Source organism: Astatotilapia calliptera, chromosome 11, assembly GCF_964374335.1.
Source record: "Astatotilapia calliptera chromosome 11, fAstCal68.1, whole genome shotgun sequence".
Taxonomy (NCBI): Eukaryota; Metazoa; Chordata; class Actinopteri; order Cichliformes; family Cichlidae; genus Astatotilapia; species Astatotilapia calliptera.
Window position 1 is genome coordinate 21,128,180 of NC_137432.1, and position 144,179 is coordinate 21,272,358.

The window sequence follows — 144,179 nt, forward strand, 5'->3', positions numbered from 1 at the left end:
ACAGGACTGGGATCTACATTGTTTCCTTTAGGGTGGGCAGTGGCTTCAGACAGACAGGTGGTTTTGCAGCGATCCGCTAGTTCATCCATGCTCTGCTGTGAGGGCAAAGGTTCATTTTGTACTGTGTCACTGACAGTTGCCCGTTCAGGTTCTGATTGTATTTGACCTGGATCAGGTCCATCTGCTGATGTGGGCTCTAATGATTGTGCATGCCTCTCAGTGCTGTACAGACGTTCGTCTTCCTCCCCGTTGTAGGAGGCAGAATCTGATGACTCCTCTGTATCGTCTTGGAAACAAAAAGACTCATCCAACCCCTCATTAAGAGAAGTTTCTGAAAGAGAATGAAGGAAGGATGCTGAGCTATCCTCATCTGTGGGATCCTCCACTGCTCTGCTATGACATTCATCATCGTCGTCCTCATCTTCTTCTTCTTCCTCCTCCTCCTCTTCGTCCTCTTCTACCACTTTCACTTCCACCTTAGCTTCCTCGCCTGACTCTTTACGGTCATCACTGCCATCATCTTTATTAGTTTTCTCATATTCATCACAGCTGACAGCACCATTAGCATTACCATCAAAATCATCATCATAATCATAATCGTCATCCTCTTCGTCTTCATCGTCATCTTCTACATCTGCCTCCTCTTCTCCCGCTGCATAGGCATCAACGTCCTTTTCTTCGTTTCTGTCATTAACTTCTATTTCATTCTCTTCTTCAGTGGGGAAGAGAGTGATTTCCATTGAATCAGCCTTAAAGATAAGGCTGGTGTGAAGGGGAAAGGAGATGAGGGAGGCAGGGATCATCCTCTCCTCCTCTGGTATATCATCAGCACAGGCTGCCTGGGATAGTATGAAGGAACTGGGACCAAGCCTATCAAACGCTCCAGGAAAGAAGGCATCCAGGGAGAGGACAGGTGAGTCAGGGCTAAGGCTTGATGAGGCCATGGTCATGTTCTCTGTGTCAGGAGTCAAGGCGGTTGAAGGAGGCTCTTGGTGGACATCCATCTGTCCATAATGTTCCTCTGATACGCATGCCTCAAGTTGCAGTCTCAGTCCCGACTGGATAGGTCTAGACGACTCAGCTCTTTCTATACTGTCCTCATCTAGAGGGCAGAGTGAACTTTCATAACCCCCTCCATCCTCCTGGGAGTCACTACTGCTACTGCTCCTCAGAGGGGATGTGTCCTCAGTTACCCAGCAGGGGCGACAGCTTTCTCTAGAAACACTGACCTCGTCCCCTTTTAAAATTTCTTCCTCCTCAACTATGACTGTGTCTGTTATACCTGTTGGGGAATTCAAAGCAAAATCCCCCTCATGGTACAGACAGAAGTCCCCTGCCCTTTCTTCCTCGCGTTCTGGAACTATTCTTCCCTTTTCCTCCCCAACTTCATCTCCAATTTCAGACAAGGACCCCACAAAACAAGCAGGAGCCTCCTGTGTTTCTTCTGTGAGGAGTGGATTTGGAGATGTGGAGGGGGAGGTGGAAGATGTGTAAGAGGAGGTCCAGCTGCCTCCCTCTGCTGTGATGTAAGAGCCAGAAGGAGAAGTGAGAGGGGAACAGAGGTCCTCACTGTCAGAGGGAGAACCAGGGGACAGTGGAGAGACAGGGGAGCCAGGATATGAATGATGTTTCAGGTGTGAAGAGCGAGATGCCATTTTAATTGGGGTAGAAGGAGCAGTGTAGTAAAGGTCAGGGTCAAGACATGAGGGGACACCCACTCGTAGTGGGTCAACAGCACAGACTGGCTCAGAAAAGGACAAAGCAACTGGACAGGAAGGCTCAGAAAAAGAGTGGGAAGGCACTTCATCTTGAGAGAGGCTTTGACACTCTTCTTTTTTCTCCATCAAGCTGTCATCTGTCGTGAGTGACCCTGGGGAGGTAGAGGGAGGGAGCAGGGGGTTGTGAAAAGGCATAGGGAGAGTCGCTGAGGGGTCTGCACGGTCTTTTTGCTGAGCCTCCTGTTTTGGGGATTGATTTTCCTCTTTTCTTGTTTCCAACTGAGTCTCTTTTGCCTGTGCCTGAGGATCTGAAAAGCTTTGAATATCTGGTAAAGGTACAGCCTGATCACTTGGGGCAGTAAAGGGATTCCCTTTCTTGATCTCTGTTGTTTTCAGCAGTGTTTCTTCACCCATCACCACCCTTGTATCAATAGTTTGTGGCTCCTGGTAGTCACTCTCCACCTCAGAACCAGTTAAGACCTGGGAATAAAACATTTTACATACACAATTACAAATGTTCATAATGGTATCCTAAGTGCTATGAAGCTACAACATGATCAAACACACATACATGCACGCACACACAAGACACGCACCTTGATTCGCTCCATCTTAACAGGGACATGGCGGCCACATGGTCCATGGCCACCTAATTTTCCAGACAGTCTGGGTGTGCTGTTGTTGCGATGATCGGAGCCTTCAGGTTGAGGTCTTGGGGTACCAGAAGAGCTAGGGGACACATGAAATAGTCGTGGTCCAAATGGAGAAGTGCATGCTGGGAGCAGCTTTTGTGGAGTACTGGGAGAGGGACTAGAACCACTGTCACTCGGGGATGAACCACTGTCACTTGGTGTGGAGTCAGTAGATGGGTGTCTGGTCATGTCTGAAAAAGAGAAATGAAAATAAATCAACTTCATAAGTAAAAGAAAAAAAGATCAAAACAAATATTAACCTCCTATGACCCGAACTCTTCCACGACATGCATTTTTGATTTCTCTTTGATATTTGACGCATATACGGATATTTGTTTAAAATTTCAATAGCACAGTAGAAGTATAATGTCCTCATAAGTGGATATCAGACCCTTGTTGAGCAAAATTGAATATTTTGGTCTAAATAACCCAAAATGTGATGTCCACATATGTGGACACCAGGTCCTAGGAGGTTAAGAGTTCGGATATTAATACATTTGAACTCTGAGGAATTAACAAAAATATCATATAAGCAAGCTGACTAAATCACCTTAGTACCACGGCACTAGACGTGATGTGGAAAGTCATGCCTCTTTTATTGTATAATATTAGACTTTAGATTTCTGTGTTTGAGTTTCACTTATCTTAGCCCACACATTAGTTCAGAAAGAGCAAAAGAAAATTACACCAAAATGCCAGTCAGTAAACAAATACCCCTCAGCTCTCATGACACAGCAAATGGCTTTCAGTAGAAAAAAAAGAGTACTGAGACTTAAAACAAGACTGTTTTAATGTATTTATTATTATTATTTTTGTAATGCGTGCGGCAATCCTCCAAAAGCTTGGTCTCTATAGATGGAAGTCAGAAACAATGTTTCTTCACATACACAAGAATCTTTACCTCTGCACGTCTCTTTCACAATTAGCACAATTAGCCAGAGGCAAAATAAGCTGTTATTCTATTACAGCGTTCTCTGTCCTCTTGTCCTTCTGGACCTTGTTATCATTTTGTATCCTCACCTGTCATTGGGAATGGAGAAATCACTGAGATGAAATGTCAGGCTGAATGAAGGAAATGAATCAAGAGGGAGTAGAGGAAGTCTTGGGTATGAGTAAGAAAGTAAAAAGCAAGAAGATAAAAAAAATTTAAAATTCTATTTGTCATCTTAAATCAGTTCTTTGATGCTCTTTGATTACTACAATGCAAAATTGTACTTTTTTCAAAATATCCCTCAGAAGATATGCTCTAAGCTCTTTGTCATCCACACACCGAGAACAGAAACCTCATTTAACTGGGCCATTTGTAGGGTGACCTCAATTCACATGCTGATTGGTCATTACAACACACAAGTGGCTCAACTCAGTGCCAGCCACATATACACCCTCACTGACACATGCACGTGTTTTGTTCTCCATGGAGCATAGATATCACATTCACTTACTGTTATGTAGCTCATTCTTTCTATCACTCCCTTATATTACTCCTTAGCCTTTTCCTAGCTGATCCTCGCTTTGGCTCTGCTTTGTACGCAGATGTATCTAGCAGGGCGTAGTAGTAACTAAGCACATGCTCTTTTCTTCTCCTCCCTCGCTACTGTCCTGCCCTCCCTGGGGAGGTGGCAGATGCAAGCATCAGCACTTAGAAGCTCTTCCCGATCACTGCTCCAATATTAAGATGAAGGTGTGTTTGTGTGTGTGCTGAGTCACGCCACATAGACTAAAAGCTGCTGTTAGGTCAGAGAGATGCACAATACATAATACACAAAAGACAACTCTTCTGCTACAGCACAGCCTAGTCTCAACGGAACATAAACAGGCTGATTCTGATTGTCTTCTCCTGCAGGAGCTCAACAAAACCTCACTATGCTACGGTGACAAAGGCTAATATAGCACTGGTTTTCAACAGCATATCTGAGTTCAAGAAAATCAAGCAATATATACCTTGAAAACACATCTAGAAATGCTCTATCGTGCTTTAGTGACAATCATAGGAAGTACATAAAAACTGTTTGGCTAGGCTGCTAAATAAGTCAGTGACATAATACGACTGCCTGGCCTTGGAGCCTGGTCTCAGGGAATGCAGTTAATCTGAGCACCTAGCTTGCTGTATGAAGAACAGGCCGCAGTTGAGCAGACTAAAGCTGCGTCACAGTGGATGCAGTGCTGGATTTGCCACCCCCAAGAGCGAGTCTCTGATCTATCTATCTATCTATCTATCTATCTATCTATCTATCTATCTATCTATCTATCTATCTATCTATCTATCTATCTATCTATCTATCTATCTATCTATCTATCTATCTATCTATCTATCTATCTATCTATCTATCTATCTATCTATCTATCTATCTATACTCTAATAAGATCAAAGTAATTTATAATTATAATATATAACAATATAATGTATAATATAATACAATAGAATGATTATAAAGTTTAAGGTAAAACTTTCACTATAACCTATAACCATATTTAATGATCTTATATAGTAAACAATAAACAACAAAAATAATGAAAGCTCTTGTACCTGTGAGGTTGTGTTTTTGTGTTAAACTGTGCTCTGCCATGCTGCTGTGTCATGTTCCTGTTGAAGCTGGGGGGTAGGGAGGAGCTACGCCACACTGCTCTGCACTTACAGCTTGCATAAAACTGATGTAGAGATGGGGATGCGGATGTGGCATGAACATGGGGCAGTGGGAGGAGTGATAGAGACTACGGGGGCCAGATTTAGGGTGGGGGTAAGAGCACTGGGAATCCGATGAGGACTGAGGCTGGATGCTGGGGGGGGGGGGGGGGGCAGTTACACAATGAAATTAGTCGGTACATACAATACTGTGGTAGCTGAAAGGAACAGATTGCTAATTTGGATTCTGTAATGGGGAGTAAAAGGAGACGAGGTAAGAGTTGATGTCTAGGGGTGGAATCTCTTGGGAGGCTGCTAATAGCTGCAAGGGGGAAGGAGAGGCAACATGCAGTTTACCGAGGAAGCAAACATGCAACTGAATCACAGCTTACTCAGCCTGCACATGTCAGACACACAGAAATCACCCAGGTCTAAAGTGAGATCTCCCAGGTACTTTTGAGCAGTTAGTGCTTGTCAAATAATCCTTTACCTTTGCTTTTCTTCCTGCTAATACTTCAGTCCTTCCTATCCTATCTGTTAAATACTACTTGCTCAACACAGTCTTGAGCCTTTCTTCTCGATTACGCCCTGGTCTCTGTCTCAATTAGTATCAATGGAAACCCTCTCCTTTCCCAGTGCTCAAGCCCAGTGGTCCTACCTGGTCCAGGGAGCCCTGTTTCCTCAGGTTCCTGCCCTGGATGCTTGTCGCTGGGCACGGATCTGTGAGTGCTCTCCCCCGGCATGCTTCTCGCTGGCTGTCTTTGACTCTGACGCAACGATAAACCATACAGCCAGAACAGACAAGGTGAACGAGGAGAGAGAGTGAGAGTGAGAAAGAAGAAGAAGGGGAGGGGGATATGAATGCTCAGCGACCCAACACTCAGATCTTCCCTGCAGCACGTGTCTGCCTCTATGTGTGTGTGTGTGTGTGTTTGTGTGTGAAAGAGAATGAGGCAAACAGAGAATGAAAGAGGGAGAGTCAGAGATGGGAGTATAGGCTGGTCTCTCTCTGTGGTGCAGCACAGTGATGCTGCTGTTGTGGGCGTGTGCTTCAGAGCCTCATGATCCAGTTCATCGGTGTGTGCGTGGTGTGTGTGTGTGTGTGTGTGTAGAATCTGAGAGGGAGCTGCAGTATTCTCTCTTGATGCCCAGTTCCTGCTTTCCTTCCTCCTCCTCTTCCTCGCATCTTCCATCCTCCGTGTATCTCTCTCCCTCCTCTCCTCCCTGGTCCCCCACCCTTCCCTTCACGCCCATCCAAGCTATGACTGGATCTTTGGAGATGATGTCAGCACATTTCTGCTGATCTCTCAGTGCTGCCCCCAACCTTAAAGGAAAGAAGCGGTACTGCAAAAACAAGAGTGAAATGGATAAATCAAATGGAAAACAAAACAGACAGTGGAAAGAGAAACCTGGAACACAGAGAATCGAATGCGCAGAAATGAATCCTGAAAGTATACTGCTGATTACACCCTCTGCCTCCTGCTCTGATTTGATCCAACAGGAATCAGGAAGGAGATATTTGCCCCAAGGGCCACTAAAACATCTGCTTCTGCCCTCCATCTTCATCTCTCATTAAGACAGCATCATTTAAAAAGCCAATTCAAAGTGCCTTACAAAGACTAAGTGGGTAATAGATGGTGTTAATCTTTGAGCAAAGGATTTTGGGACCTCAAGCTATGCTTATAGCGGCTCACTCTGATAGTTAGATGAGGAACATGCACATGAGTATTCTGTTGGGGTCATTTTGTAGGGCTCTAGGAGCACTCCTCCTGTTCCTCCTCCTACAAAGGCGCAGATACAAGTCCTGTTGCCAGGCTGATTCCCTCCTAAGGCCCTATCCTTGTGTAACAGCCATTCTCCTGGTATCTCTCTTCAGACTCTGCTGGGAGATACAGAAAACCTTCTTGCAAGGAGTTGGTTTAGCTGTAACTTGAATGGGCTGCAGGTACAATATCATACGACATGCAGTGGACACTTGCAACAAGCAAAACTGGAGTAAAATCAGTCAGGGGGGATAAGGAGATAGCAATGACCCGTAGCCACCACCTGCAAAACCATCAATTTTCAGGAGGGTCGTCTTGTTCACCTGGCTTACAGTGGTTTATGCCTCCATTCTGAATGGACTGATATTGCTTAAGTTGAGGTGACTTTGTGTTATACTGTGATGATCAAGTATCACACTCTTTTGAGCTTTTGTACTTTATAATGCTCAAGTAATCTAGTTCTAAGATACCTGATAGACCAAAGTCTGTTGTTGATATGGTTGATGGGCTAATTCTTTTGTATATTTAAGTGATATGCCAAATATTTCTCATCTAAAGGGGAAAAATAAAATAACAGCAGGCCAGAAACAGAGTGGCAATACTGTTTCAGTGAAGCTATTATTGATAATAACAGCCTCAAATTGCAACAAGAAACAAAGTAACAGTAGAACAAAGAAACTCATCAATCAAAACCACAGAAGAAGAATAAAGATTTTCATTGGGACTGAAGCTGCTATAATTAGATCAGATGTGAATAATCATGGAGGTGATTTCATGCGTGTGCAGTTAAAAAAGCTTCTGTTTGTTTGCTTCAGACTCCATAATGACCTAAGAGCTCTCGATACTAGGTTTATTCTTCATGAGAAATGTGTTTAGAGCCAAGACTGCTTAAATGGTAAATGGACTGATTCTTATATAGCGCTTTTCTACTCTCCCAGAGTACTCAAAGCACTGTATACAACATGCCTCATTCACACCCAGTTCTAAACACAAGTGCAAACTAATCTACATTCACACTCTGATGAACACATCAGAGAGCAACTTGGGGTTAGTATCTCGCTCAAGGATACTTGACATGCAGACTGGGGAAGCAAAGGATCGAACCACCAACCTTCCAATCAGTAGCTGATCTACCACCTGAGCCACAGCCACCCCTGCTTATTAACATTACATTAATATACAGCAGCACTTTAGCATAAGCTAATGCTGTGTTACACTCTTGGGGTATTAAAGTATTAAAATAGTTACTCCTGAAAATGAAACCACGAATGAGCTCCTCTTGGCAGGATACGTGACCTTTAATGTCTTTCTTCGAGATAATAGAGCTTGAGCGTGTCATGCAAAGCTGTGATTAAAATTATTCTCAGATAAGATTTTTACCAATGAAAGCATTAAAACCTGGAAAACTCCAAAATGTTGTAGTAGTCTGCTTAGATTTCAGGACTGTGAAAGATAATATCTGTCAGTTTTCCAGTCTGCCCAGAAGTTTTTCTCACCTAAATGGTAGGGATTATACCCATCCCCAGCTCCATGGTCATGTTATCTCCCTTTATCCTGCCTTTAGGCCAACTTTGTTACTTGATTGGCTGCTCCTTACAAACAGCAGGACCAAAAAGAAGATAAGTTTATGGCTAGAACCTCTCACATATGCATCTGCACTTTCCTCATTTCATTCAACATGAATATGATCCAACGGTATGCGCAAAGACGATATTAGGACCAATCAGTACCATAAAAGATGTTTTATGTCAATATTTTTTTTTAAACAGCCAAACAGCATTCTCAGTGTCATTTTCAATCACTCTGGCTGAAATGTGACCAAAAGGGCATTTGCATTTTCCTTTAGGAAAACATGTTGAGAAAGCTATTTTGAATAACTTGCCTCCAGAAATGCAAATGCCCTTTTGGTCACATTTCAGCCAGAGGATTTAATAATGGGTCTGTATTAAATTAATAATTCAAGAAACAATGGCGTCAAGGTCAGAACAGCAGGTGGATGAATTAAAATGCTCCATTATGTCCTCCAGAGTTTCGACTTTGTTGGCTGTACAGTGTAGCCAGTTCATTTTCTGCACACCTAGAGCAGGAACCCTTGTTCCATTGTTCAACATGGAGCAATTTATGGCCACTGTCATGTTTTCAATTAAAAAATGGTGCAAACTCATTACATTTACTGAGAGATAAGAAGTCAAGGGTAACTGTGTTGGGGATTAGTCAGAGCCCAAGCAGTGATAAACAATAATTTATTCCTGCTGACCGTGTCAAAAAAACTCTTGTTTTTCCTCATTTATGTCAAACTAATGTCTTCTTGTGTCATACTCAATCTGAATGCGTTTTCCTCTTCAGTGGAGCTGCTTCCTGATTTTCAAAAATGTTCTTTTATCTTTTCTCATAAAATTGCAAGAGTAAAAATTTGGTGTCTCATTGATGTAAGTGCCACAGAAAGAACTCTAGCATAACCATTATAACAGCAGAAAACAGCAAACTACTGAAAACACTGAAGCTGTCAGAAAGGCGTTAACAACATTGCTTAAAATATCTTCTTTTTTCCCCAAAAAGAAAACCACCCTGTGGCCTTGAGTGCATGTGTGGGTTCCAACAGCTCGGCTTACCTCAGAAGTCCTCAGCAGTTTTCTCTTTATTGTTGTGAATAAATAAATAAATAAATAAAAATGTGAGACAAAAGATGAAAGCCTCTCAGTGATTTTTGTCAATCATTTGTCTCAGATTATGACTCTTTAAATAATCAACTGCCTATCAATCACTGGGTTTTTTCCCTCCTCTTTTATAGACAACTAGCGAAGGAAATCTAGCCAGAAATAGAAAGCACGAGAGGGGGTGGCAGCAGTGAGCAAAATAAACAGCAGTGGTAGTTTCCATGGCAACCCAAAACTTCCCATGATGGAGTGCCAGCTCAGCACAAGTAATTAATGCTTCACTGGTCCGATAAAGTCTGATAGACTCTGTGCAAAACAGTTTACCTCAACCTTCAAAGCTTAAAAAACTGAAAGAAAAATGTATTTCTGGGTTTTCAGCTCCCAGATTGTCCTCTCAGATTGTGAGTTTCATGTGAAAGTGCTGCTGTGCCCATTAAATCTGCACCTGAAGCCATGTGCTAGGAGCAAAGGGGATTTAAAAAACAAAAGCAAAAAACATATATAACAAATAATATGGCTTGCTTTGTGGTTCAATACACTAACAGCTGGAGCGGGAGAAGCTGACAACAGACAGAATATTTTGGATGAATTTTTCACCAAGCATGTAACGGTTTTTCTTGTCTCTGTGCTGTGCCTGATATCATACTATATAATACTAAATTAATGACTTCTCTTAATCTGCATTTGGACATTGCATCATATATTATGACGTGCTTTGAGGGATGGTGGAAACTCAGCTTTCCCTCATCAGTGACGTGAGGCCAACAGATCTAATCTCATTTTACGTCAGTGCTTGTGTGAAGCTCTGTTAACTTCCTGGTCTTGATGGAGGTTAAAGAGTGGAGCTGAGCAAAATAGAAATGTAGCAGATTTCCAGAGTACATGCTGTCAGCATAGCCATCACCAGTGTTCCCATTACACTTCTTCTGTTCTGTTATTACTCCTTGATTCAGGTACAGAGCTTGAAAATGCCTGCAGTCCTGCCCAAGTCACTGATTGACCATCAGAGAAAGTGTTCTTTAATATCAAGATGCCACACTTTTCCTTATTTGATTTCACTTACTTTAACATCAGCAATCCCACTAAGCAGTCACAGGAAGGTGTTATCAGCTAATTTTGTCAAATCTGCCAATATAATAACATGCAGAAAGTGGGAGTCAAAAGCGTGGACCATAAACACACATTTAATTTTGTGTATTGTCACAGTGCCACCATAGCTTGTTCATGTGAGACACGCAACACAAAAAGTTACACATTTCATGTTTTTGTTTTTTACCAGAAATACTGTTCAGGTCATGATTTAACTTTAACCCTATCTTACTTTTATCATGAAATTTAGCTTAACACCACTAAGCTGCAACTTTTAAACAGCAGGAAACAAAGGAGAGAAGAAGCAGCAATCTCAAATCGATTTTTTTGGAAAGTGCATTCGAGTTAAGTAATATTTTCTTTCTTGCTGCCTCATTCTTGGCTCTGGTTTTATCCACGCAGTGCTTTAACCATCGTTAAGTTCTCTCCTCTGCCCTGGTTTGCAGTTGTCAGTCTTCCTTTATACGCCACAACTGAGAGCTGCTGCAGCTGTCCATGATGATGTGTAAGCAGTTTCAAGTGAGCAACGTGTTTTATCAGTGAAGTTTACCCTAGCATGTTTCATCGTGGCAGTACTGCTGGGCTTCAGTAAACATGCACATTAATGCACATGCATATGAAGTTTGGAAAAATTACTTCAAATGCGGTGGAGTTATTTAAGAGATAACGCATTCACAAAATTCATGTTGCCGCTCAATACAGAAAATCTGGGCATCAAATGACTCGTCATTTTATCTGACATAGCAGTGAGAAGATCCACACACACACACACACACACACACACACACACACACACACACACACACACACACACACACACACACACACACACACACACACACACACACACACACACACACACACACACACACACGATGTGCAAACCAGTTGCGAAACACAGAATTGAGCATCTTGTATCTGAGTGCCACTCAAAGCAAACGAATGCAACAGCATTAAAACACAAAGGGAGGTAAAAGAAAATTAAATAAAACAATTTATTCCATCACAAGATGACACACATTCAGAGATAAGTTATTTCAGTATATTCACACCCTGACGCTGAGCACATTAGGAACAAATTGAAACACAGCCGTGCTGCTTCGGTTTTGCCTTGTCACCACTGATGACTTAGTCCTCGATCATAAAATTTCTGCAGAAGCCTTGTGTTCATTTCAGCCTCTCTCTGGCTCCAAAACTCTATCACTGTCACCATGGAAACAGGGAAAGCCCCACACGTTTCCAAGGGAACCAGATGGAAATTATATGCTTTTTTTTTTTCCTTTTCTTTTTTTCGTGCCAGTATATGAGAGCTTCTCTGCAATGCTGCTCTGTTCTGAGTGTGTGAACGTGGGTGTGTGTATTCCCGGTGGTCCCACATTTGATTGGGAAAGCTCCGATTTAGCTGAGCCTGCAAATGTTGCCCAGTTCACTTGGCCATGTCCTCGGCCACAGCCTTCCCCATTTTATCTTTGAGGTAGGCTAATTTCTGCCACTCTGTCTTGAGCTCCAGCCACTCGTAATACGGCACCTGAAAGAAAATAAAACAGACAAAGCATGTGTTTACAGAGCTGATGACCATCTGTCACCATTAAAGATGTATATTTAAAATAAAATGTTGGTTTTCACTCTTAGATTCATATAGTTGGTCAGTTAATACAGTCTGAAACACTGCAACCCGACAAGCAAGTGAGTATACAGTTGGCTAAGGAGATTGTCCTAGATGAGAGAAGAGACAGAGCTTGGATTGGCCTAGATGAGGCAGAGCTGCGGCTGGAGCTCTATTTATACCACAGACTGCAGCGGGGCCCACCTGACTCTCAGCTCTACAAGTATTAGCTCCATTGTTTGCACACAATCAGCCTGACAGAAACAGCAGCAGCGGCGGTGCTGGTTCTCTGCTTCTTTTCTTTGAAATATTGCTCACGAGCAGAGAAAAAAAACAAAAGATCTCTATTTCAGTTGGCTTTAGTGTGTGTTTGAGTTTGGGCAATAAAGAAAACTAATCTAAAGAACAAACAGAGCTGTTCAGCCTATATAGAGAAAATTATTCAGTCACTGTGGGGGGGGGGGGGGGGGGGGAAACACCACCATCTCAGGCACTGCTACAACGCTGGCTTCTACTCACCTCTACTGTGATGAAGCCAGCCAACTGAAGATGTCGCTTCATCATGACAAAACGTCCCAGAAGGTCTTTACTCTTTGAGCCAAAGTTGGGAAATTCCCAAGATAGGAAAGCTACCCTAAAAAAAAAAAAAAAAACATATGTGGGGAAACAGGAGGACAAATATATTTAGATTCCTGGAGCAAAAGATGCTGCAACATTAAAAAGCTCAAAATAAATCTTTAAGTACCCAAACCCACATGACTCTTCCCTATGACTCACCGTCGTGCTCCTGTGGGTAAAGCCTGATCTCCTCCTCCGCTTGGTAGATGAGGGGCTTTTATTGTTACCATGTCAACTGGTTTGTTGTCAGCATCCACGACGAGCTCACCATCTGAGAACATAAAAAACAAAACCGCTCTAGTAGTGATGAAGCATGTAATCTCATATTATATCTCCAGGCTTATTATATCTCCTTACCAATAGTCCATCCATACACTGTGTCAGCACCAATGCGAAGGGCTTCTGACCTCCCGCCCACAAACTTCAGTAATGTTTCTCTCAGGGTTCTCTGCAGAGGGGACAGGGGGGAGCTGCTGGCCGGGAAAGACGGGACACTCTGAGAGGACAGAGTATCCAAAGAACCAGGATGCTCCAAGCTGAGAGTAGCAGCGATATGCAAGAGCTTCAGTTTGTAGTTCTCTGCTCGAGCTGGACTTCCTTCTATAGTGAGGGGAAAAAAAAAAAAAAACACAAAGGAAAGAGAAGGAGTGACGACAACTCACTGGCAACAGGGCTTCCAAAACCCTTACAAGAAGGTTTGAGGAAACAAAGCAATTTTTTGTCTCTACAGGACAATGGGACTGATGATCAATCTTGTCCAGTCAGAAGTATAGTGGTGTGGTACTGCCATCTGCTGAGCAGGAATGGTATTTAGGTAGTTAACCATAAATGCCCAGAAAGACACTACAACACAACGTTAAAAAAAGAGAAAAAAAGATGGGAATCAGAGAAATCTGAGGTCTTTTATATATATATTTTTTTTCTTTTTTTCCTTAAAAGTTTCCTTCCTGTCTTGCCTATATAGCCCAGACAGTTTCGTGGTTAGCATCCCTGCATTGCAGTTACATTGATTCAGTCACTCAGCTCTACTTCACCAGCTACTGTGAGTGGTAAGAGGTCTATACAATTGTCTTTGTTTGTGCACACCAACCACAGTTAGGGCTAAAACCTGTGATTAAGAAAACTACGGGGCCAATTTATTTTCATTTATCTATTCCCTTTATTTAACAAGGAAGTGCCACTGAGATCAAATCTGGTTTTACACGGGAGACCTTGCAAAGGTAGCAACCGAACAAACTCAAAATCTCTCAAAAACTGAACAAATACAACATAAAATGCAAGAGACACTCAGAGAACGCAGACCACCACCAAGGCAGCTCAGTATTTATTTTAAAGGGAACAGTATCATATTTTGTATCTAAATTCCATTTTCTTTTAAATATACTTTAAGAAGTTTGCACTAAAGGTAAAACAAGCATTAGATTATTGTAATGCACATAAAGTCAGAATAAAATGAATCAACTGCACTAAAAAAGTATCCCATGCCAACATGTTCCTGTCAGCTCTTTATTCTGGTATGACTATTTAGTTTACAATCTTTGAGCTGCTTTATGTATCGGTCTCCATGACAACTGTGGTGAACATTTCCTCCATGTTTCAGCTTGTAAAACTTTCAGCCTGTGGTGTCACATAGGTGCTGTGTGGGGATTCAGCTCTGAATTGTGGGAGGGATGTTTTTCAAGTCTTTTATTTTATTTGGCAAAACAATCTTTGTGCTGGTTTTCTGGGTCTGATTGGATGTCCTGCTGTTATCATCTGTTGTTTCTGCCTCAACACATACCAGGAATTTTGGTAATGTGCTAGGGGCTTCCTTATCAGTTACCTGAAGCACATTCACCAGCCTCTCCTACTTTAAAGGAGCAGGCCGTGTATTTCACCCTGAACGTCTGACAATTTAGAGGAAACCTGATTTACTTGTGTGAGCCTGCTGTGTCACATAAAGCGCATATCTGCAGAACTGAGAATTGAGGATAAACGCACACACAGTACCGATTCTTACCTGAAAGTTTGGAAACGTGATTTTGCTGTATGAGGGGAATGAGATAGTGGGGTTTGGCCTGCTGTAGCACACACAGAGACCAAACCACATCCGTTTTCAGAAAGGGTTCCAGGCCTGAGACAGCCTTCTCCAACACAGAGTGCACCTTTAATCAAAACAGCACAGAGAGCAATCGTTTCAGTTAGGAAGAAGAACGAAATGTGCACAATCAACAAAAAGCCTTTAATGACATTAGCACCTTGTTAAAGAACTCTTCTCCTTTGCTGGGCTGAAAGCCCAGTCTGGCAAAAGTCATGAGCAGATTACACAGCTGAGAAGTAGTATACTTGTCGCTGTTTGCTGTGTAGTGCTGATAAAACAAAATGTATAGAGAGAGAATTTGAAATCACAGATGCACAATGTTTTGAAAATGACTTTTATCAGGGGCTGATTACTTACCTCAGCAAAGGCTTCAAATAGAGGCATATGGAGCCATTTGAGAAAACCAAGTGACTTAGCACAGCGTGTGATGTCAGCAGAACTGAGCTCAGGGACTCTGGGTAATAACTCCGAGGCCATTCGCTGAAATACCTGAGAATGGTGGAAACTCAGCTTCCCTAAAAGCAATGATAAAGGTTCTGTTGTTAGCAGCGCAGAGCGTGTGAGCAGACAGTCATATACAAAACACAACAAAACCTCATTCATCAGGTTTATCAAACCTAATATAAAGACTTGTGATGATAACACATACATAGCCTATTATTTATGGTGTTATTACCGTATGCAAAGGCCATGTCCATTATCAAAGGTGTGGTGAACTCTGCCGAGGGTTTCTGGAGAAGGTGGTAGGACAGAGCCCTGAGAAGTGGGACGCTTCTGCGACTCTGAGCTGCCAAAGATACACAGACTTTGCGAATATCTTCTCCTGAAAAGCCCTCTGCAAGCTCCAAAGCCTAAAAGTGGAGAAAGAGGATCCTTCATATGATTTCAATATATGTCAAGTCAAATCAGTGTATTCATATAGCACATTAAACACAACTGATCTTGCCCAGCTGCATAAGCAATTAAAATTAACAAAGAAACAACACAAGTAATTAAAGAAGAATAAAAACAATAATAATAATAATAATTAGGGAATGGAGTAATAATATAAAAATGATAATAGTGAGTTACGGTAGATGAAAACAGTAAAATGATATTAGAATAAATGCACAGAGGAAAATGACAGTAAGCTTAGGTTATATTTATACTCCAAAAGAAGAAGATGACTGTATCGCTGCCTTAAATACTAGGTAAAATCTCTGTACAGAGTTTTATGTATATGGACACAGTGTCTAACTCTAAGTTACTTTCACTGTGCTGCCACTACAGACACAATCATTTTTATCATTTCTAATCAACACATTAATATTTCAACTTTTTCTATAATATATATATATAAAATTTCACACGTGCTTTCTCCATTTAGCAATCTCAAGGGATTGCATGTAAATGACTTTAACCCAGTGAGAAGGGCCAAACTTTTAAACACAGAAATCTGCCTAAAACACTGACATTAAAACTTTAAACTTCAAAACTGGAACTTTAACCGTGTTTTAAAGGTGACCGTTGTTTGAAGTCTGATACCTTGTCCTCCAGTCTGTCCATCAAGCTTGGCGACATGCGTTCTCCTTTGGATATCAGCGCACTGACAGTTTTCGTATCATCAATCTCAGTCCAGCGCAGTTCAAGTTGTTTAAGCGTAGCGTTCACTAGTTCCACATCCTGCTGAGCTTTCCTGCCTGCTCCCCAGTCTACCAAGTAGCCCAGCTGTCTGTACGTCAGCCTTCGAATTCTCCACAGGACTTCTGTCTGGACAGAACTGAGCACCGGATCACCGGGGGAAACACCCATAATCCAGAGAGTTCGCAAGACAGACACTAGACTGCTGTTCCACACAGAGGCCACCTTGAATACACAAAGATAAATGAGATATTTATCTCAACAGACAAGCTTAAAGTTCTTTTGAATGTTGATAACTTTAATAGATGAGGGCAGAGCTAGTGCACTTCACTCATGTACCTGCCGAGATAAAGTATTCATCATATCCAGGAGCCTTGAATCCATCATCAGTTCTGGTTGTTGTTCCTTAAACTTTCCCTTGGTTTTTAGTACCAGCTGGGCCCACTTCATGAGGGCGGTGGCAGCTTGATTACCATTACCTCCATACTTTTCCCAAGCAGACAGGATGTCCTCTGGCACTGTTGCCTTGTCCACCGATTCGTCCAGCTGTGTGCGAGTAGGGCTCACTGAATAGTGGTCTTCTTTGGTAACTGCTGTTCTTTCACACATTGACCTCTCTGTGAGCCATGGCCAGCCCTTGGCTCTTTGATACTCTGCAGGCCCAGCAGCAGATAGAGGTAGGCGAGCAGCAGCAGCAGCTGAGGCCTGAGAGGAGGACCTGCAGAGCAGACGGGCACATCTGCCCAGGAGGCGGCCAGCCATGGAGTCTGAGAGACAGAGAGTGGCTAAAGACAGGAAAGAAGGGCTTTCTCACGGCTCAGCAGCTGGTGTCACCATCCCACTTTAAACCTGAGGGGGCAGTAAAGAATTCAACATTAAGTGTGGCTATAAGAAAAGGGTCGCCTTTTAAATCTCACTACAAGTTAACACATTTTCAAGTCCGCCAAATGCTTTAGCCATGTTTCATCTTCTACTTGTGATACAGATTTCCTGAACAGCGTCGCTAATGGTGATAAAAGTGGTTGTGTAACCAGTGGTACGCAGTTTTTCTTCGTCAATAATGCATCTAAGCCTAGCTCTGCAGTACATGCCACTGTAACGCTGATTAAAACCCATCTTCTTTACACGGAACCCGGCAGCAAGAGAGAACACGCTGGTCTTGTCATGTAACGTTGAATCCTGACCTTGTAGAGAGGAAGAGGCGCAGTGAAACGCCGGTCTGCCATCTACCTCCCCTCATAATACTCGTGTCTGTGCGTCGGAGAGCAGACTCACTGCACGGTTTCACCGGCTACCCAAATAACCAAAGGCTTACCTTTAATTTACGATCATTTTGGCGAAAGTTGTTCACATGGAAAGTGTCTAGGAGAGGTGGTCGCAGAAAATTGACGTCGTCGGACGCTGTCACGTGATCAGCGGATGTCGCTGTCATTGGCTGGAGTCGCCCGACAAGTTCTACAGAGTTTCTGAGGGTCAGTCAATCTTTCGACATTGGCTGCTTTTTCATTCGTCAGCACTGTCCTTGTACCTGGCCATTTTCACAGGAATTGGGCTTTCTCTTTTTCTTCTTCTTCTTCTTTTTTTGTTTTTGATCAGCCACTTAACATTGACCAAAGAATCATTAAAAAAGGGGCGAACCAGTGCTGTGTCTACACATAACAGACAACTTAGCAAAGAACTAATTTTAAATTCTATCTTTAGGCACAAAAACCCATCACTAGTTCCCATTTTATTTTCCATATTATTGTAGGTTACCATTTTGACAGGCAAAGTGATTTCCAAAGAGCTACAGCAAAAACAAAAACTTGGGGAAACCAGAGCGGTGGAGGCAGGGCTGGACTGTCTGAATGTGGCATACCTGGATTTAATGGGCCAATGGAAAGTCTAATGAAAGTGGTGAAAAGGTAGAGCTGAAAAGCTGAGAGAGAGTGAAAAACAAACAAACAAACACAAACACACACACACACACACACACACACACACACACACACACACACACACACACACACACACACACACACACACAGTACCAGCAAAATCAAACAAAATACAAACCTTTTATGGTGACTTTCTCACAGTCACAGGAGGCTGCTGTTGTTAGCATTAGTCATGGAGAAGTGCAGGAGGCGGGACAGCAGCCCCAACAACAGAGTGAGGAAGAGACAAAGGAGGGGTTAAATTAACTCGGTAAGAAAATAGATGGAGGGACATAATAAGGAAGGGAGAAGTTCAAGGGTTCAGGCAAAATGAATGGCTACTTGACCAGTGAATGGCCACTGCTTATAGTACCAACTGACTAAAACTTGTGTCAGTTTCAATAACAAATATATACTGAGTAATCATGGTGAGCCACCTCGACTAAGAGTTCAGCCCTGGATGGAGGACAAAAGAATAAGTAGCAGCCCAAAACACTATTTACAACAGATGAATAGTATCTGAAAGTCATGTTTTCATGAAATTGGAAACAATTAAGCAAAGTCCTGATACAGAACATGAGATATGCATCTGGACCTTTATTCTACCCATCTACTGTTTGCTTGAGCCTCATCAGAAATGGTCTCTTTGCAAGGTTGGCTGTAATGAAGACATGCTTAAGGAAGAGAAACGGGGAGAAAAGGCTGATATATGTCAAATTACATAAACTGAACAAAAATCAGTGGCGAGAGGTCTGATGGAGCAATATTTAAAAATTTGAAATTTTGCATTCAAGCCATTGTCAGTATGTATAAATGAGGAAGGGAGAGTGGTTACAACAATGAGTGTCTGCAGACATCTGTAAAAACACGGCAGAGGCTCTGTCATGTTTGGGCCCTGCAGACGACAATCTGAGCAGAGAGTTTCCCCTCACCTATCCACCCTCCAGCACTGCGTTCTTAGAGCTGATAAAAGTACTTTGATTATCTAACCACTGTACAGACTATTATACAGTGTGGTATAATATTGACTCTCACAGCTTATCGTACCTGCTATTTATCTTTTTATTTACACAGCATGCAAAGAGTTCTACGTAGGAACAGGTAAGGGACAGTATGACCTTAACTCCGTTTGGTACATAACCACAGGCTATTATAGTTAAAGTATATGTTGATACATAAATCAACTCTGAACTGTCCATTTATTATTTTTAAATGTATTTCTAAAAATTACATATTTTTTCTTCTTTGCGTCTTTCCAATCTAATATCTGATAAGCAAAGTCCAAACTGAGTCAAAACTACTAAACGTTTTGTCCCTCAACACGACGGTCTCTATACAAGCTAAATCTTTTTTTGTACTTATTAACCAAATAGCCTATTCATCATTACAGTTTTTTGATTTGGATTAAATCGATTGATTTGCAATTGCTAATGTTTAAAAGTCAAATAGCCAGTAAAGGTGGAGATTCAGAATAAGGTAGAAGGAACTGGTAAAATTAATTTGTAGTTTGGGGTTAATGCTGTAAACGGAGGAGGATATGGGCTTAGACCGAACGAGTATGAGCTGTCACAGTGCCAGTCTCTGCGACACTCAGCTTGCAGCGGGAGGCAAGCGACATCAGTGAACACGCTGACACCATTAACCTTCCTCTGTGGTCGAGGTAACCTGCTCCAGCACCGCGGATAAGCTGAGATTGGCAGCAGGTGTGACAGCTGATTAACACAAGCTGCAGGCAATTTCCCCTCTGATGTTTTTGTTTGTATTTTGCTTTGTGGAGCTGCAGGCCGTCATTGGCTGTCTGGTCCTGTGGCACAGCTGTTAGGGTGTGAATTTTAGTTATGTCTGTTTTTTCACATCTTTTCCATCAGAACTACATTTTATTATATACTTATATAATTAGTAATAATCAGTGAATTATTTTCAATAATTCAGTCAATTAGATGTCTGAATTTATCAGAATCTATCAATGTAAAGTAGATTGTTGTTCAATATTGAGAGGTAGTGGGTGCACTGCAATGTTAAGATTATGTGGTTGGAATGACATTGGTCTCTATTAACCTTCACTGTTCCTTGCTTTTAATTTCATTCAGTTTATCAGGAAAAACATGCTAAGGTTAGATAAGAGATACACAATACAGTTTCACTCGTATCATAAGCTTGTGTGTGTGTGTGTGTGTGTGTGTGTGTGTGTGTGTGTGTGTTCCGTGTAACCTGACTAGAGGTGACATTTTACGCAGGCTGCTTGATAAACACGAGTCTGTTTCCAGCAGTGGGAGTGCGCATGTGCAAATTAAAAGGACTTTTTGAGGTATAAAAACCTTTCCCAGAAAATTTGTTGTGTCTCAGACCATTGTGTGTGTGTGTGTAAGATCGCGTGTGTGTGAGAGAGAGAGTGAGAAACAGGGCGCGTGTTCGGGACTGTACCTTAAGTGACAAAATTTCGGGGGCAAAGAAGGACAGAGTGGTGTGGACCTCCATTGATTTGGGAGAACCTTCCCGTGTCACACCTGCAACCATGAAAGTAGGTGACACAGAATATTATGAATTAAGCGTGAAAAAGAGCAGCAGGTCGATCTAATATAAAAATAAAATGGACCTGTTTTGTAGTTTCTGGTATATTTGGGAATGGGTTCAAAAAAGCGTATATGTTTATAGATGTCTATAAATAACTGTGCAGTATACAGAAATGCCTCAGTTGAAATAGCAATACATAATTTCAGATATATACATAAATACATAAGTATTATTTATCTAACTGTACAGTTCATCTGTGGGTTTTGTAATGAAGTGGTAAAAAAATAATTTAACAAAAAACTCATTTAAGAAGCATTTAATGTTAGCAATACAAAGGTCACATTGAAGGGTGCTGTGTATACCAAATGTATGAAATTATTTTTGTTTTGGTCTCTTCACCATCAAAAATATATGGACTTAAGTATTGTTTCCATATCTACCTGCATTCAGGACTCATACGACATGTTCGAAATGAATGGCGACATGGACAAGAAGAAGAAGAAAAAGATGAAGAAGAAGGAAAAGCTGGAGGGCATGAAAAAAGAAATGGATATAGTGAGTGATTTTAAGAAAGCTCTGTTCTTTTATCACCTTTAATCATGTAGAAAGGATTGGGCATTAGTTGAATAAAGGCTCTATCACTTTCCACGTTACTTTTATGACTTATTCCAGCTGCTGTTGAGATCTGACCAAATGCATCAATTTAGATATGAGTACATAACCTTAGCTCACTCCCCTTTGGAAGATTTCTGAATCTGTAATTTTGTCTGTCTCCTTCTGCAGGATGACCATGAAATAACAATTGAAGAGCTTGAAATGAGGTACACCACCAGTGTCGATAAAGTAAGACATTTCTCATCTTTTATTTCAGTCTTGTTTATTTATTCTTTATTATGCAACATTAAACAAGACAAAGGCAGTGCCTCTGTCCTTTTTTAAAGTTCACTTTTTTTCATGTGTCTTGCTCTGTACTCCATCCACAGGGCTTGACCTCCTCATTCGCCCGAGAGGTCTTGGAGAGAGATGGTCTTAATGAGCTGAAGCCTCCTAAAGGAACTCCTGAGTATGTGAAGTTTGCCAGGCAGCTGGCTGGAGGCCTTCAGTGTCTCATGTGGGTTGCCGCTGTTATCTGCTTCATCGCCTTTGGAATTGAACTTGGAAGAGGGAACCTCACAAGCTTTGATGATGTGAGTCAGCACTCTTCCCTTTCTCTTGCTTCTCCTTTAGTGTACAACTGAACCGAATGCATTATGGCTCATGTAAATTGATTTGAGCAGGAAGTATCGGAGAGAACTGGGAGGCAAATGAAGAGAGACTGTGGGAAGGAGGGCAACGACGTCCTATTTTAACATCCTCTGTCTCTCTCTCTCTCACTCCAGCTGTACTTGGCCATTGTCCTTATTGCTGTTGTCGTGGTAACCGGTTGTTTTGGTTACTACCAAGAATTCAAGAGTACTAACATCATTGCCAGCTTCAAAAACCTAGTTCCACAAGTAAGTTGCACAAATGCAGGTGTCAAAATGTTACCAAATGTTGGCCTATATTATTAATGACGTCTGTTATATCTCTCTGGCCTTCATGTTTTAATCCTCTTTCATCTTGTCTAATCTGGCAACCCACTCTCCAACATTAGCAAGCCCTAGTAATCCGTGATGGTCAGAAGAACCAGATCAATGCTAACGAACTAGTGGTGGGGGATCTGGTGGAGATCAAAGGAGGAGACAGAGTCCCTGCTGATATTCGCATCATCACTAGTCAGGGCTGCAAGGTAAAATACACACATACTGCAGTGCACTGTGGACAGGATACTGTCCTATAGCATTGGATACTTTATTAGAAATGTTATAATGCTATGTTATAATGCAGGCCTATGGTCAAAGTTTAAAAAGTAAAATTTCTTTAAATAACACGAGTTGATGATTTGAATAATGGAGGGACACTAAAAGGTTCACATTTACTTGGCTAATGGAATTAAAAACATGAAAGAGCTCGGTCCATTATCGCACACCTCTGTTTCTTATCTCGATTTCAACATGCAGATATGTAGGAAATCTTTTGTAAATATACTTTGTGTGCCAGGTTGACAACTCGTCCTTGACTGGGGAGTCTGAACCACAAACCAGGAGCCCCGAATGTACTCACGAGAATCCCCTGGAGACCAGGAACATTGCTTTCTTCTCCACAACCTGTCTGGAAGGTACATTAGATAACAGGGTTGGCTTTTGTACTCTTTAACACATTATCTTTGCCTAAAATAGGTCTATGATGGCTTCTGCTAATATTTTTCAGTTTGTTGTGAAGCAGAAGCAGTAACTAAACATGGTAAACAAACATACAGTATCTCCTCTCCCCTCCAGGTGTGGCCACTGGCGTGATCATTAACACAGGCGATCGTACCATCATCGGTCGGATTGCCAGCTTAGCAAGTGGTGTAGGAAACGAGAAGACGCCTATCGCTATCGAGATTGAGCATTTTGTGGACATCATTGCTGGTCTTGCGATCTTTTTTGGGTTTACCTTCTTTGTGGTTGCCATGTTTATTGGATATGCCTTCCTGGAAGCCATGATCTTCTTCATGGCTATTGTGGTGGCTTATGTGCCAGAAGGGCTACTTGCTACAGTAACCGTAAGTTTCACATCTACTATAACATCTGTGTGTGTCAAATACCTGTCTGTCTTATAATAAGAGAACCCAGCTTTACAAGTGCTCATTTTGAAGAATCACGTGTTGTGTATTAGTACACAGTTACTCGTTTTCTCTGTGGTTCTTCTTTGTAGTAACACACCAGCCCATAACAAACTGTTTCTTTTGGACAGGTTTGTCTGTCTCTCACTGCTAAGCGACTTGCCAGGAAGAACTGTGTTGTGAAGAACCTGGAGGCCGTGGAGACATTAGGTCAGCATATCAGACTGTTACTCAGCGGAGACAGCTTATTATAAAATCACTTCATGATGAAAGGGATCATTTTATTTATAATTAGATTATTTAAAGTCTCACTGAGTTCAATTGTGGTGATAAAATCATTGCAAGTTTGGCAATATTTAGATATTAGTTAATAATAATGTGCTGAGTGGTTTTCCACAGGCTTGACAGTTTATATCTGTCTGTGTGTTAAATTGTTTTGGTTTTTTTTGGCTGTTTTATTGTCTCAAGTTATAATAAACCTACATTTTTTATGTTTTCTCTTTCATATGAAGCTTATGTAATGAAATGTCTTATGAATAAAAACTGTCATTGCCATTCATCAAAAAGTTTATCACGTATGCAATTCATAACATCGTAAAAATGTCCTCATAAAATCCAGTCTCTCGTACGTTTAGAAGACGCGTGTGTAACCTTTGACCCTTGTGTGCTTAGGCTCCACTTCAGTGATCTGTTCGGATAAGACGGGCACACTGACCCAGAACAGGATGACTGTAGCTCACCTTTGGTTTGACAACCACGTTCACGCTGCTGATACCACAGAAGATCAGTCTGGTAAATAAGCACATTTAAAGCAGTGCCTTTTGAAATCACCCAGTTGTATTGCTGTAAACAGTTCTATAACAATAATCAAATATGCATAGGTCAAAGTTTCGATCAGTCATCAGAGACATGGCGTTCCCTGGCGAGAGTTGCAGCCCTCTGCAACAGAGCTATATTCAAACCGGACCAGGAAGGAATACCCATTCCTAAGGTACAGGATGATCTCTGGTGTTACTGTCTCATATGTACGTAATTACGTGAACTCTGTGCTATTTAATTAAACTTGGTTTGACTTGATTTGGAGTCAGCTTGCATATAGTGCAACTCTGGCCCTGCAAAATGTTGCATTTAGTCTTGCTTTATTATAAACATTATATAAAGTTATAGTAGCTCGGTGGCCCATTATCTAACTCTTTCATGAAAAGATTTGTTCTCATCACATTGCTTTTACCGCCTCTCATAGCGGATTGTGGTTGGAGATGCATCTGAGACCGCTCTGCTCAAGTTCACTGAGCTCACTGTAGGAAACACCATGGACTACCGAAACCGCTTTAAGAAAATTGTGGAAGTGCCTTTCAACTCTACCAACAAGTTTCAGGTAGCAACAGAGATATTTTGTCATGCTTGATGAATCCCTGCATTCTTAATGATAAAAAAAAAGATCATTTTGTGGTCACCTGGAGCTTTACATTACTTAATTGTCTTGTCTGATCCTTAGCTGTCTATCCATGAACTAGAGGATCCGCTGGACCTGCGTTATCTGCTGGTGATGAAGGGAGCACCAGAACGTATTTTGGAACGCTGCTCCACCATTTTGGTAAAAGGCCAGGAGCTGCCGCTGGACGAGCAGTGGAGCGAATCCTTTCAGACGGCTTACATGGACCTGGGAGGGCTGGGAGAAAGAGTACTGGGTTAGAGTGCTTCTCATTAAAATGTTGCTAGAGTTGTTTGTTTTTCCCGCCACACACTGTTGGAGGTTTGAGCAAATCTTTCAAAACATTTTCACTGTAATCAGCTTTGTTTTATGGCCCGTAATAATTGATAGTACATAATTAATTTTGGTGGCGCTTTGGGTTTTGTGTTTTTAACCATCCTTCCCTGCGCTCCCAGGTTTCTGTCACCTTTATCTAAATGAGAAAGAGTTTCCTCGTGGCTATCAATTTGAAACGGATGACATGAATTTCCCCACATCTGGATTGTGCTTTGCTGGCCTCATCTCAATGATTGACCCACCAAGAGCCACTGTACCCGATGCAGTGATGAAATGCCGTACTGCTGGTATCAGGGTGCGTTACTATGGCCACACTTAAACGGCTTGTTTTTTTAGATGGTTTGAGTTCTAAAAAATAGTTTTTACTCACGTAATGCAATTTTTTTTCTCATAACTTTAGGTTATCATGGTAACTGGAGACCATCCAATTACTGCAAAGGCAATAGCAGCTAATGTTGGCATCATCTCAGAAGGCAGTGAAACAGTTGAGGATATTGCCCAGAGGAAGCGCATACCTGTGGAACAAGTCAACAAGAGGTGACTGCATCGCTTCAGACCACAGTTTAAACAATTCCCATTTCAGTGGCTTATACATTTGACTGTCTGTACATTTGAGTCTAATGTTTATTTCTCACAATCATTCAGCATATGTTGTGACAAATAAATAAACGATGTATATGTATGTGTCTGCACAGTGAAGCTCGTGCTTGTGTGATCAGCGGTGGCCAGCTGAAAGACATGAGCAGCGACGAATTGGACGAGGCGCTGCGCAACCATCCTGAGATGGTGTTTGCAAGAACATCCCCTCAGCAGAAACTGATTATTGTGGAGAGCTGTCAGCGTTTGGTAAATACAAATACACTGTGATCTCTCACTACCCTGCCTCCACCTCATAACTCGCGGCCTGACTTTTAAACTTGTTGTGCACATGTTTCATAAAAGCATATGCTAATATCTTACGGTCCCCTTACAGTAAGATATTAGATATTAGACCTTACTATGGCCCCCCTGTGAGGACAGTGAATGAAGAAGCAGCAGGGGAAGAGATTGGTTTGCTCATATCATTTTACCCAGTGTGTTCAGGTTAATGACTGTTTTCATCTTTCACCACCCCAGGGCTCCATTGTGGCTGTGACAGGTGATGGCGTGAACGACTCTCCCGCTCTTAAGAAGGCCGATATTGGCGTCGCCATGGGGATCGCTGGCTCAGATGCTGCGAAGAACGCAGCAGACATGATCTTACTGGACGACAACTTTGCTTCTATTGTCACCGGAGTGGAGCAGGGTGAGACTTGAGAAGAAACTCTGCTGTGTATTAAAAGTGGTCGTATGTAGAGTGAATTTATATTTTCCTACTTAAAGTACTATTGATTTTGAGGTAAAACCTGTGGTAATTATAAACATCCTGCAGTTGCTTGTACTAAGCAATGAACAGTTAAAGCTAAAGCACATTGAGTCCTTTTGTTGTCACACCTGTGTATGTGTGTCTGTAGGCCGTCTTATCTTTGACAACCTGAAGAAGTCTATTGCCTACACGCTAACAAAGAACATTCCTGAGCTGACTCCATATCTGGTCTACATCACCGTCAGCGTGCCTCTTCCTCTCGGCTGCATCACCATCCTGTTCATTGAACTGGCCACTGACATTGTGAGTAACTATGTCATTAGTACCAGTTCCTTAAGGAAGAAAATTGCTTAATTACAGTCATTACGCTGATAATTTGGTTTAACTAGTGATGATTGCTGTTATCCTATATTTGCTTGCACCACTCACACACAGTTTAGCCCTTAACAGTGGGTGATTTAGTGATATTAATATATTCTTCACTCTCATATGTGCTTTGGACTGATATCTCGTATGTTTATTTCTCTCTGGTGTAGTTCCCCTCGGTTTCTCTGGCATACGAGAAAGCAGAGAGTGACATCATGCACCTTAAACCTAGGAACCCCCGGCGTGATCGCCTAGTGAACGAAGCCCTGGCTGTGTATTCGTACTTCCAGATAGGTGTGGCTATAAGTGTTTGTGTCATTAAAATATACATGCAGTACAGTTTTACTATTGGAATTGCTTATCCCAGTTACCCTTAACTGAATGACAAACACAAAACTATCTCAGTCCATCCTGTAAAGTGCAGCAGATGAGATGGTACTGCTAATACTTAGAATATCTATTTTTGTCTCTCTGCATCTACATACTGTTTAGAAACTTCTGACCCTTTTTATTCTATGTATGTTTTAGGAGCCATTCAGTCTTACGCAGGTTTTACTGATTATTTCACCGCCATGGCTCAGGAGGGTTGGTTTCCACTCTTATGCGTTGGCCTGCGGGGTCAGTGGGAAGACGTCAAACTTCAAGACTTACAAGACAGCTATGGACAAGAATGGGTTAGCTTAGACCTTCTGTTTTACTTTCAGTGTTACTATAAGTGTTTTTGGTAATAGGGATATTTGTAATTTCTTTATGGAAGGACTTACTCTCTCATTTCTTCTTCTCTGTGTGCAGACCTACAGTCAGAGGCTGTATCAAGAATATACGTGCTACACCGTGTTTTTCGTCAGTATAGAGATTTGCCAGATCTCAGATGTGCTCATCAGGAAAACACGACGTCTCTCTGCATTCCAGCAAGGCTTCTTCAGGTCAGCAAAGACCCGTCTATACCATGACTTGCTACTAGCTAAATGTGAAGCGGAAACATTTCTAGTTTGTCAATAACTGTGAAACCAGGATAAAGTAGAAAACCAGCATAATTCCTGTCTGAGTGTTTAACTGTTATCCAAGATGGCTAACCCTGCTGATTGTCTTGAAATTAAGCAAAAAGAGCTTAAAGTGCAACACATGAAACTAGAGTCAGAAAAGTGGCAACATTAGATGCTTGTATAGCCACTTTTCTTAAGAGCTACAGCTGACTACAGAGTCTTTGTTAAACACTAATTTTGCAATTCCTAAACACAAAACACAAGTTTGATACATTTATCTGGGAAATTTCCCATGTGTTTGGTCTAATAAGTGACTGTAACAAGATCCAACTGGGAGATTTTATGTTTTCGTGTGCAGGAACCGAGTCCTGGTGTCCGCCATAGTCTTCCAGCTCTGCCTGGGTAATCTGCTTTGCTACTGCCCTGGAATGCCCAACATCTTCAATTTTATGCCCATCAGGTAAAAACACAGGTCCTCATTTACATGGTCACCATCTTAAAATCATAGTTCAGACTGGATTGGAAAACAAATTGTCAGTAATCTACAGAACACATTTTTTATTAAAACATAATATTGAGACAATAGGTAGAAAATGTTTAATATTATACTTACTAACTTACACAATCATTTTTGCTTGTTAAAAATCAAAAGGTTCTTTAAATGTTAACACATTGGGTTATTTTCTCTTCAGGGTTCAGTGGTGGTTTGTTCCAGTTCCATTTGGTATTTTAATCTTTGTCTATGATGAGATCAGGAAGTTGGGAGTGAGAAGACACCCAGGAAGTAAGTTTAAAAATCTTCTTCTTCTTCAATCATCATTAAATTAACCATTCTCATTCCATGACGATGAATCTATCTCTTGCTATTTCACAGGTTGGTGGGATCAGGAATTATACTACTGAGATCATAGAAGAAATTTCAGCCTTTTGTCCAGTGACATGCATGAAAGCATCCTTTATTCACAGAACATGACAAACCAGGAGAATGTCACCCAATTCAACAATTATCTACATTTCACTGAGATTTATGTATTTAATTTAATTTCAGAAATTTATGAATTTTCAAAACTTCCTAAATGCTTTTGACAAAATAAAAAAGGGTTAATCGCTATTTCAAAACTTCACAGATGTGTGTTTTTGCAAATCTTTGACTGATTGCATTGTATTTATATTAATAATGAATTTTATGACTGTCAAATCAATTACGTGTCTTTTTAATAAAATATGCTTCATGTGTGCTGACCTTTTCCAACCTACAATGTGTTTCACAAATGTTAACACTGCACATGTGATTCAGATTTTGGGTTATCAGTTTTAATGGTTAAGGATAACCTTTTTAAATTAATTTGGCAGAGGTCTTTATAGCTAATATGCAGTGCAACTGTCATAAATACAAACACACACAGATATTTTAGAAATTTGTCAAAAAATTATTTAAACTAAAATTATATCGTTTATTAAACAAATAATAAACAATTTGGATTTTTACACCCAAATTTGAGCTGGCACATTGGACTTCTATTCAAATTAAAATAATTTTTTGATTTAGGATCTTAATCAAAAAACAAAATTCATGATTTTTTGCAAAACAGTACATTTGCAAATTTTTGACTAACAATGATATTTTGGCATTACAAATATAACTTTGATTAAAGACCTTGCACACATTGGTGTATTGACGATTAAAAACATAAAAAAATGATTTTGATAACTACGAATACTGTTAATTTGCAGCAGCTGTGACATAAACCTTACACTGGGAGGTGGTCTAATACATTTGTTAAGCACTGTGTGCAAAAGAATTTCTCCAAGAGAAATTTGATTTCAGTTGTTTTTGAAAAACACCAATAAACTGACAACAATTCCATGTAGAACTGATATTTAAAGGATGGGAAGCATATGAATTAAAGTTTAAAATCACACAATCATGTGGCAGATTGAATCTTTTTACATGTTGTGAATATGCAAAAATTAAAATCTCAAAATGCCATGTTTAAGGGCTTTTTGAGATTAGGGGTTTTTTGTTCTTAGATATCATTTACATTTGAAATATTGGTACAAATGTTTTCCCCTTTTTTAGTCTTCAGCCTTTTCAACTTTGTTGTATTACTATCACAAATGATCTGTGTACAGTAACAGATAATGTGTCTTCAAACATGAGATATGAATTCATTTCCTGTGATATTTTGCTGTTTCATTAAAAAAGAAAAGTGTTGCAGCTCTTTTGAGGACTCCTTTTAGGAGTTTCCACTTTTTCCTTTCACAGAGGTAAACTTTGCATTAAAGTCTATTTTGCCATTATTTAGTGAACGTCACGCTTAAATACGACTTGAGTAACGACTTAAACCATAAATATTTTAGACAAGTGTTTACTGATGGTGTGAATAAATGAGACGTAGGGTCATTTTTCTTCCACACATTCTTTTTTCAGCCAGATGAGTTGCACCCTGCTTTTTCGTTTTCTTTTTTTTTTTTACAAAAACAAATGTAATAATAATGCTGGTTTAAGACATGCATTGGCTTTCAGACTAACAAAACTGTTCAAAAATAGTAATTCTAGTAGTTCTTTTTTCTCTTCTTCTTCCATCTCTTTGGATCCTTCTTCTTTTTTGGACTCTATTCGACCTTCCAGATGGCGATCTTGCCGTCACGACACGCAGAGCCACTGAGGACATATCGATCCTCGGCAGAGCAGAGCGTCTGAATGCTGTCTGAATGGGCCTGCAGCTCCTTTGCTACCGTGTGGCTCTCTATGTCCACTACCAACACTTGGCTACTCAGCTGACCATTACACTGACCCCCAGCATCACTCCTTCCAACCCAGATCTAAGAATACAAAAGGACATCAATGAAAGGTTTCATTGGATAAATGAAAATGTTTTGAATGATTAAAACAACTGAATGGTTGACATGTTTGTGTAAACCTCACAAGACATGCTGACAACAATAGTAAAAATATCAATACAAAGCAGCAAACATAAGATCATTTCGTGACCTGACATGCTAATCACAGCTCACCTGGTCTTTGACACGAATCATACATGTGACCCCTGAACTTCCAGGCAGGGAGATTATTTTAAACGGATGCCTGTGATTGTTTGTGTGCCAGAGACACAACTCTACTGAGTCTGCACAGCCTGTCCACAGCTGTCCTCGCTGAAACAAACACACAAAACACATGAACAATCCTGTAACTGTAGGAGTTCAGAGTTAAGAGGTCAAGAGTTAATGTTTCCATTGTAACCCCTCCAGATTTGACAGAGAAACACTCATTTTTAACACTCGGTTTTAACTACTATCATTTTACACCTCAGAGTTACATTAAAAGAATGTGACTCTGCTTAGAGTAAAATTAACTCTACTTTTGCAAGAAGACTATTAACACCAAAAACATTTAACACTTTTGAATTTGCTGTGTACACTGTGACTGCATGCCACCTACTGACTGAGACATGGATTGACACAATGAATCACCACTAGCGTTCTTAATTAACAGACATATAAGCAAGGATTGTAAAGTCACCTCTGGTATATAAATGAAGCTGCTGAAACTACTGGGCATGCTCTGTAGGTCCTTATGAAGTGTTATCTTTCTTTGTGGTGTCCCACTCTTTTTCACTTCCACAATGCCGTCACCACAACCTGCACGAACACACATCCTCAAATCATCATCCAAACACATTTGGCTTAAGGTGGCTTAATGTGTAGACATAATTGATCTACTTAGACCACCAAGAAAAAAATGTTAGGCATTGTCCCAGATACCTCTGGGCAATGTATGTAAGCAATGAGAACAAGTGGACTGTCATGCTCCTGGGCCTCCAGCCCAGTGTTTTGTTTTGTTTTTTCTGCACTTATTATAAACTTCCTTGGATTTAAGAAATATGCAAATTCAAGCTCTGTATTACTGAGTCTGGAGTTCAGTATTCCCTAGTACCACTGCACTTTTGTTATTTATATAGTTAATTCTTGGTTCTTGTTTATGTTAGTTCCCTTTTGTGTCCACTTCACCCTAGTCTCGTCTCCGTGTCTTGTCTCTGTGTTTTGTTACCCTTTTTTCTCCCCGGTCTGGTCTCCCTGTGTCCTGTCTCTGTGGCTGTATGGTTTCCCTGTCTTGCCAAGTTGTTACATCTTAAGCCCTGATCCCCGTGTTTGTCCCATCCTGTCCCTGTAGTCATCTCTCTGTGTTTCATCCTGTGTTCATCCTTTTTGTGTCCCCTTAAAGTCTGTTAAGTCTCTGTTTTTATAAGCCTTTCGTCTTGATCAAGCAGGTATGTCTTAGTCTCTGCCTCAGTGCTTATGCTTCCTGTTTTATTTTGACACTCCGTCGTCTCTTGTGCAATATGTTTGGTTTAACTTGCCATGTCTTTGATTGGCAGCTGTGCTCCCACCTGTTTCCTCTTCACCTGTATGTATTGTCAGCATCGCCCTCATTGTGTGTAAGCTTTTCTCAGTCTGCTTTTGCGTTTGTAAATTACCATCAACTCTGCTCTGTTATTGCCTGTCTCACGCCCGCTCTGTGACATGAAGCTCTTGAGAGAGAACTCATTACTCCGAAACACATAATCAGAAACATTGATTAAATGAGGGAGAAAGAGGAGAGAGCGTGTACTCACAGCACCACAGAGCACTGTTGTGGATCTGTATGGAGGAGAGATAATCACAGCTGAGTAAAAACTGCCGCTTCACTTTAAGACTGGATGAGTCCCATTGCAGGATCATCCCATCGCGGCTGCAGGAGTATGTCAGCAGGCTGGGAAAGAAGGCTCATTTAATACAGCATCACAACATGTTCATTAACACATTGAGACTCACTGTAATAAGACTGCTCTCATTTTTGCGCGTGTGTTGGTTTTTGTGCTTTGTACGAACTACAGATTAACACGTCTCTACCTGTTGGCTTGGTTGCTGGAGTCCACTGTGAGGCCAGTCACTTCATGTCTGTGTTCGGTCAGCTGTTTGTTGCTGGACATGCTGTGAGTGTCGATAATGTAGATTACAGAGTCCTGAGAACCAATCCACACCTGCTCCTGGACCAGTCCTATCATACAGTTCTACACAAAGGATAAGATAAGATGTATTTTATTCATCACAAAGCTGCCAAATTTCTATTTTTTACAACAGTTAAGCAGAACAAACAAATAACAAATAGTTTAAATAAGAAGATGAGTATGTAGCTCAATCAAATACACTACATATGTCTAAAGGTAAAAACTAATAAGAAATTAGAGAAGAAACAAATGTTCAAATTAAGTATGAATTTAAATTAGAATCTTAAATAATAATAGATAAAAGTAAAAATGTGATGGGAACTTGATGTATGTAGCTTAATGTAGCTTAATGAAAATCACTATATCTTAGAACACAAAGGCAATACAATGTTGAAATATTGGTATCTGTTTTACTTATATTACTATAAACTAGGGCTGCCACAAACGATTATTTTGATAGTCGACTAGTCACCGATTATTTATGCGATTAGTCGACTAATCAGATCATCATCCACTGGACATAAAACTACAGCTTATTGCACCAGCAGCATCTGCTCTTATATAACTATCATTAGCTTACAGCTTTAAGCTTTTAAGGTGCTAACTAAAAATAAAGACAAGATGATAGTTTATTCAATTTTAATGAAATTTGCAGATTGTTTCGGTAAAGTTTAATAAACTCCTTGCTATCTAAAATATAACAGGACACCGGAGTATATTCTCCAGCATCTCACACTTCTGATAATCAGCTGTCTGCTTGACGTTTATTCAGCTGTGTAAAAACTATAACTTTAATCTCAGCCAAACCGATTTACTCAGGAACAAATAAAATACTAAAAAAAAGCCAAACAATAACATTTTTAATTTATCTAAGTGACTCATATATATTTAACCTGAGTCGCGAAAGACGGCGGTGGGTTTGAAAACAATTTGCCGGGAGTCCGGTGTTCTCACGGCGCTAGTGACCTAGCCCCCGGCTAGCTATCGAGCTAGTGGGTAACAGACGTCTCCGAAAACGTCGGAGCGCTTTTGAAAATATGTGGTGTCCTGATAAACTGAGCAGATATTTGAGGTTTACACAGCTACATTCTCGCCTGAAAATATGTTAAACGTTTATTTTGTGACCCAGAAAGAATAATAAGAGTAATATTAAAACTAACTAGCTACCGCCATTGTTGGAAACTAAGCTGGGCCGCGCTATGAATTCTGGGACACAGCTGCTTCTTCTTCTTCGGGGTTTAACGGCAGCTGGCATCCTTGTACATGCTGTGCTGCCATCTTCTGTTTCAGTCCGTTATTACACTCTTAAATCCTGCTATTATTCCTGCGTCTTTTGCGATCTTACAAAGCTTCAAACGACACGTCGACTATTAAATCAGTCGTCGACGATTTTGATAGTCGACGTAATCGTGACTAGTCGACAAATCGTGGCAGCCCTACTATAAACCTGCTCTTTTTGAATAATAAATACAGAGAACAACACAGAGAACAACAATACTGAAAACAACTGAATGTTGCACGAAAGCCCTCGACCAAAACAAATGTGTCCATCGACCACGCTTCCTGTGTCCCTTCACATCCTCTGCATGGTGTGGTAAACATAGACTGTGGATAAACAATTGGATGTAGCCTCTGGGTCTGAAAAGTGAAACTAATGTGGAAATGTCCCAGACCCCCTCTCAGCAGAAGGGACAGACATGACCCAGCTTTACACTTGCCATGTATTTGTAACTCAGCATGATATTTCTGGCTACACCTGTGGTCTAAAAACTGGCAGCTTGTGCGATAATATTGCAAGATGGTCTAAAGTTTGAATCACTGAGTACTGTAACAATCTAGCAATGCAAAAACTTATTGCATTTTCAGTATACGAATAACTAAGTCAAACAGCCATGACACTTTATACACATGTTGTTTGAGATCTATAAGCATGTTTCATTTTCATGGACAAAATCAGTGGAGAGATACATTAAATAGCTCATAGCTCAAATAGTAAAAGCACGCTTCCTCTCACCAGCTGCGACTGTCCAAGCTGGATACAGTCCTGCAGCATTGACCAACTCGCCGCATCAAATACAACCACCTTACCCCCACTGAGAGCCACCCACAGCTTTGGGTTCATATCACCCACTTTGCCAGTACCAGTCAGCTGACCTGAAATGAGAAAGAAACGTGCAAAAAATAAGAAAAAGTGTTCTAAATACATAAAAAAAAGGATAACAGCAGTCAGTTAACACTGATTTTAAATTCATTAATTAACGCTTATTTCACATTTTCCATACATAGTTTTTTTACATAACTATATCACGTGGTAATAGCTGTTTTATATAGTTGTACAAATATCAGATCCTCTTCAAAATAGTGTGTATGGATAACCAATGTTGATATTGACAAAATATAAATAGGTTTAGTGATATTCTGTTGTAAAGGTAAGTAGCCTCCCCCTCATTTCAATGATACCTGGAGTGTAAAGCAGCACATGTACGGTCTGTGGCTCAGCCAGGTCCAATGATGGGTTGATCTTGTGTTTGAGAGTCTCTGAGGTAGTTTTAGGCACTATCATAGGCACTGGCCAGAAACAAGAACACGATAAACAAATATAAACAGCATATACTGAACATACTCTTCTATATTTATTTATTTTTTCTTTTATCAAAATTACACGATTTGACAGAAACAGTCAAAAACAAAACAAAACAACAAACTCTGAGCCCAGACCTTCTTGTCTGATTTTATCAAAGTAAGCCAGCTTTGAAGCAGCAGTGATGGATCTCTGATTCTGCAGGCAGCCTGTGACAGCATCTATTAGCAGAACGTTGGTCAGAGCCTGAGTCATGTACTGAGGGTCCTAGAGACACAAAGTGAGATTAAAAACCTAAAATAATAACAAAAGGATTAAAAGAAGGGGTAAGGCAGGTTGTACTTAAGAACAGAAAAGTTATGGCAAACCAACAGAGTAGCTAAATCAGTAACACTGCAGCAAAAGCTATAAAAATACTGGTGACCAGTGGTACCCATCAGCCTCCTAGTAGATACACCTATGGTATAAATTTTAAAATGTTAGGCGACCTATTTCTTGAGTTGTTACAAGATTTTTAGAAAAGTTTGAGGTCAGCGTCACTGAGATTCAAACTCATGAGAGATTTTTAGTAGATACAGGTGTGGAATCAAATTCAAAGTCCTACCCCACTTTGTTCTTGAGTTATCAAACTAACAAACTTGGGTGTCCACATCGCCTGCCCACTCGCCAGGCATGGTGATGACAATACCCCATCAGCCTTTTATGGCTGACAGGTAAAAAGTATAATTTAGACGCAGCATGCAAGCAGCAGCCAAACGTCTACGGCTGACAACTTGAAGGACAGTAAATCCTCGATCCTCAGCATTACATAGATGTGGACTGGGAAGGTACGTCTAATAAAATCACATCTGTTAAACTGTTTTAAGATCATTTGAGTTTTCTGCACCTTGTGTTGATCTGCCATCTTGCGTCCAGCCCACATCTCTTTGATCACGAGGTTCCAAAGCTCAGTCTCTGTTTTTAGGTTGGCCTCAAACACTTCAGGCCTGCGGGATGTCTGGATACGAAGGGATGGAATACGAACGAGCAGAAAGGGAACTGAGGTAATTTTTACCTCCTGTAAGAGATTGTTTATTTATTAACAGACGAGAATGAGAACACACAAGGCACAATTATCAAAAATAGTCTTAAAGATGCTACTTGACCTGTATATCTCTGAACTTTGTGATTTCCAAGAAACCGGGCCGTCCTTCAGTGAGCAAAAACAGCCGTTTCTGCGTCATGGCGATTTTACCAACGCCGTGGGAAGTCTTGACACAGGAGGACAACTTGTAGACACACTCATTATTGTCAAGTCGGTCAATGACATCAGAGGGCAGGTTGACATCTTGTGCTTCAGCTTCCATCTCTTTCCAGAATGTGTAGAAGACTCTGAAAAGTTCAGGGTCCACCTGCTTTGGCTGACCTCGGACAGAGGGGTGTGCATACGCAACTAGATGCAAACAGACAGAGATATAGAAGACAAAGACACCCAATCTTACAATCTTAAAGTGATCCAAACCAAAATGTCAGTGGTTTTTCCTTTGTCCATTTATCCACAGCTTTACCAAGAGCTGTGGATAAATGAGGCAGACCAAAAACATACCCATGCTAAGGTCCACTGCTTTGGTGCACAGCTGAAAACAGCTGTTCTAAAGACGACCGGCATAATACTACACCATGAGCAATAAATTTTCACACTCAGCACTGAAACAGTTAGCATTTGGAGTCATGTTCTTCCACCACAGAGTGAATTAAAGGCCAATATTTACTGCCCTTTTAGCTATTTTGTTGTTTTTGTTGTTGTTGTTTGCTAGCCCCCTGGGTTTTGCTAGCATTGCTTCTTGCCCAGCATCCAGCTGCCCACAACCCTGAAATCACTAAGCAGTTAAAAAACTGATAAATGGGAAGCTTTGGTTTGTTCACAGAGTTTCTTTTTATATGCATTAGCGTACAGTTTTTAATTTCAGCAGTTGATAAGAGTAAAGAGAATGATCTTAAACTATTAGTCTTGGTTGTACAAACCCAAACTATGGCCTGAAAGACTCAATCTGAGACAGATATGCAAATCAGAAATTATAATTTCTTCGTTAAGCTGTAATCTATAGATAAAGGATTATACTAGATCATCTGATAGCTGCTTAAGTTAATCATAATGGCAACTCTGGAGCGTTAATGGAGAAAATAATTAGTGTAAGTAACTTCTGTGTCCATCTTATCAGGTCATCTAATAAAATGACTTGAAAAATGTCTTGGACATTCACAAGCCAATTGTGCACCACAGCATTTTAGTGAGTTCCCTTGGCTTGCACTCCTGATTACAAATACACACGTAACAGTTTTAATTCTGAGGGATCTTGAGGTTACACACAGCTCATAAGAGAAAGCTTCAAAAAGCAGAAGACAGCTTTTCTGTTTGACTTACTGTCAGTGAGAGCATCAAATAAACGCTGTATGGTCGCCACATCTCTAACAATCCTACACTCTTGAACGCATCGCATAAACTCCTCCTGATACAGAGGCTTACAGGGAAGCTGAAACTTCTTTACATGGTCATCAGGCTCCACCAGCGGCTTCTCATTGTCTGTCTTAACCTAAGGCAGAAAAAAAAGACAACATCACTGCTTCATCACCAGCAGGTGCAGAACTTCAACCACGATGAAAACGTGCGTGAACCAACCTTGAGGATGAGTCTCTTGAGTTCAGGCCGCCTTTGAGCTTGTTGTCTCTCATCTCTTTGCAGCGAGTCTACGAGCCATGTGACCAAGCTAGTGGGAAAAATTGCAGTGTCGGTCTTATTGAGGTTTTGGAAGTCGCTCAGTGCGTCCAGTCGCCGCGAACACAGTGTGTTGATTAAACCACGCAAGTAGTAGTATCTGCAGGAGAAAACTTATTTTATTCATGTCTCAGGTCACTGGTGTCAGCAACAGCACTGAAAAGCTTTATAAAAGAATAAAGCGCAGGGAAAGCTGATTCTAAGCAGCGGGAAGCACATAAATATAGATATAGGTGTATATAATATAATATATAGGTGCGTATAAAGAATAACAAGAGAATACCTGGCCAGCATGGCAGGGTTCTCACTTTGGACAGAGAAAATGGCTTTTCCGAGCTGCTGGATGAGCTCAATGTAATAACTTTGGACAGAGTGGAAGGACAGAGATGCTGGGAAGTCTGGAAGCTTGAACACCTTTATAGGTTTTGGAGTTGTGTTTGGTGCTGGTAGAGACAAAAAACACAAAGGGGAGGAAGGCAGATTAGACAGATTTTCTTTGTCTTGACAGTGTTTCCTTCATTAAATCAGTCAATCAAGTATTATATCTAACTGGGTATTAACCCCTGGGGTCTCACCGGGGTCAGATAGGAGGATCTTGGAGAGCGGTGTGTTTCTTTGGAAGCCGATAATCTTATCTTCTCTCAAGTTAGGGAGACTCATGCCCAGTCTCTTACTCAGCCTCGTCTCTGTGATGGAGCCCTTTCTCCTGGCTTGAATCTGCTGCATGGTGGGTCTGTGTGGGGCTTCAACCATGGCCTTCATCCTAAAGGATGGAGGATAGAGACAAAAGAGTGCTGCAGAAAAAGTGTTCACCTGAACATTTACCAGCAGCGTAGTTGTCATATACCAACATAAGCATATCCATCATAACTTTATATCTGAATATATTTTTACTTTCCGGCTTAACAGGTACATGTAAGTAAAGCTGATACAGCCAAACGCGACATCCCTGTAACAGATCCTAACTTGATGAAGGTTGTGGTGCTTCTGAGTTTTTCCAAGAGCGGTTTGACCACCAGATTTGTGCCTCTTTTAATATTATCAGTTACCTCGAGCTCATTAGGTTAAAAAAATGGACATACTTTTGCATCTCAGAACGAGTGCTGAGCTCCATTCGTGCAAAGCTATCCATTTTCCTGTTGAGACGATCCTTGAGAAATGAATGGAAGATATGCGTCTCCAGCACCTGCAACACAGTCCTGTCAGTTCTTTTAATTATGCGTAACCTCTCCAGCGTCAGTGTCTGTTGAAAGATGCCGGCTGATCTGTCGCCCTTCTAAGCAAAGCCGCACCGAGTCAGCCTTTACCTTCTTATAAAAAAGTTGCTCAGCTGGCTCTCTGGTTTTCAGGAACTCTTCACTGTGAAACACTCGATGTTCATAATTCAGATGACTGCTCACATCCCTGTTACACACACACACACACACACACACACACATCAGCAAAATATTAACACATATCTAAAAGAAGCATCCCACCAATAGTGGACTGATTAGTAAATTCAGAACCTGAAAATGTTGACAATTAATTCCAGTGCAATCCTCTGGATGTCGTTGTTAAGGCTGCGTTGCCATGTTCGCCTCTGTGCCCGCTGTTCACTGATGTCAGTGCAACTTGCATGGTGGCACTGATCCAAGTCTAAATGTATTCGTAATAACTTACACCTGCAAAATAAATTCAAGTTAAGTGAAAGTACGCCCTCAAACCCTCATCAGGTTCTTATCAAGGTCTACACCATGTTGCTACTTATTTACCTAATCCAGAATGCAGAAGCAGTGTGTGAAAAACTAAGTACACCCTTACTTCTTAAGTAGCAGCCAGTTGCTGCTAATCTAATGCACTTCCAAGATCATCAACAAATATGAGCATCTCTATAAAAGCAGATGTTTTGGCAGTTTGCAGGTCTGGAGTACTCAGCTGTATGTTATTAAAATGCTAAAGGAAAGGCTACAGCAATGATCTTAAAGAAGCGCCTGCTACTACCCATCAGTCACAGAAGGGTTTAAAGCAATTTCCAAACAATTTAAAGTCCATCATCCTACAGGAAGAAAGATTATTTATAAGTGAAAAACTTTCAAGACAGTTGCCAATCTTCTCAGGAGTTGACATCCCAGCAAATTCACCCCATTGTCACATGAGCAGTGCTCAAAGAAAGTGCCAATAACTCAAGCGCTGCATCTCAAACTCAGGTTAGATGTTAAAGTTCATGACAGCAAAATTAGAAAAAGACTGAACAGAGGTTTCAATATAAAGACTCTTTTTCTATTTAGAAAAATAAGGCAGCACAGTCTCCACAAGGTTTCTGGCACAGTGTCCTTTGGACAAATTACCAAAGAGGAAATGTTTGACCATAATGCAGATTAATATTTGATGAAAACCAAATTGAGCATATTAGCACAAACACCCTAAAACAACGATCAAGCACGGTGGTGGAGGGGTGATGCTTTGGGCTTATTTTGCACACACAGGAACTGAGCATCTTGCAGTCACTGAGCTGAACTCCTCTGTATACCGAAGCATTCGAGCGTCAAATGTGAGGCCAACCTTTAGCTGCCCAATAGCTAAAGATGGTTCTACAAGTTTTTGAATCATAAGGTGTACTTAGCTTTTACTCACTGCTTCTGGATCTTGGCTTAGTTTGTAATAAACGATGACACAGTGTAATATGTTCTTGTTCATCTGAGGTTGTAACTAAATAACTGTAAGACCTACTTAGGATGAGATGATTTGTTTTTTAATGATGTATTTAAATTTAAAGTGTTACAATAAAAAGAGGGTGTACTTTGGTTTTCACATGACTGTAAGACTCTGACTTTTTAATCATTACCTGGTATTACAGCATAGTATTTACTTTAACAGTTTTTTGGCAGTAAAATAAAGTACCTCTGTGTGAAGCAGTGTGCAGCAACTGGAGGAATGTCCGGCAGGTTAACAGTATCAAAAGTAGAAGTGCTGAGACTTCCATTATCAATGTTAATTAAGATCAGATCATCTGTTTCCTGTAGAACACAGTAACATGAACCAGGTTCAAACAATTATAGAACTACTAACTTATATTTGAGCTTGGGGGGTAACTCCATTTCTTAACCTTATCCTTTACAAGAGGTGGGCGAATTAATGGGAAATTTAAAGTAGAAGGTTATGTACTTACAGCTGATACGTCTGCAAAATGACTGAGATGGCAGCCCATAAGAAAGGCTGTAGGAGCCATTAGAAAGTCCAGCATGCCTTTAGCCAGGACAGGAACATATGGGTGCTGCCACAGCAGAGGCTGGAAGAGTTATTAGACAGGCAAGGAAGAAATGAATGGACCAAAGATTAAGGAGCGGATGGCTTTATTGTGGACTGAGGGGGTCCATCGCCCACTAGTGTTGGCACTTTTTAGACATAATAATTTAGGTTTTCTATACAGAAGCTCTAAAGTTTAATATATGTGACTTTTTTAATGCTTAAAGGGAAATTAAAAATTGAGTTATCCATTTTTATATCCCTTACTGTAATTTGGTGTAACATTAATACCAATTAACATCCATCATCCAGACACACTCATTTACATAAGAGGAATTTCATTTTGGCAAATTTTATGAAATACCCATATTCCCAAGGTTTCCAGCTGCACCCTTCCTTTTAACTGTGGCACTGACCCTTTAAGACTTTGATTGTAACTCTCAATACTTTTTTTTTTTTTAAAGGATGGAATTAATAAGTATTGCATGCTTATACTAACTCTAGACCCTTGAAGATATGCTGTGGATTTTGATCTAACCTGCAGAAACAACAACAAGCTCTCTGCCATCAGCGTGAGTCTTGCCCAGTCAGCAGAAAATAACACCACCCGCTGCTCCTGCAAGAGACAAGACAGCACCTACAGGGCGGGAGACAGAAGAACAGAAACAGAGGGAGGGAAGTGGAAATGAATGTGAGTCTCCACTCGTTCGATTAACACAAACACAAAACAATGTGTGTGTTACCTGCAGCAGCTGCTGTGGCCTGAAGCAAAGGAAGGGCAGGTGGAGGTCTAAATCTATAACCGGGTGGTCCTTGTCTTCTCTGGAGGGCAGTATGATGGTCAGAGGACGTATTGTAAACATCTGTAAAACATGTGGATATGAATGTAGTGCACTGTGCTGGATACACTGGCCTACTCTGAGCTCCAGATTTTGAAGTCTCTTAAAGACAAATTTCAAAGTCTTTATTTAAGCCGATTACAAACACACACAAACCAAGTGCAGCTGTCCAGGAGGTGGAATTGGCACAAGTGTCAGTTTGGCCGCAAACTCCTTCACTCTCTCTTCCATGTCTGACAATCGACAGGTTCTCAGCTGGATTAAAAGACTAGCAAATCAACAGAAAGAGTCAGACGAGAAGAAGGCTCTCTAACCTGCCATAACCACACTCCTGAAAGTCAGATTTCTTACAGCTATTTTTAAACTCAAGAGTCAAAAATGTCACAAAAACCCCTTTTTGATCTTAGCAATTTAATTTGCTGAGTAATTAGGTTCAGTTCTCGGGTTTCTTACCATGAAAGACAGTCTTTGAGTGCAGTGAAGTAAGGATGCTTGGATATGACACAGATGCTGTAGGCACAGAAGAGTTTAGGACACTTTGAAGACCCTCTACCATTTCGATAGAGAGACATCCCTTCCTGTGGAAACACAGATAATCCAACAGGGACTTATTTTCTTTTAAGGGTTTTGTTAGTTTCATGAAACATTACAGTACACTGCACACATGCTGACTGCTTATCTTATTATTATACTATCATATGCAGTATTATGTGTAAGTAATTCGTACCAGTATTGGACGGTAGCACTGCATTACTACTCCATGGGTCTTGTTGCCAAGGATGTCTGTGAAAACCAGGAAGTGGAATTGTTCCTCTTTCTGTTCACTGGTTACTTGGAGGCCACCTGGTTAAAAAATGAAAATGTACATGTGCATTGTGTTTTATGAACACAATGTGTCATTATAGTACCGCTACAGCACACACAGCCAGAAGGCACATGTACAAAATCTCTGAAAAACTCTAGAATTAAAATATATTTAAGAGAAGACTGTTGGTGTTTTTTGATGGTATTTAGGTGCAGTATATACAGTACAGTGCAAAAGTCTTGAGCCACCCATATTTCTTCATTCCTTATATTTTGCTAGAAAAACAGGGAACAGGTGCAGAAATATATTGAAACATGCAAACATGAATGGACATACAGTATATAAGGCAAAAACAGAGTTTGCACTATTCTAATGATCTGGTGTTGCATGGTGGCTCAAAATAACATGCAGTTAGAAACAACGAAAGCACCTCCACCATTTTTACCGATGCCTGTAGACACTCACTGTTGTACTTCTCTCCTGTTCTCCTCTGTAGATTCACTCTATCAGGGCGGTTGCCACTGATTTCCGCTCCAGTTCTTGAGTAATTTGACATACCTGAGGCTTTTCTCCCTGTTTCCTTTCCTGAAGAAAGGCTTCATAACAGCCACCCTTCCACAGAGACCATTTCTGATGAGGCTTCAGTGAACAGTAGATGGACCAGCTGAAAGGTCAGATGCATCTCTGAGTCCGTGTGTCAGGTCTTTGGTGGATTTTTTCTTATTTCATAAGGATGTGACTTTCATATGCTGTAGATTGTTTTTAGGTCTACCGCTTCTTTTGTACTCCACTTGTCCATCCATCCAGCCATTCATTCATTCACTTCCACTTATCCTTTTCAGGGTCGCGGGGGGCACTGGAGCCTATCCCAGCTGTCATAGGGCGAGAGGCAGGGTACACCCTGGGTAGGTTCGGTGAGATAGATACCACGGTGGCCTTGTCAGAGGGGTAGGTAAACCCAGAGTTTGCTCCCCCAAAGTCAACGGGGCTCTGTCTGGCAAACACGGTTTCTCAAACCCTCACCACGGTCCATATTTGCATCCAGAAAGCCTCACCCTGGTCAACAGGACTCAGTAGCCCCGAGCGAGCACTCTCGCACGCACGCAGCGGTACCGCCGCCGCCCGAGGGGCTACCTGGTTGATCCTGCCAGTAGCATATGCTCAACACCATATACAAATGTTTGTTGTAAGTTTGCCAATGTCCGCCATCTGAATGTTTCATCCCCATTAAAAGAACCATTACCATGTTCCAGTGGACGTCAGTAACATGAGCTTTCATCGTGCATTGTGCATGTGTACATGTACTATACGTGTGAGTGAGTTGTCTTAGTGTGTCTTTGTGTCTGACGTTGTGTGTGCTATGGAAAACCTTTTACCGGGGAAGCAGAGCTGAGGTAAAGCCATGAGATCGATGTTTTTAGGTACACTGACATCTTCTATTCCTCCTCTTCGACCTGCCTCATCTCCACCTGCAAAAAGGCAGCTGGTTGGAGAGACATAAAAACTCCAAGACACAAAAAATCTATGGTAAGATAGGTAAAATGAAGAAATACGATATTAAAGATCAATAACTGTTTTGTATTTAATAATAAAGTGTTTTTTTCTCATGTTCCAACTGGTGTATTTATGGGTCAAATGTACCAGACCTTGACTGGGTGTTGGTGCAGCTGAAGGAGGCAGTTCTCTCTTTTTCCTGATAAAAGAGCGCCGCAGCTTCCCATGTGATCTCAGCATTTCACTTTCAGCCTGTGTTCTGCTAACAAAAGGTGGCGCCAAGACTGAAAGAACCTCCGGCTCCAACAGGAGGTGTTTGAGAGTTTCATCATCGTTAATGGTCTGAGTGGGGCAGAAGATGGGAAAGATTTAAGAGGGTGGGAAGGGGGAGGAGAGTCCTTTCTCATACTGTACCTAAACTGGAACTTTGCTGATATAACCAGTAAAGGTTTCTGTTTATCATTACCATCACCCTTTTATCAGTTTATAGTAAATTACTTATGTCAAACATTTGTGTATCGGAGTGTATTTTAAGGCAAAAACCTGGCAGATTTCCTGGAGTTTGTCACTGGATGCTCCAACCACCACGCAGGCTTCCAGCAGAGCAGGCAGCAAAGAGTCTGCCATCTCTGAAACCAATCCACGACCTGGGTGAATACACCTGACCAAGGGTCTACTCAGATGTGCTGGATCTAGAGAAATAGAGAGGCAGGCTAGAGTAAAATGAGCCAGAAATTAGATACACATTAGGAGGTAAAGATAGAAGACAAAAAATACACTTAAACTTGTTTGTGTAGTAATAAATCAGACAGTTGTCTAAGCTCTCTGATCGTCATCCTTCTCTTTAAAAACAACACTTCTCAGCTAAATAAAGCTATAACACATGACCGAGCGGCTGTTCCAGCTCATTATTAGAGTCGCTGTTTTTGTTAGCATCATAAGAAAAATGGCTCAGATGAAAACTTCTCAGAAACCAGTGAGACAACACCACGCATTTTATTTGCATAAAACATGCTGAATGATTCTGTTGTGCACTTGTTTTTGCACTTCCCTCCATAGTCGGTTGAAATTAATTCAAAGAGAAAAGTATCGATACAGAGCAAAGCATCTCTTGTTACTCTTGTTAAATGCACAGGGCTTTAACTTCATATAAAATTATATCACAACATTTCTCCCTTTCATACTTTAACATGTGAAACCATCACTGTCTGACTGATTTTACATATTGATACCACTAAAGAATGGTAGGATTTGCCAAATAAAAGCATAATTTTTCCATTTTCGTGACAAAAAACAAAACTCCTGAGACATGGTGTTGACATCATAAGTTTAAAGCTGCTGACTGAGTGCTCAAAGAGCTCTGTGAGAATATAAAATGAACCTCGCCATGATGACTAACAGCCCTCTGGTTGTCACAGCACCGTACATCACTTTGTAAGTGCGTTATAAACACAGTTGATGTGGACAGTCCAAATTTTTCACTACAATTTATTCATCAGCTAAACCTTTAATGTTTGTTGTTTAACTCTCAGACTTGTTAATGAAACAAGCATATTAATATGTTGTGGCCTGTAAAATGAACAACAATAAATGGCCAATAATATTGAGAAAATGTTGCCTTGCAGCTTTAATCTGAAGGCAACCATAAAGCAAATCCAAAGTGAGGCCATACTTTACACGATTACATGTGGAAAGTATGGACAGTATATGTCATTGCACCGCATATATTTCCTGTAGCACAGTTTCCACAATTCTGTCTACGTTGTATTATTATCTTTGGCTGTACAGAGCATTATTATTATTAGTAGTATTAGTAGTAGTAGTAGTATTAGTATTGTAAATCCTATCAATAGGCATCCTATTCCCTTTATCATCTGCTTCTTTTTCCTTAGAGCTTAATCACCACATCACATTTCCCTGATGGTCCAGACAGTCTAGTCTTTTCCTGGAAAATTGGGATCATGTGTGCAGAGGAAGATGGAAACATGCACAGAAAGCAGAGATTACTTAGAAGTAGGCCACAAGTTCTACATGAGGGCTACATGAGTTGATATACTACCAGCTGGCTTTGATATAGTTAAAAGACTAAAAGGACTTTCTTAGAATCTGAGCGGCACGAAAGTACTTTAAATGCTCTCACAGGGACATGAGCACTTCAATCAACTCATTCTAACAATATCTTAACCTTGACCAAGTAACCATGGGAACAGGGTGAGACTCCCCTTGTTTAGTCTAAATTAACAGCTACTGGACAACACCAAGAATGTTAAGAATAAATAAAGTATTATTGCAAAAGCATGCTGCATACACATGCAGACGGCTTCTTTCAGTGATGTGATTATCATTTTATGCAGTACAGTCACATGACCCCTGGAGAAAAAAGGGTAAATTCCATACAAAACCACCACAGCACATATCAAGGCAAGTGTAACATGTTCTGATACCGCCACAACACAATCGTTTACATGAACACTTGTATCTTTGATACAAGTGCTTGATAGCAGCCAGACGTAAACATGATTTAAAAAGGAACATTGTGATTTTTACTATCAGTTTAGTGGAAAATGCCCTGAAGTTGCCTGATGCCTAAAATATGATGTCTCCTTTGATCTGCTCCCATACTAATTGTGAAAAGTGCATCAAACAGGGTTCAGCTTGAACAGTGGCACTGTTACCAACGATCGAGATGAGGTTAAAGTGCAGTCAAAACGGCTCACTGAGATCTAACAATGATTCTTTTTACTGTTTTAATTTTTACTGTTCTTTTTATTGTTTTACTGCTGGGGCCATCCTAAGCTGCCTTAAAACTATGCAGCCCCTGAAACATAATGTCCAAGTCAGATCATTGCCACTGTTATGATGGAAGGTAGCATATGCTTTTTTCTGTATAAAGGTCACAATGTATAGTTGTATATCGACACTTGCATTCCTAGAGAACATTAAAGTGCCACACTTTAAGTTTAGCAATAACTGTTGTATAGATGTTGTGACATGTGATTCCGAGTCACACGCTAAACGGGTGAGACGCTTCTGTTTGCACAGCACACACACACACACACACACACACACACACACACACACACACACACACACACACACACACACACACACACACACACACACAAATGTGTTTTAAAGTTTCTTTGACTTGTCACTAACCTCCTCACTCACAGGCTTCGCAGCTCCTTCTTATTTTTCCGCTCTCACATTAATAACGCCGATGCGGAGCTGAGCAGTGCGCAGCACGGACTGCGCAACCATGTCCTGAGCTGCTGAATGAAACAAACTCATCCCAGATAGTTCCCTTTAACGCAGTCTGTTTCCCGTTTCGCTATTGTAGCGGTTCAAACATGCGCACTGAATATTTGAGGAAGCGCAAAAAGCTTTTATGGACTTCAACACACGTTAGGTTTAAAGAGTGCATAAAGCGTAACTGGGCTCTGTATGAATGACTGGAACAATCTTTAACAATTAACGAAACACGTGTTTATTCTAATGTATTATATTTACAAAACGCTCATATTAAACACAAATACAATCTTGGGACTTACTGTGGTGATTTTTTATTACATGAATTCAATGTAAAAGGTTACACCCATTACAAAGAGCCCTATCTGAGTGGATTAACCGCTCAGGAGATATCTACGTGTCTGACTTTTCACGGAAAATTTATGATTTTCGATAAATAGTAAGTTTCCTTTTTTCAGCATCCTGTCCGCATCTGTCAACGGAATGAGGTCCCCCCCCCCAAAAAAAGAAAAAAAAATTACTCTCGCAAAGATAAAAAAAAAAAAATACATATCTCTATATAACAAAATGGAGCCCGAAAGGAAAGAAAAAGAAACGTTTCTGCTGTGTGGGATCATTTCGATATTTTAACTGTTTGTCTGTCTTTGTTTCAGTGTAATCTATCAGAATAGGAAAAACAACAGTGTGACCTGCAGTGTAAATTATGTTTTTCATTTTATGCAGGTTAAATGTCGCATCTGTTCTGCGGAGCTTTCTTACACAAACAAAAGCACCTCCTCAATGTTTAGGCATTACAGAGCCAAACATGAAAAGGAAGAGACAAACACAGGTAGGCTTATATAGACATTGAGCAGCTTTATCATAATTTTTTTTATTAATTAATATGTTTTATTATTTTGAAATCAAGCATCTAGGAAGACTGTTCTGGGCCAGGCAGTCCTGAATTTTATTATAAAGGCCTGCCAACCCCTTAGTATTGTGGAGAGTGAGGGGTTCAGGGGGCTGGTTCAGGTGATCCATCATACGTTTTGCCAACCAGAAAGGTTTGTATAGACAACGTCTCATCAGGTAGCTGATGTTAAGTACTGCATACTGATTTAATTTGTTTCATCTTCAGACCATCAAGGAATTGATAGCCAAAAAACATGCGGAGAAACTCGAACGAGTGAAAATGGAAGTAAAGCAAGCTGTGGCAGTGAGTATAACAGCTGACATGTGGACCTCTTTGAACATGGAGGCTTACTTGGCTCTTACCTGTCACTACATTAATGAGAATATGCAGTTGTGTACATCTGTGTTGGGTGTGAAACACTTTCCACAAAGTCACACTGCAGACAATTTGGCCCAATTCAAAACAGGCATGATGGATGACTGGGCCATCACAAATAAGGTAAGGTGTCCACTGACCGACAGCACCAAACATGATTGCAGCAACAAGAACTCTCCAAAGTCGACATTCAGTTTGCATTGCACACAAAATAAATTTATTAGTCAAGAAATCATGTGATCAAATCCCTGAACTTTCATCCATAAGAGACAAATCTAGACAAATCGTATCATTCTTCAGATCCAGCACTACAGCCAAAGAAAAGCTTGCCAAAGTGCAGCAGCAGATGGGACGGCCCATCTTGAAACTTATCAACGAGGTACCAACACATTGGAACAGCACATATCAGATGCTGTCACGGCTACATGATGAGAAAGAACCAGTCTGGGTATCTGTTGCTTCTCTTCAACAGATTTAACTCCACTTACGGCTGATGAGTGTAACATCATAAGGGAAGCACTTCTTGTGCTGACCCCTTTCCATCAGGCCACAGTGGAGTTGTCTGAGGAGAGTTTCAGGATCAAAGATCATCCCGATGATGAAAATGCTTTATTGTGCACTTGACCGGAACTCTTTACATCTACGCACACAAACAGCCACCCATCTCCATGACCAACTTAGGCGTCATGTCACAGACACTGCTTCTAACCTGGAGTCATTAAGTGTGTTGACCCTATCAACCCTTTTAGACCCCAGATTTAAAACACTCGGATTTCGTAGTTCCTCCAAGTGTAGTGAGGCAGTCAGTCGCCTGAAAATGGAGTGTGCTGCAGTCCCGCACAGCATCTGAGCCACAGCCTGGACCTTCATCAGAGCAGTCACCTGTTCCAGACAAGTTCAGTATTATCAGCTTATTCTTACATTTATTTTGATGCTAATGTGTACTAATTTGGGGTAGATGACAAAAACGAAAATGGCCATGCATTTTTTATTATTTCAGAAAACCTGCAGCTCGATGAAGAAGTTGGCAGACAAACCAACAATGCAACAGCGGACTCCATCACTGAGGTCCAGCTACTTGGCAGAGAGAAACATTCCAAGATCAGAGGATCCTTTAACGTACTGGGGGAATAGGAAGACGTCTTATCCGAACCTTTTCCACCTGGCTTTACAGTTTTTGTGTACCCCAGTTTCATCTGTGCCCCGTGAGCGTGTGTTTTCCAAAGCTGGGGAAATGGTGTCAAAAAAACGCAATAGACTGAATGGAAAAACATTGGATAAACGTATTTTTCTGAATAGAAATTTATAATAAACGCTGAGTCAATTACATTTAAATGGGTAATATTACATTCACAATACTTTCATTTTAATTTTCACTTAATGTCATTCACAATATATTTTAAAGATGCCTACAATATTTGAAATGTAAAAGATATAAAATGATTCCATGGAAAGTACAATACCTTACAGAGTATACAAGTATGAGTAGGTCATTGAATCAGTGTCTGTTGTGAGTCTCAAGTAAGTTGCCTGCAATGATATTTAAGGTCCAGCAGGTGTCAGTATGGAGCAAAACAACAACACTGTGTCGACATAGTATCGATACAGTTTGGGGAATGTGCTGAAACGCTTCACGAGGCCTCGTCTACCCATCACTAGTAGGATGTTCTCAGATGAGGAGTTTATCAAAGAGTATTTGGTGGACTCTGCCTGGCTAATTAGCCCTGAGATAAAAGAAGTATTTGAAAATATGCAAATAGTAACAAGACAGATCAAGGACACTGTGAAAAATGTGAGGCTTTAGCCAGACAATTTTAACTTTTCACTTCAGTTCGGGATGAGCGCTGTTAGGTCCGCAACACAGCCCAGTTTCTCATCTTTGTACGTGGGATAACAAAAGAGTGTGAGATTACAAAGGAGCTGGCAGAAATGCACTCTATGAAAGGGACTGTGACAGGGAGTTACTTGTTCACGGAGGTAACTGCATGAATTGATAAGCTGGGGGCTAAATTGGGACAAACTGGCAGGTGTTAAAAGCGATGGCTGTCCAAATCTGAAAGGAAAAAACATCTGACTTTTGAATCAGATACAGTATAAAGTGAGAGAAATGAACCTAGAACTGAAATTGGCATTTTTTGCACTATTAAATACACCAGAAGGTGTTGTGTAAGTCACTGCTAAAAATTAACTATGCTGTTGATGTTTTGGCTAAAATAGCTAACTTCATCAGGGTAAGAGCGCTGACTCACTTTGTTACACTTTCACTTGAAGTCAGTGTGACTGCTGGATTTTTATTCTTTTATTCTTCAAAGAGGATAGCCTTCCACACATAAAGAGATGTTTTTTACAAACATTCTCAGTCCTGACATTTAACAAATAAAGATAAACAACCTCTTTCAGCAATGATCACTTGTCTGCTTTCCTTCACATTTTTAACTCTGCCACGGAACCTGATTTTCATGAACTTACTCAAGTTCAAAACAGCCTAGATTTCGTTTGCAGAATTGAAAAACTGAGGATAAAATCTCAATGGTGCGACTAAAAAAAATGCTTTCGTTCAAGTAAACACAAAAAAGTCTCCACAACTCTGAAAGTCTCTGTGTGGTCAACAACAGACACACATTATGCATTATGGAACCTCTCAGATGCCCAAAGAGAATTCCAATTATCTGCCAGAGACAATACTGACAACAACAGTTTTCACAAATGCAACAAACCTTATGCACACATGACAAAATACTGAGTGAGCTAAAGTGACCTATGTCTAAATGACAGAATCCCATTGCATTAAAGCCAGCAACATTAATATCTCAAGGCACTTCAGCAAGAAATTGGAAAATGTTTTCTGCATCTGTATTTAGCCTGCAGGTAATGCAGGAATACACATAATTTTTACAGCATCGTGATTGTCTATTAAGCAGTTATAGAACAGCTTCTATGATGTAAAGTGTCAGACATTACTTTACTCTGCAGCATCAGCATTCAGAAGAGAGACAGAAAGTGCCCTGTGTGCTTCTTAAATCCATTTTTCAATAAAGTTTGTTTCAGTAGTACCATCTAATTTACTTTCAACAGTCACAACAGATAGCTGTCATTTGTCTTTTGGTATTCTAATGGCTTCTTTAAATCTAAGCAGCTGGAAATTTATTTGCATTAGAGCTGAGGTAGTACGACAAATGAAACATATCAAAACTGAAATACTTATTTCTGTTAGTACACAAAGCAAATAATTGTTCCAGCTCAGCTCCACCTTGATATCTTAATATGGACCTAACTTTCCGCCATGTCTTTTTTTTCTTTTTCTGATCTTTCCTTCAGAAAGGTCCAGAATGTAAAATCTGTAAATCAGGTAGATGCATTTGGTAAAAACCTCACATCCTGTGATTTCTGCTTGATGAGCATAATCCTAAGCAAGTCTTTGTATGGTCATGCTCAGGTAGAAGAGTGGTTTTCCATCTTATTCAAACTCTCCGTTTCTGTATCTGTGTTTGTGAGTTTCAGCAGAGCCTGTGTCTGCTCACTGGTATTTTCTGCATTCTGGTCTTCTACTCCAGGAAAACCCACCGAATCCTCGTCCTGCTCTGAGCTGCTGGGCTCCAAATCAGGATAAATGAGAAGGAAACAAGCTGCAAGAAAGCCAAGGAAAGAACCTCCAGAGGCCACAATGGGAATGACACGCACACTGCCAACTGCCTCTACCACAGATCCAAGTGCTGATGCAACCAAAATCTGGCTGATGTAAACCTGAAAGAGGAAATACTGTAACCAGACTATTTACAAAAACCTAAACATGCCGTTTCACTTTTGAACGTTTCTCATTTTGCTCAGTGTAACCTGAATTTATGCATCAGGGTCAGCTTAATTTGGTACAGTACTTACCTGGCAGGTTAAAATAGCGCAATCAATCCCAAAACCTCTTCGAGTGTTTTCTGGGCTGTGGTTAATGTACTGAGAAAAGAAGCATGACAGGAAAGACTGTAACTATACTGAAACGACCGATGTTTCTAATTGAATAAATGGGGAAGAGGCTCAAAACAAATAGTAATTAATTAAAGTGGTTTAATTGAATTATTGCATTAACTGTTTAGAAACTATAAAAACTGGAGCCATTTATAGACACATCAATCATTTTCAAAAGTAATTGAGGATATTAACATAATTTTAAATATAAGGATTGTTTTTAATTTTTGTGATTTGACACTATATAAATAAAACTGAATTGAACTGAATTACAGCACATTTGGTCAAACAACCTCAGACTTGACCATAATGGTTTTAGTATGCACCAGGAACATAAGTGTGATCATACCTCTTTTATTTCATGGTACTGGCCAAGTAATGCATAGGGACAGTAGGAGATACTCATGGAGATGATGCCCATGGTACTGATCATCACCATCGCAACATAAACATTAGGGATGATTGCCATGACTGCAGTACCTAAGATGAGAGGGAATCCAATCCGTAAGTAACTTTACAGAGGCTAACAACATTTATACTCATATTTCAACTATTCTAATAAGTCAGCTCACCTACTGAGAATCCCAGAGTCCCAAGAATGTAGATGACCCTAATGCTGAGATCAAAATGATCCAGATACTTCTGAAGGATGGCTGGGTGGAGAAAAACTGTCATTCACTGAGTAGTTAGCTGAATAGTTCTATAAAAAAATGAAGCTGTTTGAGTTTTACCAGAGCAGACAGCAGCAGTAGCAGCATAAACCACCAGTCCCCAGCAGCCCATCTGTACTCCTTTGTGATAATTTTGTAGCTCTGTGGAATTGGCTGGTGCCTTAAAGAAAAAAGAAAAAAAGTAGAAACACTGACGATTTGACTTCCACTGACATTTTAGTGCCTCATACTCATAAATTGTAAAATGTGCTAAGTCCACTGCACTACTGTGTGGTTTCCAAGGAATACAAAATACCAAATGATGTCAGGTAGTGCTTCAACAACAATACAGATGGGATTTGGAAGGTATCTGTATGTGTGTGCTTGTGTGTATACCTTGGGGTCTCCTTGGAAAATAACCTGCCCCATGAAATCTGTATAAAACACAGCTTCAGCTATAATGGAGAACCATGTGAGCAGGTGACACACACATAATCTCCAGAGCTGACTGGGCATCTAGAGTGAAAGTAATACAGGCAGTATTTATTACTGGAACATCAATCATCTCTGTTGACATAATCCAGTGCTGTAGTAGGAGAATGAAGAAGAAATTCACCTTCAACATGGACAACCACAGCAGCCGTACACTCCCACCCTTGTCTGTTCCTCCCTCACTGCTTGAGCCCTCAGATGACACACTGCTGGCTGAAAGCTGCAACCGTCGTCTGTCTGTATGCCGCTGGATGATGCTTAAATCATTCAAACTTTGGGACGTGGTGATTGGCCGAGGGGTGAAATGTCCTGTGTGTCGCATTCGATGCCGTTGTGCTCCAACTCGACCATAATATGAAAAGGTAAATGAGGGCTGAAGAGAAAAAACCCACCAAAATCAGTTTTTATACATCTGCAAAATAACCTATGTTGTCAATTAAAGATTAAACAATAAATTAAACCATACTTGTCTGTAGTAGGTGGGTCTGCCTGGCTGTGTACTGGATGTATGGTTTCCCGGCTTGGTGCCATGGGTTTTCATAACACTGGGGAACTCAGAACCATTGGCAGGTTTGGCCTGCTAGGACAGAAGAGAGAGGCAGTGTGGTACAAATTACTGAAGGAACACTGTTTGTCTCAAAGTTACCATAAGCTAAAAAACAAACAAAAACCATATTTGATCACAGCAGCCATTTTACCAGTTTCAACTGGGAATCCTCTGAGCCCCAGTTGGTCTGCTGGAAGGACGGATGACCATTTGCTGAATCTTTAAGTTCAGATAAAACTGAACTTATAGGCGTCATGTCGGCCATCCCATCAGGAGGGGGTTGTGGTCCGAAAGAAGGTGGGGCTTCAGCACTGGAATCTGATAGTTTGAAAACATCTTCAAGCTCTTCTTGCATTTCAGGTTGAAAGTGTGTCTCTGGCAAGAAATTTTGTGTGTCTGGGTCAAGGTCTGCATCTAACTCAATTGTAGCATCTGGCATGGCTAAGACTGAATCACTTTTACTCCTTACTCGCTCCACAGCAAGAAAGTCAATTTCCACTTCCTTAGGATCTGATTCAGGGTCGTCTCTGGATCGAGCTCGAGCAGAAGCATCCTCTTCTGTAATTACATCCAGTGTGCGGCCAGCTGGCTTCAAAGATACCTGGCCAGTAGAATCCCCATTTTCTGTGTCTTTAACCTGGTTTGATGGACTGAAGGGCTGCTCAGGGATACTGAACATGTGCAGTGTGACAGAGATAATAAAGACGATGGCTGCAAACATGAAGAGAACCTGCTCCTGTGATTGAAATGCTTGGCCCAGAGCTGTGCCAGTCCAGTCTAGACCTCCAAGCATGTATCCTATTGCTCCACCAAGCCCTAAAGAGACAGGTATAAGGGGATTAGTGTAGCATTATTATTTGTAAATATGTATGGAGGGTTGTGCAACTGTAATCCTAACATTATGCATGTATTCAGATTTGATAATATTCAGAACATTCGCTTTCTGCATCCATGTGAACATTCAAATTACACGGTCCATGTCTTTCCTCCACTGTGTCAAAGAGGTGAGCCTTCAACTTAAATTTCATTCTGGGAAAGAGGACGAAGTAGCTGTAGTATGCGTGGTGAACTGTGTGTTGGTGTCCAGATATCTAAGAATGTTGACAGTCTGATCCCCGCTGAATGAATTCCTGGTTCACAGTCTTGTGAATGTTGAGAACGAAACCTCCAAAAATCTACATAGACTTACCAGCAGAGAATGCATGAATGTTCAGCGCAATATCTTGCTCATCTGTGTCTGCAACATCCAGCAGATAAGCTCTGATTGGTCCCTCTGAGGCATCAGCGCAGAAGTCCAGCACCACCACGCCCAGCACAGTAAGAACGATGCCGATAGTATGCTTATTGGGAGTGTCGCCGACGGAAAGGCCTGAAGAGAATACCACAAAATATACACAGACCGGATTTGCTGAACTGCATTTTTTATGATTTGTTAGCAGATTATCTCCCTTGAAGCCTTGCACTCACCTATTAATGAACCATTTAAAAACAGTGCCACTCCCAGCAGTACACCTACACAAAGACCCAGAATGAACGGTCTTCTCCTGCCCCATCGCAGGCTACAGCGGTCACTGGCTGTGCCAATCAGAGGTGTGAAGAGGAGACCCAGGATAGGACTGAGAAACCAGGTTAAACTGTAATACTTTTCAGGAAGACCTGGAAAATAAACACAATTGATTCATTCAAGTATTTTCAATTACACTAAAGCTAATATAAGAATTAAAAAACAACCACAGCATAGTGAAGTGTGTGTATGTATATATATATATATACACGCATACATCATCAAATAACATAAAAAAACAAAATAAATGAGACGGAATAGACTGTGTGTTTCCAAGTGATCTAAAAGCCTGTGAAAATAGGTAGGTCTTCAAGTTGAGTTGAAGATTTCCAATGAGAAGGAGAACTATATAAAAGAGGGAAGACTTGCAGAGTCTTGGAGCAGCAACAGAGAAAGCCCTGTCACCTTTAGATTTTAAATGGGAGCATGGGACCCACATAAGTATTTGACTGGAGGACGCAGAGTTGGAGTGGTTAGGTGCAGGCTAAGGAGATCTGAAATGTAACCTGGAGCAAAGCCACAGAGAGCTTTAAAGACAAATTGCAAAACAGCAATCTGATCTGATCTGATCTAAGAGCAAGTGTTTTTGTTTTCTGACAGGCCACAAAACTTAATACTTAATGTATTACAACCAAATGTAAGTAAATGTCTCATATTTGTCATTTTATTTAGGCGGTGGTGGGAATAAAACATACTCTGCAGAATTTAATACCTTTATCTGTTATTTTTATTTTGATGCAAGGCAGTATTTGTCCATTGTCTATTCTTTTAAATATTGAGATCTATCAGGCTTTGGCATTAGATATTTGTATTTTGACTCTTTTGCATTAGATATTTGTATTTTGACTCTTTTGCATTAGATATTTGTATTTTGACTCGTTTGCATTAGATATTTGTATTTTGACTCTTTTGCATTAGATATTTGTATTTTGACTCGTTTGCAAACCAGTTTTTAGCTTTCACTAAAATAAAATAAAAATGCTGACAAAAAGCTGATGATTGTTTTGTAATAAGTTACTTATCTACCAGGCTCTGTTTTGAATAAGTTAAGTCAAAGTTAAGCCAAATTTAGATGCAGGAACAGGCACAGAACGTTTTCATTATGATTTCAATACACAAAGGGCAAGTTTTCCCATGTTTTAATAATATCACATGACTTGCATTCCACAGCTGAAGAACCACTAGTCCTTTTCCATTATCAGTGGTTTTTAACTTAGCAGAAGCATTTTTGGTAATATGGCGGCCAGTTACATCAACACAGTCAAAAATATGCTACAAACAGGAAAGTGGTGAAACCTGTAGTTGTGCATGTCGAAGACAAAACTATGTTACAGCATGTCTGCAAATCTCAAAACACTACTCTTCAGTTGTTTTTACCCATTTCCAAACCGGAGAGGCATTTCCATTTTTAGTGTACATCAACTCTAAAAGAAGTGGACTTTTAGGTTTAAAATCTGATGAATTATGTCAGCAGGCTGACTGAGCTGGATAATTCTCAAGGGAACATTATGCTCTGTTCCTGCCTTCCTTCTCCCTTAAGTCAACAAAAGCGAATATAACTTTCTCACAGCATGAAAAATATCTCTCTCTCCATCTGTCTTTTCCATTACTGCTTATTTCTTCTTCAACAGACTTATGCAGCAAAGCTCAGAGATGCTTTATACACTTTTCACTAATGAAGTAGTTATACATGAGTGTGTCTCTGTGTGTCCAATACAAGTACATGGGGAAGAAAACTCTAAATGTTTGTCTGAGCTAAAGAATACACATACGGTAAGTAAAAGCATGATAAACCCATGAGACAAGAAAAATCGTGTCTATACTTCACTTGAGTTTTAGGTTACAAACATACCTTGTGCACTGTGAACAAAGAAACATGAACAAAGTTGTGTATCTGCAACAAGTTAATAAAACACATTTACTGTGCTTAAAGGCAATGTCAAACAGTTTTCTAAACACATGTTCAGTCAAGAACCCTGGGATTTCAACAAGCTATGGATGCATTTATTTGGCAATAATCAAAGGTAAGTTCAAAATTACAACCTGTCCCAGCATAAAATGAACTGCACTGCACTTGCTGAATGTTTGTTTTAAAGGTGTTGGCTATGGCAAAGTAAGCAAGAGTATGAGTGGTAAGACAAAACAAATCCTGATGTTTCACCAGCTCAGCAGTGTCTTTCAGTCTTAACACAATCGTTTGCAAGTCCTGAAGCTTTAAAAAGCAAAGAAAAAGCATAAAGATTTCTCCTTTTCTAATGTAATTAGCTTAAAACGTATCCATTCCAAAAAATAAGTGAGGCTGATTCAGTTCAATAACTTTAAAAAAAATCCTATGTCAATAATCCGTTGTCATCTATAACCAATATTACTTGGTAGATCATTTACATTCAACAGGTTTAGCAATAAACTTTATTGGCATATGAAAAAATAACTACCCAATCAGACACGTTAATTAGAATCAGTCAGTCTTATCATGTTGTTAATGGAGCAGAAAAGTGAAATGTGCTGTGTTAAACATTCTTCTCATACCTAACCAGTAAAAAATGCTTTTGTTCCAGGTCTGTTATGGTTGCTAACTTGACATCAAACCACAAAGCTCCCCGCTTGAGTAGAGACACGGGCTACATGATACAGAAGAGCAGCCCTGAAACCAATGAATTGTGACAACAATCAAATTCCACAAAGTCACCACTGTTACCTGACTACTACCACAACCACAGACTGATGTGCATCTGGTTTGGATAACAGTGGTTAGCTTCACTGCAAATCAAATCCAGCTATTGTTATATAGATAGTGAACCAAACACAGCATAATCGCTGCTACACTGCAACCAATCTTCAAGTTTTTTGACAGTGATTAGGAGAATGCTGCCACAAATGTGTCACTAAGATAACTAACTAGTGGATAAGGAAAAAACTGTGTTGTGTCTCCTACCTATTTGCAGCAGAACTGGTGTTACCAGAGCGGTTTCCATGGCATAGCAAAACTCACGTCCAAACATCACTGTCCCGTGCATTACCCAGCGATGCAGAGGGATTCGTACTCCTCTGCCTTCCTCGTCCATGTCTGTCTCACTCTCACTGTCATATGCTTCTTCTTCTTTGGGTCTTCTGATCTCTGGAAGACGAGAAGCATCTCCACCCTCAGCTGCCATCTCCATTTCAGTCTGGTTTGACTTCAGGGGAACCATTTGTTGTGGCTGTTATAGATCAGTATATATGTCTTTGTGCCACAGTTTTTCCTATAAATGCAAGCACAATCTTACCATCTTATCACTGTCAAAAAGTGTAATAGGCATAGTTTTCACCTTGATTTTTTATAGCTCATGAGAAGATAAAGCTATTTCAGAAGACTAACAAGTCACTACTAAGGTCAAAGCAAAAGAAACACAGAGGCGAGAACAATCACAGTTTTAGCACATCTCCAAAAGTATTTAATGGTGATGGGTAGGGAAGAGTGTAAGAGAGGCCAGGTGGGGTGATAAGTGTTTTATGGTCTCCAGCAGATGTTTGTGGTGGTGACCTGCAGTGAACTCCTGAATAGAAGTGGCTGTGTGCATGAAGTTTGGGCAAGTCCAACTAAGAAAGTTAGTGCTAGTCAGGCAAGTCCGGGTTAAAATATCTTGAGATTTCTCAGTAAACTCCTACTAATAATGTTACAAATTAACCTGCAAAAACAAAACAAACAAGAAAAACAGATACCAGCTGTGCAAAAAGCTAAAGCTATGACAACACAGGATGTAGCTTTGCCTTGATTTAAACAGGGAAACCTGTTAGTGCATTTTCCAGAAAATCTGTTCAGTCTCCAAATGCTGATACAGAAGTCTTATTATTATTAAGTAGATTTTTTAATGAACTGTTATTTCTGCAAGTAAATTCTAGTGTGAATGAAAAAACAAAACAAAATACACCACTGTCCTAGAAGGGTGCTGTAGCAACATCTTCCCCCAGAATTGCTTTATTCCCTCCTTATAAGATAAGATAACCTTTATTAGTCCCACACGTGGGAAATTTGTTTTGTCACAGCAGGAAGTGGACAAAACAAAAGTTATGTAGCAAAAATTAGAATACAATACATTATATTAATTGTATAACTCCCAGAGCCACTACTCAAAGAGATAATACCTCCCTTAATGATAAGATGATGTTGATGGAGAGAGTGGTCAATCAGATCAACCCATACCAATGCACAGGTATCCAGTTTGGTTCAGATCTGGTGACAGTGAAGGTCATAGACTCCTAGCACTCTCATATCTATCATCATCCTGGAAGAGATCAGTGCCCTTAGGATTTAATTTTCTTATCTTACAACTCTCTTTTCAAGGGGAATAAGTGGAACCAGACACTGCCAACAAAAGGCCTAAGAGTTCGAACAGAGACACCTGATTCCCTTAGTCTAGGGTTTGAGAGGTTCACCCCATAATGGGTTTGTATAAATTAAGCCGTAAGACATAACAAATAATTTACAATAAGTATAAGCATCATAGACTCAAATAAAGGGCCAAACGATCAAAAAAATTAGACTGAATTAACCCAAGATTGCTCTGTTAAATCCAGTGACATCGCCACTATCTAGAACCTTGAAGTCATAATAGCAAAATCAGACTCATAGACAAGAGCCACATTAAAAAATAAACCATTATTACACCACTATTGCTGTTGCGTAAGTGGAGCAGAAAGCAAGCAGATCCTATTGACACATTCCTTACAAGAGAGCATGGCAAAGACCATTCTTCTATTCTTTACTTATTCATTTTCTGCCTGGCTCTTCTGAGTTGAGCAATATGAAAAAAAAGCTTAGATCATGTATAAGTGGATGTTTAATGAGAGCTTTGTGCAGTTTTCTGTCATTTTCACAAAGAGACAGATCAAAGTGTTTTTGTGTTTAGTTAGTAATCCGAACAAATTAATGTAGAAAGGTAACTTTTTTTTAAACTTCATCGAGGTGTGTGAGCTGAATTCTCACAGGACTGTGTGTACACGTGAAGGTCCGAGGGGCTCGTTGGACCAGTTATGACATGTTTTGCCTCACCTGAACTACCTGCCAGTCTATAAATAATAAATTAATATATTAAAAATTATTTGCCGTTTTATGCGAATAAGGCGCACAGCGATAAAAGTGTATTCTCGTCTGGACTGAGAGGAAAAACACCAGAATTCAGGCGCATTACCGTTAACCTGACTTTGACTGACGCAAAAAGTTACCTTAGCAAGCTAGGCTTGGCTGATATTAAGCAGCTTACGTTAGCGAGTTAATAGCGGAGAAACCCACTTTCATGACAGACAGGAACGTGTAACGTACCTGAGATTTTACAGCGCTGTGGTAAAGCTCAGCCAGTTCCGCGTTGTGGAAAACTTCTATGACGTGTTAGCACAAAAAAAATAATAAGAAGAAAAAAAAACCTCTCACTTCTTTAGGTTTGCAAAACCTTTGCAAGCTAACTGGGTGACCATAGGGTTTACTACACTCACCAATTTCAATGGTTTCCACATTAACACAGCGGGGCGTGGCCATCAGAAAACCTTCGTGACGTCAGCGAACGCCTCACCTATGGACGACGGTGAAAGGGCAACTAGCTAGCATGATATAAGTGGAACCAACTGCATGGAAAATTGCATGGATTGATAACATAAAGAAATGAAAATATGTCAACAATAATGGACCTCAAGAACTGGAAAAAAAAGACAATTCACAAAGTCATAATGGAGGATATTTATTTATTTATTCATAATTCATTAATTCATTTACTCTTTTGTTTATTAGCTAGCACGCTTTCGACTCTTCCTAGAACTTGGTCCTATAGCTCTATATATGTTCCTATATGTTGTTCCTAAATCATTGACTTTGACTAACTTGACCATTAATTCGGTTAATTTCCTCCCTGCTCCAATATACATTTATTGCGATCTAGAGCTTCAAAAACAGGCTCTGAAGATTGATTAATTAGAAGCCATCAGTTCTTCAGGCTATTTAAAAATCGCATAATATTATACTCTGTTGTAAAAAATAAATAAATACATAAACAAACAAACAACCCTGTGCTTACATTCACAGAATCATTCGTCCAAGCGGTTTCCAATGCGCTGAAGTTTCCTTCGGGCTCGTTCTCCATTGGTTTTTTTCAAAGAATAGGCAATGCTGCTCCCTGGTGTACATCAGTAGTTATTATTCTCTAATATGTTCTGATTATATTACTTGTTTGGGGATTGAGGAGGAAAATGCCCTCACTATTAAAGAAAGACAAGAAGAGAAAACGTATTTAATATACTTTTTAAATTCACATCTCAGTTTCTGAGCTGGTTAAAGATTACATGGGATTAGAAATTAGTATGTATCAGAGGAACAGCACAAGTTGAGCTGTTTGGGGACAAAGTTAGAGAGGCAAGGCTGAGATGATTTGGACACATGGCGGGCAGAAATGATGGATATACTGGACAAACAATGCTGAAAATGGAGCTGCCAGCAGGAGGAAAAGAGGAAGACATCAGAAGAGTTTCGTGGATGTAGTGAAGGAGGAAATGCAGACAGAAGAGGATGTTAGATATAGGGTGAGATGGAGGCAGATGATCCACTTTGTCAACCTATAAAGTGAACAGTCAAGAGAACAAGTGTTTAAAATGAGCTCCACCTTAAATATCAGGAGCAGCAATACTGATCCATATATCACTGATGGGGAATTTTTTTGGTGCAGGATGAGTACTTTTACTTTTGACACACCTAATGTACAGTTTTCCATTGATACAGTTTAATGGGCAGTCAGGTATTTTCTAAGTGTTTTATTGCTTCATTTGCTAAACTAATAGTTCTATAAATGGTAACGACACTGCTCAAAAGTTTGCCTGTACTGATGTGGACTGGGTAATGTGTTAGGAAAGAAAGGATCCCACATTGTTTGACAGAAATGAAAACGATCAACCAACAGAGAACTGAATTTAAAGACGCCCTGAAAACCAAATTGAAAAAATGATATAGCAGCCTAGTCCGTTTTTCAGAAATTTCATTGCAACAATTTCAAATGTTACTCAGTATGTTGTATGGCTTTATGTATGGCCTGTTTGCATGCATGCCTAACAAGGATGAGGAAACTTATGGTGCCTTGGAGGATCTCCTCCCAGATCTGGACGAAGGCATCACTGAGCTACTCGACAGGACAGGACAACTTGGATGGACATAATATCCCAGAGGCGTTCCATTGAATTTAAGTCAGGTGAGCGTAAGATTTCATTTTGATACCAAATATCAGTCACGGTGGGTAACCTAGCCTGTAGAGGTCTGTGCATCCCTCCATAAGCCTTTTCATCCCTGACCCATCCCCAAACCAGTCGTGCTGAACAATGTTAAAGCCAGTATAACGTTCTCCATGGCTTTTCGAGAACCTTTCATGCCTCAGGGTTAATCCTCAAGGTGACCCTGCACGAAAAGTTCAGGGCCGCAGTGGCAAATTTTGATATTATACAGTAAACATCAATTAGGCTCCAATGTCCTGACAGTAAGCACAGGGCCCACTGAGTAAAGCTACCCTCATTAAGTTTGTCTGTGAATGATTGGTCAGAGACATTCATACTGGACGCCTGCTAGTGGTCATTTTGTAGGGCTCTGGCAGTCTTCTTCCTGATATCTGCTTTTTGCACAAAGGAGCAGATACCAGTTCTGCTGATGGGTTAAATACTTTTTAAAACACTTTCCAGCTCTTCTAATGTAACTGTCTGTCTCCTAGAATCTACTCCATGCTCTTGAGTCTCTGCTGGAAGACACAGCAAACCTTCTGGCATCCTGGAGGATTGGACTACCCGTGCAACCTCTTTAGGGTCCAGGTATTGTCGTATGCTACCAGCAATGACACTGAGTCTAGTCACATGCAAAACTGATGAAAAAAAAAACAGCCAGAAAAGATAAGGAGGGAAAAATGTCAGAGGCCAAACACATTTTGTTTAGCAGTGTATTTAAATGAAAACTATAGAAAGAATAACATTTTACAATTTTTCAGCCAGGAAGAGTCCAGCAAGAGGCTGCGAGCACACTGTTTTAATCTGGTCCAGTTCGTCTTGTTAAAGAGTCTCACCTTTCTGTAAGAGTGACACCGCGCCACTGATGAATATGCATCTTATTTCTGCCAAATTGAATGGCAGAAATAAAAGGAAAACAGACAACACTGGAATATTTACCATTTTATTGAGACATTTTCTTGTGTAGTTTCTAATAATATCCAGAGGGCAGTTGGCTAAATTGACCAAGTGTCTATAGACATTGACAAATGAAAAGTCAGTCCAGAGTGATGGCAATGTTTCTTGGTGTGAATATCATATACATGTGAATATCTGCATGTTATTGTGTTGGCGCTCATCATTGAAAAAAACAATGGCAGCACTGAGTGTCTGTGTTGAGTTCTGCTGGTCAGCAAGTTGCAGAACTCAGAACTTTAACTGTGCCATCCCTATAACTTATAGTTTTATGCACCCTTTGTAAAATATTTTACAGTGTGCGGTCCTTTCCTGTGTTGCTGCTCTGCAGTGATCTGAGAATCTTGGTCATCAATATAACATTATTAGTCATGGCGTTGTCCGTCCCTGCTGAGGCTTTAGAGCTGTGCTGCATACTGACAATGTCACCACTGGTCTGCTTGGGCTCTGCGCGGCGGAAAAGATGTCTCATAGTGGCCTGGAGACAGCAGGAGAAGTAAATTATTTGGAGAATCAATGAGTAAAAAAATGATGATGGGCATATCACACCTGAAGGGACAGGTGGATGTGGAGAAAAGAAGAAAAATGTCAAGTTAAGTTAAAGAACGTGGAGGAAGAGAATAGGAAAAGTGCTTCAGTCTTACCTGGAAATTATTTGTAACAAAACAGTAGACAACAGGATCCATACAGCTATTCAAACTGCTGAGGGTGACAGTTAGATGGTACACTATCACATGGTGAGGCATGTCAGGGTAGAAGTATACCACCACCTGCAGCACAAACAGGCAATGCCAAATGTTCCCATAAAAGCAAATACATTTTTCTCATTAAGTCAAACAAAAACGTTCATTTCATTAATATGTTTATTGTGTTTCACTGTTTACTGTTTTTATCTTTGTTGTATTTTATTAAAATTATAACTTTGAGATCCTTACTATTTTCCCTACTTTTGTATTCAGCTTTTTTAAAATAACATTCTATTGTATTTTAGTTTAGTATTTTATGTTAACTTTGCAGTCAATGACTGCCTGAAATCTAGAAGCCATTTATATCCAAATGCTCAGTTTTCTCCTCTGCCAGGACTTTACTGCAGTCATCTTCAGTAGCTGTCTGTTTGTGGATCTTTCTGAATTCAGTTTTGTCTTTGGTAACTGAAAAGCCTGCTCTACTGGGTTGACTGACTTGGGCATTGAACATTGTCCGATTTCTTTGTCTTGGGAAACGCTCTGGTTGCTTCTGCAGTAAGCTTTTTGTCACCATGAAGTGTTTGGTGCTGCTTCTGTTAGCAGTTGCATCATCAATAAATACTAATGACCCTGTTATACTGGCAGCCATACATGCCCATGCGATATCACTGGCTCCAACCATGTTTGACGTATAACGTGGTATGCTTTGGATCATGAGCTTTTTCTTTGCTTCTCCATACTTTTCTCTTCCCACAATTCAGGTACAAGTTAATCTTTGTGTCATCTGTCCAAATAATCTTTTCCTGCACTGTTCAGGCTCTTTTAGATGGTTTCTGACAAAGTCTAATCTGCCCTTCCTGTCCTTAAGTTTAACCAGTGGATTTGCACCTTGCTGTAAACCCTTTGTGTTTACATTGATTGCAGACTCTGACAATGATACATGAACCTCCTGGAGAGTGTTAGTGAGGAAACAGGCTTCATCTGACCATAAAATTATTTATCAGGAAGTTGTCCAATTATATTTGAGCTGCTGAAAATGGAGGACTGTGTACTGTGTGTATACTGTATGTGTGTGTATACATAAACTTTCTGTCTTTTTAATACATGTCAATATTGGTTTGAAATATTGTACATGTATTTTTGTCTATATATTTATGTTATATATATAGAGAGATTTTTCTTTTGTTGCTTTATCACCTGGTAATATTGTCTAATCAAAATTGTCCTGAACCTACCGGTGACCCACAATGCAGGGTCAAGGTTCACCCAAGCATGGACATAATTTATGAGCAGTTCAAGCAAAGGCTGGTTTTCTGCCTCACATTTGTTCATTTGTAATCCTTTTAGAGGATAAAGTTGAAAGCATCCACAGTTTCATAAGGGAGAATACAATCATTAATACTACTTGGCCTTTTACTTGTTCAAATACTTGTTGCTCACCTGTCTAACATGAAAGGGTGTGAAACAGACTGTGAAGATGATCAGCACAGTTGTCAACAGCTGGACAGCTTTCCTTCTCCTATCCCTGAGAAAATAAAGTTAAAGATACCATTATCTGCATATTTTTATGGGATATAAACTATCCTGTGTGTCAGTGAGTCAAAGACAGACAGACGGCTCACATACACACATGGAACAAAGAGGCTCACATTCAAACCCAATTTCAGTTCAGAATCAACATTTAACAAACCCCCTGCACATCTTAGGACTGTACGGTGAAGCTGGAATAACTGGAGAGAATCCATGTAAACAGTTAATGCAGTGCATCCTAAAAGTATTCAGAGCGCTTCACTTGTTCCACATTTTGTCATGTTACAACCTTATTCCAAAATCGATTTATTTACATTTCACTCGAGATTCTGCACACAATGCCCCATAATGACAATGTGAAAAAGGTTTGCTTGAAATTCTTGCAAATTTAAAACAAAAAACAAAAACATAACATGTATATAAGTATTCAGAGCCAGTGTGTGATTTCCTCTGAATATTTTGTGGATGCACTTTATTTTCTTCAATACAAGAAAAACAACTTTAGTTTTCTTTCCCGCCATCTGTCAGTGTAATATTAGTTCTACCTACCTGCTCTGTTGCATCAGACGACGGTCTGTTAAGGCCCACATAATGCGCAAAGTGAAGACCACAATGATGACAAGTGGTAGAAAGAACTCAGTGATGGTGAGAAAGAGGAGCTTTGAGAGACAGCAGCCTGTGTGCTGAAAAGCGGTGGAAAGAAAGGAGTAGGTAACCACAATGGCAAACAGCCATACAGAAATGCAAACACATTTGGCCACACTGGAGTTCCTCCAGCGACGAGAGGCTTCAGCCTACAAAGACAGAGCAGAATGTGCAGCCTTGTAAGTGTCTAGCATTTTCAAAAGCACGACTGTGTAACCAAGCTACAGACGACACTCACCTGCACAATGGCAAGGTACCGGTCGACGCATATGCAGGTTAGAAACAGGATACTGCAGTACATGTTGACAAAGTAGCTGAAGATGTGCAGATATGAGCAGGTGATACAAGCTCCTCCACTGTAGTAGAGCAGGATGCGAGTCGGTAGAGAGAGATTCACCAAGAGGTCACTCACGGCCAGGTTGATGGTGTAGATGACTGAGGTGGTCTTTTGCTTGGTGCGGAAACAGAAAACATAAAGTGCAACTATGTTGAGCACCATGCCCACCTGAAAAACCAAAAGAGTTAAAAGATAGATGCGAGGAAAATTAGTAAGAGGTACTAAATTTCAACATAGAAATTATGTGCAACATTAAAAAGCCTTCGTCAAAACACCTTACCAGGAAAATAAGGGAGTTTATGACCACCAGTGCAATCCAAAGGCCATAGAAGTCATTGTAGAGCCCCTCATCTAAATGTGCCAGTCTTTGAAGATATCTTTCCATACCACTTGTGTTTGCTGGACCCGATATTTGAGGTGTATTAAAGGAAGTGTTGATGAAAAGCCAGGACTCTGTACCATTAATGTTCATCATCATGATGATGTGCGATGAGGTGATAAGCCGCCTTAATGATGCTGATGAGGATTGTGAGGATGACACGGATGATAAAGTGGAAACTGTCAGAGAGAATAATACAAGTTTTATAGAGAGATATATACACCACATTTACTGACAGATCCACGCATTAGTTGCATTAGTTTTCATGTTTAAACAGAAACCTGCAGTTTTACAGTTACATCATCTCTAAAGGCCTGCCTTGCTGTACTATGTTACTTCCTCTTTTCTATGTTTGACTTCAGCATCTACAGAGAAACATAGGGACACACACTGTCCTCCTTTTCTCTGATGCTCACTCTCTCTGTCTCTGACCTCATACTGGCTGTTGCTGTTGTCACAGATACACTGGCATGGCTATTTTAAACCAATATCTGGCTTGTTGAACCCATATATTTATAATGTAACTATATTTATTTATCACTACAGCAATACTCCCTGAGGGGCTAGGATTAATTCTCATTCCAGCTATTATTACAAATAAAAAATAAATACTTTTGCTCTTATTGGCCAAGATATAACCCTCTCACAAAGTACAGAAACAACATGTCATTACTCTGGACATCCAGGGACTTTTTCATTTAATCATAATAAAAAAGAGATAGATCATTTGTTTTCTTTTCCATTTAAATAGCTCACAAAAGCTTAGATCTATAGTAAGAGAGTCATTTCATGGCTACATTAATTAGCCCCTGTTTGAGCTGGTGTGTGTATGTTTATTTACTTTAATTATTTTACTTTAAGTGACTTTTACTAAAAGTGATCTGAGGATTTTACACCTAAAGCCAACAGGACAGCAGTAGCGTGTTGAGATGAAGACTGTGAAGGAGAAGAAAAAGGTTACAGAATCAATCTCATGGAGAATCTACTGGCATTTAAAGCACTAAAAAAGGCCAAAGTCGCGTGATGTTTCGCATAAATGAGCTGGATTTCACTCCTGCATCCTTTGTCTTCCATGACAAATGCAGTTTAATTGCTCCTGTGAGTGCCACACTGGGAAGGTTTAAGAAGCCCAGTGTATGTGATGCCCGGAGTTTGTGTTTTGTGCTCCTTGCTTACAACAAATCTCTTAGCAAAATAATCATCCGGCTGATGAAAAATGTAGTCTATTCATGCTAATGGGAATAACATGCTCAACTGAGGGTGAGGCATGAATAATGTGATTCATCTGCATGAACCGGAGCAGTCTAGCCACACAACATTAAGAGCACTGAAGGAAATAAATGAGTGTTTTCACAGTGACACCCTCTGATATTAGTCAGCTTATTTGACCTAGTTCATCATTATTAACAGTGCTTACAAGCGTTATAGTGGAGCACTCTGAGGAAAGTTTTTATTTAGGCACTTGCTTCTTTCTCTCTCTTTTATGATATATGCACAAATATGAATGTTATTCATCCTAAGCAACCCATGAACTATGTGTAAGTTTCAGCAGAATGGCAAAAAAGTTAGCCCTGTTGTCATTTCTTCTTTATTTCTAATAACTTGTGAATTTAAGAGTTACTTAAAAACTGTTCCCAAACATTCTTTGAGAATTTTTCTTTTCAGTTTGTTAAAGTTTTTCCACTTAGATTTCACTCTTAGAAATGTAGTCAGACATTTTCCTGTGACACCCGTAACTACAGCCAGTTGCATTTAGTTTGCCCTTACACACTGTTCATAAACCGTGTCTTCACAGGATCCAAATGAAATGCTTTAAACTTTATAAATAGCCTATGAGACAATATTAAATTAAATAATATTTCACAGAGCATGAGAAAGTGTATATTTTTGGGTTTTGTAAAAAAAACCTCTACTATCACACAACATCATGCCCTGTTTAATCTAAATAATAAAAACATTGCAGCTATAATTGTTTAAATATATTTTATTGAAAGTAAAAATGGCGAGATCACGCTGGAACTGTTGGGATTTATTATACATTATAACCATTAAACATCATGTCTACTGCTTATTGTATAACTGCAAACTAGTCTGTGTATCCAAAACAGCAATAAGATATCACCTAGCACTGATCTACCCACTCCCTATTCCTCTTCTGAGTTCTATTTTAATCTAATTTAGCTGTCACCTAATTTAATCTCAGAAGTTCAGAATACAGGGATTCTACTGTCTTCATTTTTAGATTATTTAGTTACATTGTTGCTTCTCGCTCTTGCACATCTTGTGTCTGTATCAAGGCACCATCTGACCTCTGTTCTTTATGTGCATCATACATATGATCACTTCTATGTTTGTTTGTTTTTACTATTTCCAGACCAGCAAGTGCCTACCTCTGTGGGAACCTGGGCAGCTGTGGTGGGAACACAGTGTCAAGGTCACCCTCAAACTCTGTCACCACTATCCCATGGAAAATACACACATAGTTTCAAGATTCCCTAAATCCACAATTTTCTGTGATTTGACTCACACGAGTGGATCTAGAATGCATCTCAACAGACGCGGCTCAAAATTAACCTGAAACAGCCTCAATGTACAAAATCTAGTAGCACCTGCAATCGTATAAATTGACTGACCCTCTCAAGTCATCACTTTTCAGGCTAAACGAATGACATTTAGGATATTTTTACTGATGTCAAATGTCAAATAAAGCATGTAAGAGTTAATACATGTGATACAGCTATAACATGATTGGAATCCTTAGGCAACCCTAACAGCACGACGAGCTCATGTTTGTTCTTCTATTGCCATCATGGGCCATCAAGTAAAGATTTATGATAGGAAAATTAAAATGCTATTAATTTAAAATAAAATTTACAGTAGGGCTCGCACTCTCTATCTGCTATAAACTGTAAATACTGCCTAGTGTAACTGTACTGTAATACCGCAACATTTGGCAACCCAGATGTAATCTAATGCATCGCTGTTTCCATTTTATTGTTGCTCCTCTTCTTCCGAAATCAAAGACAGTCATGATGCAATAACTGTAAAATGATACTGGGAGGAAAAGAGAGGGCTCAGAGGAAGATCCAAAATAACACTGTGCAAATAAATCCTAGCAGCGTGGGAGTCTGGCTTTATGTGTGTGTGTTTGTGTGTGTGTGTGCTACTGATCATCTAAAAGACAGCATTCAAGAAAACAAATAAGGCAAAATTATGGAGTGTGACAGTGATATATTATGTTTTTTCCTAGTTTTACTTAAACCCTTCAAGACAACTCTGATTTTAGAGACATATGTACTCGCGATTGGACTAAAAGCTTGCCGTTGGTGTTTCAGCACACCCTGATTAAGAAACAGTTCACAAAAATCTAACTTGGTGAAACACTTCATTAAGTTTTCAATTTTTTAATAAAATAGAAATTTTATATGACATACCTGCTGAGAAAAAGGAGATCAGTCAAATGAGTAACTCTGAAGTCAACTATGATGAAACTGGGGTGTCTTTAAATCCTAATCCAAAATTCCTTCATCGTTGTCCAAGGATACTTCAGCTTTCAGTGACCTTTGCAACTTTGTATCTTCATCCCCGTTTCTGGAAGTCGTCTTTCTGCGTTAAGCAGTTCATCATCAGGTAGAATTCCATTTCTGTTTTGTGCGTAAATCTGTGAACGAGATGTACTTGCCCATTCTGAATATCTCCAAATTTTTCAAACACCCTCCTGTCTATTGGCCTCTCCATCTGTGTTTGTAAATCTCACCTGTGTCAGTGTGTTCTTATTTTTCTCTTTTCCTATTTCTCCTTCTTTTTCCATCATTTTTAGTCTCTCTCTTCATTCAGCGGCTCGGGCTTAATACCTTCCTCCCTCACTCTCTAAAGCTCTCTTCAGTTTCATCCCCGGACAGGAAGTCTTAAAATGTGTTTACATTCCCGGGAACATGCATGTGCCCATATACACTATGCACACACACACCAGTGTAAAGCACAAGCATGCACACATAAAACATATTCTGTAACAAATGTTGTGCATTTTCTAGGGGTTTTTCTTTCTGATTTTGTGACTTTCTTTCATATAAACAGAGTGCACAGTGATGGATTCTTATATCAAACATGGCCAAAGTTTCAAAAGCTTAGTCAGTGTTTGAAGTAATTCCTGTGAACCAAAAGCTCAGGCTTCAGACTTGGCTCTCCATGATGTCAAACAGAAGGAGTATCTTTAACATAGTCCTCTCAAGCACAAGAGTTACATACATCTGCTGTTCAAACCCTTTGTTTGAGCTGAGTGGCCAATCAGGAAAGGCAGATGTTTCAGAAAAATGAACTAAGGGCATGCAAAGAGACATAGTGTAAGATACATATAAATTTGGCTCATCTGCACTTTACTACAATCGAAATAAAAAAATATTGGTGAACTTGTATGAAGGAAAATTAGAGGCTAAATATTGTTTGCTGTTTTTCTTCACTGGATTTTTTAAAAATGTGTGAAAATTTGTGTGGATATGCACACGCACATGTGTGTGTTAGACACATCTACTGTATTTTGTAGACATTTCTTAAATGTGTTGATAAATGTATAAAGACATGATTAGATTGCTTTAAATGTATTTACAAGCAACAATTACATTACAAACTTTGAAAAACTCATGTAATGTAATGTACTCAAATTGATGGATGCTTAATTATTGTCATCATGTCTCCTGTAATGTGCAGCATTTAGCATATCTTATATTTTTTATCCATAACCTAAATACAGGAAGTAAATACACTGGTCTGACTAAAAATCACATTCAAATGTAAAACTCGGGCTGTCTCTTGATAACTAGTCCTGGTTCAAGCATCCATCAGTCTTGCAGAATGGGACAGGTTTAGGTCTCCTGGTTTCCTGGCAGGAGAATCATCATCACTCATAACTTGTCAGGCTAGCTAGAAAAGATCCGGAATAACAGATGCCAAGAGAAGCGCCATGGATCAACCTGTTAGAACGAGCAGGGTAAGAACAGAATGGAAAGAAGTGCATGGAGCAAGGGCACGGGAACATTTTAGAGAAATACTCAGAGAAAAACATGGAGTAAATATATATGTCTGCACATGTGGGTAAACAGAAGACAGACCGTTACAGTATATAATGTCTTTGTGAATGAAGGCTGTTATAGAGATGGTGCATCAATCTGTGGGTAAGAGGATCTGGAAGGTGTGGTTTATATCATTCTGAACACCGATGATTCGTAACAGATGTTGACATTTTTTGCATTTCTTACATTGGTGCAGCCATCTGCAGCAAAAAAGTAAAGTCTCCTGCCTTCCTTGTTTAACGGGAATGAGGAGATTTTTTAAATTATTCTGTAAACAACTACATGTATCCCTCATGACAACAAGCACAAGAGGAAAACGTGAACTTACTTGTGGAGTCTCTACAGAAACAATAATATCCTTAAAGACAGGAACCAAACTAGCCTTGTACAATTTCCTACCAAGTCCTTAAAGAAAAAATTATACCTGTTTATTTTTGTTTTGAAGGGATTGCCTCACATATCCAAAGTCCCCTGTCTTATCTACAGTCTAATCACCCGTGATGATTGTTTAACCAAATGTCACACTTGAGAAACTTTATGATTTGTCCCAGACTTCATGTTTAACTCTCTGTCAACCTGACAAAATGCAGGTTCACAGCCCTGTCCTCACACCTATGGATGACTAATCTACTAGCACATGGAGAGAAAGTGAGAATGTGATCTGGTTTTGTGCCCTTGGATAAAATAAAAAACTAAAATAAACTCTCACTGTCTTACACTGAATATTTAGCCAGGTAGGCAGTGAGCCTGATCATCATGACTATCAGTCCTTAAACCCTGGTTTGGTAAATGTCTGTGACTAAAGATTGAAGTGTATGAGTATTAATGACTGTGTCTGGATGTATTATTATATCTTTGCAGTTTCTGCTTTTACCTTGCTATCATCCAAACACACATTAAATAGTAACCATTAAAAATAAACTGGTAAAAGAAATAGGAGAGTAAGATTTGAGGTTATTTTGGAAAATACATGATGTATATGACTCTCACTGTAATTTGGGATGCAGGTGAAGTGAAGCATTAACCCATCATCCAAGGATGGAAGTAAATTTGCTTTTCTGAATGCATCACACGATCGTTCTAATCTTGATAAAGGAGCTGAAAGAAGAGCTAAGTGGTGAGTGTCACAGACATCATCATCATCATCTTGATTACAGATTTATACCACTGCCTGGAGGTATTAATATTTGATTACTTCAGAGCCTCAGACAACAGGGTCTTGAATTTAATGACAGGAGCCACTGGCGGTACATACAGGTGTAAAATTACTATGCACTGCTGTACATCGAACACTGTTAAGGGGTGAAAGGAGTGCTTAGGAGAAAGCTGGAAGGAAACTGCAGTAGTTGTCTTTTTCCTCAATGTTCTTTGAGGTATGATTCTCTGAATGGTGAAGTCTCGGTAGGGTGGTAGTTTGAGAAAAAAGTAATCCTTTAATAGAGTAACTTTTATCAGCAGTGTGATCTTATACAGTGGCAATTATGGGAAATGGCCTGTATTTGTATAGTCCCTAGTCCCTAAGGACCCCAAAAGCCATTCACACACTGGTGATGGCAAGCTACATTGTAGCCACAGCCTGGGCGAGGCGAGGCTGCTGGACACTGGCGCCACCGGGCCCTCTGACCACCACCAGTAGGCAACGGGTGAAGTGTCTTACCCAAGGACACAATGACCAAGACTGTCCAAGCCGGGGCTCGAACCGGCAACCTTCCGATTACAAGACGAACTCCCAACTCGTGAGCCATGTGAGCCATTAGATACAGTGGGGCAAAAAAGTATTTAGTGAGCCACCGATTGTGCAAGTTCCCCCACCTAAAATGATGACAGAGGTCAGTAATTTGCACCAGAGGTACACTTCAACTGTGAGAGACAGAATGTGAAAAAAAAATCCATGAATTCACATAGTAGGATTTGTAAAGAATTTATTCGTAAATTAGGGTGGAAAATAAGTATTTGGTCACCTCAAACAAGGAAAATCTCTGGCTCTCACAGACCTGTAACGTCTTCTGTAAGAAGCTTTTCTGTCCCCCACTCGTTACCTGTATGAATGGCACCTGTTTGAACTCATCATCTGTATAAAAGACACCTGTCCACAGCCTCAAACAGTCAGACTCCAAACTCCGCCATGACCAAACCCAAAGAGCTTTCGAAGGACACCAGGAAAAGTATTGTAGACCTGCACCAGACTGGGAAGAGTGAATCTACAATAGGCAAGCAGCTTGGTGTGAAAAAATCAACTGTGGGAGCAATCATCAGAAAATGGAAGACATACAAGACCACTGATAATCTCCCTCGATCTGGGGCTCCACGCAAGATCTCATCCCGTGGGGTCAAAATGATCATGAGAACGGTGAGCAAAGATCCCAGAACCACACGGGGGGACCTGGTGAATGACCTGCAGAGAGCTGGGACCAAAGTAACAAAGGTCACCATCAGTAACACACTACAACGGCAGGGAATCAAATCCCGCAGTGCCAGACGTGTTCCGCTGCTGAAGCCAGTGCATGTCCAGGCCCGTCTGAGGTTTGCCAGAGAGCACATGGATGATACAGCAGAGGATTGGGAGAATGTCATGTGGTCAGATGAAACCAAAGTAGAACTTTTTGGTATAAACTCAACTCGCCGTGTTTGGAGGAAGAAGAATACTGAGTTGCATCCCAAGAACACCATACCTACTGTGAAGCATGGGGGTGGAAACATCATGCTATGGGGCTGTTTTTCTGCCAAGGGGACAGGACGACTGATCCGTGTTAAGGACAGAATGAATGGGGCCATGTATCGTGAGATTTTGAGCCAAAACCTCCTTCCATCAGTGAGAACTTTGAAGATGAAACGAGGCTGGGTCTTCCAACATGACAATGATCCAAAACACACCGCCCGGGCAACAAAGGAGTGGCTCCGTAAGAAGCATTTGAAAGTCCTGGAGTGGCCTAGCCAGTCTCCAGACCTCAACCCCATAGAAAATCTGTGGCGGGAGTTGAAAGTCCGTGTTGCTCGGCGACAGCCCCAAAACATCACTGCTCTCGAGAAGATCTGCATGGAGGAATGGGCCAAAATACCAGCTACTGTGTGTGCAAACCTGGTAAAGACCTATAGTAAACGTTTGACCTCTGTTATTGCCAACAAAGGTTATGTTACAAAGTATTGAGTTGTATTTTTGTTATTGACCAAATACTTATTTTCCACCCTGATTTACGAATAAATTCTTTACAAATCCTACCATGTGGATTCATGGATTTTTTTTTTTTTCACATTCTGTCTCTCACAGTTGAAGTGTACCTCTGGTGCAAATTACTGACCTCTGTCATCATTTTAGGTGGGGGAACTTGCACAATCGGTGGCTGACTAAATACTTTTTTGCCCCACTGTATGCCTTCTAATTTGGTAAATGTTAAATTACTGTCTCCTAATCTAATTATTACAAACCTTCAAATTGTACACTAACAGGTGAAAGAGAAATTAGTCACCAACTCGGAGATTGTCTTTTCTCATAGACTTAAATATCTGCCTAGTCTACAGAAATCTAAGGAGATAAGGCAATACAGTTCCACAGTAAATTAGTACAGCTCTGAAACATCGTCTTCCAAAAGCTGCTTCAAGTTCAGATATTTGCAAAAATTTCCACCATTGTGGAAAGTTTAACAGCGAGAAGCTGAGTGAAAGTTATAATTGATCTTAAATGATCTACTTTAAGTTGGGCCTCTAAAATATACACTCACTTTGTTACATACAACCATTCAACTGAAGATGAATGCAAGTATGTATGAGTCAACACACAGCAGCACATTTAGGCTTGACATAGTTAAAACAACCTTAACAAAACTGAAAGCAGATGGGCTACAGCAGCAGCAGATCACAGGCAAGGCAAGTTTATTTGTATAGCACAATTCAACAACAAGGTGATTCAAAGTGCTTTACAGAGACATTAGAAACAAGAACAAATAAAAAGCATGATTTAAAATTGATTAAAACAAGCAAATAAACTAACTAACTAATTAACAAACAAACAAACAAACAAACAACAGTATATAAAATCAAAACAGATAAAATCAGAACAGTAGATAAAATCAGTAGTTTAATGTAAGTTTTGAAATTTAAGCTTAAAGTGTGGATTTGGTGCTTTATTCAAATGCAGCTGAGAACAGGTGAGTCTTCAACCTGGATTTAAATAAACTGAGTGTTTCAGCTGATCTGACACTAGGTATCACTCCAGTCACCTAAAAATAGGAAACTGAGGCTGTAATTCAAGTCTGGATTTCCGATTTCCATGTGGATGACAGTCAGAATTTGGGCTTTAACAATATGAAAGCATGGATCCCTCATATTTTGTATTAAAGGTTCAGGCTGCTGGTGGTGTAATGACATGGGATAAATTTTCTCTGCACACTTTGGACGCCTTAGTACAAGGCAAGCACCATTTAAATACCACAGCCTACCTAAGCATTGTTGACTATACAACCAAATTATGAGAACAGTGCACACAGATACCGAAGGCTGCTTTTAGCAGGTAACGCACCCTTGACACAAAGCTCCTGTCACCTCAGACTGTTTTTTAAAAATTACAATCAGTTCACTCATTTGGCCTCCAGTTACCAACAGAGCACCTCTGGATTGTGGAGGAACAGGAGATTCACATCATTGATGTGCAGCTGACAAATCTGTGTCAAAAATCTCTGAGCACCTTGTTGAGTATTTGCCACAAAGAATGAAAGCAGCTCTGAGTGCAAAAAGGAGTCCAAACCAATGCTATCAAGGCTTTTCGAGTGTAAACAGGATGTGCAAAAGAAATTTTTTACAAAGTTAAAATCTCAACTTCCCTTTCTAGCAATATATTTACATATGGCCGCACGGAGGAAAGAAAATACATGAAGGCTATGAGAACGCTGCACTTGTCTTCTTGTTTTCTGTATATTTCACTTTCAATACCAAATATTGTCTATTTACTTTTAATCTTTTTTTTTAACTTTTAAACTAAAATGAGAAAGACCATGTTCATGCCAAAATGGGAAAAAAATCTAAATAACACACACTTCATAAGACTTAAATTAAAACTTTATTTTCAGACACAAAATGTAGTTTGAATTATCATTAGACGTTACTTGGCACTAGTCTGGTGTTTAATACAGCACATTCTGTAATTGTTTTTACCACATTAGTCGTTTTTGTTGTCATACAAAATTTTAAAAAAGTCAGTACAAAAAAAAGTGGTGCCGCAATTGATACATGGCAGCTTCTCAGTTAAAAAACACCCCAAACATACACACACAGACTTTATAACCAATAACCACAATTTGAAAGAGAAAGTTACATTAATAAAATCCTAGAAGTATACATTCTTCTTATGATCCTCCCCTCACAGTAAAACCAAACAGTTTAAGGCCCCTTCGGTCACAAAGTGAAAAATGATTGGATCATAGATCTCTTTCCTAACCAACAACAACCCTTTGAATCATGGTGTCATATTAGCATTTCATAGTGTTCAAGCACAGTGTCTCCACTGTGATTCACATGCTAAAGATAAGTAAACCCTTTATAGAAATAGAGTAAAGAAGACCCTGTGTCTGCTGTTCTCACAGTACCAATAACGACAAACTCACCATAAACATGAATCCCCAAACTAACCATCAGGTTTTTACAAGGCACTGAAATAAAAAAATCCCCTGAGTATGATGCTGTATGCTACATCACCTTTCTCCTTATGTTACAGTAGTGTTTCAAGATGGACATTTAACTATTTCTGCTTTTTCCCCCACTGTATTCTCAGCTTTTCCAGCAGGAAGACACAAAAGTCAGTGTGTCTAATGTAAACACACTACAACCACAACACAGTCGATGTGACCCGCTCATCCTGACATGTAGGAGTAGCGGACAATATGTGTTACCAGTGCTTTAGTTTAGTGGTATTTACACTTGAGTAAGAAAGATGTGTTGCAAGTTGTGTGAATATACATGTGTATTAGTCTCCCTCCTGTCTGTAGTGAATGACATAGTAGTCGTGGACGTACATGAGGACAGCAAACGGCTGACCGATAATGATGGAAATCCAAACTGCAGCGTTGCCGTAGTTACCACGCAGGAAACAGCCAACGAACCAGGCTAACGGAAGCTGGTGAGCGAATAAAACATCATTAAAAAAAGCCCACAAGGAGTAATCATGACATATCACTAATGACAGCCCTAATTAACCTAACTTTAATTTATTTAACTTCTTATTTCTTTTTGTTTGTAAATATTAAACCCAGAGAGACAGCCCATGATAGCCGATTATCATTGGTACATCAAACATCCCCCGCTACATTAATAAGGCTATTTATTAAGTTAATTATTTCGGGGTCAAACACTGACAACACCGCAAGATGTCCATCAACAGTTCAAAGAAATATCATAAAAACGTCTGTATTTTGACCCTCTGTATGACTTAGTTATATACAATGATGACATCTGGTCTCCATATAGCTTTGTTTTTCTTTTAGCATTTTTAAACACTGAGCAGGAATTCGCACCCATGTTACATTAAAAATTTCAGTACACAGCAGTTTGTGTCAACTGTAGCTGTATATTTATTGTCTTACCTGTGCCATCATGCCCATAAAAGCCCATAACCTGAACATCCTGAGGGGAACACTCACTAAGTACTGGCAGATAGGGAAACACACAGGGAAAGAAATCAGATCAGAATCATCAATATTCAGCTATAATTTCTAGAAATATGCTTGACAACTTGCACCACACTGATAAAGAGGTACAACACTGTGTACATTGTATTTTTTCCAGGTCAACGTGCGGCCATGTAAGAAAGAATGTTTTTCACAGCACTGTATGCAATCCTGTGAAAAACAAAACACACCCAATGATTCATAACTTGAAGCAGATAATTTCTGTATGACTTTATCAGTCATGGAGGCATTTTGAGCCACACTTATTTACAACATTGTTTCAGTTCATTGAGGTCTGGACTTTGACACCTTCATTCATTTCTTTTTCAGCCATTCTGTTGTAGATTTGCTGCTGTGCTTGGGACCATTGTCCTGTTGCATGACCCAGACACTGGTCACGGTCAGGTCACTGAATGCAAGCGCTCATGTCCTGTGGCTGCAAAACAAGCCCAAATCATCACCCCTCCACCACTGTGCTTTATATTTAGTATGAAGAGTTTGTGCTGATATGCTGTGTTCTTGTTCTGGTCACTTTGGTCTCATCTGTCTAAACAACATTGTTCCAAAAGTTTTGTGGTCTGAACCACAAAACTTCTGTAATGTCCTGAACATCAGTAAATGCTCCGGATGAGCGAAGAGGAAAAATTTCTGCTCTCATAGAGGTGCTAACACTTCTTTACTAGTTAACCAATCAGTGCATTTGATTAGCAGCACCTGGTTGCTACTTTTTTCCCTTTTTGAATGACAGTGAAAGCTCAGCAGAAAAAGCAGTTCTGGTCTCTATTCTTACCTCATGGAAAAAGGCTGACAAGAAGAAGACAGCTGATTGGCTGAACATTTTGCTGAATCCTCTCCTCAGAAGCGGCTTGTAAAAGTGGCTGCAAGACACAGAAGAACAGATATAAAAATGTGTGAATACCTACATTCAAATCAGAGAGATTATTCTGAGAACAAATTATATTTTTTCAGTAAACTAGAATTTGTTTACCGTGTGTACTACAGTAGACCTGCTGTAATTCTGTCTCTCTAAGAGAAAATACACTTTAGAAAGCACCGCGTTCACTTCATCTTGTTTAATAGAAATGTATTTGCTCCTGTTGCTGTATTTACCACCGCTGCTTATTCAATTATAGCCAGATGAATCCACTTCCTAAATACATCAGTGTGCCTTGTTAAGCGCATCCCGCTGCATCAAATTCACCGCCGTCTCCTGTGCCGAGTCCTATAATTTAATTCCTCCCTTCTAATGTCCTACTGTGTGAATAATTCACTTTACCGTAGACACCACTTGTGCACTGGGATGTTCCAGTTCTGCCAGAAATATGTCACCGACTCCGAATTCCTATAAAAAAAATAAAATAATAATAAAAAGCCATCAAACAGTGTGCTGGATTACAGCCTCTAAATAATGAATTTAAAGCAGCTTGATTAATATTGATAGACATAAGGAAATCTGTTTTCATGAGAAAGGAGGAAATAAAAGCAATTATTCCACAGTCCACTGACTGACACCTATTTACAAATATTAGAAATACACAAACTGATTCATAAGTTTACTGCTTTGATTATACAAATGGCATTGATATAAACCAAATACATTCATGAGAATGCACATAAATCCGCTCTCTTATGCACACATGCAGTTATTAGCGCATGGAGCTACTCTGAAAAAGTGTTTGAGCACAGTCCACCACACCTCATAAAAATCACAAACAACACAGACAAAAACTTACCACCAGTCTTTGTAAAACTGTCTGTCACCAAAGCGCAGCAGCTCAGCTGTGAAGTTCAAAGATGAGTGGAAGAACCAATAGAAAAACATCAGCCAAAGCAAGTGATTAGGAACCTGGAAAGACAAGTTCAAGTCTCGTGAACAAGAACAACACATGACCCTCACCCAACATGCTGCTGCATGCTCAGTATACGCAGTAACTGTTTACAGCTTAAATATAAATTGGCATATGCGCGCACACTACATGCATGTATTTGCTTTAATGATGACTGAGAAGTTGCACTACAGTTGTAGCATGATCTCTGGTCATAAATAAACTGTAGCTTTATACTGCAAGTCCAAAACACTGACAAGTACAAGAACTGGAAATTAACAGTTCTGATCTCTTGCTTCACATTTTTATCAAAACTGGAGCTCTGTTTTGATGTCACGGTGCTTAATGTTATAGTGTTTACGCACAGCCAGTCGCAGGAGTCTCTCAGTCATCCTGGACAGATCCATGTCCTACAGGAGAGAAAACACGAGGCGTGAATTGACAAACACACAGTAAAGGTCGTTACACACCAAGCACATTCCTAAAAAGTGAGAAGAAATTCATGCATTTTTAAATCCGAACTTGTTGCATAACTTCAATTTCATGCAATTATCACGAGAATGCAGCAGCAAGGAGGATTTCCTCCACTGAGCCGACTGATCTGGAACGTTGTCTGAGGTAAAAATAATAATATATTATAGTTTACTATTTACATGTTTTTGTAAATTCAACACTTGTGGGAGCTTTGAGCCTAGAGCGCACTTGTTGCCAAATGCTGTGGTCTGATTGGTCAGATCTGAGCGGAAAATTGAGCTTGGTTGCAAATAAGGTTGAAAATTTGCAAAATTATGCAGCTGGTGTGAACGTTACAGAATTTATTTTTAAGGCACAAAATACTTGAACAGATTTTACACATCTGGTTTAAAACCACTTCACCCTTGTAGCGTCTGTCTCATTTTGCCTGACTTACCTCTAGTGGTTTCATTGAGCTCTGAATGATGGGAATCATCCACTGACAGAAAGAGAAAAAAATACTCAAGCTACTTTAAGACATGAGCTGCAATGTACACATTTTAAACGGTGATGTTTAGGTTTATCCGACTGTACCTGCTGAGTGAGTCCAACTAACAGCTGGGTGAAAAAAAGCTGAGGAGAAAGGCACAAATTGATAGAGTGACATTATTTCAGTGATATAAATGGCCTTTTTTCAGTTCCACTCTTAAAGGATGCACCTGTTTGTGTGACATGTTGGGATTGTGCCCTGTGTTGTTGATCAAACTTGTACATACACTGCATCGTATCCATAACCCAATATTTCTGCAGAAATATGCCACCTTTATACTGTGATCTAGCACTTAAGCACTTTTAGGTGATACTTCTAATCGTCTGAGTGTGTGTCTGTGCTTACTTTGAACACACAGCTACACTAAAGGTGTTTAATGGGTGATGCTGACATGAGATATTTCCTCACCATCTCAAAGAGTCTCCTTAGCAGGAAGCTCATGCGAATGTTTGGAGAGCGGGGGAAGTTGAGCTCATAGCACAGAGTTGGCGCAAAGATGAAGTAGTACATGTCTACAGAGGTGGAGAGAAAGTCAGTGTGTTAACCAGAACATGTGACACAGTAAAACAGAAACAGTGGTGCATCACAGAAACACAATCAACTCACATCCCAGCAAACAGTAATGATAATAAAAGCTCTGAGTACCTCGGAGGGTGAGGTTGCCAGGATAGCACACTTTGCGTTCACCTTCATAGAAACGCTGTTCTGACGGGCCTGTACCAGACATAAATAAAATTTACACCATTCATGTAAGTTTCATCAGAAAGCTGTGATGTCAACTATCTGCCAGTAGATGTCACCATAACAGCACGAGCGATATACTGAAACCTCTTTCTGGGTAGAAACTAAATCACATTAAAAGCCATTTCGAGTATAAAAACAAAATGATAATGTATATTGCTTACTTTCTTATGATGTCAGTGAGTGTAAAATATAAATCTAAATAAGCATGCGTATGTGTGACTTACAAGACAGTGACCTGGACAGTTTCTTTGCCTTCATAGTGCTCAGCTCTCTGCACCACAAGTTGACATCCTTATAGGAGTACAGTTTAAGTAAGATAATGGTGTAAGTACCAAGTACGAATAAACCACCAACTGTCATGGGGAGAGGGAGAAAAAGAGGTAAGGATTAGCACTGTGGATAAACTAATGCAGAAACATGTAATTAGCTCATATGTGATCTAAGAAGAAGATGAGGAGGAAGATATGAGGGGATGCTAACAGTAAGGAAAAATTAGCGAAGAAGAATGGATGAGGACATAAAAACTAAAAGAACAATGCGAGGAAAAAAAAATTATGGGATGTACGTTAGAAGCAGAGCCAGGGACAGGATGGAAAACAGAGCAGAGAGGTAGGAGAGTGAAAAAGGAAAGGAGACAGACAATGAGAGGCTGTCATTTGATCTGGAACAAACAGCTGAATAAATCATCTCAACACAAAGTATAAAAGCAGTCTAACTATGCCAAGGACATTATTACATAGTCACCATGTTGTTGTTGTTTTTTTGAGAGAATGTGCACTCAGAAACCCGTGCCAAAGTTTGTGCTAATTGGCCAATGAGGAAAAGCTGATTTGAAAGGAGATCAATAAACATATTTAGTAAATTGCAAGCGCACGCTTACACCAGCTTGCCTACCAGGGCTTTATCAATAGTCACCATATGCTTGATAGAAAGGGATCAAGCCGGACAGAGAACAAACACGCACACGTATACGTGCACAAACACTCAGAAACGCACAAACAAAAACTGCCTGTTGTGCCAGCAGGGTGAGGAGGAGGTCAGCACACCTGGCAGCAAACCATACCAGATCTTATCCATTAACCATCTGTCTCTCTGGCTCAGTGTGGCTCCTAAACTGCTAGATTTTCTTCAAGACAGTGACTCAAGAGATAGGAATCGTAAAAAAATAAATAAATAATAAGCACACAGAGGCGAGCCTGAGTGGGGAAAAACATGCCAAAACCAGCCCCCTCTCAGATGTGGTGTCGCCTAACGCTGTACTACACTATGCAAAGAAAGCTTTGACAGCTTTATGCATGCAGTTTCTGAGTCGTCGTTTGATAAGCTGAGTAAGAGCGTGCTTTAGAATATTAGAGGGTGGTTTACACCTGCTTATAAAAATACACAATGTATGTGGCACTGCACTTTACACCATCTATGTGGACGTCTGAATATCTGTGTGATTTTTATTTTTCAGTTTTTCAAATTCGCACTGTTATCAGAAACACTGCTGTAAGGACACTCAAACCCAGGTGCACACACTTAAAGCCATGATGCATTAAAGGACCAATCCAAAGCTTTGGAAATAATGAAATGATGTCAGCAGATAACAGTAAAGTTTAGTAGTATGTTACCAAATTTGATTGAATATCTATAAATGTGTTCTTTTTCTCCGTCTGTCACACAGACACACAAAATTAGCTGTGTTTTGTAACAGGACGTTGCATTTACATGATAATTGACAATGTGACTATGAAAACATCCCTAATATATGCCCCCAAAACCTAATATCAGTACGCACACATATTCGTACATACACACACCTGCCCTCTGTCAATTGTCCTTCCTGTGCGAACAGCAGTGCAGAGAAAACAGACAGACAGATGGACCGACTCCTTTACTTCTACACCTCCCAGTGAGAGAACAGATGAGATGAGGGAGGAGAAGAGGAGAGAAAAAAATAACCCAAAAGGGGAAACAATGACTTTCTGGGATAAAATAAACCAGCCTTACATAGGAAACTCCCAACATGGATGTCCTTTGATTGATTTAAAGTCAGAGGTGTGCTTACTAAAGCTTGAAGAGTAAAGGACTGGTGCTGTGCCAAAACAACTGAACTAAATACATTTATCAAGTCCATGACATAAAACACTCCTACCGTGGAACATTTGTGGATTAAGTGACAAATGTGACCTTGTCGGTGAAATATTTGTCAAGTTCGTTACGTGTTCCAGCTAAAACTCTACACCCCGGTACAGGCTAAGATTTTACCGTAGTATAAACCAGTCAGTCGGCGGAAACAGTGAAATTTGGATAACCACCACCACCATCAAGAAATTTGCGATGACACAGCAAATTATTGTCATCAAGCAATAACATTTCAGTAGATGCAATAATCTATTGTTTTTATACAGAGTAATGCACATTAATGTGATTGTTTCATGGTAAAAGAAAAAAAAAAGTGCTTAAAGAGTATTTCTCATTAAATTTATGAGGACTTCTGTCTACTTGTCTTTCCTGTAAAAATACGGCGTGCTGTATTCCCAGTTCATCATGGGTCAATCATGTTGCGTGTATGATGAAGACAGAAGGTAGTGAACCTTGAATAACCCTGCACAGCAAGCCACACCCCTTTCCATTCCTTTCCTATCCTTTCTTCTCCTTTCCTCCCCTCTCCTCTCCTCAGAGCCAGCTGGAAACAATCCAGTCATGACCAACTGGTCCATTACCACTAACCGACTCCAATTATGACTCTGTATCAGAGATGCCTTTTACTGCACTGCCGAACTGGCTGCGTGTTTCTGTGAAGGGCAAGGAAGTGGATGTTCTCTTAATCTTTATTACCCTTAAATTATTTTCTACATTGTAAACTACGAGTGAACGGATAATGTTTTGGCTGCATAAGAGATGAGACCATTTTAGTAAATTATTTGTCGCAGTAATGTACAGTTGTTAGGAACAAGATTGCAGGGAGGACAGTTGAATAATAGGGAAACATTTTACCTGAGGTCATGGAGGGAACCAATAGGACCACTGCTGCAGGGAACGTTAGCAGAACGGCCATGTTAATGAAATGGACCAGAAATCCCACAAGTTCACTGAATGAACCCTGTGTCCAAAAAACAAACAAACATAGGAACAGCAGGAGTTTTTTATCTTAACAATGTATCCATTTCTACAAAACTGCCTCCGTTTTGGTCGCATGCTTTTAGCCTTGGGTATTTACTGGTGACCTAATTCTAAAACACTGCCAATTATTACAGAAACTAAATGTTTTAACCATTTTTTACTTCTCACCCCACCACAGATCACATTTTAAGTTATTCTGGCCTAGTTAAGTTAAAAAACAACAAAAAACTGTTCCAATTCGTGCCAAACAGGCAGAGCATAACTGAATGTGGCCCAAATGTAGATGGTGAAACTAATTTCTCATTTTACCATTTCACATTTGCAGATGCAACTGGGGAGGGTCAGCTCCACAGTCAGCTTTAGAGAACAGTTTTAGGAAAATAATCCCACCCGAGACTTGGGAAAGTGCTCTGAATTCAGCAGTCCGGTTAAAATTCACACTGCTCTCACGTTTTAGTGCAAGCAGGGTTTCTCTCCTCACCTTCGACAGCTGCCTTTCGGTATAGAGAGCCACCAGAATGAACACATTGGACACTGTCGGACAAAATGAACCATGTCAGTGCTGATGCTCAGTGATCATTTTTTCAGCCTGTATTTACACTAGGGAGCTCATGAACTGAAGACATTTTGGCTCCGAAAACACTGGTATTCAGCAGAACTCCATCATTTTAGTCAGTGACTTCTACGTTTTAAAAGCAGTGCTGAGAGAATATACCAATTTCATGTTTTGACTGAAAATTTCCTGAAACCTGAGCAACATGGTGTCTCTCACACACAGACACACACAGACTTTCACATGATTAAATAGCAACACCTGATGAAAGAAATGAACCGGCAATAACAGAGCATATGTGTTTCACAGCATATACCAACTGCTAGACAGCTGAGTGACTAGACCAGTCGATGTGTGTGGAAAAGCTCTCTCACACACACACACACACACACACACACACACACACACACACACACACACACACACACACACACACACACACACACACACACACACACACACACAAAGAATCACATCATTTTTTATTCTTTATCTTTTGTTTCCTGCACAGTATATCCATCTCCATATTCAGTGTCTGCTGCTCTTTTGACAACTTGTATGATGTGGAGGTTATCAAATAAATGAGTGTACTTTAAACTGTTTACTTGAATATGTAAGATCAAAAAGGCCATGGAGCAAATGACTGTGACAGAAAAATCCCAAGTGAATCAATCAAGTAACATAATCAAGAAGATTCTTTAGTGAAGCTTTAGAAAATAAAATAAAATAAAAAAGAAGATATTCTACAGTATGATTTCATATCAACACTTCAGAAAGACAGGTCTAATTTTGGGATGTATGGTACTGTGCAAAAGTCTTGAGCAACACCTCATTTCTTTTTTACTTTGCTTCCAAGGAACTAGACTTCTTGTAATTTTTAAAGTGGTGTTGAGCAATAGTTCTCAAGGCTTTCTGAGAGTCTTTGAAAGTTTTCCTTTGGATACTGTCTGCTTTTTCACTCCTTTTCAGTCCATCAGAGGAAGGTTATTCTTTTTTTGTTTATACCGTAAAAAAGCACCTAACTCAAGGGCTAAACCAGTGTTGTTTCAACATAGAAAAATTAGAAAAATTATATATTTAGGCCTTTTATTACTTGCAGCCTCTCACAAAAATCACACCATTTGTTCCAATTTTATTAGGTGAAACTATGCAAAATTACAAGGATAACATGGTTTAACAGGCATAACATAATATTTTTGCAGCAACGAGGTGATTCCCAAAGAGCTACCAACCAAAATCTTGGATGATATACAGTGTTTCATATCACTTACATCAGATGAAAATCTACTTCTGTCTCTGCATCTACCTGTATCAATATCTGTTTCAGTATCTAAAAGTTATGTTAAGAAATGGGGAAAAAAAAAACATCCAGCAAAGACTTGACAGAGGACCTGCGAGGTACATCTGGACCTTCAGATAATCCATCTGTTTGTTGAAGCCTCAGAAATGGTTTCAGTGGGAGGGTGACCATCAAGAAGACATTTTTAAGGAGGGAAATGGGGAGAAATGGCTGAGGTATGACAAATTACACAAGAACTGGACTGAAAATTGGTGACAATGGGGTTTACGGAGCGATGAGTCCAAATGTAAATTTTCTGGTTCAAATTGTTGTCAGTATGTACAGATCAGGACCAAGGTACATCACTGACTGTCTATAGCAGGGGTAGGCAACTCCAGGCCTCAAGTGCCAGTGTCCTGCAGGTTTTAGATCACACCCTGGGTTAACACACCTGAATCAAATGATTAGTTCATTACCAGGCCTCTGGAGAACTTCAAGAAATGCTGAGGAGTCATTTAGCCCTTTAAATCAGCTGTGATGGATCATGGACACATCTAAAGCGTCCAGGACACCGGAACTCAAGGCCTGGAGTTGCCTACCCCTGGTCTATAGTCATAATACAGAGGAGGCTCTGTCATGGTTTGGGGCTGCATTTCAGCCAGTGGTGGAGACAATGATCCAAAACACAAAATGAAACAATATCAATCATGGACTGGCCTCCTCAGAGCTCAGACCTCAACATTACTGAAGCAGTGTGGGATCATCTTGACAGAAAACTGAATAAAGGGCAGCCAACATCCACAGACGAGCTCTGAATGGACTTCAACAAATCTGGAGAACTATTCCTGAAGACTACTTAAAGAAATGACAAGAAATCTTGTCTAAGAGAGTTCAGGCAGTGATGAAGATCACGTTGGTCATGCTAAAATATTGACTTTCAAGCTTGTTAGAATTGTATAAACTCTGTTTTTGGGGGGGTTCATCATGTGATCATCAACAGTGTCACCCTTGATAACTGCCATTACGAATCAATGTCTTTAGTCATTCAGTCACATGGTTGTTTTCGAGTTCGTGGTATACACGGCACATCAAAGACAGGAAGGAGGAAATGCGCTGCAGGCACAGCAGAGTCTATACAGTAAGATTACTGTGCACAAACGAAAGCAATTAATCAGCCTGTAGGCATCACTTCATCAGACCTCACAATACACTCCCATTATACTCATCTTTAAATGCACCTATAGGAAGGAAAAAGAAAAGTATGGAGTCAGGAAACCTGTCTTCTAACTAGGCTGCGTTTAACATAAGGACAACTCACGCTTTCAGCAAATATGCAAAGGAGAGTGTCGCAAAGGATAACACAGCAAATTTTACAAAGTACTGTGAGTGTATCAAGATCATTGGTGCTAAATTATAAAAAAGTTAAACAATTTAATACATTTAAATAAGGATCTTTATTGCTAGGACAGTTTTCTTTGACAATTTTATTATTGCCATCGTTGTCGTTGTATAATAATAAGAACAATTCACAGAATAAGAGACTTTTAAATGCAAAGAAGAGAAACCAGACAAAAGAACATCTGAGAAGAGCCCAAATCTTATTCCCTACTGCTTTTTCTTTTGCAAAGCATCTGTTGAGCCTCTTTGCCAAATACCAACTACTGTATTGTGCCCAAACTGCATGAAACTGGAACAAACAACTCAATTTAGCACCTGTTAGACACACAAACCTTTTATCTGGTGCCTTCAGGTATATATTGTAGAAGCAATGCACTTACTACAGCAAAGTAAAATAACATTTATCACTCACAATAGAGTTTTCTTAATGTCTAACTTTCTTTCCAAAGTTTGCCCATTTTGCTGGTAGGCTTCATGAAGTGTAGACTGTGTTTGTGTGTGTGGGAGTGTGCGTAAGTTACTGCAGTGACTCTCTGAATGCCCTCGGGGGATAGGCTGCTTTACAGTCCATGCCACTGTAAACAGACTCCCATCCTCACCTGCCTCTTACCTATTGTCTGTGCAGTCATTTGCCTTAACTCCATCCATTTCTCTCCTCCTCCCTCCCTTTCCCTTCTCCGGTCCCGAGTTGATGCAGCACTTTACTCCACCACTCTCCTGCTCTTTCTACCCCGTCTCTCTCTGCCTGTTCTTGTCCTGTTTTCCAACCATCTATACAAATTTACTTACTTAACTTGGCTTCCATTAAATCCTTCCTCCTTACTTCTCTTCTTCATCCCTCTCTCTTACTCCCTCCTCCTCTCTGCAGGAGAACACCAGTGTGCAGTATATAGGGCAGGTGAGTGTCCCTCTAGAGACACTGAAAGCTGCACTACTGCAGACCTTCACTGCAATATATACTATAAAAGTAAGTACTCGGAAAACAAAAAAACTGCATGTGTTCGTCTTATAGCAGGGTAGGCCTTAAAGGAAGTGGCTCTATAATCAGTTTTAAATGTTTTTTCCACCTAGTTTTCTGAAACGTTCTTGCTAGGTCGTTCGCAAATCGCAACGAATTACTGAAACATAAAAGAAAATACAGTACATAAGGCAAAAACAGAGTCTGTATAATTCTAACAAGCTTGAAAGTCAATATTTTGTTTATTCTTTATCATTTTTATTCCTCTCTTAAACAAGAGTCCTTTCAATTTCTTTAAGCAGTCATTCAGGAATAGTTCTCCAGGCTTCTTGAGGACATTCAAAGCTCTTGAACGTTAGCTGCCTTTTGTTTTAAAATTGTTCCGTTGTGTGTTTGACTGCTCTGGCAGTGGGTTTGGAATCATTCTCATGGTGAAAACAATGAAGCTGTTGCCAATCAGACACTTTCACGATGGTACTGCATGGTGGATGATAATCTGGTGGTACGGTACTCTTCTGTATACAGAAATCCATCAAGATCCCCAACACCACTGACTGAATTCAGCCCCAAACAATCACAGAGCCTCTACTGTGTTTTACAGATGGCTGCAGACACTCGCTGTTGTACCTCTCTCCTTACCTTCTCCACACATAGTGATGATAATTTAAGCCAATCCATTAGTTCGTTGCCACTGATTTTCTATTCAGTTCTTGTGCAATGTGGCGTGCCACAGCCTTGTCTCCCAGTTTCTCCTCCTTATGACTGACTTCTTGGCAGACACCCTTCCCGTGAGACCTTTTCTAATAAGCAGTAGATCAATAAACTTAAGGTCCAGATGGATCTATCAGTTTCTGTTTTTGTCCTATAGCTTAAGGGCAAGACTTTCAAACATTGTTCATTTACTGTAGGTAACTTTTTTTGCATGACCTGACATTTACACTTACATATCACACTTTTGTCCCCCACTTGTTTTGGTGATAGGATGTTATTACGTTTCTAAGGATTTTATTTTAAAACTGGTTCTTTGCTAAATTAAAACTTTCCCCAGAACATGTTCAGGTACAAGGAGTGGACTGAAAATGAGTGAAAAAAGTCACCAACCTTCATACAACCTGGAATACTACTGCTTAAGATCACTTAAAATTGGTCATCCTGGTCTTGGTTATACAAGCATTTCGTGCACGTTTTGTAGCTGAGATTTTTATGTTTTTTTAAACCCAGAAATAATATAATCAGTGTAAAATAATATTGAATCATTTCCATTATTTTGAAGTGTTACACAGAAAATATACCTACCAATCACTAGGCAAGCTGCTGGCCAGCTGTAGGGATCATTCAGAAACAAGGAAACCACCTGAACAGGATCGACCAAAACACCGTACCTAAAAAAACAAAACAAAGAACGATGGCCAAAAGAAAAGCCAGGATCCAAATTAAGACAGGTGTGTTTTTACAGATCTGAGCTTCAATGTAAGTAACAACTGATGCAGCAGAAAACTGAGCGCTGGCTCAGTTTTCTGCTTCATATATAATATTTTCCACAGCGGTTATTTTAACTTCTGAGAGGAAAAAAACCCCACAAGTGTAACAAATGACATTATGACGAGATGAGTTACATGAACCTCGTGTCACATTTAAAACACCACCCTCATTAATGTTAAGAATGGCACATTGGGTAAAAGTAGTCCATGAAGCCTTTTGAAATAATAGCTAATAAAACATTCTCACCGTAAGAGGTTTTCTAAGAAGAGGCGCGCGTTGCTCAGTACCTGTAACAAAAAGACAGACAATGATAAATATTTCTTGCACAACAATCCTCCTTACACTGTTCTCCACATGTACATTTATTTCATGGTTCTCATTTTAAAGCCTTCAGCTTTAATTGAATTGCCTCATCGTTCTGTATCACTCTCTCCTCCATGGTCGTCTCCTTCTCTTGCTCCCCTCTTTTGCACTCCTTGCTGTATCCTGTCCGTTTGCTCTCCTCAGCTAAATGGATTGTAATATCTTATTACCAAACACAAAATCTCTGGGTCTGTCAGAATGAAGGAAAAACCTCCTATAATGAACACAATGATTTGTTGGATTAGCGGGGTTCACCACCTGAATCTCCTCGTTTCCTGCTATAATTGGCCCATTCTCCCAAGCACGGGCGAGAAAGAACTGCAAAATGTGCTAAGCTTGACACTAACAGGTCAGTTATTTTATGGTGGATGTACACTATTCGACATCTCTAGAAAATACACATTAGCTAGTTAGCTCATCTGTTCACACTTCATCACAATGCAGTTAGCGTTGCAACGCAAAATAACAAATGTGATCTTCATCGTGTGAACAGTTTCAATGAAGAACTGTTTGAGGTTTCACTAAAAATCTGACCAATACTCTTGGAGAAGCAGCCATTCTTGTGAATGGGGAATAGATGAACAACAGATTCCTGACTATGGCTAAAGCTCATAGGGTTTTTTTTATTGATGAGTGAAAAATTATCTGCCTGAACTATTTAACTTGAACAAAATACTTTAGTGTCTTGTGTGTCTGTGTGTGTGTCTGTGGTAAAGCTGCTGAGCCCCGCCTGAGAGGAAACTCTGCACAAAGAGGAAATGAGTGGACAGAAGCAGCACAACAGTAATGACAGCAAAACGTGACTCTGCATATTTTTTTCCTCTTCACTTGGATGAAATGCAGTGAAAACTCTGCATTTTATCAGGATGAATGTTGGCTGAAACGCTGGTGACATTTTTATACAATCACCATTAGTACAAACAAGGGTCAGCAGAAGTGTCGGAGGTCATGCCCATATATCAGAAGATAAGTTAATCAGGGTCTTAATCCGGACAATCGTTTTGTTTACTATTTAATGCAATATTGAATTATCTCAGTGTATTAGTCTATGACAGTGGATGGTCTGTATCACAAAAGTCCATTACTATCTATACTAATTGCTAAACTGATATTAAGTCATATGCAATAAAATAAGATTTATCTTACTGAAAAAAATCAATAATCAAAAAGTCTAATTACAGGAAGTGTGGTTAGACAGATTGTTCTACTAATAGCTTGGAGGTGTCCACTTGACAGGCCTGTACTGCGAAGCAGGATATCATTGTATACAGGTCAGTTGGGGGCTAACACTGGGTTTTTGTATTATGAAGGTGGTTCCCATCTTACTGGGGTACATCACCGTGGTAACTTATGCTGCAACCCTAACACCATCGGGGCTGCAGCTGAAAGCAAGCTGATAACCAGTTTTCTTTCGACTGCTTATCCTGACTTCCATTTACTTCCATGTACATTGTAATCATAAAAATCATAATTTCATACAATACATCTGTCAAAAACACAAAAACTGACAATTACACCCACACTAAGAGCTGCTGGAATTAAAATTAAAGAAAAAACATGAGTGGGAAATAGAGATGGGAAAGACGCTTGGCTTTATGTCACTGGATACATGTTGGCCATGTTTGGAAATTCATTGAAATATCAACAAAAATATCATCTTATGTGCTCAAACAACAAAACAAGATTGTCAAATGCTTTTTTTTTTTTAGGATTTTCATGGTAACACATGTTTCCTTTTGTCTGTGTCTTACCAGCATTACCACACACCAGTTGAGGACTCCTCTGTAGTTTTTATAACCACTGGCTGAACTCAGCAGGGACTCCTGTGTCTTGTGACAGTTACTGAAATAAATCAGATGGATACAGTAAATGAGTGAGACAATTAAAAATGAATGTATTTATGTTGCATTGATTTTCATTCGAACTCTAGCTGCAACAATAGGACAAAGTTAAATACACAGTGAGATGCGCTAGGAGCTCTGTGAAGGTTTTTATAGTCCTGCAACAAACATGTCCTGTGTAAAACTAAGTAAAACCCAATCAACAGCTTGTAGAACCACCTTTAGAAACAAGAGCTTTAAGTAATCACTTCCTGTCTGTTTTTATTATTATCTCACATCACTGTGGGGAAATTTTGTCCCACTCTTCTTTACAGCACTGCTTCAATTGCTTGAGGTTTGTAGACATTCATATGTGCACAGATCTCTTTTACCGATGGCTGTAGACACTCACTGTTGTGCATCTCTCCTGACCTCCTCTGTACATACTGGTGATAATTTGAATTTCAAATTTGGATTCATCACTTAATTGAAACTGTTGCCACTGATTTTCAATGGAGTTCTTGTGTAGTTTGGCATTCCTCAGACTTTTATCCTCCCTGTTTCCCTATATTAAAAACTGCTTTTTGACTACACCCTTCCACCCAGGCCATTTCTGATGAGGCTTCAGCAATCAGCAATATAAACGAATATGCGAAACTTTTGCAAACCAAACAGTGTTATATCGGCTGTTTGTGTTACATAACTGGTCTGAGAAGATTAAGTTAATTCACGCCTATTCATAGGGTTCCCCTTTACACAGCCTCCCACGAAACAACCCACATTGTGCATTTTATTTATTGGAGACACATATACCCGATCTTAAAGTTCCTGGAACTCGGCCCAGCAGCACTAAAGAAGAGCGGGAGTGTAAGTATGAATGAATGAGTGACAACTGTGGAAAAATAAACAGGCTCTGGTCCAGATCGTCCCCCCACGACCCTGAACCAAGTCGTTACCGACAATGAATAACAAGGACACGTATCTAGCATCAAGAAACGCTAGATACAACATTAGCCGTTAGCTACGGGCAGCATGTTGTCATATCTTTCCTGAAGGAAAAACAAAAAACTCTTCCCACTTTCCTCAAACTGGGCAACACTTCAGTAAGTTTATCCAGCTCACCTCAACATGTCACTTATATCATTCCTGCGTTTCTTCTTATCGTTCTTCGTTTTATTCCGGCTTATTTCCAGTGAATGGTCATGTTTGTTATGTTCATTTTCAAAGCTAATGTCTGCGGCCACCAAGCTCTGACGATCCCCTTCAAACCTCCTGTTCATCGGCTGGAGAGTCGCAGCTCTCGCCACTGCGAGAGTCGCTCTTCTCCTGTGGGTTAATGCTTCGGCTGGCTTGTAGTCACCCATGATGACAGAGAGACAGCGATGGTATAGAAAAACCAAGTAATAACTCACAGAAGTCCACTTCAACCGTTCACTGCGGATAATAGCATGCTTGTAGCAACGGTGACACCCAGGCGTAGTAGTACAGAGAAGGGGAAGTAAAAGGGTTGCAAAACAATCCGCCCAAAGCTCAGATTTCAGTACAGTTCACACACACACACAGAGGTAGGAGTGTATTCATAACGCTGATGGTGAAAGCACTGTAACTTGTTTGACTGTTGCACACTGTGTGGCAGGTGAGTCAGAGTCTACTCTGAGGGCTTAGGCGGTTCATGGAAGAGGCGTAATGAGCTATTATCCGGGTCCCAAACAGCATGTAAGCATGTTAGAGACAACACAGCGCAGAAATGCGGGGTTTGAGCAATAATAAAGACATGTGATGCATACTAAACGCCAGCAAGACGGAAGACCAGCAGAATAACAAGTTGACAAAATAGTCCATCAGTTCATTCCCATTCACCACTCTCGAGGCTTTATTATTAGAAGATGTTAATTAGAGGATCAGTGTAATTTTCTTGTAGTTCATGTTGGGCAATTAAAAGTTGAGTTCCAAAATAATTAAGTATCAGCTAAAGATGTAAATGAACTTTTATTGCAAGTTTAAGTGCCAAACACGCGGCTGAGGTTGATTAATTTCAAGCCAGGGGTGTCATGTTTTGATGGGCATTTGGATTAAGAGTAGACTAAGCAAGTGTCTAGAAATTCATTTTGAGAAGGGGCTGGCGAGGTGGGACAATAGCATCCACATCTATCTATCTATCTATCTATCTATCTATCTATCTATCTATCTATCTATCTATCTATCTATCTATCTATCTATCTATCTATCTATCTATCTATCTATCTATCTATCTATCTATCTATCTTTAATTATAGTTATTTAGTCTTCTGTTTATTATGGTGATTTTTTGCTTTCTGCTAGCTATGTCTTGCTTGATCCCGTTCTATCCCCATGTTGGTCTGTGCCCTCTTTTAAGTGTATTCAGTTTCTTGCCAGATGTTTCCACTTTACCCTATTCCCTTTTGTTTAGACAACCGTTTGATTGTCTGTATTCCTTGTTGCGTTGTCCCCTCATACCCGTTGTGTATGTGGTAGCTCTGACCTGGCTCTGTGTTTATTTTTGTGTCTTTGTAAATTAGCAGTAATAAAAGTCAAATGCTTTCATGTCCTGTCTCCTGCATCCTGTACTATGAGTCCAAATCCTTCCTTCAGCACAGCGATACATGCTAAGAGTTAGACTGTATGATGAACAGAAAACAGAGAATCAGCACTGGTTCTGGTAAATGGACTGGTTCTTATATAGTGCTTTTCTACTCTACTTGAGCACTCACTTTATACAACATGCCTCATAAACCGATCCATATGAGTACTTTTTTCTACACCTGAGTGCTTTCTAACTAACATTTACACACATTCATACTCCAAAGCTGTGCCTGTATGGTGTCCATCTGTGTGATGAACTAAACTACTTCTGCCAAGGACAGACCCATGTGAAGGCTGAATGCTGAGTTTACCGCTAAAATCATCAATGTCAATGGGGAACTACAACAGTAAAATTAAACAATACTTCAGCGCAGTTGTTTCTGTGGTAAACTAGGATTGAGTAACTTCAAAGAAACACAGCTTGCAACATGTACAAGCTCAGCTGTGAAACCAGAGTGCACAAGACCCCTAATGCAACTTTTAAGAACCAAAGAAAGAGCGAGTGAAAATCAAAGGCATTAACCAATTTAATTGGACCGTGGAGAACAGTTCATTTAACCATGTCTGTGCCATATGGGTGAAAAAAGTGCTGTGATTGACTATAAAATGAAGAAGCACTGAATAAGTGCAGCCATGCTTTCTTTTATTAAATACAGTGGCTAGATGATTCCTTTGGGTGTACAAGGCCTATCCATAGGCATGCCATTGTTTCAAGCTGTGGTTGTTAAAGTGATGAATATCTCTTTTCAGTGATGTGGCACCGATGCCTAATCTAGAACCGGTTTCACGCATTCCCACTGGGAAAAAAATGCCAAAAGGCTGCAACTTGCCACCGACACCACAAAATAGCTGGGCCAGAAGTTGTAGCCACTTATATCAGGGTGCAAGTGATCAAGTGCTTCTGTCCACACTGATTTTTTTATGTCATGGAAACTGCACCAACTTTTCTTGTACCCTGTAAGTTACTGTACTCTTGGTGTAAAAGACTGTTTGAAAGCTTTTTTTTTAATGAGAATGCCCTTTCTGTCTGTTCTAGTTCAGTGTGTTTATCCATACTAAGGTGAGAGCTGATCAGTGGCATTGATTCGGCTTTATCAGTCCTTAAGGTTGTCTTTTAGAGTAATGAGCCCGCCTGCAGTTGGCGGGATAAGAGACCTTGGGGAAAGATCAATAAGAAACTTATGACTAATTGTTTTAACTCTCAAACTCCTGGACGAATTTGTCATAGACCTTTTTTTTTTCCCTTGGAGTGACTGTAAAAATATCAAAAGCTGCCCTGTTTGTGGATTATAAGCACAAATCCCCATTGCTTCCACTGAGTGTCTTTCCTAATGACTTGTAATAATCTTCCACGGGGAATGCTCTTTCTAAGGGGACATCTCAACAGTCTTAGAAAGTCCACAGCCTTTTCTATCAGCCTGTCATATAAACCAGTAGAGGGAGTCCAAGGCTTTAATCCCGTCTCTGTACTGTGGTGAGTCAGAAGCTTATTTGAGGGTTCCAGTTTAAGGCTGAGATTTGTGAAAACGTACATGTTAAACTCAGCACTAAAATATCAATTTTATGCTGTGTTAGTGAGTCAAACAGTATTTGTTTATTCAAAATGCATGAATGATTGTAAGAGAGATGATTTTTTTCCCCTTCTTGAAACATCACAAGGAGGGCTTTGTAAGCATGGTGAGAAATATGGAACTTGTTTAGCTTGGACCCAATGCCCTCTCTTTCCTGTAGTGCACTGAAGCCACTCTGTTGCGTGCAAGTTGACTAATGCTACACAGATCAAGTTATTTTTGATAACAGCCAGCCATTTAAAATTTAGAGAATAAGAGGTTTTATCCATGAATTATTCATGGTTTCTGTAGGGCCCTGAAAAACTCAGAGCTGAGAGAGGCAGGTAGAAACACAACAAATTTCTCCTCTCAATGACTCTCTTCTTGTTCTTGTCTTGCTATAGAAGCATGATTATTTTTAATCTCTTATCTATCTGAATATGAAAAATAAACCCATGTGCAACATTTTGGACTCCAAAAAAAACCAAGCAAGGGCTTTAATGTGCTTCTGGGAATTGGGGCTCTTTGCAGATTTTTCGTCAACATGAACTTCACTCCTTCATGGGCATTGCACAGGGGAATTATACTGAATCAGAAAAAAGCATTTTCTAAATTGTTGCAAGCAAGTTGGAGGCACACTATAATCTAAAGTGTTGTTTGTTGCTGCTTCAACGTTTCCTTAACTGGACAAGGTAGAATGAGCCTTTCCAAGACCATTAAAGTGCCCCAAAGTAGAAATAGCAGGAAAATGGAGTCCACATGCTCTTGGTTATATCTACCTAGACATGCTCTCTCTTGCATCACATCCATCAAATGTTTACATCAAGCTCTTTAACCATTCTGGTGCTTGCTTAAAGGTACATGGAAAAGGAAGAGTGAAACACTGTGTGACTTGGAGGGGAAAAAAGAAACGGTATAAGGTGATAGGTATGGAGATAGATGATAAATTTAGAGACAAGGGAACAAGAGAGAAAGGAGATGGGTGGATATAAAGAGAGAGAGGAATTTCACTTACTACATACTGTATCTCTCGTTCTCTCTCTCCCTTCATCTGGAGAGGCAGAGGGAGCAAAAGATAGTGTTTGCCCTTGCAGGTTGTAATGAAGCTGTGGAAGGATAGATGACTCACTTTAACACAGGCAGAAGAGAAATACACAATCCAACATCACTCAGCTGACCTGAGAGTGTTTGTGTGTGGGTGCATTTAATATGAGATCCTGTGTATTTGTGGTGGTGATGGTAGGAGTGTGGCCAGATTGTGTGCGTGTGTGTGACAATAGAGACTAATGCTGATTGCATGGGAGACTGAATGGAGTGATAAAGGTGTCATTAGATAGACAGACAAAGATAGAGAGTGGATGTGTTCCACGGTTGGAGTGTGCACATAGCCCTTGTGTGTGTGAGTTGTTTTTTTTTTTTTTTTTACCATGCAGTATAACTCTGTGTGCCGATACAACACGGGCATTTTTCTGCGTGTAAGTTCAGTGTTTTTTGCAAGTGCCAGCATAAGCATGCACCTGCAAGTGTGTTTCTGTATGAACGCGCTTGTGTGTCTGTACGAGCGACTGCATCATAGAGAGACAGATAGAGGCGTCACCACGCAGTTAGAGGGCTTGGCGCCACGTCAGCACTTCTGCAGTTCAGCCAAGGACTCGTGCACACTTTGTCCATCCGTCTCCACAATTCTGATGGAGGGAAAGGGAGAGGGGGAGAGAGAGGAAGAGGGAAAAGATGAATGCACTGTCTAATAGATGGCTGGAATCGGGAAGAGAATATGAAATGGGTGGATGAAGGAATGACTGATTCCAAACTTTGTTTGCTCAAATACCTTGCAATAGATCCGCTTGTACCACTGCCAAACAAGCCGCGCCCTTTTCTGACCCAATCATAGTCCAGCTTAATTTTTTTAGCCATTGAAGGATGCTGAGTTACTGAGTACTTAGTTCACCTTTTCCTGTAGAAAAATGAACCCTTCTTGCTGACAGAGTCTTTGCTTTTTGGGGTTTTCTATAGTTTCATAACCTTGCTATGATAGTCAGAACCACAGAGTAAGAGCTCTTGTTCTTTAAAGAAGCCTTCTTCATAGAGTCACAACACACTAACAGTTGTTTCGTCTTTAGATAGCTACTGTATTTTATTCTTAGTACATACTAGCTTATGTTACTATTACTGCAGAAACATGAAATCTCCTACCTGAGAACTGTGACCCTGACTCTTTGGATGTTTATTCAGTTCACTTCAATTTTATTTAAATAGCGGCAAATCACAACAAGGGGCTTTATATTGTAAGATAAAGACCCTGCAATAATACATTTGTGTGAGTTATTGGTAGTGGATGGGATGCAATCCTGATCAGTCTTAGGTGTAACAGGGATTTAAACTGTGTGAAATATCATAACTAATCATAACTGCAAATCCCTCTGAAACGCGGGACAGTAACCTATGCCGTAACCTGATGTGTGCCTTCCTGGATGTAGGCCATATTGTGTAGTTACTCAACCTAGCTTTTTTGCATCTTTACTTTTTTACATCATTATTTAATATTCATTATATTGATGTCCACGATGGATTTTCTATTATTCAACTGTCCTTTGTTACTTATCCCCCCCTCCTTGCTAAAGATGTCCTTTTCCTGTGCGCTTATTCCCACAGAGACAAGAGAAATATAGCAGAGCAATCAACAATATTTGAGGAGCAGATACATGAACATGGATTACATTTTTATTCCACAAAAAGCACACAAAAATGACAGTAAAGTGTAAACTGCACCCAGGCCACAACCAGCTACCATGCAGCGACTGCACAGACAGCATGTGAGTACAAAGCTCGCAGTGAAGTACCCAGAGTGATGTTAAAGCTGAGTGTCTGCCAAGCCCAACCGAGCAGCCAAAGCTTGATTTTCAGCAGGTAACAAAAGCAGAGATGGGCAGTCAGCTAGTAGCGGTTTCTACAGTTAAGTGGTCTTTTGGCTTTCTATTAATGCTGAAGCTAAAATAAGAGTTTTGTGTTGATAGGAAATTGTATCAGTGTGCAGTACTGTAGCCTGAGGTTTATGTTGTTATCTGGTAATTAAGTAACAGTGCATCTTAGACCTTAGTGCAGAGTAATGCAAAGGTAATGTGAGGAATTATTTTCTACAGGGAGCAAATAAGTAAAATAACACATTATGTTTAAAAAAAAAACCGTTACAAGCAATGTGTAATGCATTACTTTTCTCAAAATATATTTAATTTTTACCTTTTACCATAATCAGCAGTGCATTTTGATGTTTTGATGAGTACCTGTGTATTTTTGTCTGCAAACACATGCTTCATGTTGACATAGTTGTCACTTTTACTCTGAATCAAGGCCTGTCAGATGCCACGTTCATTCAGCCTTCTGTGTTATGGAAAAAGATTTCAAAATATTGAATCTAAACTCAAAGATAATTATATCATGTGGAAGGTTACCGTCAGAGCAGTTTTCTCCTGTTGTGATATGCATCAAAAACACAAGCAGCAGGAAGAGTTTAATGCCGCCTAACACGGTTTGACTTGCCTATTAAAGGGCACAAGTGGGAGTTAGATTGCGAGAAAAAGCTGAGAGGCACAAGACAGTTTGTTTTCATAAGCATCCATTTTATCTGTGCGTGTGAATGTGAAGCAGACCATGTTTAACAGTTGGCCCGGGGAAATGTCATTCACCACTTGCTACATGAGGTGATGTAAAAGGGAAGTTATTTTAGATGGGACTGATGGAACAGCATTTTATCTGTTTTCTTTGTAGCCTCAGTGTTTGCCCTACTGTGAAACAGGTAATTTTGTTGTTCTTGCCTTAAAAAATATCTTTAGATCAGAACTCATTGGAAGGGCATTAAAGCCTGTTGGGAGCAGCTGGGAGCAATCTTTGGTGAGTTGCAGTTATCAGCAAATTATTCATAGCCTATAATTCATTTACAGAAACACAATATCAAATGTTGGCACCAAAAAAACTGGCTTTTCTTGAATAGGTGCTACTTTTGAATGCCAGAAAAGGTTGGGGACAGACGCATGTTTACAATGGTGTTGCATCACATCTTTTAACAAAATTCTGTCAGCTTTTAAGAACTGAGGAGACCAATTGCTGTAGGTTTGAAATCAAAGTTTTTTTCTCCTGCTGGATTTATCTCTACTCCATATCAAAGTTTAGCTGCTCGATAGTTCAGTCTTGACATATTTTTCATTCAGTAGTGTCTCAAATGTTTTCAGTAGGTGACAGGTCTGTTGTCATCTATTGTATTAATTTGAATTGGTGGAAGTGGCGTCAACCCATGTTGAAACAGTCGTCAGAAATGTTACTGAGAGCTTTTTAGTGTCTCCTGCCACAGAATCGTGCCTGTTTTTATTGCAGTGCCACTCGAGGGCCCAAAGGTGCCCAGTGAGTGCACTGAATTTTTTTTACAGTCGGGGACAGATTGCAAGTTGTTACAGAGACCCCTTTAGACCACTAGGTGATTGGTGGAAGGCAGACTGTCTCCAAACAGGTGTGACTGATTCTGGCTGACTGCAGTCACATTCAGATTGATTGGGAAAGGTTTGCAAATAACTGCTGTCTACTTTTTAAACGCAGGCAGAACGTCAACATGTTGCAATCAATCTGAGTCAGTCTGCAACGATGAACGCAGCTCATCTACGATGCATCTCTTTGGAATAGGGGACTCAACTCAGCTGCTTTCCAACTGGCACTTTTCTGACTATATTGGTTATGTCAGTGTTTCCTAACCTTTTGGAGCCACAGCACATATTTCACATTTGAAAAATCGCACCACCAAACAGAAATGTCACAAAAAGCATATTGATAATTTGCTTTTTGTGATGCATCAGGCATAGCAGAATTGGCGCAGTTTGTCCCCAGTATACCTTTTTTGCATTTTTCCGATCACTACTCATGCTAGGGGCTTCATCCGCGTTGGCATTTTCTTCAGGACCCAGATCAGATTGACAACTTTTTCTTTTCAACAATTTATCTATTGCTATTACGCGCTGCGCCGTCTCACAGCTTGACTATTATGTAATTTTTTCTTCATCTTCTTTTGTTTTACTGACAGTTGGCAACCCATTTAATTAGAGAAGGTAGCTGCACTGCCCTCTAATGGAAGAGAATGTAATTGAGAGTACTAATCAGGTGGAACCAGATAATCTTCCGCGGCACACCTGATCATTTCTCGCGGCACATAGTGGTTGGGAAACACTGGGTTATATATTAATACAAAAGCAAGGATACCGCGTGCCTATGTCATGTTGCAACTGCAAATTTCTCTTTTAGATTTATATGTTTTGGCCAGATCCTGAATGTATGTTAGTAGTTAATGCAAATTTCTGTGTATGTAGATTGCAACAGTGATTCATCACAAACAGTTTGCATGCAATTATCAGCTTGATGCCACTCATTCACAACTCATAGCAGACTGACTCCATCTTATTGCTGTTTTGTAGCCCATCTTGATGCAACAAAGTTGCCTTGACTCACAGTCCCTGTGTTCACAATTCACAAGATCACAATTTCATTTCTCACAGTGACAGTAACTTTGGTCATGCCGTGGTCTCTAACCACTGTTTTCCCCAGCACTGTGCATAGTAGGTGATGGAATTCACGTCTTCTTTTGAAGTTTGCTTAGTTGTGTTACTGAACTGTTGCCAGTTAACCTAATTAGCTGTAAGGTGTTCCAGGGTTTCACACAGCATCCCAAGCTTTATCAAAAAGTTTTCTAATAAGGAAAATGCCATTTGTATATCAGTAGGATAAGAGAGCTCCAACACTCCAGCCAGCTTGTATGTGCAGTCTTTGTTTCGCATGGCCGTTAAAATATCCCTCCAGTTGGTCTGATTTTTTTGTCACCCCTCTTGTTGCGTGTCAGCAGTAGCTGTTTTATGACTGGAAATGAATAATATTCATCTCACACATGCTACCCAGAAATATGTCAGCATGATGATTTGTTGGAGGTGACACTCTCTGCACTCATTAATTCTTACTCATGAATTTTCAATACAGCATGACATTATGGTATCATAATAAAGTAGGCACAAAAGTCTAAACAGCAAGCAACAGATTTGATTAATTTATGTCATTTTTTTAACTGTAGAAGTTTTTAAAACATGCACATCACAAAAGTGTGTTTTTTTTTAATCTGTCGCTGTGATCAACACTCTTTTCTGGAAAAATATTCACCAAATTAGATTTAGTATCCATGAATAAAAATACAGTAAGTAAGTATTCTGCAGGTAGACGCAAGCAAATGAATCGTTTTTAATGCAGCTAGACAGCTGGAAAAAAAAGTTTGAGGTGATGAAAACAGATTTGAATTCAAAATGTCAAGATACCCATTTGAGGTTTCAAGAATTTTCATTCAGGGTGGAAAACCAGCTTAAGTCTGTGTGCATATACTCCAGCTCACAGAGACATTTGAGGAATGTATGCACGAATATATTTAACGTGATTTGATAAATGCATGGAAAACTGTGTTAATTTTAGATGCCCCTTTTTAATAGTGTATGAACTTAATTTATATTAAAATGTAAGTTCAGCTTTGAGCTAGTTTAACATTTGCTTCAGAGCTTCTTAGAAACTATCAGGGAACAAACAACACTCCAACGAATTTGTCAACTTGAGATAATTGTCAATGGAAAAGTCATTAGCAACACCAAATTCCACACAACATATTAATTTGTTTGTTTAGGAAAGCAGTAGGAAAACTCCAAATAGCTTCAGCTTAAATAATTTCCCCGAATCTTCATGTTTAAATGTGCTCAGTGTAAAAAATGAGATGTTCATGCTAAATTGAGCCTCTGTAAAGGTATAGCAGTATAACATAGCACCCTTTAGCTCCAGAGCTCTCTCTGATCTCCTGTTACTTCTAAACAGGGCAGTAATACAACTGTTTTCTTACCTTAGAGCGTGCACAAGGGTAAACGGTTGAAATGGGAAAGATGGAGATTTGCAGGGTTACAAGAAGAGAGGCGAGGTGTCCTTTAGTCACGGGGTTATGAAGCATTTTATCACAGCTTTTTTCTGACTCTGCAGCTCCTCTGACATTATCAACTTCGCACTTTGTGACAGCAAAACTCTGTGAAAAAACAGCAACACTGCAGTCTTCAAACAAATGCCTCAAACATTAATACATCCCCAAGCATTTTGTAGCCAAATTATCTTTTTATGCAAATCTGGGATCAATTCTCTTTTGATGAGGGGAAAAGCACCGGTTCAGTCTGGCGGTCTGCTGTTGTTTACATTGTGTTCTAGTTTTTAACAGCTTCATAATCAAAGGCTTTTCTCTTCCTGCACCGTGTTGAACTCTGAGCTGTGATAGAGGAATAAATTGAAGTGCTGAGATTTCAGCATACAATTTTGTTTTATCTCCTGCTCATTATCTTACACACAGATCTACACATGCAGACACAGAGTATGGATGCAGAAGGACATAAAGAGCACAACACAAATGCTGTCTAGAAACACAGTTTTAAACATGTGCATCCTTTCCTTAAGACACTCTAAAGCATTTTGTTCAAGCAGTTCTGATGCAATTTTCCCCAATGTGATGATTTCTCCACACTCAGCTCTTCTGTTATTACACACTTTTAACTAAAGACTCCAATTAATTAATCTAGATCTTCAGTTGTTGTCTGCCCTCTTGCCGGCTGGTGATAAATCACATAACCATCCAGTATTCTCCTCTGATGCAGTAAAGGAGGTGGATATTTTGTGACTCTTTCATTATCCATACAGTGAGTAAGCGGTCATGGAGTTAATAAATGGGTTTAGGGCAGCTTTATCTTCCAATAAAGAAGAGCGTAGTGGGTTGTTACTGTGGCTCTAACTGCATTTATTCATTATAGTAACAAACTCTACCTCAAAAAAAATGTCTGCCTACTAAAATTTAATGATTAGTTAATCCCCAGATTGTGTGGTTGTTTAATTTACCCTTAAATTTCTCAAATAACTGTACCAAATGTTTATTTAGTTGTTTTTCTTTTTTGCTGAATTGTTTGTATTTAGATTAGATGAAACTTTATTAATCCTGCAGGGTTCCTGCAGGATTAATAAAGTATGGGGATACTTAATAAAGTATGGGGATTTAGAGAAGAGTAAAAAGGGACATCTGTGACTGATCATCATTGAACAGAAGTCTGAAAATGACATGAAGATGTTTCATCTGAGGACCACGTCTAGGGAGGCATCCACACTAGGACTTCAATATTTGGACTTTCTATCTGCTGTTTTAGAACTGAAGAAGTTTTTTGGATGAAATATCTTTATGAAACAAAAAGAAGTGCACTCAAGAAGTGCATAACACACGCTATCAGCTCCCCAACCAATCGGGGCAGATGGCCACCCCCGCCTGAGCCTGGTTCTGCGGCAGGTTTCTTCCTGTTAAAAGGGAGTTTTTCCTTTCCACTGTCACCAAAATGAGCTACATAAACAAAAGTCAACTGTATTAAAACTGAACATTGTCCAAACAGCTCCAATAAACACAAACTCTATTTATGTGTTGTGTTAATAGGGAAAATTCTCATTGCAATAAAAATAATTTAAACAGTCAAGCAATTATCAGACCAGACTTAAACTGGTTCAAAGTTATTATTAGCAATTTTTTCAATAGAATCATTCTAATAAAAAGGCAAAATAGTTCAAATCTTTTCACTGTTGCATATTTTATTTTGATTAATTGTATGTTTTTAAACTTGTTTACAGTTTTACTAAACCGATTCATATTCCACAAATTCAAATCAGCAAATGTCTGGCAACCACATTAAGCTAGTAGCCATATACTACTAACAAGTGAGACAGTGCAAAAAAAGTCAATGTGTACACACAGGAATTGTATATCATATTATATGATATAATACTAATTGTCTACACTATTAACAGCGTGCCATGTAGTTCCATACTTCTCCATATCAGGAACAACAAATGCATCCAGTTTAAGCATGTGATGATTCTGCTGTGTTTGTGTTAATGAAGGCAGAAGATGGTGTTTATTTGGAGCTGCTTAATTAGCAGCAACCGTAATGAAGCCACATGGGACACAGTGTTGGTATCTGGACAGCCAGGATATGATGATTATTTAGACTGGATTTGTCCAAGAAGCCGTTCTTTTGAGTCTCCATACAAGCAAATACACAATACAGAGAAGCACACGGCCTCACACACACACACACAGATACACAAGCTTTCTTCTGCTGCCAGAAAAGGTGCGTGCATGAAATCTTCTATGTGTGTTTTATGTGCGTGTTTGTTTATCCCTTTATATTCAAATGTGTGTCTGTATTGTGTATGTATTTATCTGCACTGTATGTGTGTGTGCACGTGTGCGTGCATGTGTGTTTCAGCTATTTGAAGAAGAGCTACCAGGGACATTGCAGGGATTAGCCTGATTAAGACGGGTTAGTTGATTGTAGTGACAGTATAGCTAACTGTTTTATATCTGCAGGAATTTAATTTCTTTCTGACTTTCATTAGCTTGTGTGGCATTAAATATAACCCAGTTACAAAAGGAAATATAAACCGAATAAAGTAATTATGGTAATATACATTAGATTTTTTTTTAAATAATAGCCATTGAAAAATTTATGTAAGACCTCAGTCATTTAAATTTGTCCTGGGAGGTGCAGGAAATTAATATGTAAATGGAAGAATCACACTTTATGTCAATGTGGGTGTTCAGAATAATGAGGACTCAAACTGGCATAGGTGCATGTATTATTGCAGAAGAAAAGGAAAGGAGACGAGCAACAGTGAAAATGCAGCTGTATGTTTGCAAGCCCTGTTTTATAGAGAGAAAACATGGAGATTTTCAGTGTGCATTCATGGCTTTCTTTTCTTCTTTGTGTGCTTTTGTGTCTGTAAGCCCAAATAGTTTTGTAGATGCGTGCGTTGTCCCAGGGACAATGCTAGTTGTTTGTGTTTTAACGATGCTGGGCAGTAGTTGAGCAGAAACAGCAATAAGACTGACAAAAGTCATGTATTCCTCATCACTCCAGTCATTTCCTCTTTTACTCAGTTCTCTTCCCGTCTCCTCTTCATCCTCCCACTGTCCCCTTCCATTATTGCTTCTCATTTCTCTTATCTCTAACACCTCCCTTCTAAGCCTCACCGATAGAAGCGACAACAATGCTACATGCCCAGTTGTTAAAGGTCTACATCGATGCCTTATTTATAGGTTTGAAAGCATTTTCTTACCTTTTCATTTGTCTCTGTGATTTTTTTTAACCTCTAAGTCATTTACGTTGCAACCACTAATATGTAAGTATATATTAAACCGACAGTTATCCTCTTTAAGGCTCCACTTTCTTTTTCATGTCTGTTTCATTATAGTCTTAAACTACCTGCAGGATAAAACTGCATCGCATTCAAGCTCTATATTGAAAATAATAGCTTGAGTAACATGTTTTAAAGTTCCCTTCAAAGTGTTCAGGTGAACAACGGGGACTCATGAAAACAGCACCCCATCGCTATACATCTCTGTCTGCATAGGGATGATGATTCTCTGCCAGAGTTTATGAGGACAATTTCTTAAAGTGATTTACAGCCCTCTAAAGCACTGCTGTAAAAATCCACAAATCATCAGGGTTTGATTTTATTACAGTCAACGCAGTGCAAACAAAAGTTCACTTCATCACCTGAGGGTGGAGGTATTGAGCTCTACAATGCCTTCTCTCCATCTGTCTCTGCAACCTGAAGAAACTGCGCTACAAGGTTAACATCTGTAGGAGTCAGGAAGAGAGGGAAGGCGGCAGAGGAAAAGTGCAATGAGGAAAAGAGGATGGAGGATAAAAAAATTGGGGAGAATATCAGAAAAGAGCAGAGAAATAGAAAAGAAGGCGAAGATACAATGATATCGGTAGAAAATATCAGGAAAAAAAGCTGAGTAAATGCTAATTATATAGAAGAAATAAAATACATAAAAAGTATACATATGCGTTTAAAAAATATGCTGACAATGAAATGGTTGGAAAGAGCTAGAGAGTGAAAAAAGGAAGGACCAGGAAGACTGATGATGGGGATAGAAAAGAGAGCCACAGAAATAAGAGATCAATACTTTACTGCTGGGTGCTGAAACGGTGGTGGCAACTGTCTCCCTGAGTTTCCTTCTTTGCTAGACACACACACTCACACATACATTCACAGACACACACACACTGAGTTGTGTATCCATGAATTGAGAGTACCTTCCACTGGCTGACATCAGTTTCCTGGGGATTTATCCTCACCTTTACCATAACATCTTCTAATTGTAACCTTAACCTAACCTTGTAACACGTGTCTAATGATTTGCTTTCTCTCCCTGTAAGGAAGCCATCATCCCATAATGCGATTGTGTCCCCACAATATGAGTAATACCTCGACCACACACACAGATGCAGACTCAGACTCAGCTCCCACAACCCATTCCCAATAGACGTATGCTGAAGCCAACATACGCAGGCACACAGAAGCTAACTTCAAGCCTGAGTGGCAGAGTGTCTCTAACAGTTAGAATGATAGAAATGCAGGGCGTCTCCTGAATTGTAAGGAATATCTGTTAAGAGTGCTGTTTTAACTGTAGTGAACGAGCATGAAACAGTGTCCTTTACATGCAGCATATGCCAGGACTGGTCAAACGTTATTATATTATACATATATAATATACATTATACATATATTTCTTGAAAAGTGAGCAAAGTCCATGTGGTGAGGTGAAATGAGATGGGAATTTTTTTTCATAAGATAGGCCTTAAAGGAGTAAGTATACATATATATGTAAGTATACATATTCCCTCTGAATGTTCTGATTGAGAATTCAATCCTCATCCTCATCACTTCTCTCCTCTGTCAGTCTCTTTACCAGGAAATATGCTGGTGGTAATGCCCTGGGCAAGAAATGTTTGCAATATTCTTCAAAAAGCACTTTTCTATATGTATTATCCATTTATAAGTGTTTGGGGAGAAACAGTCCAGTCTGAAACTCATAATACAATTTGTGTTGCCAAAGCTGCAAGGTCTCTACATACGATACTGTACTGTATGTCACATTTTCCTCACTGAATTCCTCCTGCATGGGTAGAGTGTCAGTGTAGAGCTTTGTGGCAGCTTATCACAGCAATCTCCACTTACCACCCACCCTTGCAGATTTTTCTTGACGTGACATTGTTGAAGCGTTTCTCCACTTCTTTAGTTTTTGTTCCTACACACAACAATATACTGTTCTTGGATTTATCAGAGGGTCAGACTCCTGTGTACATATTTGAACCATGTCTGCTTTTTTTGACACTCGAGTACCAAAGATAACTGTTCTTAATAAGTGATGCGGTACCATCTTGCAGTTCTGTCCAAAGAGGAATGTCGATGTGTTGATCCACATCTGCTGTCATTGTAGGGACTAATACACTGATCCAATTTTAAAGGTCCTGGTAGGCCCTCTGTGCTGCTGACTCCTAGCTCATCAGCAATTAGGCGAGAGAGTGTTTAAGCTGAGGGAGAGTAGAGCTACTGTGCCAAAGTTGCCAATCTCTTGACAGCGTCTGAACTATGTGTTTGTGGCCTCCTAGTTTTTAGGTAGAAGCATTTATTGCATTAACCTTTTGACTCACTCTTCTGTTTGTGACCAACTTTTTCTTTGAAGTTATAACATTGGCTTTTCTGTGTCTTTAAGCTTTTTGATAAAAAGAAAAAAAAACTTCATTCCCAATTTTGCCTCCCAGTCTACTTTTTCACACAGACACTTTTATTGTTACCTCCTCACATCCTCTGAACTTACTTGGGAATGTAACACTAATCCTATCAAAAAGTCAATCCTACCAGTTAATTGTGTCCCTTCAGTGTGGCTTTGGCGGCGTTATTGATCTTAGACCAGTTTGGAGTTAATCAGAGCCCATTATAGTATCTTAGTTCATCCAATTATTATTTCTTACGAAAAAATGTTTGCTATGAAGAGGGGTTAAAAGAGAAATTAAAATTAATTCTTCACCGTTTATAAGCACACGCTATTCTTGCTATTCCAGTGTGTGGAAAAAAAGCTCTTTAGCAAGAATTCCACAAATATTTTATATCATTAGTTTGTGGAATAACACAAGGCTGCAGTTGTTTTTACAAGTTAGAGATGTATGGAGATGTCCACATCCTTTTCAAGTAAAAGGTGCTTAAAGCCAAGACGACACAAGAATCAAAACAACCGTATCACTGCACACTGAGAACTGAGTACCGTATTTTTCAGACCATTGTGCGCACTGAATTATTAGACGCACTGTCGATTAACTGGTCTGTTTTCATTAGGGCTGGGTATCGGCACTGATTTCTAGAATCGATTCAATTCCGATTCACAAGGTCCCGAATCGATTCGATCCACGATTCGATTTAATTCGATTCGATTCGATTTGAATCTGGGAAATTTTGACAGTCAGAAATATTATAATTCAGATCAGTACATTTACATATTTTTGTATCTATTAAAAGGAAGCTGACACACGCAAGACTTTATCAAAGGTGTGAGCATCACAGCAGAGGCCTTTGTGTCAAAGTAGCTGAAGATAAAACACAGAAAAACATGAAGGTGATTTTTCCTGGCCTGGGATTTTATAAAAATAATCTGCAGTACATCAAAAACGAAAGAAAACCATTAATCAACACATGAACATTACCTCTGAAGTTACAGCGGTTTTATTAGAGACACGGCTAAGCGTTTTGCATTTTACTTACTTTTAACACCCAAAGAGCCACTTGAACCGGGTTTCCACGCAAAAGAAAACACTGGGAGCCGCAAATACTTTTTGACATCTAAAATGAAGAAAACACTGTATATATTGTTTTTTTTTTATCTTTATGCTTTGTGTGAACAACTAAAGTAAGTAAGTAAAGTTTATTTATTAAGCGCTTTTCACAGACAGGCAGTCACAAAGCGCAGTATACAAAGATTAAAATAAACAATACAATCAATAGACATTATACACAATGTAAAAGATTTCACTGTGTGTTATACTTGTATAACTATGCATGTGACAAATAATAAAGAACCTAGAACCTAGAACCTAGATGTAAATAATGTAAAGAATATAAAATACGTAGATCAACAAAAGGTTTGTTTGAACAGAAAAGTTTTTAACTGCTTTTTAAAAGAATCCACAGAGCAACTAAGGTGTGTTGCTTGTGAAATCCATGAAGTGCTACAGAGAAAATTGCATTTTATTTATGTAATTAACACATTTTGAACTCTTAAAGAAATATAACAAAAGGAAAGATACCCAGCTGAACTAAAATGATCCATGTAGCAAACAAAAACTGTTGTGAGCCGCCACCCTTATATCGCCTTTGGGCTTTTGGAGCCTTGACCTGACTTTTAAAAAATAATTGGAAAAAAACCCACTATGCTGCTAAAAAAAAATATAGATATTTTGCAAAATTCTGCCTAAATATGTATTTTACCTAGTTAATGTGTGTGGCGGGGCGTGGTCTGCAGCGCTGCTGCATAATCACGCCTCGCCGCCTTAAAGTCTGTGCTCTCTCTACTGTTGTGTTGTCGGGCTGTGAGCTGAAAAGCTCAACAACTTTTAACTAACTAACAATTAGCTAACTGCAGCCATAACACTTGACAGGATTGAATAGTATCTCACTGCTGTATTTAGAGCTCATGTTATTTACTCATAATCACTACAGAAAACTGTGGCATCATGAGGTTTTTGTAGCTAAGCTAGCAAGCATTTTAATCGATAAGTGATTTGATTTGAGGAGTTTGGGTTGCTAAATGTCAGAGAAAATGTTTCTGAGTGCTTGAAGAGCCTAACAGAGTGTACATTTATTACCAGTGCTGATATATGATAAAAACTATATTTCACGTTTTAAGTAAAAAAAAAAGGACAAAATACTAGTTGGAGATGTTGCCAGTTAATTTGTATTAGAGCACTGTACTACTACCACTACTACTGCTTCTGCTACTACCCCTGCAGTGTTATATATGTGTGACAATGGCTTCTACTTTCCTGTGTCATGTAAATCATAACAGTGGGACTGCTTTAACAACATTAGGATCCCAAAACTGAAGATAAACACATTTCAGCTGTGACTGTATTGCTGTGATTGATTGTATTACTTATTATACCTGTGATTTCCCCACCGTGTTGTGTCAGAATGTTTGCTGTGAAAAACAACTTTGTGATTCTCTTTTTGGGGCTTTTATGTTTGCTGTTGCTTTACTACTGGCCTTCATTGAAAATGTCATTGCTTCATCTGACTTTACAAACCGTGTAGTCTTTCTTCTACTTACTATAAGATACACAAGAACATGAGTGGTCAAACCACTCTATTGATTTGCTGGCAAGGGGGGCCTTGACAGTTCTTGCAGACTAGTTGATCATGGTCTCAACCAAACTGCCCCAAACTCATGCAACACAACATGAAATGTGTAAGACATGAAGTTATGTTCAGACCCTCAGAGATAGCCCTCTCTGAATCACGTATCTTGCAAACTTCAAAATTTTATTGCCTCTGAATTGGAGAAGGAGCCAGTGTTAATGGTTACAGCTGTTACAGGATTCATAACACAAAGTCTGGGAAGCACAAAACCAGTCTGTTTTGTTACAGGCTTGTACTGCTCCCCTTTGCATCCAAACCTTGATGGGCAAGGAGATATACAGCTGGTTGCTGCATACTGAAAATCAGTGATATAAAAGATTTTACCGAAGAAAAACATACAAGAAAGACACTAAGTGGTGCAAACAAGGCTTAAATGAATGCAGGATACAGTTTTATTTGTTCCCTTGATAGTTTCAAGTTAGAGTACATCACCATTTTGAGCGTTTGTCAGTTTAATCATAACAGTGAAGGAATGTAATCTGTCAAAGACAGTGTAAAAAATGTAAAAAAAAAAAAAAATATTATTCCCATATCTGCAATATTATCTCTCACAGCTGTCATGATAAACTTTAATAAGATGTACATCACCGCCTCCGGGCCAGTGCAAAAATGTTATGTTACATATCGCACTTGTAGTTTCTTGGGCTTGCTGAATGGTAAACCTTCACCGCTGTCTTCTTTTTAATACAGCCTTGTGTAATATCTGGTGTATCTCAGCTTATGTGAGCATCTAGGCTGAGAGCATCTGTGCATGGTTTTATATGAACCGGCATTGTTTTGGTGTTTTTGGTCAGGCAAAACAGGAAAATGAGCTGAAAAAGTAGCTTAAGGCAAAATGGGATGTTGAATCGGGGAGCCATCTGATTCAATGTTCATGTAAAAAATATTGCTTAATGTAGCTTTAATGATCTTGGCTGCAACAATAGTAGACTCCATTTTTCACTTATTTCCTGAACTGAACAAGCTGTTGAGCTCCTGCATTAATTTTCAGTATGTATTTGTTCCTCATCTCCCCACTGCACGTCTATTATTTTGCTCCCTTTTCTCTTTAAACATAACGACCCTTGAGAAAGGCTTGCTACCCTCCCCGAGACAACATTTTCTGCTGCAGCCTTATCAATTAAAAAAGACAAAATAACGTACACCACCCGCAGTTATTTGCTGTTTCGTAATTCCACGCCATTTATCAATACAAGCTTCTTGCGGGGTGCATTTACATAAACCTGTACAGCGCTGCTTTATCATTTAATTGGTCCCAAGTGAGAGAGACACCTTAACATGCAAATAATACCGAAACTGTGAATTAGAAGCAGGGAACACGGAGAAGCTATTGAATGCACAAGTGGCTGACAAGTGTGGTACTCTTGCTTCAAGAGTTTTCAATTTTCTTCAAGTCAGCAGGAAGCCAGAAGTCTGCTATGTGAGAAAAGGTGTGTGTGTCTGTGTGTCCGTGTGTTTTTTTCCTCGTGGTGTTGATGATTCCTGCCAAATTCGTACAAATGTTTCATCAGCTGGAGACAGCTTGACAACAAAGAGCAGAAACAACATCACGATGAAAAGGAGCAACATGCTAAAGTTAAATAAATACTTGGCTTTACGTTTAATTTGCAGTTAATTTGCAACTAGCTAAAACAGATAGCTCTTCTGATTGTTATATATATATATTTACAGTTACCTTCCCACCAGCCAGAGCTTCTGAATGTGATAGTGTGATGATGATACTAAAAAATAACCTCAAGTTTTCCAGAACTTGAACAGAAATAAGACACATATGCTGTCTAAAAACCTGTTGTTATATCACAGAAAGCAAACTTCACAACGTTTCATATGCAGCCTAAGGTCATGATCACCTTTTGCTACATGCTTTCACTGCAGTGCGCCTAATGACTGTATTTCCGCTCCGTGCAACCTGTGACTTGCTATCCCTGAAATGACAGTGACTGGTAGGGTCTAGGTTGGATGACTTTGTTGTTTACTCTCGAGGGAAAAGTCCATTTATCATACTGAGAGTCGAAGCTGTGAGTGGGAGTAGTTTGATGACACGAGCTGCTGCACCGTAGAGAACTGCTGCTGTATGTGTGCTGCTGACAGGATGTGCAAAATATGTCTAAAATTAACGATTTTGCTGAAATAAATTTGTGGATTTATTTTTTAAGTTGGCGGTATGTGTCACATGAATGCCAGGATGTAAGGTCTCCCAGCATGATGATCAATATTAAATGAATATTCCCTGTCCAGTTAGCTTGGTGTTTCTGGAAGTTGCTGGCTATTGCCAGGTGAAATCTGTCACCTTCAATTTGCATGAAAGTTGCACACTTTTCTGCGAACTCTTGCTAACTAGCAGTAGTGAACTTCAAAAAGTGCAATGGAGACTGTTAATGGTGGATGTTCACATTTGAAATAAAAGTTGTGCCACACCACTGCAACCAATACTTTTTTAAAAGGCACAACTGTTACTTATTTACTTCTTTGGTTGGCTTTCCTAATAGCACCCTCAAACCAAAGGTTCAGGGAAGACATGTTTTTCACTAGCGACCAGTGGTCGGAATTGCATCACTAGCTGGTCACTAGGTCTGCATGACTGAGGCTTGCTGAGCAACCTCCAGCAACCACTCGAAACCTTGCCAGGCTTTACGCATTTCTCCTAACAACCTGTGGTTACCAAGTGGTTTCAAGCCGGCCTCCAGTCCTGTGTGACTGTGTCCGGCTTTTCCTGTTGAAGTTTTATTCCTGCATTTTTTGTTTCTCAAGCATTTTTCAGACATTTAGCATAGAAAGCAAAATAAAAAGTGTCAGAGAGAGGAAACAACATTGTGCGACATTTTTCTTATTCTTCTTTGTCACATTTTGTTGCTCAGATTAGCTGTAGATATGTCAAATTGTATCCAGGAACATTTTGCGTTGTATCTCTTAATAATGCCCCTTGGAAATTGAAACTGAACGGGGAACACTGGTCTATTGATGCCTCGGTATTATTTAGCATATGTAGGATAAGGAAGGACTTTATTTATCCGAGAACTTTAGGGAAAGCCAGTTTCTGAGGTATAATGAAATACTTGTAGTTCAGGAATTAGTAATTATAGCTAATAGATTCTGCATTGGCTTTTTAGTCCTAACAAAACAAGTTAGAATACCTCAGCTGATGGCAGCTGCCTTGCAAACAGAGGCTAAACTAGGCAGCAACTTAGTTTTACAGAGTGAAAAACGCTGTGGGTTAAGAGCCTGTGAAGAGTGATTTACAATGGTAAGGGTTTAACAGTAACTCTGATTACATATGTGGACAAGGACGTGCTGACTAAGTTCTTTGGTGCTCTGGCTGATTGGTCCCTTTGGACAAACGGATTCACTGAGTGGCCTACAGCATGCAGCGGGCAGCATGCAGGAAGTCCTCATAAAGAGAGCGGGTGTTCAATCTTCAAGCTCCCCAGACAACTGCATCCTGACTTCTGCTGAGCCTCATCTATTTCTACAGGCGTTGCTTTCTCTTCCTGTCTCTTTTTGTTCTTGTTTGTTTTACTGTTTAGGCTCACTCTTCTCTCTTTTCCACCCTCTGTCTTTCTCCTCTTAAATTGTCTTTTTGTATTTCTTTCTGCCTCCATAACATTCTCTCTTCTTCTCTCTAACGCTGTCTCGGACCTCACACTGTCTTATATCTTCTTTTCCTTATCTCCCTGCAGTCTCCGTCTGCACTGCTGTCCCTTCTCTTTTCCTCACTGCTCTCTTTCTTTTCCCTAAAGCAACTCTCACAAAATTGTCTTCTGTGTGAAATGAGACAGCAGAGATTGACTAGCTGTATTAGAGTGAGAGAGAGACCCTGGAACGAGGTTGTAAAAATTAGTCCTCCATGGGGAAATACCCACAGCTGTATTAAGATCTCCCTGTCTTTTAAACGGCTCCCATTCTCCAGCTAATTGTTTTGAAGCCAGGCCTGCAGATCCCCAGCGAGATCTGGCATTACTCATTGAATTAGCCTGGAGTTACAGAAATATCTCTTTTATCAATCTTGGAGAGAGAAATATGTCCCTCCTCCCCCCTTTTCTCCCTCAATCTGTTTGCAGCGCCTCTGAATTTCTCCCTTCTTTTCCTGTCTCATGAAAGCATTTCTGCTTAATTCATTTCACTGAGCAACGGGAAAAAAGGACAATGTGACAGTGATTGTGAGGATTCACATCATGTCACATTTCTTAATCCACTGAACATTATGCATTGCTCCTAATACTGCAGGATCAAAATATGCTTACTCAGAACATATTATATCAGGAGGTAAAGACCCTAAATGGCAGATACCTTCCCTCCTTTCAGACAGTTTGTTATCTGTACCTGACAATTTATTAACGGGGGTATAGCTTCCCACTGAGGCTGGGGTTTGAAGGAGACTTTGACTGAAGTTAAAGCCCAAGCACTGCAAGCAATATACTGAAATGTGTCATTTGTAGCTGCTAATCTGAGGCCTGTACGATGCACTGCAGGTGGCAGATTTGAAGGGCCACCAGCTGCTGTATTTTAACACAATACCAGGTACCACCACAGAAAACTTTAAATAGACAGACTTTTGTAACCATTTTTGCATACTGATTTGACTGTTTTGACGTCAGTCATAAAATGTCTCGCAAACTACACATGTGATTTGTCCTTTTTCCAATGTTCAAGGACATTTCCCTGCTTTTACTTAGTTAAAACCAGGCCTCCTTGCTAGAATAGGTTGCAGCCTTTCTTGTGACGTGTGACTCATTGGGGATAGATGCAACCAGCTGTGGCCGGTATCATCCTTTGGAGAAAGTAATTTTTGAAATCATATTTTTCAAACACTAAGCTTTTTTCCTTGAGGACAGCGCAGACTGGGGACAAAGCGGCCGTGCTAGCTTAGTTTGCAGCCATCAGTTAGCATGTGACCTAGCTCAAAGAGCTGTCTGTAGTGTGTAATATAGTTATAGTTTGCCAAATAAAAAGCTACTACATTGCTTTACAGACACAACAGATGTACTTACTTTATAAAAAAAAATGACAGGACACCTGCATGGATCCTTGTAATCACAGTCTGATGACAAAATTCACAGCAGTGGACCTGTCATACTTACAGACACATAAACTGTAACAGTCTTGTAAAAGTACATTTGAGATTAGAATAAGTGTTCGTACATGACACCAAAAGTTTTCTGTTTTTACAGGTTAACATTTACACAACAGTGGCTACATGTTTATGCTGACACAGCCTACATGGTAAATGGGCCTGATTGTCATATAGCGCTTTAAACAACATGCCACAGTCAGCCATTCACACCACCACTTTCTTCTATGCTTTTAAGTACTTTCTAACTAACATTCACACAACTTGGTGTTAGTATCTTGCCCAAGGATATTTGGCATGCAGACTGGGGGAGGCAGGGGTGGAACCACTACCTTCTGGTAGTGATCAGTAGATGAACTGCTCGAGATCCTGAGCTTCAGCCACCCAAAAAAAAGAACAACTGCTTCGCGCCAGCCAGGAGTCGAACCTAGAATCTTCTGATCCGTAGTCAGGCGCTTTATCCATTGCGCCACTGGCCCCATGCCTCACATCTAAACAAACATTTGTCCAGCCAACCATTACAGAATTATTTTTGTTTAGACAGCTATGATTTGCCATTTGGGGGAATACTTACTTAATTACCCCTGTGAATTTATAAGTTGGCTCACTTCACTTTCGAGAAATGAGCAGTCCAGTCTAGTACAGGTCTGTCTCACGTTTGCCACTGGACAATAAATAATACAGAGAGGGCTTGGGGGAAAGTGCTGTGGTCAGATGAAACCAAAAACAAGCTCTTTTGCAACAACTCAACCTGACATGTTTAAAGGAATTGAAATGCTGATTATGACCCAAAGATCACCATCTCAGCACAGAGGTGGAAACATTATGCTTTGGGTTGCTCAATCCTGGAGGAAGCTGAACCTTCAAGTTTCCAAGCGGCAATGAAGAAACCTAAAAAATTTAAAGAGAGCATGTCATTCACTCAATGACATGCAGATCAGTTTATAACTTTTCTGTTCTTTTCCCCCCTGAATCTCTCTCCATTAAGAAGCTACTATTAAAAAGTTAATTTCTTTGAAAGTGAGCAAACTTATTAATCCAGCAGTGGATCAAACTATTATTTACCCAATTGTACATTCCCTCCTGTCATAGGTAAAGAGAGGGTTGGCATTATTGACCAATGCTTAGCTTCCTGTTCCTTGAGTGGCTGCATAACATCTTAGAGCCAGTTGTTGTATTTTAATAAAATATGAACAATTACTCTAACTGGTATTTACTAGTCAGGGAAGCAATGTTTAATAATCGATTCAACTTACTGTGCAAGCCCCAAAGGTTTGCTAATTAAGTGGTTGCCATTCATTTGCTGCTGTAGGTGCATGTTTATTTTATTCATTTAATTATTCAAACGTGTAATTTTGAGGAGTATCAAAAAATGGTTTGTGCTCCAGGACTGCGAATAATAACAGTTTGTGGTGCACCGCAAGGAAATAAACGACTGTAGTAACAAACATTTAAAATAGGAACATATATCACTGTATCTGAAGAAGTGGTAGCAACCAGCAGGCAGACTATTGGTTGAGCAAGTGTCCATGCTATGGTGCTACTGTTAGGCTACTGAATTGGCCAAAGTTCATCCTAACCCCACACTTTGGATTTCCTGCCTCATATATGTATATGATATAAGCTATGTAGTTTTCCTATAACCATAGTAACCAGCCATTAAAACCACGACTGTCCATGATTTTAGCTACTGTGGAGTTTTTATTTATTTTCCACATAACATCTATTACTTTGACTCTGATGTATTTTCAGTTCACTCTTTAGGTGAAGGATCTTTAAAAACTTACAGCCTTTCACCACTCTGTCTTACTCCAACCAGCCATTAACAGTTAATTAGCATGCACAACTTGAGCACTAATCAAGATTTCATTATGTAGGTATATTACCAAAGGTATTTCTCAACTCCAACCTATTTACACATATGCTGTTTACACCAATACAATATGTGCTTCTAATTTAAAAAAGGCTTAACAGACACTCTCTTAATGGTAATGTATGAGATCACCCTGACACAGAGAACATGGATGTCTTGAAGGACGTTTAAGTACGGAGTTTAGTACCAATGCAACCATTTAATAACAATTTGCTCAAATAGGACTTTTCTCATCTATTTTGAAAACCATTAGCCCTGGGTTTTAATGCTGTGCATGTAAAACCAAAAACCTGAGGACGGAAGACTAGTCTCATTCAACCTCACTGTAAAATTAGAATTGGGGGCCTCGTTGAAGACCCTTGTGAAAACAACCACCAACAACCTTGAATACTGGTAGTGTATGGAGAAGTCAAACAAAGGTGAGTATTTACATCAGTAAGTGGCTCTGGTGCCAAGAAAACAGCAGAAATGAAGTAAATTGTTGCTTTCTGAACACAAGTCAATTTCAGCAACTTGCCAACAACCTTGACAAGTTGGTATATTTATATCGTAAGTCAAAGGCAGTGTTTACAATGTGACTCTAAGCCAAGGGGACTTTGGAGTAAAGTGTTGCCATCCGTTTATATGTAAGTCAAATTAAGCCAAGTTAGTTTGACTGATATGGATATTACTGGGCTGGATATTACCATAGAAGCAGGTTTTTCCATATTCATGCTGATTATTTTGGTCTCTTCACACAAAGCAAGATAAAATACTGCCTGCTGAACAGTTAGGAACCAATCATCAGCTTTGATGTGAAGCCTGGCAGACAGTGAGGGTGAGAGCAGCGAGAGAGGAGGAAGCACAGCGAGTTTAGGCAATAAAGAGTCGAGAGGAAAAAAGTGGTACACAGATGAAGGGAAATAGAAAGTCACAGAAACATGTGTGCATACTTGAGAGGGCCCCAGTCACAGAGTAAGACAGAGCATCCGTTTTGGTCAAGATGAGATGGTTGAATGTGTGTGGACGGCATCCAGGAAGTATCTGAAGTGAATTGGAAGAGCTTTCCATCCTTTGAGAGCGTCTCTTTTAATCATGGCCGTTGGGGCTGTGGGAACCGTCACCACCACAGAGAGGACACTGTTAATTAGACAGCATGTTACTGCACATCCCTGTAGAGTCAACACCCTACATGGCAAGATTATACTCGGTTTCTGTCTCACACACACAAACAAATCTAACAGCGGTGCTTGCGGTCTCCGACCTCTTTGTAGATGCATAAACATGCAAATGTACAAATTGGACAGAGCTGGTTTCGTGCACGCACACAAAGAGGGGGTTGGCTCATTTTCTCAACTGGTTTCAATGCAACAAATGTTTCCTGTTCAAGAATTTTTGGGGGTATTTTCTATTGCCACATTGCATAATATTTCATTTTGGCAAAATAAACCAGCATTTGAGACAGCAGCTATGTGACCTTATTTTAATGTCTTTTCTTGCTGTTGAAAACACACCAGCCTCTACTACACCTGCTCACACAAATGTCTAATTAGTCAGTCACATAACAGCAGCTCACTGCACCAAGTCAAGAAATGTGCTAAAGATCAAGCCAATTGTTAGAATGGTAAAGAAAAGCAATTTACGTGACTTTGAGTGTGACATGGTTGATGGCTCCAGATAAGCGAGTCTATTTCAGAAACTGCTGATCTCCTGGGAGTTTGCAACACAGCCATCTCTAGGGTTTACAGGGAATGGAAATATTACACTAATGGCAGAGGTCAGAGGAGAATGACCAGACTGCTTTGAGCTGACAGGAAGGAAGCTGACAGTAACTAAAATAACCACTTGTTACAACCAAGGTATGAAGAATCGGATCTCTGAATGCAAAAAACGTGGAACATTGTCCCAGATCATCAGCAGAAGACCACTCCTACAGTGAGATCCCTGCACTCAAATGTCCTCCGAAGTCACCAGATCTCAATCCAATAGAGCACCTTTGACACATAGTGGTATTATTTTAAAAAATCAAATCAAATCAAATTCCTAAATGCTTCTACTTGATTGGAAGCTGTAGGGAATAAACTCATATTCAGCCTTATCTAGCTAGTATTTCACTTTATTACATTGGTAATAAAGTGAAATACTGAGGTTGGAACTCTACTCATACTATTTCTGCTCTGACTTTGTATTGACATCTGGAAACTCTTAAGGGTCATACAAAGTCTTTACCCAAGGAAGTTGAAATTTGTTTCTACTGTTACTGTGTTATTGTTTTTTGGATTATTATATATTGCTTAATTTGAGCAGTCACAAACTTGCAGGGTCTCAGCTCCCTGTCAGAGCACATACCCGCTGACATACATTTCTTGAAGTCCTTTGCTCACGTGTTATATGTTATACTCAATGGAGTAGCAACAATAGACAATAGTAACAGCTGTCAGTGACTGCTCCATTCAGCATCTCTCTCTGTCCACTCTGCAGTGTAGCTTTTTGCCATCTGTGTGTGAATTATGAGGCACTTTGAATTAAAAAAAGAAAATTCTAAGAAGAAATGATCTGCAAAACAACAGGTGTCAAAAATTATGATCGTAGAAATGAAAAACATCTTTGCAGTTTGTTGAAGCTGACAAACATTATGACCTCTCCGTGGTGTTAACTGCAAAATGTGATTTATGTAAGGTGTTCATTTTCCTAAACACACAAAAAAACACATAAACGTCTGATTTTTCTTCCCCTCCTTGTTTCGTCTCTATTTCAGCAAGTTGATCTTTTCCATACTCTGCATCTGTTTTTCTCTCTCGCCTCCATCTTCTCGTGAGGTACACACATACTCCTCCTCTCTCAGCTGCTGTGATGAAGCCATCACTGTCTGTCTGCATCCTAAATCAGCTGTCTGAACACTGCTTAGCTAAGGCTCAGTGAATTACATTCATCTACTGCAGTAATTCACATCGTTACTTTTGTCTTTCTATCTCACCATCTTTCCATGTGTATGTGTGTGTGTGTTCTCTTCCATTACTTTGCCTCGAAACGTCTTTTGCAGCAGAACAGTTTATTTATAGGGCCAATTAAATCTGGAGGAGACTCAGTGGGCTTTGGTGGAAAACATCTAAAAAAGCAGAATACTTTTACATGTCTTAATCTTGGAGGTCTGCAAGAGATATAAACTGCTTGTCATGTCGGGTAGATAGGTTGTATTTTTGATCTTGGAGAAATAAGAAAAAGAGAGAAAGAAAAATTGAAGAAGGCAAAGACAACCTGAGATGGTGATGGAGTGAATCTTTTCTTAATTTTGCAAAAGTCTGGAGTCCCTGGAGAGCAGACAGAAGGTAAATGACATCTGCTGGAAAGAAAAAAATGAGAGGAGGAGAGGAGTGAGATTATCCAGCGAAAAATAGAGAGAGACAGAAGAGAGGGCTTAAAAAATACTAAGTACACAGCTCGACTGCTCTTACACAGCCAAAATCTCCTTTTATCTTAATGTGGCTTAAATCTTTGCAGCAGAGGACATGATGTCAGTTCAGGTTAGACGTTCAAGAAGCATCTTTTCTATCCTATGAATCTGAGAAGACTGACACCTGTTTGCCAAGCATACAGTACTAACGCACAAATCAAGATGATGAGCATCTCAGGCAATAAAAGGAAGCTCAGGCTTTTCAGAGAATTATCACTGACTGCGCCTTTATGAACCTGAAACAGCTGTTCATGCTGTGCATTACCATAAAGGCCACATCAGCAAAAACAAGCTTTTCTCCTCTTAGATTAACCAACCACTCAAGTAACAAAGTATTGGACAAGAAAAACTGCAAAAAGTGCTTAAAACATTTTTAGTGAAAGGTAATAAATGTTCTGATTCAGCATCGTCGAAAAAAATCAAAATAACAACAGAAAATCCAGAAATGCCAACACTTCAGCCAGGTTTAATTCATGGTGCAGATTTTTGTGATGTGGTCAGTCCGGGTGCTTTTGTTATACCTGCAACCATGGCACCATGTACTGCTACACCTTTAAATCTTATAAGTCTATGTTAGCCAGGTGAAGCGCATCGTCATCACGATCCTTGTCATTAATAATTGAGAGGTTCTTCCAACAACTGCTCACACATACGTCTCTGTTTTCAGAATGAAGGGCAATGATGGAAGCCTACTAAAAACATTATAGTAATTGCTTACTTTAGAGTAAACCACATAATAGTAGCTTTATACCAATGTATTATGAAAAAGTTTTTCAATATTAATTCTATGGACAGATCTATATGATTATCTTTGGGGTGCTTAAGTCCACACAAGAAGTGGAACAAGTGAAATAATCCCTCACAAGGTAAAGTGTGCTGGTCTAGACTTAAACTTTTCTCACCTTCATGTGATTGAAGTTCTAGTGACAGTACAAGTTACTTGACATGGTAATTAATACATTAGAGGGTTGCCTGGGCAACCTGACCAACCATCAGTGACAAAACGATGCGTTAGGACAGCCCTTCAGGTAGGCCTGATTTAGTTAACGTCTTTCTTTCAAAATTCTTTTTAAATTGTAATTCTTTGTGTTGTCTACCAACCCAACTTGCTGCCACCATGTCCCTGACACATTAACTGCTAGTCTGTCAATGTGTACGTTTCATAAATAGTAAAGAAGTATCATGTTTTTTGGAGCCAATTATGAAATACCACCGATGGACAGCAAACTGTGGTGCAGTGCTACACATGCTACTGCTACACAGCATCATTTACTTATCTGCTGTTGTGAAGTTTTACAAAGTTTAGAGTATTTTGATTACATTGTCTTCGTAATTTCCTATAATCTGTTTACAAAGACATTTATTACAAAGACACTTATCTCTAGTTTTATTTATGGTTTCTTAATTATAATTTGCTAAAGTTAAGATGTGCATCCTATTGTTTGCAGAGTTCACACTTTACCAAAAGAAATAACAGCAACTTGTCTTATTAGACATTTTGTCCTGTTTTGCAGAATAATACAGATTTTTCCATTAGAACCCCTTTTTCTTTTAAAAAGGTGCGGTAGTCATCCTTAAACAGTTTAGTTTTTCTTGTATTGTCTTGATGCAGGTTTTTCTTGTAGTCTTTAGCCAGGGAATATTATTGTTGGAATAAATGTCCAATTTCTACTTCTATTCCCACCGTGCACAACCTGGAATAGTCTTTCAGGTTGTGCTTGCCATCAGTACATCAGTGTTGTTTAGGGACAGAGCTGAAGAGAAACTATTGCCCTCAAAGCCAACAGCAGCTCCAGAGCCAGACCCTGACAACATGACTGATGCTAGCTGGCAGCTGGCTACACACTCCTACTGTTAGAGAGACATGAAGATAGAGAGAGACAGCAGGAAGAGATGAATGATTTGGGTCAGTGTCAGAACAGGATTGATTTGGATCAGAACCAAAACCACTGATGGCTTATTGAGACAGAGAGATTGATGGAGCGACAGAGAAAGAATGAGTAATGGATTTTAGATACAGAATGTCAAGCTGCCAGTTGGCTTCTATTGGGTGAAGGAGGTCATTGGAGGGGGAGAGGGAATGTATAGCATGATACACATACACATCCTTCCTCTATCCTTGGATGCTAGTCATATTTAGACCTGATGCTATTTAAGCACCACAATATACTGCATAATTAATTCGCTTTTATTGCTTGCCATGATTAGGATATTGCATTGTGTGCACAATAGAGAATGGCAGAAAGGTTTTGCGAGATGGTATGTAAGAACATATTATCACGTGCACTCCAACTGCTGGTCCTACACATACATGGTAGGTGTCTCATCCCACTGATCCACAGGGTATCCCTGCTATTGTTTGACTATTGTCTATTCTGCATTGTTCTCTGTAGTGGCCAAATGCCCAGGGCCACTGAACACAACACTGGACACAATGGACAGACACAGAGAGGAGCTGGGTCTTGGCAAAAAGGAGCTGCCCACAGTCTCACAAACACACACACACATAAACACATGGTATGCAAATGCACATGTATGCCTGCAAGTACTGTGCATGAGCACGCTTTCATGGGTACAAACACACACATACATACACACTCACAGATGCTCCAAGGCACAAAGCTGGCATAACAATGCCAAGGCAGAGAGGGCCAGACTCATATACAAGCCCCTATAGGGTTTGAGGGAATACACACACACACACACACACACACACACACACACACACACACACACACACACACACACACACACACACACACACACACATCCCAGAGGCAGAGGGGGACACATAAAAGACAGACACAAGAGAGAGAATGACAAAAAAAAGATTTTGATGTGGGAAAAAAGAGGAAGAATGATATCAGCTCCATTGAGAGCAAGCAGCGATGTCTGATGGGACAGTATTCTTCCAATATGTTGACTACTGTTGCTCAGAAAGTGTCAGGACAGAAAACACTGGTGTCAAGTGAATTAAGTCATGAAAGAAAGGAAAGTTGTACCCTCGTGGGACATGTCTGAGTGTCCTGTCTGATAGGAAGCTGTAAAAGAAGGCAAGCTGTACAAAAAACATTTCTTAGTGCTACCAGTTTCTGACACTGGAGGTGTGCCTGAATGCCCGCCTCCATTTTTTGCAGGAGAATCAACAGTGGCACCCACAGTTGTGTCCATTCAGGTGCTGTAAGAGCTTATTGCATATATCAAAGTCAAATTACATTTTAAAGATAAACAACTGCCCTCCCTCGCATAGATGAGCTAGACATGAATAAATGTGAAAGGCAGGTGAATGAGTAATACTGGCCAACAGCCTCAGCAGGTGATCTCACTATGTAAAATAACTTTTGTCACGACAGCTGGCGTATACAAACATGTCTGACACTGGTTGGTCTGTTGGTCTGGCATAATTCAAGGTGGCACCAACCCCCTTTTTTGGTGAGATCTTGTCTGTCCTTTGAGGCTTAAAAATGTGCAGAGATCAGCGTGTACAGCTCTGTGACTGTGTCCCTACACATGTCTGATGAGTGGAAATACAAGAGATATCACTTAATAAACCTCTTTTTTTGCGTTCTTGAAGAATACCATACGTCTCTGCTCACGTCCAAAATGAGTAATGAATAATTAAAGTAAATGCAAGGCTGAACTGAACAGTGTGACTGATGTGTAATTGCATGGCATCTGTAACACAAAGTGTGCGACTTGCGCTTGTTTTTGTGCGACAGAGGAAGTACTCACATGTGTAGTCAGGTGTGCACTCATCAAGGAAACTGGCAGTGCTAAGATAGATGCTCACACAAGGGAAACACAGAGAGATGCATTAAAGATGTGTTGTGGATATGCAACAAATGTGAAACGCCAATTTTCACCAGGCTGGATCGCTGTTCCCCATCATCAATCATCAGAAAGGACACCGGGAAATTTATTAGCCGAGATACAGACTGAGGCATTAAAGTAAGAGTCTGAACAGAAAGCAAAGCTTTTGGCTTCACTTTATCATGTAGTTGTAACCGTATGATTTATTTCCTAAAACAAGGTGTCATTGAGGGTTTTACTTTATATTCTGTCATATGCTGTATACACTGTTTGTTGTGTGTCAGGGAAACCCTGAGAGGCAAAAAGCTGAGACAACAGACAACTCTAAGTGCCAGGCCCAGATTTATTTCTTTTACCGTGGCTCTGTATGATATCTGATGATGCGAGAGCTGACATCATTTCTTATATATACCAAACATGGTTATGTCATAAGGTCCACCCACCTGCTGGTCCTTGTGTTTATTTGGGGCAGTCAGTCTAAAGGATGTTGGCTTAATGGGAGTCACAAGGACCTAAAACAGCTTTTTTCCAGTGTTACAAAGTAACCAAGTACTGTTATCACATTTTTTGTTGTCACAGTTATGTTATTATTTTGGTCAGATAGAAAAAGAAATACGCTGCCTGTTTTTTCTTGTGTGTGCTAAATCAGCTGACTTCATTTGAGGGAGGAGGAAATTCTTGCAGCAGACTACAACTCTTGAGGAATGGACACATAAGCATTGCTGTTAATTTTATTTTATTGCATTATAGTGCTAACAGAACATCGGCTCTTTGCAGACATCTGCACAGACAGCATGCTAACACAAAACTAGAGAAGAACCCAGTGAAGCTGAGTGTATGCCGACCCCAGCATAACAGCCAGACCCTGATCTTTTTCAACAAGCAGTGATGAGTAGTCAGGGTTGTAGCATTGTCGACTCCATTGCATGTTTCTACAGTGGAATCACTGCGGTGATCACTCTGAAGTCTCTTCCTGCTGGTTCTTTTTTCTTTGTGATGTTAGCTTTGTGTTTAAACTTTAACACTAAAAGAAAGTGTGTGTGTGTGTGTGTGTGTGTGTGTGTGTGTGTGTGTGTGTGTGTGTGTGTGTGTGTGTGTGTGTCCCTATGTAGGATAAGGATTCATGTTGGTATGTGGGACTGTAACCAGACAATTCATTTATATGACAGTTCGTTTCAGGCTTATGTAACAAGTATTGCAATGGTAATCTAAACAGTATTGTAATTAACTACTCTCTCCAGGAAGTAATTACATAACATAATAAATCACTTAAAGAAAAGAAGAACAACGTAATGTGTAATACATTACTTTTATTGAGTAAAGACCCCAACACTGCTTAGACCTAGGATGAACTGAAGGGCTGCACTAACACCAGTATAATATAAATAAGCGTTATTTTATGCTCAGGCAAAGGGACTCTGGTGAAGTCTAGAAATGGAAATATGAAGTTGTAAGTGGAAGAGGCTGCCTTTATACTATTGAGTAAGGTTTGCAGTGAAACCTTTTAATGGTTCACTGGATGAATGGTGATTGTGTTAAGGAGTGCCCAAGCTAAGTTCATAAAGTTATTATTACATACCTGTCGGTCCATTTTCTTCCACTTATTTTTACGGTTTATGAAGAGCTTGGACCCAAAATGCAGACCCCGAGACCTGAACCATTATTCAGGTCAGGAAGCAAATCCAGGTAGCTGAAAAAACGCAGGGCTCAAGAGTAATCCAAACCTGAAAACAAGTCGCAGGTGAACAGAATCGATTAACAAAGCAAAATTGAAGATAATGCACTTGAAATGAGAGACTATCAAAATAAAGCAGGAAGCCTAAATACTGAGATGGCGATTAAGACACACACTTGACAAACCAAAGTAAAGATAAGGAAAAATTGGACTAAACATGGGAGACCTAACAGAAACACAGACTAGCCATGAAGAATATAGGAGGAAAAGAAAATCAGCAGGAGAATGAAAACTACTGAAAACAGAAAATATCAAACTGAAGACTAAAAACACTGGGTACAAAACCCAGGATCATGACACGTATCCAATTCAGGGTTGTGGGGGGGATGAAAGCCTATCCCAGCTTTCATAGGGGGAGAGGTAGGTACACCCTGGACAGGTTTCCAATTGTTTGCATGGTAAAGTAAACTGTATTAAAATAAATAGACAATTTAACAAATCTCTGAAGCCTCAAATTCAGAGTAATGGTAAATGGACTGATTCTTATATAGGGCTTTTCTACTCTCTCAGAACACTCAAAGCACTGTATACAACGTGCCTCATTCATACAAGCACTTCCTTCTAAACTTAAGTGCAATCTAAGCATTCACACACATTCACATTCCGATGGACGCATTGGAGAACAGCTTGGGGTTAGTATCTTGCCCAAGGATACTTAGCATGCAGACTGGGGAAGCCAAGGATCGAACCACCAACCTTCCAGTCAGTAGCTGATCTGCTCTACCACCTGAGCTACAGCCACCTCGAAGTCAAATCTAATATTTAGGGGAGAGCTCTGTTCAAGTGTTTTAATATTTATTTAATTATTTAGATACACATTTTGAGTAGCTTCAGAAAGTGGTTTGAGTTCCAGGGCTAAAAATGAATGTTTTCAGTAGCATAATTAACAGTGTGCTACAGTACAGAGAATATCCCTCTTGATGTCGTCCTACAGTTTGCACACTCCCCTGCCTGACATTCATTATTACTATCTAATAACTGCGGGAACCAGCCATGCAAACGATAATGTGCCTACGAGGATAACCACTTCCTGTGGTTATTTATTTATTTTTTTCCTGCTACGAAGCAAACTCTCAAAGCTGCCTCGACTATTTTCAGACTAACGTCTAGTCGACCCAATGCACTCCCGTATTTTTCCAAATAAGGATTAGAACGGCTTCAAATATAAACCCAGGGATGTTGAATAGAGAAACTAAAGCGCAATTCACCTCCAACATTTGATGCTGGCCTTCACCAGACCACCGGCCATCTGTGTGCTTATGAACATTTCTTGCTCCCAGTCCATCATCTATCTGCTCAGAGAAGCTGAGAATTTGAGAGACTTTTCCCAAAGATAAAACTAACATACTGAAAGACAACAAGCTTGAGGCCAGGGCTTCAAAAGATAGTGTCAGAGAAGAAATGTGTGTGCGAGTGTCAGTACCTTATGTATTTGTTTAAACCACCAGACAACACAGTAAAAAAGGACACAAGAAGACATACTTTCTGTCACTTAAAGGAAATGTGCATGCATTTGTGCAATTCCTTTTAGGGTAGCATCTCTCAGTGGAATAGTGAAACATCATTAGTATATTCTCATGTTTTATTATTCATTTTTTTTCTTTGCATATGAAACACAAACTTGTCTGCATTTTTTCCAAAGAGTCCAGAGTGAACGTCTGCGTGATCGTCTTTTGTTGCGTCTTTTTCTACCTGTCTGCATTGCTGCTCGCTGGTCTTTCTGCCTCTGAATCTGTCCGTCTGTCTCTCTCCTCCTCTTTTTTCCTCTGCCTGTCTGCCTGTTAGCGACAGCAGCTGTGCAGGGATACATCTAGCAGGAAATTCTCTCTCTTGAATAGCTGTCTTCGTGCCTGACAGCAGAGAAGCTGAGAGCTGAAGAATCAGGAAGCAGCTTTTATCTTGTCTGTCTCCTGCCTTTTGCTCCCAACTCCCAACTCTGCTTCTGAGAGAAGAAGGGGGTGTGGGGGGTACAGAGCGATAAAAGCAGGACAGAGTGGGGAAATGATATTACACAGTGAGAAATGAAGGAAAGAGAAAGCGAGACAGAAAGCTGATGCTGGAGTCTCTCTAAGAAAATGCTCTTTCTTCCTCCCTCTGTCTTTCTCTCACTCTCTGTTTTTCTGGCTGTTTTGATGTATTCAGACAAACCCACAGTGCTTCGATGGTGAAACAGACGTGCAGACACAACACAACAGATGAAGAGTGTCAGCTGGTGGTTAGAGGCTCGCACATGCTGCTTGTGTCTTTCTTTCTTCTTTCTTCTTCTTACACTCTCCCTCCTTGCCGACTTTGCCATTGGAGCGAACAAGGATCAATCATCTCCGAAACACTTGATTGGCAATGGCAAATTAACACATGTGTACACTGGACTCTTTAACGCAGAGCATCTCCAGACCTTATTCAGGCTGTAAAGAAACCTCTTCTCAAGTGGTCTTACAACACTTGACTTATTATTTAATCATGCTGTAGTAGTGTGGCGCGGAAACACATTAAGTCGAGCTTCTGTTGTATTGCAAATGGTTGCATGAGTGCATTTATCCTGGACAGTCATAGTTTATAGCGGGACATTACTTATTCAATGCATTTACAGTGGGCACGATGCTCGGGAGACCACATAAGCTGTTTTTCAAAACAGGATGTTTTGCCATTTTGAAAATTTGAATAATCACTCAATTCGACAGCGATTGACAGCTACAGTGTTGGCCAAAGATGACATTTGGTCATTGCCACAAGTCTCACAAAATGTCATTGCAGCTTGACTGAAAGCATGGATCCATGTAGCCCCATATTAGATTTAGGCAGTATTTGTAGTACGGTTCTAGTAGGCCTTATTCACTGAAAGGGAAATTCACTTCATGGATGTCTAGATAACAAATCTGCAGCGTCTGCTTGATGCTCGATTATGTCAGAATTGAAAATCTTTGAAAAATGTTTTCCACACTGGCAACATGCATCTAATAAAGTGGCCACTGAGTGTAGTTGAAGTGCATGGATCCATGATTTTCTATTGGAAAAAAACCCCAAACATTCTCCTCTGTCGCTCTCTGACTTTGTCAAATATTCTATATTTTTGCTTGTTTAAAACAAATAGAATAGAATAGAATAATCCTTTAATTGTCCCACAAGGGGAAATTTGGTTGTAACAGCAGCCAAAAAGACACATATACAAACAAACAGTACACAGGACATGGAAAAGAAACATACATAATTTTTCTTACATATTTACATTAAGGACAGTGGTTACTATATACAGAGAGTACTGTACAGTTATTAAATTAAATAAAAATCAAACCTGCCGTCTTCTGTTTGGCATCAGATTTAAACAATTAACACTTTGTATGATTCCATTCACAAATGTTTACTGTGTACTACAAGATGCTGCTTGTTGTGGGTATTTGTTGCTACATTTATGGGCTGTTCAGAATGACATATACTGTAGTTATGTAGAGCAAAGTGGCTTCATAATGCCAAGCTCAGATTTAGAGCCTCTGTAATCTACAGTCAGCACCTCTGTCAGACACTTAATGGTTTTACTACACTCTGGTATAGCTGCAAATGGCTGCATTATTATATTCGCTACACACACACACACACACACACACAGATATGCACATATGCAAGAACACACTCACACATGCACAGACTCAGTACAATAATGACCTTGACTAAGTAGCTCTCCAAATTCTAAGTGACTTTTAGAGCTCTTTGCTTCACTGCGTTTGCCTCTGCCACATTCTCTCTCCACACAATATCTCCCCGTACAATATCTTTCACAGTGGCTTGTGTGTGTTGTTTTATGCAAACACAAGTTTTATTCAAGCATTGCTTGGACAAAACAGAAAGCAGGTGAGATCTCATGGTGTATCCTCTAAAGAAGCTGCTCACAGGCAAAAATGTTTGAGTCACTAACAATAAATTTGAAAAATAGCAGATTTTTTTTTAATTTGCTTGATAACTGAAAGGCTGCTGGCTTCATTCTTCAATCCCCTATGGGGTTTGGGTTAGCCAGGGCTTCCAGCAGAAAACTGTGCTAAATCAAAGACGTGGAGCTAAACACTGTAGCAACCCCGTGCAACAAGGGATCAGCTGAAAATAGCTTTTATTTAATCATTAGAAATTAAAAGGTGCTGAGCCATGTAAAAAAAATAATAGAATACGCACAGTATGCATGCAGAAAGAGCTGGGCTATATAGACACTCCTGTAACACTGCTTCTAGTTTTAAGTGTTAAATCTGTGAGAGAAAAAAAACTGTGAACATGAGTCTGAAATATGTTTTTTGCCTCTATAATTTCCATCCTTTTGCTATACCCAGGTCACCAAAAATAGTATAAATATTTGCCAAGTAGCTCAGTGCTTAACTGCAAAAGAATAAACAATACACAATAAAATAAAAACAATTTATTGTTCTTATGTGATAAGATTTTCTGAGCTCAACCTGTAATTAAGTTGGATTTGAAAATAGAACTTTGAAAATAGGTGTTTTTTTCAGCAACTTTTAGCATGTAAGGTGTTGTATCAACAATGCAGATATATCTGACCTGTGATTGGTCAGGCTCTATTTTGTGGATTATGACATACACACCTTATGGACCAAAATACAGGGACATCTACATAATACACCAATGACCTTAACCATGGAAAACCGTGCCATGAAGCTCCTGGCAGACAGTATTTGTGCTAAAGTGAATGAGGTTTGGAACTCTGCAGTTATGGAGTCAGTAGAGCGCTGGCGACGTTTATGCATACTTCAGGACGCGATGACCCTGATCAGTACCTTTTTTCCTAAGCACTTCCACTTTGCAGTTATTAATGCCACTTAAGGTGATCATGGAACATCAAGGAAGGGGAAAAATGTCACAAATCAACTTGTGACATTGTATTAAATTGCAATGCTTGAATCTTTAGAATGACCCATTCTTTCACAAATGTTTCCAAAGACACACTGCATGATGAGGTGATCGATTTTTTTTAAACCTGTGGGACTGAAAGCACCCAAATTAAAAGATTAAGAGGCGTGGCTCAATTTTCTTGTCCATATAGTGTCTTTGCTACAAGAGTAAAAGCACAAAAGTGTAGGGTTGTGTTTTGAGGCAGGGGCACATGTGTCGGTGTGTCCATCTGTGCATGCGCATGTGTGCATCAGCATGTACTCTTTGTGCATCTGTTCATTTACTGTGCCTCCCTATGTCATTGTATGGGTGTGTGATTATGTCTTTTGCATGTATGTATGTGTATGTGTGTGAGTGTGTGTGTAGGTGTGTGTGTACATGCGTGCCTACATCAGGGTCACCGGTAATTTGAAGTGTGAACGCTTGGGTTCTCCGCAGCTTGATGATTTCCTCTGTCAGCAAACTGTGAGCTGGAAAATAGACTCATATTATGATGAGATTAATTTTAACGGTCAAGGATTCCAGATCTTTCCAACAAAGTCACTGAAGATTAGGGGGTTCAATGCTGCTTTTCTCTGTTCTCTGCTGTGCTAAATTTCCTTGTCCTCGCTTCTCCTCATCTCTCCTCTCCTCAGATTAACTTCAGGAGACAAATAACCCCCCCTAAAAAAAGTGCAGGCCAGCTTTATTAAGTGTCAGCACCAGTTCAGAACCTTCTTTTGGCATTAGATGAAAGAGGGGTATTTAAATGAATTATACACACTGATTTTTGAAGGTTTGTGGCAGGCAATTTACTGTAAATCATCATAAAATGTCAAAAAAAAAGAAGCATGTCTTATTTTGCACCTGATGTGGTTGTGATAGTTGTTGCTATTTTATTTGGCATGCCAGTGGGAGATGTTAGCAGAATGCATGTGTAATTACTGTGGGTAGATGGCTCATTGTGAGCACAGTGCCAGTGTTGGCTCTGTTCAGTAGCTTCTCACAGTAAATGTTTAGAGCTGAGGCCCATATATTTCTGGTTCTCAATCTGCTATTTTAATGTAACTTAAAATTCTAGTAGAAATGAATGTGTAGTGCAAAAACAAGGGGATAATAGTTGCCCAATACCACAGCTGAATCTTACAATTTGTAATTTGTGTGTGTTGGACAGATGTTGTTCAGCTTGTTGTCAAGTATAAATAAAAACAGAATAAAAAGATTTGCAAATCTTATAAACCAACATTTTATTTACAGTACAATGCAGAAAACAGCTCCAACGTTTGACATTTTGCTGTTTCATGAAAAATGTTGCTTCATTTTGAATTTGATGACAGCATCACATCTCAAAACAGTTGGGATGGGAGCAACTAGGTTGCAAAGACTGGAAAAGTAAGTGGTGCTTGAAAGAAACAGCTGGAGGAACATTTTGCTACTTGATTGGATTGGAAACAGGTCAGTAACATGATTTAATATAAAAAGAGCATCTTAGAGAGGCAGAGTTTCTCAGAAGTAGAGATGAAAAGAGGTTCACCAATCTGCACAAGACTGCGTCTACAAATTGCAGATTTCAGAATAATGTTCCTCAATGTAAAACATCTACAGTACACACTATCATCAAAAGATTCAGAGAATCTGGAGAAACCTCTGTGCACAAGGGAAAAGGCCAAAATTCAATATTGCAATAATCAGTATTCTGGCCCTCAGGCTGCACCGCATTAAAACCGGCATGATTCTGTCCTCACAATCATTTCATGGGCTCAACACAGTTCACCGTGACCTCACCATGAGTTTACAATGAGTAGGTTAAAGCTATATCATGCTAAGAGGAAGCCATAAGTAAACATTTATTTATTTAGACAGGTTTTAGAGCAGCATATGCTTGTAGCCAAATAATATGTTTTTCAGCTAAACCATATACTGCATCTATTACAACAACACGGCTTCATAGTAGAAGAGTCAGGGTGCTAAAACTGATCCGGCCAGCCCAGGGGTTTTTTTTACCAACTGAAAACATTCAGAGTATCATGAAAAAAAAATGCCAAAGAAGAACCAGAACTGTTGAGCCGCTATCCTGTAACAGACAAGAACAGGACAGCATTCCTCACCGAAAAGACCAACAGCTGGTCTTCTCAGTTTCCAGATGTTTGCAGACTGCTGTTCAAAATGACCTTATTGCTTCTCTTTAAACATGGGACATGTTTTCTATTTCTACTGCAAGTAAAATATGGCTTTATAAGATTTGCAAATCATTGCAATTTGTGAAATTTACAGTTTATAAATTATGCCAACTTTTTGGAATTGGACATTGTGGAGATCAGGGAAATCATTTTACTGCTATTGGTAATAATCATCATCATTACCATTGCACTAATAATATAATCTACAGTATTGATATTGCATTCAGATGTTTAAACAGTGTGTGTGTTTCAGAAAGCCACAGGCTAACAGGAAATTGCAGGTTTGCAGAGTGTGCCTTTTGCAGAACCAAAACCGAAAGCAGTCTAAGTGCAGGTTATTCTGAGGATGAGGATGTACAGGGAGTGCAGAATTATTAGGCAAGTTGTATTTTTGAGGAATAATTTTATTATTGAACAACAACCATGTTCTCAATGAACCAAAAAAACTCATTAATATCAAAGCTGAATGTTCTTGGAAGTAGTTTTTAGTTTGTTTTTAGTTTTAGCTATTTTAGGGGGATATCTGTGTGTGCAGGTGACTATTACTGTGCATAATTATTAGGCAACTTAACAAAAAACAAATATATACCCATTTCAATTATTCATTTTTACCAGTGAAACCAATATAACATCTCCACATTCACAAATATACATTTCTGACATTCAAAAACAAAACAAAAACAAATCAGCGACCAATATAGCCACCTTTCTTTGCAAGGACACTCAAAAGCCTGCCATCCATGGATTCTGTCAGTGTTTTGATCTGTTCACCATCAACATTGCGTGCAGCAGCAACCACAGCCTCCCAGACACTGTTCAGAGAGGTGTACTGTTTTCCCTCCTTGTAAATCTCACATTTGATGATGGACCACAGGTTCTCAATGGGGTTCAGATCAGGTGAACAAGGTGGCCATGTCATTAGTTTTTCTTCTTTTATACCCTTTCTTGCCAGCCACGCTGTGGAGTACTTGGACGCGTGTGATGGAGCATTGTCCTGCATGAAAATCATGTTTTTCTTGAAGGATGCAGACTTCTTCCTGTACCACTGCTTGAAGAAGGTGTCTTCCAGGAACTGGCAGTAGGACTGGGAGTTGAGCTTGACTCCATCCTCAACCCGAAAGGCCCCACAAGCTCATCTTTGATGATACCAGCCCAAACCAGTACTCCACCTCCACCTTGCTGGCGTCTGAGTCGGACTGGAGCTCTCTGCCCTTTACCAATCCAGCCATGGGCCCATCCATCTGGCCCATCAAGACTCACTCTCATTTCATCAGTCCATAAAACCTTAGAAAAATCAGTCTCAAGATATTTCTTGGCCCAGTCTTGACGTTTCAGCTTGTGTGTCTTGTTCAGTGGTGGTCGTCTTTCAGCCTTTCTTACCTTGGCCATGTCTCTGAGTATTGCACACCTTGTGCTTTTGGGCACTCCAGTGATGTTGCAGCTCTGAAATATGGCCAAACTGGTGGCAAGTGGCATGTTGGCAGCTGCACGCTTGACTTTTCTCAGTTCATGGGCAGTTATTTTGCGCCTTGGTTTTTCCACACGCTTCTTGCGACCCTGTTGACTATTTTGAATGAAACTCTTGATTGTTCGATGATCACGCTTCAGAAGCTTTGCAACTGCTGCATCCCTCTGCAAGATATCTCACTATTTTTGACTTTTCTGAGCCTGTCAAGTCCTTCTTTTGACCCATTTTGCCAAATGAAAGGACGTTGCCTAATAATTATGCACACCTGATATAGGGTGTTGATGTCATTAGACCACACCCCTTCTCATTACAGAGATGCACATCACCTAATATGCTTAATTGGTAGTAGGCTTTCGAGCCTATACAGCTTGGAGTAAGACAACATGCATGAAGAGGATGATGTGGACAAAATACTCATTTGCCTAATAATTCTGCACTCCCTATATGGATGAGCCTCTGTTCTGATGAAAAGGTTGACAGGAAACATCTGCCATGAAGATAGAGACAATGTTCCTTTTCAAACTGTGTTAAAAGTCATTGTGGTTTTGAATTGACGTATGCATATATTGTATCTGATGACGCATGAGGGGGCGTCATTAAATTCAAACCCTGATGTTATAAAAAATCTGTTTACGCTTTGATTGGTCGGAGATCAGCCCTGTCTGCCCCCACGCGTGTATTTCATTAAAATCAATTGTTTGACCAAGCTCTTGTTGGACCATGGTTATTTGTACTCTCCTTCCTCAATAATTGAACCTTAACAACATGTACATAGACTCGAAGTTTATGGAAACAGAATGGACTGCCATTTAAATTGTGCTTTTCTAGTCTTGCTTACCACTCAAAGTGCTTTAGACTGCGGTCACATTTTATCATACCTTTATATATGAATAAAACACTGTATACCTTAAGCCCTTTATCTACCTTTATACAGTGGTAAAGCCACCTTAGCTATCAGATTTATCCAGAGAGCAGCTGCCCCTAACCTCCAAGACCCCTCTCCATCAATTCTAATGGAAGACTGCACCCTAATATCAGAACATATTGATTTTCCTTGCCTGGTAAATCTGGTCCTAAACGTTTAATGTTTCATGCTGACAGAGTGGTGTATTCTAACTGGTACAAAGAAGCTCCTTTCATCCTTTCAGCTCTGCAACATTAACAAAGTAGCTCATGACTTTTGTGGTGTGTTTATCATCGTTTACAGTAAATTTCAATTATGTGTGAGAAAAAAGCTTTCTGACAGTTATTCCATAAGAATCCAAAACTGCAACTGATTTTAACGATCTCTCTTTATGCTGGTCACCTGAGGGCTCAGAGAGCTGGCTCTTGATTTTGCAACGTCTAAGCCTGGAGGTGGGTCAGGTCCAGAGTGCTACCAGGAGCACGCTTTAATATTCAAAACATTGTGCGGCATGATTATTCCCTAATGTGGACTTTTATGAAGTTCCTGAGGCATCTGTAAGAGACGATTCAGCAGAAATAACCTGAACTGTGGCACGTACTGGTGAGCCAGTGTGTGCTGGCACACAGTGCGCTGAAAATGCAGGAGTGTTTTTGGCCACACCTCCCTGCAAGTTCCTCCATTTTCTGAAAGTGTTGCTCTTTTGACACACTGATGATCCTTTGCAGGGGGACATATGCAGGGAAAGAACAGGACTTCCATTGAACAATTTAATAATATTTTGGAAGTTATCTAGAGAAGACAAGACGATGACCATGAAGAGTAGATTCAAACTAGATATGATCCTTGATTTAATGGGCCAGTGACCACACCTTGTGTAGCTGAAATATAATGTAGCGAGATACAGGTAACTGCTTTAAAATGGCATCATATTCTGTTTTTTGTTTAAATGGGATTTCTTTGTAATATCAACTTTACATGTGCTGCTTTTGTATTGAACCATGTCCACCAGAAGTGGACATATTGCACATGTGGGGGTTCCCAGCCAGAGCTGCATGGACTCCACACTGGTAAGACGCACTACATGTAAATTCTAATTTTTATTATTTTTGGAAATGTATTTTTGTATGAATATGAGGTTGTTAACTGTGATTTCAATAAAGACAGATCACTAGAAGGAACCGAACGTAACTTATTAATGTACAGAATTTGATTTAAGGTATTTGGCAGTTTGACCTCGATGGCCCAGCACAGCAGAATGGAGTCCCAGGGGTGATAGGGACTGTGGCAGGACTCCCCTGGAGTCTACATGCTGGTGGTGGAGATAAAGATGGAGGCTTGAATGGAGCCTGAGTGATGAGAGGCAGCGATGGGGAGGAGGTGGGTTGTACGTTGCACGAAGGCAACTGCAAGGAAGAATGACAGATTCACAGTGAGATTTAAAGTATGGGGCATAAAGGTTGGTTGGCCTGAAGAAGGCTGGCAGAAAGCTGATTGGACTAAACCCGTGATGTCACAAATAGCTTGACAGGGTGGGAAAGTGGAAGTGATGTAAAGATTAGATTAGCCACCAACACCTGGGAAGCAGACAGATGAGTGACTACAGACTCCCGTGTTGAACTTGTACATAAGCTTCATTTATCTTAGTTGGGATTTAAATATTTTAAGTAATTATCAGATTCATTTGTTTTTTGTGTCTGCCTTTAATCATACTTGTTGTCTTTTTAACCTGCTTTTGAATTTGATTTTGAAACGGTATTTATAGGGAACCACACCAAAGCTTTGATCATTTTTATGTTTTTTATATTGTTGCATGGACCCCACACTGGGATGGGAAGAGAGGCCTACTGCCGCGCATCCACCGATTTTGCTCCTGCATTTTTGTCTTTTGGAAAATAAACCCATCTTTGCAATACCAACCAGTTGGTATCTAGAAGTGGTTTTAATATACTGAAATGGAGAAATTAATCCAGACTCTGATTGGTCATTAAATATAGTTTTAACTCTATAATCTAAAGGAGAAATACTTTGTTTTTAGCAATCTTAGTGATAGTAATTTGACCGCAATCTGTGTGGGACTGAGAAGTTTAGGTCATTCAACTCAAACACCTTTAATTGTGGAACCTAACATATCTGCTCGTACAACTAAAGCTCTGAATTTTTTTTATCATCTGCTCTAACAAACAGGATATATCCAAGTAACTTATTGGGATATGGATAGAGCTAGCATGTTCATCCTATTGTGAGAGAGGGGGGGGGGTTGGTATTTGTCTTCCCTTTGCTGATATTCTGGATAAAGCAGATTAAAGACATCTCAGAAAATCTGAGAGAACAATCTGTCAAGATTTAACAAAAAACACCATCGCCGAAAAGGAGAACTTCAAACAGAATCAAAACTGTAGATGGTGGTGGAGAGATGCAAACACTTCACCCCAGGCTGTGCCTGTCTCTCTACCTGCTTGTCCCTCTCTCTCCCTCTCTCTCTGTCTTCTGACTGTCTGTCAATCTGTCCACCTTTCACTCTACCTGCTTTACAGGAGCATCCGCCCTGCATCACCAATGCTGCAGCAACTGCAGTCAGTTTTCATGTTGTTCATCCTGCAAATTGGAGATCAGCTGTCACACTGGCATTAAAAACTTGTTTCTCATTCAGATACTCCAACACAACAATTCCCATATCGCAGCAGCATGCAACACAAATAAAAATATCTTTAAACAGTTGTTTGACATTGGATCACATATAAGGTTTGATTATCATCAGTGTATCTGCTAAGTGTGTGTGTGTGTGTGTGTGTGTGTGCGTGCATATGTGTGTTTGTGTAACTGACAGTTAGCTGGCGGACAAGCTGTCACAGCTCTCTGCTCTGCCATTCCCTATGGACTGATTATTATAGAGCTGTTATGTCTCTCTCACTCTCACTCTGTGTCTCTCTCTCAAACACACACACACACACACACACACACACACACACACGCACATCATTGTGAATGTGATACTGAGTGCTGTGTAATACTGTACATCACACTCTGAGCTCTCATCACAGCCATTTTAATTAGAACTGTGGAGAAATGTGTGTTTGTGTGTGTGTTTATGTGGCCTACTCAAACTTGTACTAATCAAGTTTGTTGCTGACAATAGGGAAGACAACTTTTATATGGGCATCTGTTGGGGACATGCTTGTACAAAGTCTACATTTTGGCCTTATACTACATTTCTAACAAGTTTAGAGCAGAGCCCCATTCTGGAGTATAAGGCCAGACACTTCGTAAACTATCAACAAACAGCAAAAAGCATTATTTTTTTAACAGATGATAATGGTTCTATTGCTTACTCAGGGGATCCTTTTACAAGAACCTAATGTAAGTATTGTTTTTTTTGTCACTGCCTATTGACACTTGACATCAAACATACCCATAATTAATTTTATAACCTGCAGCTATTGTTGCTATGCTGTGACACTGCTAAAACATTTTGTTGGAGGGAGTTGAGCGAGAATAGTAACTAAGCACTGAATCTTGATTGGTTGTATCCCCGGGCAGTTCACCTCTGAAATTTCAGCTTTTTAGAGGTGCCCACGGTGAGTAGCTGTGAATTAATGTGAATAGGCCTCCTGCAGTATATGCAAAGGATATAGTGCTAACAAGCTGCAGGAACAGAACCAGCCTGAGTTTTAGACTTGCTTTAAGTAAATGTTAAATGCGTTAAATAATTTACAGTCACCAAATGATGATGGCTGTAAAATTAAGATTAACAAATGAAATATAGCTATAGGTAGCATAGCTAACGTCAAACTCTCACCGGCCTCTGATAAATGTCAAGTTTACTAGAACTGAGTTGGACCTGATTTTGCCTTGAGAACTGCATTAACTCTTCATGGCATAGGTTCAACAAGGTGAAAACATTCCTCAGAGAGTTGGGTCCAGCTTGACATGATAGCTTCACACAGTTGCTGCAGATTTGTACAGATCTGTACACCCATCTTGCAAATCTCTCATTTCACAACATCCCAAATGTGCTCAATTGGACTGAGATCTGGAGGCTAGTTTGAGACTATTTAAATTTTGTGACATGGTGTGTTATTTTGTTGAAACGATCAGGCGATGGGTCATAAACATTTATGATTAGTATAGCTATAAGTATGAGTATGATTTAAATGATAGTTGGTGCTATCATGAAAGTGCCAAGAACATATCCCCTACACCGTTACACCAGCAGCAGCCTGACTGTTTAAACAAGGCAGGATGGATCCATGCTTTCATGTTGTTTACCCCAAATTCTGACTCTGCCATGTGAATGCCACATCAGAAACTGAGACCCATCAGACCAGGCAGCATTTTCCAGTCTTCTCTCGTGCAATTTTGGTGAGCTCATCTGAATTGTAGCATCAGTTTCCTGTTCTTAGCTGACAGGAGTGGAATCTGGTGTGATTTTCTGCTGCTGTTGCCCCTCTGTTTTAAAGTTTAACATTCACAGTTTAGCATTCAGAAATACTTTCTTGAATACTGCAGTTGTAATAAGTGGTTATTTGAGTTACTGTCAGCTTCCTAGCAGCTCAAAGCAGTCTCACCGTTCTATTTGAGGCTCTATATAAATAAAACTGCATTGAAAAGGGAAAAGAAATGGGCAGTCGGTGTGTTATACCATAAATGCCAACATATTCTTGGTCTTAAGAGAAATACTTAGAAGCACAAACTAGTTGGCCAAGTAAATTTTGGCTACCTAACTGTACTACACTCCCAGCAGTGACCAGTTAAAAAGTTACTCCATTGAAACTGTACAGTTTGAGAATATTGTCCAACACTTTGTCAGTGCAAAATGTTAAGTGTAGCAGAAATACATTCGAAGTAAAATCAGCT

The 144,179-nt window shown here is 39.9% G+C and overlaps 7 protein-coding genes across 11 annotated transcripts in view; 1 reads left to right on the top strand and 6 right to left on the bottom strand.

The window, feature by feature from the left end:
- nacad (NAC alpha domain containing) overlaps positions 1-6,808 on the bottom strand; it is a 13,043-nt gene extending 6,235 nt beyond the window's left edge. The window contains exons 1-3 of the mRNA XM_026185373.2: positions 5,692-6,808; positions 2,315-2,601; positions 1-2,198 (exon numbers count right to left, since the gene is read on the bottom strand). The exon at positions 1-2,198 is cut by the window's left edge and continues 3,305 nt beyond it. Coding sequence (XP_026041158.2) covers positions 1-2,198; positions 2,315-2,601; positions 5,692-6,226 — 3,020 coding nt within the window. The 5' untranslated portion in view covers positions 6,227-6,808. The remainder of the gene's footprint in view (positions 2,199-2,314; positions 2,602-5,691) is intronic.
- Positions 6,809-11,518: 4,710 nt separating this feature from the next.
- On the bottom strand, positions 11,519-17,919 carry tbrg4 (transforming growth factor beta regulator 4). Of its 2 annotated transcripts, none has more exons than XM_026185679.2 (11): positions 17,782-17,919; positions 16,806-17,315; positions 16,371-16,691; positions 15,523-15,697; positions 15,204-15,361; positions 15,004-15,114; positions 14,766-14,910; positions 13,124-13,366; positions 12,926-13,037; positions 12,668-12,782; positions 11,519-12,070 (listed from the first exon to the last, which is right to left on the bottom strand). In XM_026185679.2, the coding sequence occupies exons 2-11, from the start codon at positions 17,226-17,228 to the stop codon at positions 11,969-11,971; spliced, it is 1,905 nt and encodes a 634-aa protein (XP_026041464.1). In that variant the 5' UTR covers positions 17,229-17,315; positions 17,782-17,919; the 3' UTR covers positions 11,519-11,968. The 2 variants fall into 2 exon arrangements, with proteins under 2 accessions (XP_026041464.1, XP_026041466.1); XM_026185681.2 differs by lacking the exon at positions 17,782-17,919 and adding an exon at positions 17,651-17,673.
- A 2,835-nt stretch (positions 17,920-20,754) lies between these two features.
- Positions 20,755-29,438, top strand: LOC113032359 (potassium-transporting ATPase alpha chain 1). The gene is made up of 24 exons (XM_026185253.2): positions 20,755-20,903; positions 21,347-21,451; positions 21,680-21,739; positions 21,880-22,083; positions 22,276-22,389; positions 22,530-22,664; positions 22,976-23,093; positions 23,254-23,522; positions 23,714-23,792; positions 24,255-24,374; positions 24,464-24,573; positions 24,826-24,960; positions 25,081-25,273; positions 25,473-25,648; positions 25,754-25,890; positions 26,049-26,199; positions 26,470-26,638; positions 26,847-27,001; positions 27,235-27,358; positions 27,593-27,738; positions 27,857-27,990; positions 28,409-28,510; positions 28,743-28,834; positions 28,925-29,438. Exons 1-24 carry the CDS (start codon positions 20,898-20,900, stop codon positions 28,951-28,953), a joined length of 3,063 nt encoding a protein of 1,020 aa, XP_026041038.1. The 5' UTR covers positions 20,755-20,897; the 3' UTR covers positions 28,954-29,438.
- LOC113032787 (DENN domain-containing protein 3-like) lies at positions 28,988-45,423 on the bottom strand. Its single transcript, XM_026185892.2, has 27 exons — positions 45,287-45,423; positions 44,896-45,085; positions 44,626-44,718; positions 43,172-43,287; positions 42,898-43,022; positions 42,601-42,712; positions 42,349-42,468; positions 42,144-42,242; positions 41,529-41,648; positions 41,261-41,376; positions 39,886-40,041; positions 39,685-39,781; positions 39,460-39,563; positions 38,953-39,140; positions 38,661-38,820; positions 38,282-38,477; positions 38,027-38,195; positions 36,768-37,054; positions 36,509-36,679; positions 35,760-35,889; positions 35,502-35,609; positions 35,056-35,195; positions 32,944-33,104; positions 32,667-32,803; positions 31,574-31,692; positions 31,069-31,206; positions 28,988-30,876 (listed from the first exon to the last, which is right to left on the bottom strand). Exons 1-27 carry the CDS (start codon positions 45,368-45,370, stop codon positions 30,667-30,669), a joined length of 3,846 nt encoding a protein of 1,281 aa, XP_026041677.1. The 5' UTR covers positions 45,371-45,423; the 3' UTR covers positions 28,988-30,666.
- A 5,122-nt stretch (positions 45,424-50,545) lies between these two features.
- LOC113032713 (polyamine-transporter SLC45A4-like) lies at positions 50,546-62,578 on the bottom strand. 2 transcript variants are annotated; one of them, XM_080307978.1, is made up of 13 exons: positions 61,775-62,578; positions 59,408-59,714; positions 56,376-56,564; positions 56,098-56,277; positions 55,060-55,724; positions 54,828-54,938; positions 54,486-54,734; positions 54,266-54,385; positions 53,951-54,050; positions 53,792-53,872; positions 53,569-53,699; positions 53,139-53,207; positions 50,546-53,003 (listed from the first exon to the last, which is right to left on the bottom strand). In XM_080307978.1, exons 2-13 carry the CDS (start codon positions 59,661-59,663, stop codon positions 52,692-52,694), a joined length of 2,463 nt encoding a protein of 820 aa, XP_080164104.1. In that variant the 5' UTR covers positions 59,664-59,714; positions 61,775-62,578; the 3' UTR covers positions 50,546-52,691. The 2 variants fall into 2 exon arrangements, with proteins under 2 accessions (XP_080164104.1, XP_026041545.1); XM_026185760.2 differs by having other exon boundaries at positions 54,828-54,941.
- A 2,050-nt stretch (positions 62,579-64,628) lies between these two features.
- Positions 64,629-72,122, bottom strand: LOC113032714 (G-protein coupled receptor 20-like). 2 transcript variants are annotated; one of them, XM_080307980.1, is made up of 8 exons: positions 71,988-72,122; positions 71,665-71,836; positions 68,132-68,409; positions 67,753-68,019; positions 67,419-67,663; positions 66,780-66,864; positions 65,298-65,423; positions 64,629-65,131 (listed from the first exon to the last, which is right to left on the bottom strand). In XM_080307980.1, the coding sequence occupies exons 3-8, from the start codon at positions 68,327-68,329 to the stop codon at positions 64,946-64,948; spliced, it is 1,107 nt and encodes a 368-aa protein (XP_080164106.1). In that variant the 5' UTR covers positions 68,330-68,409; positions 71,665-71,836; positions 71,988-72,122; the 3' UTR covers positions 64,629-64,945. The 2 variants fall into 2 exon arrangements, with proteins under 2 accessions (XP_080164106.1, XP_080164105.1); XM_080307979.1 differs by having other exon boundaries at positions 71,665-71,891; positions 71,988-72,112.
- Positions 72,123-78,333: 6,211 nt separating this feature from the next.
- Positions 78,334-95,997, bottom strand: LOC113032298 (diacylglycerol O-acyltransferase 1-like). Of its 2 annotated transcripts, XM_026185124.2 has the most exons (17): positions 95,612-95,997; positions 94,421-94,511; positions 92,553-92,593; positions 92,121-92,206; positions 87,118-87,170; positions 86,511-86,616; positions 83,753-83,881; positions 83,430-83,498; positions 83,193-83,296; positions 82,829-82,867; positions 82,692-82,733; positions 82,147-82,191; positions 81,689-81,801; positions 81,232-81,297; positions 80,746-80,833; positions 79,872-79,934; positions 78,334-79,405 (listed from the first exon to the last, which is right to left on the bottom strand). In XM_026185124.2, exons 1-17 carry the CDS (start codon positions 95,851-95,853, stop codon positions 79,256-79,258), a joined length of 1,527 nt encoding a protein of 508 aa, XP_026040909.1. In that variant the 5' UTR covers positions 95,854-95,997; the 3' UTR covers positions 78,334-79,255. The 2 variants fall into 2 exon arrangements, with proteins under 2 accessions (XP_026040909.1, XP_026040910.1); XM_026185125.2 differs by lacking the exons at positions 78,334-79,405; positions 79,872-79,934 and adding an exon at positions 80,225-80,391 and having other exon boundaries at positions 95,612-95,987.
- Positions 95,998-144,179: the final 48,182 nt, after the last annotated feature.

Coding starts and splice junctions, on each gene's coding strand:
- LOC113032298 (XM_026185124.2), bottom strand. CDS start 95,853: ATGGGTGACTACAAGCCAGCCGAAGCATTAACCCACAGGAGAAGAGCG. Junction 81,298..81,688: donor CAGTTTTACAAAGACTGGTG/GTAAGTTTTTGT, acceptor TTTTTTTTATAG/GAATTCGGAGTCGGTGACAT. Junction 80,834..81,231: donor GTGCACAAGTGGTGTCTACG/GTAAAGTGAATT, acceptor TGTGTCTTGCAG/CCACTTTTACAAGCCGCTTC.
- tbrg4 (XM_026185679.2), bottom strand. CDS start 17,228: ATGGCTGGCCGCCTCCTGGGCAGATGTGCCCGTCTGCTCTGCAGGTCC. Junction 15,698..16,370: donor TGGACAGACTGGAGGACAAG/GTATCAGACTTC, acceptor CTCCACTTTTAG/GCTTTGGAGCTTGCAGAGGG. Junction 14,911..15,003: donor GAGAAGAGTTCTTTAACAAG/GTGCTAATGTCA, acceptor TTTTGATTAAAG/GTGCACTCTGTGTTGGAGAA.
- LOC113032714 (XM_080307980.1), bottom strand. CDS start 68,329: ATGATGATGAACATTAATGGTACAGAGTCCTGGCTTTTCATCAACACT. Junction 68,020..68,131: donor TAAACTCCCTTATTTTCCTG/GTAAGGTGTTTT, acceptor TTGGTTTTTCAG/GTGGGCATGGTGCTCAACAT. Junction 67,664..67,752: donor GGTACCTTGCCATTGTGCAG/GTGAGTGTCGTC, acceptor CTGTCTTTGTAG/GCTGAAGCCTCTCGTCGCTG.
- LOC113032713 (XM_026185760.2), bottom strand. CDS start 59,663: ATGGTTCCCCTGAAGTCAAACCAGACTGAAATGGAGATGGCAGCTGAG. Junction 56,278..56,375: donor TTTAAATGGTTCATTAATAG/GTGAGTGCAAGG, acceptor TATTCTCTTCAG/GCCTTTCCGTCGGCGACACT. Junction 54,942..55,059: donor AGGATTCCCAGTTGAAACTG/GTAAAATGGCTG, acceptor CTTCTGTCCTAG/CAGGCCAAACCTGCCAATGG.
- LOC113032359 (XM_026185253.2), top strand. Junction 24,574..24,825: donor AAGGAATACCCATTCCTAAG/GTACAGGATGAT, acceptor CGCCTCTCATAG/CGGATTGTGGTTGGAGATGC. Junction 27,359..27,592: donor GTATTCGTACTTCCAGATAG/GTGTGGCTATAA, acceptor TGTATGTTTTAG/GAGCCATTCAGTCTTACGCA.
- LOC113032787 (XM_026185892.2), bottom strand. CDS start 45,370: ATGGCAGACTCTTTGCTGCCTGCTCTGCTGGAAGCCTGCGTGGTGGTT. Junction 39,564..39,684: donor AGCAACTTTTTTATAAGAAG/GTAAAGGCTGAC, acceptor ACTGTGTTGCAG/GTGCTGGAGACGCATATCTT. Junction 33,105..35,055: donor AGCTTGGACAGTCGCAGCTG/GTGAGAGGAAGC, acceptor TCCTTTGTGTAG/AACTGTATGATAGGACTGGT.